This window comes from Balaenoptera musculus, chromosome 6, assembly GCF_009873245.2.
Source record: "Balaenoptera musculus isolate JJ_BM4_2016_0621 chromosome 6, mBalMus1.pri.v3, whole genome shotgun sequence".
In the NCBI taxonomy this organism is placed as follows: domain Eukaryota; kingdom Metazoa; phylum Chordata; class Mammalia; order Artiodactyla; family Balaenopteridae; genus Balaenoptera; species Balaenoptera musculus.
In genome coordinates, this window is record NC_045790.1 from 45,937,057 (window position 1) to 46,047,031 (window position 109,975).

General features: G+C 40.7%; 7 protein-coding genes, 3 long non-coding RNA genes and 2 pseudogenes across 12 annotated transcripts in view; 7 read left to right on the forward strand and 5 right to left on the reverse strand.

Annotated features, from left to right (window-relative positions):
* Window positions 1-120, reverse strand: part of LOC118896943 (interferon alpha-1-like) — a 570-nt gene extending 450 nt beyond the window's left edge. The window contains exon 1 of the mRNA XM_036855591.1: window positions 1-120. This exon is cut by the window's left edge and continues 450 nt beyond it. Coding sequence (XP_036711486.1) covers window positions 1-120 — 120 coding nt within the window.
* Window positions 121-3,040: 2,920 nt separating this feature from the next.
* On the forward strand, window positions 3,041-3,392 carry LOC118897264 (NADH dehydrogenase [ubiquinone] 1 alpha subcomplex subunit 1-like). The gene has a single exon (XM_036856307.1). The coding sequence runs from the start codon at window positions 3,041-3,043 to the stop codon at window positions 3,251-3,253; it is 213 nt and encodes a 70-aa protein (XP_036712202.1). The 3' UTR covers window positions 3,254-3,392.
* A 5,528-nt stretch (window positions 3,393-8,920) lies between these two features.
* LOC118896356 lies at window positions 8,921-13,292 on the reverse strand (annotated as a pseudogene).
* A 1,443-nt stretch (window positions 13,293-14,735) lies between these two features.
* LOC118896748 lies at window positions 14,736-31,090 on the forward strand. Its single transcript, XR_005020272.1, has 3 exons — window positions 14,736-14,940; window positions 23,219-23,295; window positions 31,008-31,090. It is a non-coding gene; the product is annotated as an uncharacterized LOC118896748 (long non-coding RNA).
* A 1,493-nt stretch (window positions 31,091-32,583) lies between these two features.
* Window positions 32,584-51,748, forward strand: KLHL9 (kelch like family member 9). Of its 3 annotated transcripts, XR_005020271.1 has the most exons (6): window positions 32,584-35,095; window positions 38,133-38,234; window positions 44,875-44,924; window positions 47,081-47,125; window positions 48,530-48,619; window positions 49,214-51,748. XR_005020271.1 is itself a non-coding variant. In XM_036855028.1 (1 exon), exon 1 carries the CDS (start codon window positions 33,142-33,144, stop codon window positions 34,993-34,995), a length of 1,854 nt encoding a protein of 617 aa, XP_036710923.1. In that variant the 5' UTR covers window positions 32,584-33,141; the 3' UTR covers window positions 34,996-36,972. The 3 variants fall into 3 exon arrangements, 1 of the variants encoding a protein (XP_036710923.1); XR_005020270.1 differs by lacking the exon at window positions 44,875-44,924; XM_036855028.1 differs by lacking the exons at window positions 38,133-38,234; window positions 44,875-44,924; window positions 47,081-47,125; window positions 48,530-48,619; window positions 49,214-51,748 and having other exon boundaries at window positions 32,584-36,972.
* Window positions 51,749-58,258: 6,510 nt separating this feature from the next.
* LOC118896749 lies at window positions 58,259-67,745 on the reverse strand. The gene is made up of 4 exons (XR_005020273.1): window positions 67,296-67,745; window positions 66,800-66,927; window positions 61,627-62,499; window positions 58,259-58,344 (listed from the first exon to the last, which is right to left on the reverse strand). It is a non-coding gene; the product is annotated as an uncharacterized LOC118896749 (long non-coding RNA).
* On the forward strand, window positions 65,283-65,793 carry LOC118896747 (annotated as a pseudogene).
* Window positions 67,746-68,212: 467 nt separating the features above from the next.
* On the reverse strand, window positions 68,213-78,050 carry LOC118896750. Its single transcript, XR_005020274.1, has 3 exons — window positions 77,885-78,050; window positions 69,356-69,418; window positions 68,213-68,815 (listed from the first exon to the last, which is right to left on the reverse strand). It is a non-coding gene; the product is annotated as an uncharacterized LOC118896750 (long non-coding RNA).
* On the forward strand, window positions 74,154-74,851 carry LOC118896746 (interferon alpha-1-like). Its single transcript, XM_036855032.1, has one exon. The coding sequence runs from the start codon at window positions 74,218-74,220 to the stop codon at window positions 74,785-74,787; it is 570 nt and encodes a 189-aa protein (XP_036710927.1). The 5' UTR covers window positions 74,154-74,217; the 3' UTR covers window positions 74,788-74,851.
* Window positions 78,051-78,206: 156 nt separating the features above from the next.
* On the reverse strand, window positions 78,207-81,604 carry LOC118896744. The gene is made up of 3 exons (XM_036855029.1): window positions 81,509-81,604; window positions 79,960-80,404; window positions 78,207-78,557 (listed from the first exon to the last, which is right to left on the reverse strand). The coding sequence occupies exons 1-3, from the start codon at window positions 81,541-81,543 to the stop codon at window positions 78,432-78,434; spliced, it is 606 nt and encodes a 201-aa protein (XP_036710924.1). The 5' UTR covers window positions 81,544-81,604; the 3' UTR covers window positions 78,207-78,431.
* Window positions 81,605-84,720: 3,116 nt separating this feature from the next.
* LOC118896745 (interferon omega-1-like) lies at window positions 84,721-85,378 on the forward strand. Its single transcript, XM_036855031.1, has one exon. It carries the CDS (start codon window positions 84,773-84,775, stop codon window positions 85,358-85,360), a length of 588 nt encoding a protein of 195 aa, XP_036710926.1. The 5' UTR covers window positions 84,721-84,772; the 3' UTR covers window positions 85,361-85,378.
* A 16,688-nt stretch (window positions 85,379-102,066) lies between these two features.
* On the forward strand, window positions 102,067-102,636 carry LOC118896929 (interferon alpha-1-like). The gene has a single exon (XM_036855579.1). The coding sequence runs from the start codon at window positions 102,067-102,069 to the stop codon at window positions 102,634-102,636; it is 570 nt and encodes a 189-aa protein (XP_036711474.1).
* The last annotated feature ends 7,339 nt before the right edge of the window (window positions 102,637-109,975 follow it).

The window sequence follows — 109,975 nt, forward strand, 5'->3', positions numbered from 1 at the left end:
GAGCATCAGGTTCCTCCTGCTAGCCAGGCTGTGGGTCTGAGGCAGGTCGCAGCCCAGAGAGCAGGTGGAGTTGCAGCTGAGCAGCACCAGGGCCAGGAGGAAGGACAAGGTTGGGGCCATCGGGGACCTTGTAGATGCTGCTGGCCTGGCTGAGGTGGGGACTCTGTGAACCCTGCTCTCTAGGTTCTCTGAAGACCTTCCTTCAGGCCTGGGTCTTAAATAGGGACATATTCATTTCCATTTTCTGAATGTTTCTTCTTACTTTCTACTTCTGTTTTTGCTTTTCATTTTGCACTCTCCAAATGGGTTAGGGCAACGTTTCTCGGCCATTATTTTTTCCATTATTGCCTCCTCTTCCCCTGCCCACAGAGCCTTTTTAGATAGTTTTTTCCTAATTGCCCCCCCATGAAAGTTTGAAAACACATATGTACTGGGTATCTATTTATATACTCCATGAATATCTGTATACATAAAAAAGAAAGTGAAAATTTTACTGTTTTTATTCAATGGAGGGTTAAGAATGAAAAAAATTTGCGCTAAAAATTGTATTTAAAAGCTATTGAGAACTAGGGACTTCCCTGGTGGTCCAGTGGTTAATAATCCACGCTTCCACTGCAGGGGGCATGGGTTTGATCCCTGGTCGGGAACTAAGATCCCACATGCTACGCAGTGTGGCCAAAAAGAAAAAAAAATTATTGACAACTAATTTAACTTTATAACTAAGTTTGCAGAGTAATGTTTTTTTTTAGTCAAAAGATATATTTGAAGAAGCTTACTGATTTTCTAAATTAAGCTTTATATTATAAACATTTTCTTATGCCATTAAAAATTACTCAGGGACTTCCCTGGTGGCGCACTGGTTAGGAATCTGCCTGCCAATGCAGGGACACGGGTTTGAGCCCTGGTCTGGGAAGATCCCACATGCCGTGGAGCAACTAAGCCCGTGTGCCACAACTACAGAGTCTGTGCTCTGGAGCCCGTGAACCACAACTACTGAACCCCATGCGCCTAGAACCTGTGCTCTGCAACAAGAGAAACCACTGCAATGAGAAACCCAGGCACCGCAACAAAGAGTAGCCCCCGCTCGCCACAACTAGAGAAAGCCCACGCGCAGCAACAAAGACCTAATGCAGCCAAATATAAATAAACAAATAAATTAATTAATTTTTTTTAAAAAGACAGATTTAGATAAAAGACAACTTAAGAAAAAAAAAAAAGAATCCACCTGCCAGTGCAGGGGACACGAGTTCGATCCCTGGTCCGGGAAGATCCCACATGCCGCAGAACAACTAAGCCCATGCGCCACAACTACTGAGCCTGCGCTCTAGAGCCTGTGAGCCACAACTACTGAGCCCGTGTGCCACAACTACTGAAGTCCACACGCCTAGAGCCCGTGCTGCACAACAAGAGAAGCCACCGCAATGAGAAGCCCACGCACCACAACGAAAAGTAGCCCCTGCTCACCGCAACTAGAGAAAGCCTGTGCACAGCAACGAAGACCCAACACAGCCAAAAATAAATAAATAAATGAACTTAAAAATATTACTCAAATAAAACATCTACAATGCCTGTATAATGTTCTAGTCTATGGATGTAGCCTTGTTTAACATTTTAGTTTTTTTAGATTAAGAATATTTCAAAAGGGCTTCCCTGGTGGCACAGTGGTTGAGAATCTGCCTGCTAATGCAGGGGACACGGGTTCGAGCCCTGGTCTGGGAAGATCCCACATGCCGCGGAGCAACTAGGCCCGTGAGCCACAACTGCTGAGCCTGCGCGTCTGGAGCCTGTGCTCCGCAACAGGAGAGGCCACGATAGTGAGGGGCCCGCGCACCGCGATGAAGAGTGGCCCCCACTTGCCGCAACTAGAGAAAGCCCTGGCACAGAAACGAAGACCCAACACAGCCAAAAATACATAAATAAATAATTAATTAATTTTTTTTAAAAAATTTCAAAATTTCACATTTACCAATCATGTTGGGAGAATGTCCTTGGGTATAAAATTGTACCCAATGATGAATATTTCCTAGGATAGATTTAACAAAGTATAATTATGAAATCAAAAGATATCACCATTTGTAAGGTTCTTGAGACCTAAAACTAATTTGTTTTCCAGGGAGTTGCTGAAATTTATGCTAGGACTGTGGTAATGTCCATTTTATTGCTCACTTGCTAATTTTTTTTCCAGTTCAATAAAAATCTGATACTGGTTTTATTTTGCATTTGTATAGGGTATTTGATATAGAGTGAAATTTACCTAATTATGCAGAGTAACTTTTAATGTAATATATTTACTTATATAAATAGTAATGTATCAAATTATAATTTCAAATAAAAATTTATATAAATATTTCATAATAGTACCAATGTATGGATATATTTTAAATAAAATCATCAGAATTGCTAAAACCACTGAAAATTTAAAGTATTTACTTAGCATATATTTTTAGGTAATTAACTATTAATTTTGATTCATATCATAAAATTTTTAACTTCACTAGCTGCTAGGTATTCATCTAGATATTGTCAACAGTTTTCTGTTTAGAACTAGGCATAATTAGTGATGTGCTAAATAACTTTAGTAGAATTAAATAATAAAATATAACCTATTCGTGCTTAATTCCCAAAGCCCAAATCACACCAAGGCTCAAACATAAGCAACATCCACAAGACAGCCAATGGCAGCTCATAAGTAAGTAAAGGACACTTCTCACATTATGACTTTGAGATCAAGCAAATGATGGTGAGAAAGTCCTGTAATGAACAGTTAAGTCACCATAGGTTGTAGCACTGATCCTGCATAACATTTGTTTATATTCCATGAACTCAGTGTCAATGCTTCTCACATCATATACAAGAAAACCTGAAGAGCAAAATGAATACAAAGGAATAAGACTTTGTTGGATAAGGTTGACCTTTGAACACCAAAGCCATTGTAATGGCTGAGATTTGTTCATACCCCAGAAAACTAATGTTTGCACCCATGGGAGCATCCCCAATGAGAATGCATAATTTAGGCAACATCAAAAATTGAATTGTCGCGATGTGGTTTGAGATTCTCCCCAGGATCGCAGTCATGGCCGCGTGCTTGTCCATCCCGGGAATGGCCACTGCACGCATCCACAGGTTCACTAACGGGGGCAAGGAAGAAAGGGTTGCCCGTTATTCATATCAGTGGAATTTGATAGAAAGAGATAGGTGCATCTCTGCAGTTAATCGTTACTATGTGTCAAATGGTTTGGTGAACATTGATTAAGGAAGCATTTTCCTGATTGATGAAAAATAACTCAGTTATGCTTGTCTACCCCTGCTAGAAGGTTATGCAGTGTATTGTGTAGCATGCAGTGTATTTTGTAGTGTGTAATAAAAATAAAACAAAAAAGTAAAAAAAAAAATTGAATCATTCTCCATATTTTTGCATTAATGTTTAAATTTCCCTAAGGACCTCCAGAAGTTCCAATCCAAGTCTGTTCTTTTAAACGGAATGAATACATCTTTGTATTTGACTCATAACTGGATAAATATTGATTATTATCATGGAAAGAATTAACTTTCATCTCCCATCTTGAATTCTTTTATTTTGTGTAGGAAGTCATGTGGCCTCAGCCCTCTACATTCCTGCTCTTTACATGGTAGGTATGTGATAATCTTTGGCAAATTAGCTCTTTAGTAACTGGACTCTATCCATTCCCTGTATTATCCTTGGCAGCAAGTCCAGTGTAATCACACCACAAGTAATTTTTTGTAATAGACTCATCTATGTATTTTATTTTATTTTATTTTCATTGAAGTATAGTTGATTCCAATGTTTGTTAGTTTTTCTGGTGTATAGCAAAGAGATTCAGATATAGATATATATATATATATATTCTTTTTCAGATTCTTTTCCATTATAGTTTACTAGAAGATACTGAACATAATTTCCTGTGTTATACAGTAGGACCTTGTTGTTTTTCTATTTTATATATAGTAGTTTGTATCTGCTAATCTCAAACTCCATTTATCCCTCTCCCCCCTTTCCCTTTGGTAACCATAAGCTTATTTTCTATGTCTGTGAGTCAGTGTCTGTTTTGTAAATAAGTTCATTTGTATCATTTTTTGATTCCACATATAAGTGATATCATGTGATATTTGTCTTTGTCTTACTTCACTTAGTATGATAATCTCTAGGTCCATCCATGTTGTTGCAAATGGCATTATTTCATTCTTTTATATGGCTGAGTAGTAGTCCATTGTATATATATATACCACACCTTCTCTTTCCATTCATCTGTCGATGAACATTCAGGTTCATTCCATGTCTTGGCTATTGTGAATAGTTCTGCTATAAACATTGAAGTGCATGTATCTTTTCGAATTAGAGTTTTCTCCAGATATATGCCCAGGAGTGGGATTGCTGGATCATATGGTAACTTTAGTTTTCTTTTTTTAAGGAACCTCCATCCTGTTTTCCATAGTGGCTGCACCAATTTACATTCCCACCAACAGTGTAGGAGGATTCCCTTTTCTCCAAATCCTCTCCAGCATTTATTGTTTGTAGACTTTTTGATGATGGCCATTGTGACCGGTGTGAGGTGATACTTCATTGTAGTTTTGATTTGCATTTCTCTAATAATCAGCAATTTTGAGCATCTTATCATGTGCTTATTGGCCATCTGTATGTCTTCTTTGGAGAAATGTCTATTCAGTTCTTCAGCCCTTTTTTTTTTTTTTTAAATGTATATGCTTTCATATACTTTTTTTTTTTTTTTTTATGGCTGTGTTGGGTCTTCGTTTCTGTGCGAGGGCTTTCTCTAGTTGCGGCAAGCAGGGGCCACTCTTCATCGCGGTGCGCGGGCCTCTCACCATCGCGGCCTCTCTTGTTGCGGAGCACAGGCTCCAGACGCGCAGGCTCAGCAGTTGTGGCTCACGGGCCTAGTTGCTCCGCGGCATGTGGGATCTTCCCATACCAGGGCTTGAACCCGTGTCCCCTGCATTGGCAGGCAGACTCTCAACCACTGCGCCACCAGGGAAGCCCCAGCCCATTTTTTGATTGGGTTGTTTATTTCTATGTTATTGAGCTGTATAAGTTGTTTGTATATTTTGGGAATTAAGCCCTTGTCAGTTGCATAGCTAGCAAATATTTCCTGCCACTCCATAGCTTGTCTTTTCATTTTGTTAATGGTTTCCTTTGCTATGCAGAAGCTTATAAGTTTGATTAGGTCCCATTTGTTTATTTTTGCTTTTATTTCTATGCCTTGGGAAACTGACTTAAGAAAATATTGCTACGATTTATGTCAGAGAATATTTTGCCTGTGTTTTCTTCTAGGAGTTGTATGGTGTCACATCTTATATTTAAGTCTTTAAGCCATTTTGAGTTTATGTTTGTGTATGGTGTGAGGAAGTGTTCTAACTTAATTGATTTAATTATGGCTGTCCAGCTTCCCCAAAACCACTTGCTGAAGAGACTGTCTTTTCTCCATTGTACATTCTTGCCCCCTTTGTCGAAGATTCATTGACTGTAGGTGTGTGGGTTTATTTCTGGGCTCTGTATTCTGTTCCACTGATCCATAGGTCTGGTTTTGTGCCAATACCATGCTGTTTTGATTTCTCTAGCTTTGTAGCATTGTCTGAAGTCTGGAAGGGTTATACCTCCAGCTTTGTTCTTTCTCCTAAGGATTGCTTTGGCAATTCTGGGTCTTTTGTGGTTCCATATAGATTTTAGGATTATTTGTTCTAGTTCTGTGAAAGATGTCATGGGTAATTTGATAGGGATCGCACTGAATCTGTAGATTGCTTTGTGTAGTATGGCCATTAATTCTTCCCATCCAGGCCCATAGGATAACTATCCATTCCTTTGAATCATCTTCAATTTCCTTTATCAATGTTGTATAGTTCTTAGTTATAAGTATTTCATCTCCTTGGTCAGGTTTATTCTTAAGTATTTTATTATTTTTTTATGAGATTTTAAAAGGGATTGTTTTTTTACTTTTTCCTTTGATATTTCATCATTAGTGTAAAGAAATGCAACAGATTTCTGTATGTTAATCTTGTATTCTGTTACCTTGCTTAATTCGTTCATAAGTTCTAGTAGTTTTTGACTCAACAAGTAATTTTACTAAAGCACTTTCTGAGATTTTCTCCTCCTACTGGCAGACATTTACGAATGACCAATCTATTTTGCTTCCTCACAGCCATATTTACTGCGATTATAACAGACAACGGCTAACATTTCCACTCTACTCCTGCTGATATCAATAATGCCTACTGAGTTTATTGCTAAAATCACTTGGATTCTCTTTCCTTTAAGGTGCATATGGCTGAGGATTCAAGTTGCAAGAGCAGCACAATTTTCAGCCTGTGCCCGGAACTATATTAAACACACAAGGATGGCCTTGCCTCTAATTTGTCCACTAGTATGTCACAATAGAAAATAACCAGACTGGTGTCATATACAGAGCCGAGGATCTAAACTCAAACTCTCTCTGATCCTCATAGCTCACAGCAGCCAGACATTTACCATATTACTCTTTCGTGGATCTTTACTAATGTGATAATTATTACCTTTATCCTGAGATTTTTTGGAGACTCCTTACAAAAAATGATGAATATCATTTTCATCCTGTATTTTCATTCCATCCCATGAGACAGTGGGCTCCTTTTCAGTTTGATTTCCAATATTTGACATATAATAATTAAAGCATTATGGCAGGTTGTAAATCGAGAGTTTGGATTCTGAGTCCTTGGTCTACTCTTTTTGCCTGCTAACCTGCTCATTCTTTTTTACTCAGTATGACTATATTCTTACTTCTAGATGCATGTAACCTTTAAAGACCTTTACATTCATATATTGATGGCCTAACCACCAAAGTGGTGATATCAGGTGGTGGACCCTTTGGAACATGATTATGCTGTGAAGATGGAGACCTCACAAATGGAATTAGGGCAGTTATAAAACAGGTCAAGATAAATCCCTCCCTCTTCTGCCCTGTGCTGATATAAGGAGAACTCTGCAGTGTGAGACCTGAAGCAGCCTCTCACCAGAACTGGACCAGGCTGACACCCAGATCTTGGATTTCCAGACTCTAGAACTGTGAGCAATACATTTCTGCTCTTTACAAACTACCCAGTCTATGCTCTTTTGTTGAAGAAGCCCAAATAGTAAGACATGACCTGACCTATTGTATCCTCAGAATATCTTCCAGGAGTCTGTAAAATACCTAAAGCGAGAGACACCATCTTACCCAACCCCGTTTCCTAGACAGCTAGTCCAGTCCCTATCATTTCAGGAGCTCAATCAATATTCATGTAACATCAATCCACAATGGTGGTAATGATAGGAGAAAGAATTATACCAACATATACTAGATAGATATGATGTGAGAAGACAATAATCTAAAGATACTTTAAAGATTCTTCATGGTTCTACAGGGGAAGTGATAATGGAATATTGTGTGAGTTTTTTTTGTTTGTTTTTTGGGGCTGCGTTGGGTCTTCATTGCTGTGTGTGGGCTTTCTCTAGTTGCGGATAGCGGGAGCTACTCCTCATTGAGGTGCACAGGCTTCTCATTGCGGTGGCTTCTCTTGTTGCGGAGCACGGGCTCTAGGTGCGTGGGCTTCAGTAGTTGTGGCACATGGGCTCAGTAGTTGTGGCTCGTGGGCTCTAGAGCACAGGCTCAGTAGTTGTGGCGCATGGGCTTAGTTGCTCCGTGGCATGTGGGATCTTCCCAGACTAGGGCCTGAACCTGTGTCCCCTGCATTGGCAGATGGATTCTTAACCACTGTTCCACCAGGGAAGCCCGTGTGAGGTATTTTTTTAAAGATTGTTTGCAGGAATATTTTCTTCAAGTTTGCATTTCTAATATTTGGAAGATCTGGTGAGTGGAAGACTCACTCTCCACTCAGTGATTCTTAAGTACTTGCAAGGAGCTGCCTGATCATTCTTTTCTTGTCTCCCTCAGGAAATAAGGAAACAACTTGTAATGTGTCTACACTTGTGGGTATTTTCCTCATAGGCTATGCCTTTGGGCATCAACTTGAATGTTTCTTTCAAATAGTCTATGATACTGTGAACTCTGAGTCACATCCATATCATCTTCCCCAAGCTGAAACTGTGGAATAAGAATTTGTGTCAGATTGTTTTTAATGAAGTGTGTGCAAGCAAGAACATTAGTTGTTCCTCTCCACCCCACCCAGAACTTCACTAGGACAAATAGTGTAAAAATGAAAAGTGGTCTCATGCCCTGAACTTGTCTCCTCATCCATTAGTCATCCAATAATTTCCCAACTTCTTGCAATTAGATTACCATGAGGATAAATTCAGGCCATGTAATATGAGCAGAAGTGCTCTTACCCTGTATAGTTCTGGCCCTTGAAAACATCCATGTGGTCCGCCAGACTTTTTCCCTTTACCACTGAGTGGAATAGACTCAAGTACTACAGACAAATTTGGAGTCACCTGTTGATGATGGAAAAATCCACACAACAGTGGGTACCCATGTCCTCGAATCCCTCTTTGGGGCAGAGCCAACCAGAATATTCACCTGATCAGGAAGGCCTGCATTGTGCCCTTAAAAGAAGAAAAGATAAATTTCTATTATGATCAAATTCCTGACAGTTTGCTGTTTACCTGTTACAGCAGCCAGCATTAAGTTAACTGACAAATACCTTTAACAACATACTATCCTAAAAACTTTTCCACAAAAAGAAAATAAACTTCATAGGTTGAAAATAGCAATACCCCCCAAAAACCTAAACAGATCTTTGATTATTATGAAATTGTTTATTTAAGAAAAGAGATTGTGTTCTTCTGTCTAAATATATTTTTGTAAAAGTATGATTTTCATTTCAGACATTTATCAGCTTGTGAGGAAATATGAGTCGAGATTGCTTTGGAACACTAAGCAAACACTAATCTGATTAGAGAGTGTCACAAATATAATTTTCATTTTCTTTGAGGATTCTTACATGAAGGAAAGGACCTTTCAGTTTCCACTCTGACAACCTCCCAGGCACAGGGGCTGTATTCCTTTGCCTTCAGGTAGAGATGGATTCCGTGGAAATACTCCCGGGCAGCAAGTCCCAAATCGCGACAATCTAGATTGCCTTTTTTCAGCTGCTCCAGTCGGTCCAGCCTCTGATCAAGGCTGGAGAGAAGTTTATCGAGGAGGGTGTTGTTCCAGGCAGCATGGCTGTCCTCCGTGGTGAAGAGGTTGAAGTTCTGTTGGAGCATCAGTTGGCAATAAACGGGTGCCTTGAGTCGTCTGGATTTGGGTGATATTCTCTCTTTTCCAAGGAAATTTGAAGTCGGTTCTGTCCTCTAGGCACGACTGAGAGGGGATCCTTTTCATCTGTCTTAAATGTATGAAGATTTCTTTGTTGCCAAGAGAGCAAGCAGGGATGGAGCAGAGCATCACTCCTGCCACTACCAAATAGATCTGGGCCTTTGAGAATTTCAGTGAGCCACAGGGCGGCGGGCGGGCAACGCTAAACAATCAGCAAAAGGTTCCTTCCCTGGGTCCTGGGACAGCGCACTTCTCTAGGCGGCCGCAAGAGGGCGCAAGATGTCTTTTTATCGATTTTGTTAAGAGAAACATCGATTTCTGAGAGTCTGCAGTTTTCAGCGGGTCTGGCAGCTCGAGAGAAAAGGCGTTGAAGCCTCAGAGACCAGCTTTGTGCTGCTTTAATAGTGCGAGAAAAACATTCATTTCGGAAGCCCAGAGGGCTGAGGAAGGAACTTTGTCGCGGCCTCGCCGGCGACATTTTTGTCTGATTGGAAGCTGGAACCTTGCATTTTCGGGGCTGCCCCTGAGTTTTGTGCTTTATTTTCGCACAGAAACTTGAGCGAGTCCATTTTGGAGAATCAAGCCGTTTTCTGAGGGGTTTGAAGCTGGGAATCAGAGCGAGTTGGGGCCGATTTTACAGATTCGGGCTCGTTTCTGGCGCGAGGCAGCGAAGGCTCAGAGAAAAGGGAACGCGGCGGCGGCGATGGGACGACAGGACGATGTTGGGGACACCCTGCGGGTGAGTCGGAGCGCGGCCACCACCGGAGCCGAGGACGCGGGAGCTGAGCGCCCCTGTAGATGCTCTGGGACTTCATGGTGTCTTTCAAGAATACAGCGTTACATAGCACAGGGAGATCAGCTCGGTGCTTTGTGACCACCTAGAGGGGTGGGATGGGGAGGGTGGGAGGGAGGGAGATGCAAGAGGGAAGAGATATGGGAACATATTGTATATGTATAACTGATTCACTTTGTTATAAAGCAGAAGCTAACACACCATTGTAAGGCAATTATACTTCAATAAAGATGTTTAAAAAAAAAAAAAGAATACAGCGTTAACGTGGGGGAGGAAGTACTGAATAACTGAAAAGTGGGAATATTTTAAAACTCACAGCATTTTATTTTGAAAATTTTAAATTAAATTTATATTTAATTTAATTTATATTATGTGTAACTTAAATATTTTTAAATTTTTTATATTTTGAAATATTTTTATGAAAATATTTTAAATTTAGATATAGGATATTAAAATATATATATCAAAACACAGCATTTTATTAAACTCTATTTAAACTATAGTTTCTTTATACTAAAACAAGAATATAATTTTACTCTCTTAGCAAATGGAAGCAAACTCATTAATATATTCAAGATCACTTCTATACTTGACAATTTCTCGTGACTCTGTGACAGTCCTAAATAATTTTTATTTAACCCGGGTTTCTGAAACACCTCTCCCAGGACCCCATCTTGATTGCATTGTAGAAAGAAGAGGACAGTGGTTAAGACTCTGTGCTTCTAATGCAAGGGGTGTGGGTTCGATCCCTGGTGGGGGAACTAAGATCCCGCATGGAGTGTGGCCCACCCAAAAAAGAAGAAAGAAAGAGAGAGAGAAAAAAAAAAGAAAGAAAGAAGGAAGGAAGGAAAGAAAAAAAAGAGGGAGGAAGGAAGGAAGGAAGGAACAAAGAAGAGTTAGTGTCCTGTACAAAGCGTTGAGGACATTTACCAGGTCTGATCTTTTCATTTTCTTTGGTAAGAATTTCGTAGATTAAAGGAAAATTGCCCAGATTTCATTGGCAACGTGAAACCTTCCTTTGTAAGACACTCACAGTCGTGCAAATGCAGGGTCATTTCTTGTCTTTATTTAAAATTTTGATGTTTTGTTCAGCAGGCATGTTTTGTCATTTTCATTTTTCAATATTGAATTAAAATATTATTAATCTTGACGTCTTAGATTTGGTGCCTTCTTACATTCCATGCTTAAAGAAAGTCCTTTTCACTTAACCCTAAAACTAACCTAGGAAATAGCTTTTGAAGTACTGTTGAGAAAGTACTTCCCTGGATGAAAGTATAAGAAAGTATAGGTGAAAGTCCTGTCACCCTCTCCCCCATCTACATTTTATAACCAATTTCCTGGTCTCTTTAACTTTTAAAACAATCTTTGTCTTAAAATAATATCACCAGAGGTGATCTGAGACTAACTAAGGATGAGGTACTATTCATTTATACTATTCACAGAGCAGTCATTTTTTTGTGTGTGTGAGACAATTTTCCTAGATCCTTGTTCTCTGCAAAATTATTCAAGGGCTGTTAAGATTTCTGTCCATAATGTACCAGGCACTGCTCTAAGACTGGAATCTTGGGCTCTGCTGCTTCACAGTCCTGTGGGCAATCCCTCTCCTAGAGTTTGCATTTGGGGGACTCAACATGCAGACCATATATATACATTTTAACCATTTTCCTTCTCTCTAAATCTTTTTAAAAATCTGTGTCTCTTTATTTTTTAAGAAAAAAAATACCTTAGACTGCCTTCATCTGATTTCCTATCTCCCCACCCCCTGCCCTTTGGTAACCACAAATCTGATTTCTTTTTCTATGAGTTTTTGAAGTATAATTTAATCTGTGTCTTAAAAATTAGCATCAGAGGTGGTCTGAAACTAACTCAGGATGAGGAAAGGGACTGCTTATCTCATTTACAGTATTCACAGAGCAGCTATGTTTTATCAGACAACTTTCCTAGATGCTGGTTCTCTGCAAAGAGCTTCAATTGCTGTAAGATTTCTCTCCATAATGTACCAGGTACTGCTCTAAGGGTGGAAACTTGGGCTCTGCTCCTTCACGGTCCTGCAGGCAATCCTTCTCCTAGAGTTTCCACTTGGGGCCTCAACGTGCAGACCCCTGACAGTGTTAAGGGACCTGCAGTCAGAGCTTCTCTTGGCTGGGCTGAGGGTGGACTATACAGGTTACCATTTGTTGTATTAATACAAAAACCTGCTATCATTCACTCTTCGGATTCTCAGCCTGTAACTTGCAAACTTTATTTTATTTGATCTATGCAATGTCCTGTGTGACCACTAGTAAAGATGACTCAACTTTTTAAAAGAGGAAGTGAAAGTCTGATGTCTTTTAAATTCAGAAGCCACAGACCTTTGTCAGAGTGGAGCTTTCTGCTGCTCCCAGGCCCTCCTCTTCATCAGCTCTGAGCACTGGCCCTCAGCTGCACTGAGCACGTGGTGCTGCCTTCATCCTAATCCTGCCTCTGAAGTCTGTCCTCCCTGCTCCCTGGAGGGCAGTCACCATCCCTGCCTTACTTTCCTGGAATCCACATTGCCAAGCACATAGTCACATATATGTGCAGTCAGAACATTTTTGGTGGCAGAATGAAGAGGACTGTATGAATTAACCCTTGTTGTTCAGTATTATGCCACCATTACCTGCAGACTATGTCAGAAAACGAGAGCTACAGTTCTGTACATAATTGTGGAAGAATTCAAATCTTATGTATTAGACCCTTAAAAAAGAAATGCGGAGAGGTGTGGCTAGATATATTTTGGTGCAATTTAAGAAGTGTCAAAATAGAGTACAGGGTCAGACCTCTAAGTTCTCTTATTAGACTTACAAAACGGAGTTAGATTGAGCGTCAGGTTTTTATTTCAACCTGAGTTGACTCACTTAGATGACTACATCCTGTTGGATTGAGTCTTCTGTCATTTTCCATGAATATATTTAATTTCCAGTGTAATAATACAAAAACAGCATTGAAGATGTGACATTCTCTGACGCCCAAAATAGAAGAGAATTTTTTTTTAAGTGAGGAAACAAAATTGAGATAAGTACAGAAAATGACAATTCTGGGGTTAATTAAGAATCTCATTTCCGGGAAGATTTTCAGCACAGCTGGATAAAGGCCGCCACAGCCAGACATCTGCAGCATCACCAAGCTCACCAGAGGCCTGCCAACCTCTTCACTGATGACACCGAGGATGATGTTCTCCAGCCCTGTAAAATGTGATGGATGGAGCTGATCATCACCATTGCCGTCCTCTGAGAGACCAGGAATCCGCGAATTCAGCGTTTCAGTGAAACAGCGCCAGGGCTACAGCTCAACAACGCGCAAAGCTCCTTTCCCTGCGCCGCAGCGGCCAGGAGCGGCGCCCGAACTCGCCGTAAGGGACCGACCGGCACCGCCCACCCAGTGGGACCCGCCTCCGGGTCCAGTACCGCGGACTCGAGCGCTGCATACACGGGGAGAACCCGGCCGTTGCCGTGGGCAGGAGCCCAGGCCCGGGCGAGGCGCCGCCGGGGCCCAGGGAGCGAGTGGGGCTGCGAGGGCAGTGAGTAAACTTTCCTTGGTGCTGCCCTCACTCTTTATGACACATTAATCCTGAATTGATTACTAATTAAATGTTACAATGCTACTGTGAACATGATTACCAAAGACCTACCAGACAAATTACACAGACTTTTAGTCTTTATCAAAAATGATATGACAGCAACTACAAATTCCGTAGCCCTTATAAGGGACTCACTTAATCTTTCCAACATAGTTGATGAGTGTTAATATTCTCATTTCCAAAGAGCCACCTGCTAAGGCTTTATGTGAATAAAACAATCTGATAAGTAAATGGCAAATCCAGGTTTCAAAACCTAATATGTCAGATTCCAAACTCCACTTCCCTATCCACACCATAGACACCTGCGCAAACTGCATGTGTTGAACCATCCCTTATTTTCTGGAAAGCCCTATACTTTTCTTGTAACACATTGATATTCCTTTGTTGTCTCATACCTCGCTGTTACAAATTCTTTATATTTTCATTAATTTTTGTCCACCTACAAATTTCTAGATGAGTTGAACAAATTGCAAAGTATCCTGATTATTTTACATAATAAGCAAAGTAAAATGATCAACTGGCAATTATTTCTGAGAGCCTAAATGTGATCAACAAAATTAATAATTCTAATAATTATAAAATAATCATATTTAATTGTCCAAGATGATTCATATATATTGTTCAATTAATTCTCACCATAAATTTATGAGCTGCGTGCTAGACAAGACCCTTGAGAGTTTTGACCCCTGCACCAGATTGGATTACAAACATTTCAAGGAGTCCTCTGTAGACAACACCAAAGCTCTAGTGGATTCAGGCAACAAATACTTAACGCTCCCAACTTACATGAATATGGGAAATGATTGGAAGAATATAAGACGATGTATACTAACGGGTAAAATGTGAGGGATGGAGCAGAGCGTCCCCACGGCCATCAGCAGCGAGATCAGGAGTCCAGAAATTCAGCACTTCACCTGGACCACCGTGAAAGGGAGCTCAGGTCCTCCACTAGGCAAAGCCCTCAAAGCTACCTTCGCTGCGCCCCAGCGGCCGGGAGGGGGCGCCCGAACTCGCCCCAACGGACCGACGGGCACCGCCCACCCAGCGGGACCCGCCTCCGGGTCCAGCTCCGCGAACTCGGGCGCAGCGCCCACGGGAAGAACCTGCGCGTCGCCGTCTGCAGGAGCCCCGGCCCAGGAAAGGCGCCGCCGGGGTCCAGTGAGCGCGTGGGGCCGCGAGAGCGAGAGGAAACTTCCTTTTCGGGCCTGACTGCGGAGGGGAGCTTTGCCGCGGCTTCGCACAGTCTTTCATTTTCTGCACCTGCCTCTGCGTCCATCCTTCCCTTCCTGGTAGGAGCTTTTAGCCAGACCGGTTGACGCCGGTGCCCATTTACGCAGGGACTGACGGCTCGAAATCAGAGCGTGTCGTGGTATGTGTTCAGATTTCAGGGCTGTTTCTGGGAAGAAAGTCGAATTCAGGAAAAGGAGAAACGCACCTACAATCTGGACACGAATTTTATTACAATGATTTTATTAAACTTTAATGGTTCATTTTTTATACAACGTTATAGTAGTTTAAAAGTATTGAAAAGTGGGTGTATTAAAATTCAGATTATTGTAGCTGTGAACATTTTACTTATACCAAAACCACAATTTGTTAAATGTACTGGGCTTTTGAAAGCAAATTCAACAATAATTTTGTCAGAATTACTTCTTATCTCATTTTCAATTGAGAGAATTACCATCTTAATTTAATTTTAGCTTACTGAAACAGTTTTTGAGAAACAGCATATACATTTCTGATTTATATTAATTCTTTTCTCCATCTCATCCCTAATGCATTTCCAAATTATAGGGGATATTCTTCCTGTCCCACAGTTTGAAAATATGATTCTGTGGCAGGCCAATATTTTGATATTTCTTCTTTGATTGACAACAATGACAACCACCTTGTTGGCACATTTTTATGGGGCTATCTCCTTCTCTTTTGACAGAATCAAAATGTTCATCAAGTGCTTCTGTATGTATTGAGACTGAAAAGTGACCAAAACTTTTCACTATAAAAGCTTCAGTATCACAGGTAAACACATCACACCCCTTTTTAGCAGTGTTGTGTGAAGGGTGTCCAGATATTTAGCAAGTAAGTACATTTAGGTTTCTTTGGTGAGAAATGTATAGAATGCATGGAATTTGTCAAACTTTAACTTTATGCTAGAAGCCCTTCCTCCTCCCCCACTTGTACAGCTCTTAGGCTTTTGTAATTGTGGTGCCAGATTTTGTCTTCATTTATAATTTTTATATGTTCATCAAGGGTTTTTTATCATTAATTCTAATTTTTTAAACCATTGCAATAATATATTACTTTTCCATATTACTAAGTCACTTGGCACCCCTTTTCTATTTGTATCTGAGGCAAGTTTCTAGCTTGCCTAAATCTAATCCCTACACTGGAAAGAGTTTTCGATATGAAATGTTGTGATTTTCCTTGGGTGAAAATTATGTCTGAAAATCAGGGAACATCCCCTTCCCCATCCCTCACTTTATTGGTTTTTTTACAAGTTATCTTTGTCTTTATAACATTGTTTTACCTATACCTTAAACACTATCACCAGAGGTAGTCTGAAACTAAGTGAAATGAGAGTCGTGATTATTTATATCATTTATTTATACATTTCACAGAGTAGCTATGATCTGCCAAACAACTTGCTAGGATTCAGGTGCTCCAGAGAGAGCTTCAGGTGTGCTGTATGATTTCTCCTCTGTGCTAGGCACAGCCTTAGCAACGTAGCCTGGGCTCTGCTCCTTCGCATTTCTGCAGACAACCCTTTGTCCAGGAGTTCCCATTTGGGAGGTGCTAACTTCTCTGATCCTTAAGTTTAAAAACACCTGAAAAAATTGTCAAGTAGTCAGTTAAACTATGTCACACCCCAAATACAAAATTAGGTCAGTCTATGTGAACTACCCTGGAAAGATTTCCATGATAAATATTATATAGAAATAAACTGTACAGTGATGTCTTTGGTATAATTATATAAAAGCATATCCAAAAAGAACATTGGTCCTGTAGAGAGTTTGAGATGCCAACCCCTCAACTTTAGTGGAAAGGGGCCACCTTGAGGTCTCACTGAGGCAGTCTTGATATTTCTAAGGCACTGGGACTCTGGGGGGCTCTGGACAGTGTTATTTGCCAAGTCCATGTGGCAACTCTAACAAGGCCAGGCCTTACATTTGTATAAAGTGCTTACTTGTTTATTCTGTTCTTCATGACTATGTTATTAAAATATATGAATATTCTCCAGTTAGTAGATGAGATTTAGAGATTAAATATGCAGTTTTCTGTATTAAACATCATAATTGTTACTACCACTGTTATCTTCATGGAGCTGCAGCAGAGAAGGGAGGTCCTGACTCCAGCAGGCCCAGACCACGAGCAGCCCTTGGAAGACATTCTGAGGCCGAGGCTGTGCCTAGGGGATCTGAGGTTCCAAGCTTCTCCTGGCTGGAGCAGCCTCAGAGGCCCCCAGAGCTGAGCCCTGCCTGCTGAACACTGATAGAGGAGCTGGCAGAAGAATCCCTCTGGCAGGGGCACTGAAGTGTTCCCAACATGTCCAGAAAGCTGTGCCAGAACCTCATATGTGAGGCTAAATCTCCAGCTCTTGTCTTCCAGAAGCCACAGGGGCAGAGCCAGTTTCCTGAGGTGAAACCTATGGTGGTTCCCAATAGACAGCCTGAGGGGGGGCATCCCTCAGACTCCTGTCCTTTCTGGTGGCTCTGTCCTAGGACGTGCTGTGGGCGCCCTCTCTCCAGCCAGCTCTCTCATTTCCCAAATGGCTCTTGAGTACCAACTAAATCCTAAGCCCCTAAGGCTAGTGATGGAGCAGCGAATACCTGTTCTGGAAGAAAATAGATAATTAAGCCAAAAGTCACAACATAGACTAAAATGTATGCCTGGGGAAGTAAAGGCACCTTTCCCAGCTGTAAAAGTCAAAGAAGGATTACCCCCTGGGAAACTTTTTTCACTGGAACAGGAAGGAAGGAGGAAGGGTGGTAAATGTTTTTGAGTTTGGTAACAAAAAGTTCTCTTCTAATGGCTTTTACGTCCTCTGTGAAGTGGCATCCAGCACATCTGCTGAGGTTGGGGGACAGAAGTTTGTCAAAGTGGAGAATGTTTGAAATCGTTTCGCTAAGCATAAGAGAGTTGACAGTGGAACCAGTGATATAAGCTCCAAAAAACAGGGAGCTTTGTCACTTTTGTTCACTTATGTATCCTAAGTGCACATAGAAGGAACTTACCAAATATATAGGATGAATGGAAGTATGAATTCCATGCAGTATTGGAGATGCCCATTAGTTGTAGACCATAGAACTATGGTAGCACAGTATACTCGTTTGTGTGATTTTATCTAGTGGGTCTCCACCACTTACCAGAGGTCAGGCGTGGAAGAGGCAGAGAGTTTGGACTTTAGCCGGACAGGAATGATGAAACAAGAATGACGTGAGGGTGTGTAGAATGTTGCTTAGCTGATGAACCATGAAGACCACTCTGTTAGTTTGCTAGAACTGCCCTAACAAAATGCTGCAGCTTGGGTGGCTTAAACAACAGAAATTTATTTTCTCATAGTTCTGGAGGCTAAAAGTCCAAGATCAAGGTGTATGCAGATTTGGTTTCTCCTGAGGCCTCTCTTCTTGCCTTGCAGATGGCTGCCTTCTTGCTGTGTCCTCACATGGCCTTTCTCCATGTGTGCCCATCCTGGTATCTCTTCCTTTTATAAGGACACCAGTGGGACTTCCCTGGCGATCCAGTGGTTAAGACTCCATGCTTCCACTGCAGGGGACATGGGTTCGATCCCTGGTCGGGGAACTAAGATTCCCCATGATGCGGCACGGCAAAAAATAAAAAAGACACCAGTCATACTGGATTAGGACCCCACCCTGAGGGCCTCATTTTAACTGAATCACCTCTTTAAAGACCTTACCTCCAAATACCACTACATTCTTAGGTACTGGGGGTCAGGACTTTCATATATGAATTTGTGTGGAGGACACAATTCAGCCCATAACATCTGTGGAGAAAGAGAGAACAGACCAGAGGCTGTTGATGGAGAAGGAGAAACCGTCAGGACCAATGAACTGTAATTCCTTGACTAACTGGCCAGTGGAGGACAATTTGGAAACTGAAGGTGGAGATCAGAGGGTGGAATGCTAGACTGTATTGCTTTATTACTTCAGAGTGCAGAGCAGCTCCTAGTGAAAAGCGAAGATCTGTGAATCAGGTGTAACTTGTCATGTGACCCATGGCCAGTCATTGGCACTTCTAAGCCACTACCTCTCTGGATGAGTAGTCTTTGTCCATGGGCGCATAAGGAAGGTCACCGTCTTTAGAGTCACCTTCTAACTCTAGAGAAATAGAGTTCTCTAGTCCTGGATTTTCTACTTGTGTGGTTACTCATCCTATCTGAACTTCAAGTTAGGAGAATCACATTTTTTAAATGAGTGAGCAGTGTTATTAATTATATAATAAAAAGCAGATAGTAATTTTCCCCAGGCTTTACTTGCTCTGTAAGTGTGGACTTATCGGTAGGAGATAAAGGTTGATGCTCAGGGCCTGGATATGGGAGCCAAGGCAGCTGAATAACTGGTGTGGCTACATTGACCCCAACCTCCTCTATCCTCCAGGTGCAGATGGCACAACAGGTGGCTCAGTGGCTCCTTTCTCTATTTCATGGGGACTCCTCCTTTTGCGTGCCTCCACTTCTTTGTGGCTCTTCTTTTTCAGCCATCACTCCACTCTGCCCTTTATTTATTTATTTTTAAAATTTATTTACTTTATTTATTTTTGGCTGTGTTGGGTCTTTGTTGCTGCGTGCGGGCTTTCTCTAGTTGTGGAGAGCGGGGGCTACTCTTCGTTGCAGTGCGTGGGCTTCTCATTGCGGTGGCTTCTCTTCTTGCAGAGCACAGGCTCTAGGCACGTGCGCTTCAGTAGTTGTGGCATGCGGGCTCTAGAGCGCAGGCTCAGTAGTTGTGGCACACGGGATTAGTTGCTCTGCGGCACGTGGGATCTTCCGGGACCAGGACTCGAACCCGTGTTCCCTGCATTGGCAAGCAGATTCTTAACCACTGCGCCACGAGGGAAGTGCCACGAGGGAAGCCCCACTCTGCCCTTTAATGGCGTTAACCAAAGCCATTTGGATGAGGAGGGATACGGAAAATCTTTAGAATGTTTGGCCACCTTGGCTTCAATGGGCTGAGTAGTGGTCCAAAGTGAGCCCAGAAAAACTGCACCCTTGTCATAAATTGCAGAACCACCTGTGGTGCATGTGCTTTGTGTATCCTGAAGAAGATATCCCATGACTGTAACAAGCATATAACTAACAACCACAGAGGATACCTCAACCCTGATAGGCCACCTGTTTGCATTGAGTACAAGATCCTGCACAATGTCAGAAAGAATGGCTGTAAGGAAGGCCAAAAAGGAGTTTGGCAGGCCTCAGAACATCCCTGAAGGCATCACTGTTTTTGTGCTCAAAGACAAGCTCTCCCTCTCCACTACTTGTCCCAAGGACACACATACACACACTCTTGACAGGATGGCACCAAGTCCATCTTACTTTGTCAGTGTTCTCGTCAGTCACCAGCAGGTGGCGCCCGAGTCAGGTAGTTGGGGAGTGAGGCAGGGAGCGGGAGTAGCTTGGTTAGTGATTAGTGATAGACACTCCTGTTCCTTCCCACCCACTGGGTCATTCTTTCCCCTCTGTTAGTTTCCCTCCTTTCCACACATTCAATCCTGACCTTTTCCTCATTCTCTCCTCATTCTTCCGCAGGCCCTGTGTGGCCGTACTGTGAACATTCCCATCATTGAGGGCCATGTGACCCACTTGCCTTGCACTGATGTCATTGAGTCAGGCAACATGCAGTCTCAGTGAGGAGTTAAATCCCTGTGCAGGGTGACCAGCCAGCAGGGAGAATTTATTTATTTTGAGTTCAACGTTTGTTTCAAAACAGATGAATATCACAGCTATAGCAGATCTTTAAGTAGCACCTACCGTAGTATTAGGCCTTAGCATGTCCGTCTCAGTATCCAAGCACAGCAACATCCCTGTCTCCACCCAGTTCTGCATCCACTGTACAGTGGATACTTTTCTAATATCTAAAAAAGCCACTTTTAAGAGGGAACTCATCCTGTTTCTGAACCCCTTCAGAGCTGGACTGCCTGGAGGGCAGAAGGTGGGGTGACCCAGCTCACGGGTCCATTTTCAGGTCCCTAGCTTTGATTCCAGTTCCCCTCCAGTGGCTAGAGAGTGATGGGGGTGTTACTTGAACGTACATGGAGATTTCCTCCCCAAGCCTGGACACGGTGTATTCTCCTTCCCCTCCAGCTCTGCTGAGGCCTTTCACGGCTCTCCCTTCCCTTTAGCCGCCTCCTGTCGGGAGGGGCAAGAGCAGAGGGCTCATCCTGCTTTAGCAGCGCCCCCAGACCCCGGGTCCACAGTGCCCCACAGTCAGAGAGTTGTGGTGACTGCACACAGATGGGCCCTTGTACCACCCACTCAGGGCTTCCTACCGCCCCTCTGGGGTGGAGGTAGGAAAGAAAGGCAGGTAATCTGTGAACACTTTTCACAGGAGCAGGGAGGTGAGCCAACACCCACGGCAGCCTTGCTGAGAGCTCCAATCCCTGCCAACACCACCTCCCAAAACACAGAGCCAGGGGTTCTGTGTCCCCTACTGGCATGTCCTCCTACATTCCATCCAGCGCAGGTCACATGGGGAGAGGAGAGGAGATGTGGTGTGATCAGCTGTATGTTTTCCTCAAGGTTGAGAAGGGAGTAAGAGCGCCCAGCACTGCAGCTTTCATCAGGAAGGGTGTAGGGTCTTTGGTGCAGATGGAAGCTGTGGCCCACCATAGATTCATGGTCATAGATTTTTTTTTTCCTCACACTTCTGAACTCAGGGGCTCACTGCTCCAAAATCTTGAGTTCCACTTTGGGGATGTGTGAAGTTTATTTTCTCTTACTATTCCTAGATGCTCAATGGGGAATCTTTGGCCCCGTGAGGCATGTATAACCTGATTCACTCCATGCCATGACTACGTAATGCTCAGGGTAATGAGGAAGCAAAGGAGAGGACTGATGGGTCCAGATACTGTGCTGTGGTCTTTGTTACAATTTCTCACTTTTGTAAGCATCGAATGATTGCTGAGTAGTTACTTGTTTTTCTAATAAGAGTATTATGGAAAAAGTAATGAATTTTTTAAGTGGGCTATCTTCACAAATACAAATGAAGGAAACCAAGATGGTGGTGTGTCAGCAACGCCATCGTCAACTTCTCTCCCTAACCTTTGTCTCATTTTATAAGCCAAAGCCCGCTCTCAGTAAAAGCTGAAGGGACCCCTTCCTTTCCCTAAATCCAAGCTCATAGGATATTCTGTTTCCCCCTAAACACAGCAGAGACAGATGGCACCATTCTCCTTTAGGAAAAAAACAGGCATATATGGGGGAATAATAATTATCCTTGCTGACGAGAAATAGAGACCATCCTTACCAGAGGATGTGATATAGAAGCTAATTGATGTTCTCTAAATGTAATAAAACATCTTTGTGAGGGAAAATTTCCTCTAAGGAGATCATTGGAGAGCACTATCGGGCTAATTGGAAGTGTCACCCCCCCCCCCCATAGACAAAGCCTAAGGCAGAGTTAAGGACATCCAGGAACCTGGCATCGTGGCCCAGGCCGGGGGCACACAGACTCCCTGGGAAGCATTCAAATGCAGATCAGTTAGAGGGGGTGAAGCATAGTACTCGCTTCCACATAGCGCTTTGCAGACGGTTTCACAGTATTCTTTGAGTTTTATCCACTTTCTTGTAGCTCAGATTGGTATGGAGAGGCATGAGGGTCAAGAAGGGAGGGGACTTGCTCAAGGGCCACAGCTGGTAAGGAGCAGTGTCAGATTTGAGCACAAGACAGATTGAGGACCATTATTTTCTTCTCCATTTCATAGATGGCAGGAGATAACTGAGGCCCGGTGGGTCGTATAAGTTAAAGTCCCTTCCCTCCAGTGGGTCCGGCTCACCCCTTTGCAGGTGGTTGGCGCTAAATCTGTATGAAGTCCTAGACTGGCCTTGACTCGGCACTGAATATTTAGAGGCTACTTGAACCCTGAGACTCCTCAAGGGAACCTGAGATCTTACTGTACTCATGCTGGTGATAGATTAGCTAGTTACCCAGGCAGATAATGTAATAGGATGAGAGGAGAATTAGGAGTGAGACATAGGGTGATCAGGGCAGGGGCTGTCTGTGAACCCAGATTCTAGAAGGGGTGACTTGCTGTTCCTGTGACCCAAACAAAACTCAACTTTCAACAAATATGTGGAATCCCAGAGACTGTCCACCCATGTTTTTAAGTGGAGTCCCCAGGATTATGGCGATATAGGCCCTCGGTATTTCACCTTCCACCCCGTTTGGAAAAAATGTTGAGCACACACCTCCAATGTATTTATTTTATTGATAATATACCTAGGTACTACAGTTATAAAATACTGTGCATATAATACAATATACATTTGTAATAGAAATTTTTAAATGGATAATCTATGAAAAAACATTTTAAAATTGTATCTTTTCATTATTAAAGGGACATCATGACATCCTCAAAAAATACACACACACTTCTAAGAAGATGTGACAATCTGCACTGATATGAGCTGCAAGGTAATTTTTCCAGGAATACTGTGATAGCTCACAGAATTCAAGTAGAAGTTAAACGATAAAACCTGAGAAGAGGTAAGAACTGTATAAACTCCAGCAACCTTAGAACATTCTCATTCATGTGACTCAGCTCCTGAGTCTCAGGTTCTGGCTTTCTTGAGTCAGATTCTTAAGATTAGCTTTCTGATTGGCTCACACTGGTTTTATCATTCATAGCTTCCAGGTCCAGATATCAGGGCTGGAGGGCAGTTCTTAGGAAAGGGCTGTGAAGACAGATAACGTGTCCTCCTGCATTCCATCCTTGGTTTCCCGGTATCTACATCCTTCCCATTCACAGGGAAGGTGCCCAATCCAGGTACCCCATCTGCTACTATAATGCCCTCAGGTAGAGACAACAAATATCACATCCATAAACTGCTTATAATAAACATCAGAGGGCCACTGTTTTCAGAGTATACTTTGTCCATCACAATCTTGTTAGACATTTTTGCAAATTATGGACCCAGCTGAAAATTTGAGTATGACCATACAAAAGAAGAAAAAGGAAGAGAGAAAAAAACAAAGCAAACAAACAAAAAACCCCCCAAAACTTCTTTTTAAAAAAGACATTTATAATAGACATCTGATGCACCATTCACAGCTCCCTTTAAGACCTGAGAACTTACTCCCTTTAGCTGCTGATAGAGCTTCATGCTGACAGCATGCAGGTCTCCTCTGGAAACTGCTCTTGGCTAAAGTGACTCATTTAGCCCAAAGTTATTTCCCCCTCCTGGGTCAGCCTGCATCCAATTACCTGTCAATGTGGGGATATAAAGGCCTGGCCCCTTCTCTCTACCTCCACAGGGTCATCCCAGAGTCAGAGCTCCCTTGGGATTGGCTAAAGCCCTGCTGTGACTGCACTGCAGCTCAACTTCTGCTCAAATTCTCTTTGCCACAATGACTGATCCACGCATTCTCCAGTAAACTCCTTGCGTGCTTATCTCTGTCTCAGAGTCTGCTTTCCCAGGTATCTGACCTACAATAGCATAATATATGAGATCTTCTATTTTAACCCCCCAGACATTAAAAATAATGAATGAACCCCACTCATATGGTTCTGCTAAGAGATTGAGCTATTTTTTTTATTTTTTAGCCTTTCCACTCTTCCCAGATGGACCATTTGGATCAGCTATTTCTTGGAGTAAAAAATGAAGTATTTCTCTTTCTCTGATGAAAAGTTAGTTTATATCATTAGATAGTAAGGGCACAATAACATAATGACCAGATAGATAGGGCAGAAGACCAGGTGGGGTTTCTCTTCTGATTGATTGTTCTGGTCTACTTAGACAACCGTTTCTGAATACACCCTTTTTTTGCCTTTGGTCCCAGTCAAGTTTGTGGGGCTGCTCGTGTCTTCAACTGACGGATAATATACGCACCACTGGCACTACCTTAAGTGGCTACAATGGGACACATTTTAACTTATTAAAAACATAATCTTTTGGGGGCTTCCCTGGTGGCACAGCGGTTGAGAATCGGCCTGCCAATGCAGGAGACACGGGTTTGAATCCTGGTCTGGGAAGATCCCACATGCCGCGGAGCAACTGGGCCCGTGAGCCACAACTACTGAGCCTGTGTGTCTGGAGCCTGTGCTCCGCAACAAGAGAGGCCACGATAGTGAGAGGCCCGCGCACCGCGATGAAGAGTGGCCCCCGCTTGCCGCAACTAGAGAAAGCCCTCGCACAGAAACGGAGACCCAACACAGCCAAAAATTAATTAATTAATTAATTAATTAAAAAAAAAAAGTCACAGGCTGGCAATACTGCACTCCAGCAATATTAAAAAAAAAAAAAAGAATCTTTTGAAAAGTATACAAAACAAATACATGTATAAGGTGTAAATGATTCAATTTATGGTCTTATAAAGTGTAGCACTCTTTCCACTGGTCTAGTCCAAGATCACTTGTCTTTTCACTGGGTAGCATGGAAGCTCACTGGACTAGTCTTTCTACGATGAACAGTATTAAATTTTTGTGGCAGTTTTCCTCATTTTTTTGTATTGTATACTTGAAACATTGCAGGTTGGCAGAAGACAGCCAGCATGTAGCAAGTGTATTTAAGGTTAAATATAACCAGTATGCAGGGAATCAGCCAAAAGGCAAAAACAGTTCATGAGTCTACCTTCAATACAAGAAGAATCCAGTTTCTTAGACATGTGGAAGTTTTTAGGCAGCAAAGGTAAAGGTGTGTACCTCTTGGAAAGCATGTAGTGAAGTTTGGGTAGAACAAATGGCATGGATGGTCGGTGCACTTGGGCCCTCACACCTGCTTGAAGGCTGCAGGATGTGACACTCAGCCCTTACCTTCCTTTGGGGGAGGAGGGGCCCTGCCATCACAGGAATTTCTATCGTTGGACTCTGTTGGTCCTTGAGTTCCTCCATGGGTGGACTGTCTTTTCTTTCCTTAATTCATGCATAAGCCTCAGTTTCTTCTCTAGGATCTGGCCAGTATCTGACTTGTTCTTCTGAGTTTCGCTACCCACTTTATCCATAAACACTGCTCTAATTTCTAGTAGGTTTAGGCTCTCAACAGAGGCTGACATCACTGTGGATTTGTGCTGTGGATCTTCCTGTACCTTCCCAGTTTTCTGTGGATGAAGCATCTGACACAAACACTTCATCCGGTTTTTAAAGTTATTCTTTCATGGAGCCTGTAGCACGAACTGGGGAGACTTGCTCACAGGGATCTCTGCTAATTCCCTGTCCTGGGCAAGGGAACTAATCTGTTATGTGGAAGGACCCAAATTCTGCATCTCCTCTTTAATACTCTCCTTCTAAGAGTCTCCTAGGGTATGCTCCGTCCTGAGTAGATTATAGATTCTTGTCCTGTTTGCGATCCTTCCCACCCTGAGGGACTAATTCTGCAAGCCTATGAGAAGAATTAGAGGAGGCCCCTCTCATGGTCATCTGGCCTTCCTTTGCCACAGGTGAGGGTGAAGGGAAAGAGCTATCCAGGCTGGGGACTGAATTTCTTTTCCCTAATCTGCTTGAGGGTTTCTTCCAAAGAGCTTTGCAACCTTGGCCATGGAGTTAGTCTTTGAAACATGGGTGACGGAAGAGGGAAAGATGGACTTGGGAAGTGTAGGTCAAGTGAGGAGGTGGTGTTGAAAGAAAAAGTGGGCAATAGGTTCCAGTATCTTTGCATGCTCTGTGGGTTGAAAGTAAAAGGCAAGTGGTGAGGAAAAAATGATCCTTGAGTATTGTGGCATCCAGTGATAAAAAGGGATTTGGAGGCTGGCATGGAAGACTGCGACCTTTCACTACTGTGTCAGGGGTAGAAGGGGCTGTTGCAGTCCTTATGCAAAGTTACAATGAACATATTTTTCTAATGATAAAGTTAAAAGATCCGTTATAAAAAATGAATTTGTGAAACTGGGAATTTACTGTTAATAGAGAAATTTAGTGCACCCTCAAATATGAGATTGTACTCAGATACACTGTTGTGGTTTTTACCCTGAGATTTTCAGGGCCTACCCTCCTCCCAGTGTCAGTATGTGGATCAGATCATTAACCAGGAGCCCTGGGTCTGCCCAGCAGGTTGGAGGAGGGAAACTCCTTTTGGCTCCTTTTTCTCTCACCATACCTGCTCCTAGATCAAAGGAGCCACGCCCTGTCTGAAGTTGAAGACTTGTTTTCTTCGTAACAAAGACTATGGCAAGAGGCTTATTCCAATATCAGGGTCAGTTCCTGCCAGGAAAGAACCTCTGATCAGCTCTGGAGGAAAATTCCCTAAAAGGAGCACGTCTGCACAGACCAGAAGACCGCCAGACTTGGTCTCTGGCCCTGTCACACTTGGCCAGCAGGGGCTTCTTTTCCTGGGAGGGCTTTGTAGCCCACCCAGTTACTGGACCCTGCTTTCTGCTTCCTTTGAACTATGTGGGCCCTCATGTTTCAAAAGTATTCAACATAAAAAAGGAAGACTTCTCTTATATGTGTTTCTACAAAATCTGAAAATATCATTCAACTTTTACTTTCTATTTGTGTCCATCTGGGAAAACTTAAACCAGAAATCACAACAGAACAGGAAGTAGCTGTGCAAGTAGGAGAGGGCAGTGCAAGGAAAGGGAGTGAAGGAGGAGGGCTCCCTGGAAATTTCAGCCCTGAAGGAGAAGGAAAGTACTGTGATATGGAAACCAAAGAATAGATCCAGGAAAGCAGGGAGAGGTGCCAGGCGCCAGAATCAGCAAAAGAATACAGTATATTTTTCCCATTCCAGCCTAGGAGATTCCCTTCAATTTCAGATATTGATTTAAGCCATTGTGCTGACTGAATATAAATCAAACATGTCTTTGATATGATCATACCTATCTTTCACTCTTCTAGGTTCTCACCAATTCAGCTGACTTTGTCAGTCAGCTATCAAGAGTGAGATGGTACAGTTTCAAACCAGTTTATAGAAAAAGACACGTAATATTCTCATATAGGTTTATGTGGAGAAAATGAAGAAAAGAGTTACCACTTATGGTTAACCCCGAGGAAAGAGCCATTCTAAAGAGCTTTTTATTTTCAGCTGCGCTGCCTCGGCATGTGGGATCTTGGGATCCAACCTGCGCCCGCTACAGTGGAAGCTCAGAGTCTTAACCACTGGACCGCCAGAGAAGTCCCTCTAAGAGCTTTAAAATGTATTTACATCAGCTCTACAAATATTTTTCATTCCATTTTCCATTTGAGAAAACCGAGACTCAGGGAAGTTGAGTTGCCTCCAAGCAGAATAAGGGTTCCATGCAGAACCTCACGTAGTGAGTTATGAGTGATTCTTTAAGCAATATGTTGGATTTCTGTGGGGTTTTTTTAATCTAATTATTTTTACTTGCAGAATTATTCTTTTTCTTTTTGCCTGGGCTTCTCTTTTTGGTGGCTACATTTTTACTTTCTGATGATTTTAATCTATTTTTTGTTCTTTACCTTAGATTTTTATGGAAGAGAAATTGTCCTATCCAGTTTCATTTTTCCATCTGATGAAGGAAATTCCTCAGAATTTTATATCCACTGCAGTATGGTTATTATTTTTTTTAATAAATTTATTTATTTATTTATTTTTGGCTGTGTTGGGTCTTCGTTGCTGCGTGCGGGCTTTCTCTAGTTGCGGCGAGCGGGGGCTAATCTTCGTTGCGGTGTGCGGGCTTCTCCTTGCGGTGGCTTCTCTTATTGCAGAGCACAGGTTCTAGGCACATGGGCTTCAGTAGTTGTGGTACGTGGGCTCAGTAGTTGTGGCACACGGGCTCTAGAGCGCAGGCTCAGTAGTTGTGGCGCACGGACGGGCTTAGTTGGTCCACGGCATGCGGGATCTTCCCGGACCAGGGATCGAACCCATGTCCCCTGCATTGGCAGGCAGATTCTTAAGTATGGTTATTTTTGAGTCCACAAAATTTCATTATTTTTATAAACCCAATGCTGACTTCTGTAGAACAATTCAAAAGTTAATTAAGAAAGATCACCAAGCAAAAATATCAAAGTATAGAAGAGGAAAAATTCTTACATATATAGCTTTACCAGAAAATGAACTGTATTATAAAGCAGCAACAGTATAAATACAGTGACAGTAAGGAGTTAGGTGATCAGAGTAATAAAGAAAATAAATCCCAGGAGAGTTACCTGGTGGTCCAGTGGTTAGGACTCCAAGCTTTCACTCCTGTGGCCTGGGTTCAATCCCTGGTCAGGGAAATAAGATCCTGCAAGCCACATTGGTGCAGCAAAAAAAAAAAAAAAGAAAAGAAAAGAAATCCCAGAAATTGTTATATAATCTGTAGTAATTAAGTAAAGTAAAGGCTATCTTAGACGTTAATATGGAAGAAAAAAAGTTTCAGTAAATGGTAACAGGATAAATGCCTGGCAACCTAGACAGAAATCAATTTAGATTCTCATCTCGTATTATAGATGAAAAAAAAATCCTAATGTACTATAAAAAATACATGTGAAAGATTTAAAACATAAAAGGGAATTGATAATCCATAAGATCAACAGAGGAATGAAAATGGGAGAGGATTGGTTCTACATGCTCAACATTCTGGCATTAGGAGAAAATGTAAAGAAAATGAGCTATTATTTGTAAACATAAAATTGACAAATAGTTGCATCATAGGAATATAGCTACCATCTGCATAAATGGTTTATATGTACTTTTAAGACTTAAGGATACATAAAAACAATTCACAAGGGCAGTACGAAACTAGTTAATGTCATAAACTGAAACACAAATAAAAGAACTAAAAATAGCAAACAAAGCATATGAAAAGGCATTCCAGCCTACTAGTATTTAGAAATGATTTAACAATGATGCTTGACATTTTAGGCTGTTATGTAAGCAGTTATATAAAAAAAAATAAAATATTGATTTTTATGTGCTTTGTGCTACTACATACATTTCTTGAAATCTGTCCCCCAAAAATGTTTGTAAAAATTTTTTAAAATTATATCCAGTAATATAAACTCACACTTTTATTCTCCAGGCGCTACCCTAGTTCTCATCTTCCTTTCACAGATAAACTTCTCAAAAGAAGTTTCTATTCATTCTGTCTCCAAAACCTTTTCTCTTATTTAACCTTAGTCAGTGTATTCCAATCCAGATTCTGTGGAATTAACTCTGCCAAACCAGCCCTCATTTTCCCTGAACATAAGATATCATGTTTTAAATGTATTTCTTCCTTGAAACATCCTCTCCTCACCACTGTCTCCTGGTTGTCCTGCTATTGTGTTGCATACCATTCCAGTGTCCTTTTCAGGCTCCTTATTCTCTTCTCTTTATTAAAATATGAAGGTCCCTAAGGTTCAGTTTTTGGTCCTCCTATTCTCTATTTCTAAAAGACCTCATTCCTTCCTGGGCCTTCAGAGACCAGGGTAACCCAGCTCCTAGGTTAACACTTCTAGCCATAGCACTCTGAAAGTTCTAGAACTGTACATCCAGCATCAAGTCTTAGAATCTCTGCATCCTCCAGTTTCTGGTGACAGAAGCCGCTTTTCTTTTGCCTATGGTGTTAGTATATAATGTAGTTGAAATGAATTAATTGATTGATTAATATTTTATGTTTCCTTCTGGCAAAAAGGGAAGTTTCAAGAGGGCTGGCACTTCATTTTCTTTCTTCACTTTTTTAATCCTATGAAGGCAGTCATAGAACCTGTGATTTAGATACATAACTTTAATTAAATGAATGAATGAACTGCAGTTCCATCCTTTAATTGAGGTTGCAAAATCAGTCTTGGTATTACTTTCTTAAAAATAAACAAATGCAAAAAGATTTGAAAGTAAAACTTTAAATAACTTAAAAATATAAAGATGACACGTGTAATTAGCACAATACAAGCAAAATACTGAAATATAATAAATATAGTAAAATAGATATTTAAGTACATAAGTACATTAATAAGGTTATCTGTGATGGTCTGGTGCCCCCTATGAACTAGATGCTTTTACTTATAGTTGCTTAATACTACCAATAAATGTTTTGACAAATTAAATCCATTTATTTTATGATGAAGGCAGAAAAAAAAAGTCTTTTGAAATTACTAAACATGTGGGAGTACGACGAGTTGTACCTGTCCATAATTGTTTCTTTAAGAGCATACCTCTAGTTCCTTAGCTCCTAATCTTTCTTGCAAGCTTGATAATAAAGAGAAGGATTTCATGATTTCTTGCTCTGACAACTACCCAGGTGTAGCAGCTCTGTTCTTTCTTTTCCAGAGAAAAACTGTTTGCTTGGAAGTGCTTTTTCACAGCCATTATGGGGTCTTCACAGCTCAGGGGCGTCCTTCCATACCCAACTACTGCACCAAGCCGGTCTCCAGGACTTGGCAATGCTGATGAAGTCCAGTGAAGAACTTCTCCAGGCCAGTCTCATTCCAACCAACCTCTTATGCTGAACAGTTTGAAGATTTGCTGAAGCATCTGATGGAGGACAGCAGTGATTTGAGCCTTCTGGACCTTGCTGCCATCTACCAGAAACAACAGAAGACCATTGGAACCAGCTAAATGTCCATCGGTAGGGGACTAATCAAATAATGTAGGACACACCCATTCAATGGGAAACAGTACAGCTATTTAAAAAGATAAAGCAGTTATCTATATATGAATGAGAAGATCTCCAAGTTAAAAAAGATAGGTGCAGAACAGTGAGTATAGTATGCTATCTTTTATATTAAAAAAGGGGGAGAGTGTAATAAAAGAATGTACCTATATTCTCATCAGTTGGCATATACATAAAGAAACTGTAAGGATTTAAAAGACAGTAATAACTTCAAACTGTGGAAAATGTTGGAAGCAGTTGTGTCAAAGTATACATTTATTCATATGCCCAAATTCCAATTTACTAGTAATTTTAAAAATGTAAGTTAGTAAAATATCCATAAAGGGAAAGGTCAGTAGCAGGGAAATACACACTCAAACATTGCTGGTGACAGTATTTTGGAAAAAAAAATGTCTTCAATCAGCATTCTGCCCTTAGGATTTATCCAAAAACAGGTAAAGTTTTGTGCTCAGATTCTATAAAACAGTGGAGAACAAGAAAGTGTATATTCAGGAACAAATGATGGGGAAGGAAACTATAGTATGTGTAGTTATTAGACAATTGTGTATCCATTTACAAATTTGTGAGTGGAAAACAAAAGCATGAAAAATTTACTGATGATGGAATTCCATTGCGTGGCAAAAATTCAGGCTAAATTACATAGCATAGTCACAATTTGGTATTTTAAAAGAGGCAAATGACATGTTTTAAATGATTAAAATTTGAAACTATGAACCAAAGTTATAACTGAAGTGTCTATTGTGTGGGATAAGGTTTTTTTTTTTTTTTTGGCTGCGTGACTCGTGGGATCAGGGATTGAACCCGGGCCACAGCAGTGAAAGCGCCGAGTCCTAACCACTGGACCACCAGGGCATTCCCCTGTGGGATAAGAATTTTAAAGTTTTTTTTATAGAGGAAAAACTTTAAGCATTTTCCCCCATGCTGCCTTTCAATTTCTACAAAAGCCGCATTTCATTGTCACTCAGAAGTAACAAAAGGAAGAAGCCAGGAAGTGTAAATTTCAAAGTATGCATTTAGGGGGACAGCTCAGCTGCCGTGAAAGGTTTAGGTCAAGCATAATATACATGCACCCATTCCAGCCCATGTAATGCCACATACAAAGTACCCCAAGAGGCCCCGCGGGCCCGTCTTGCACAACCCCGCCTTGCCCAAACCCCGCCCTTTCAGTTCCCCGCCCACTTCCTCCCATCCCCCACACGACCGCCCACTGGCGAGATCAGGCGGCCGCGCAGCCGCAGTAGCTGCCACGGCCGCTCCTAGCCCGGGGGATCCTGGGAGCAGGCCTTTCCGGAAGGACCGGTTCGGCGTCGGGGCCTCGGCCCGTGTTGCAGCCCCGTGTTCCAGGCCCTTGCTCCAGGACGGGCCCGTAGCAGCGGCGACGTTCTAAGGACAGCGGAGGGCGCGGCGGGCCGCTCGCTGAGGTACCCGGCTTCGCCGCCGAGCGAGCCACGGGGCCGCAGGACGTGGCGGCACCTCCCCCTTGGCCCGGAGCGGAACTGCGGGAGGAGCGGCAACGCAGGCCGGACGAGGTGAACCGGGTCACTAAACTGCCTTCAGGTGATGAATCATCTACATAATAAACAGATTTGAGGTCCACAGCCCTCTGTGGTCCTGCTGTAGAACAATTTTCAGAGAGTGACTGGTGTGTTCTGAGGTGTGCCACAGTGACTGTTTGCCCTTGATAAGGAAAGCGAGCTCTCTTGCTCTTGGGACATCCTCGTTTCCTTTAAAGCTTTCAGGTCATAACCTCTTTGGCCGGCATACATCTTTGTGCAAGAGGAAGGCTTGCACATGAAAGTGTCTCTTGGTAACGGTGAAATGGGCGTCTCCGCCCATTTACAGCCTTGCAAGGCAGGAACCACACGTTTTTTTACCAGCAATACTCACAGTTCGGTGGTTTTGCAAGGCTTTGATCAGCTTAGAATAGAAGGATTGCTTTGTGACGTGACCCTGGTACCAGGTGATGGAGATGAAATCTTCCCTGTTCATAGAGCTATGATGGCATCTGCTAGTGATTATTTCAAGGCTATGTTCACAGGTGGAATGAAAGAACAAGATTTAATGTGCATTAAGCTTCATGGGGTGAACAAAGTTGGTCTGAAGAAAATAATTGATTTTATTTATACTGCAAAACTTTCTCTTAATATGGACAATCTTCAGGACACACTTGAAGCTGCCAGCTTTTTGCAAATTTTACCTGTTTTAGACTTCTGTAAAGTGTTCCTTATTTCAGGAGTCTCTTTAGATAACTGTGTTGAAGTTGGACGAATTGCTAACACCTACAATCTTATAGAAGTGGATAAATATGTCAATAATTTCATCCTGAAGAATTTTCCTGCATTATTGAGTACTGGGGAGTTTCTGAAACTCCCTTTTGAACGGCTTGCCTTTGTGCTTTCCAGCAATAGTCTTAAGCACTGTACTGAACTTGAGCTTTTCAAGGCTGCCTGTCGCTGGCTAAGGTTGGAAGACCCTCGGATGGATTATGCTGCAAAATTAATGAAGAATATTCGATTTCCACTGATGACACCACAGGATCTCATCAATTATGTGCAGACAGTAGATTTCATGAGAACAGACAATACCTGTGTGAATTTGCTTTTGGAAGCTAGCAATTACCAAATGATGCCATATATGCAGCCAGTGATGCAGTCAGATAGAACTGCCATTAGATCTGACTCAACCCACTTGGTTACATTAGGAGGAGTTTTGAGGCAGCAGCTGGTTGTCAGTAAAGAATTACGGATGTATGATGAAAGGGCGCAAGAGTGGAGATCTTTAGCCCCCATGGATGCTCCTCGTTACCAGCATGGCATTGCTGTCATTGGAAACTTTCTTTATGTAGTTGGTGGTCAAAGTAATTATGATACAAAAGGAAAAACTGCCGTTGATACCGTTTTCAGATTTGATCCTCGGTATAATAAATGGATGCAGGTTGCTTCATTAAATGAAAAGCGCACATTTTTCCACTTGAGTGCTCTCAAAGGACATTTGTATGCCGTTGGTGGGCGAAGTGCAGCTGGTGAGCTGGCCACAGTAGAATGTTACAATCCAAGAATGAATGAGTGGAGCTATGTTGCAAAAATGAGTGAACCCCACTATGGCCATGCTGGAACAGTTTATGGAGGCTTAATGTATATTTCAGGAGGAATTACTCATGATACTTTCCAAAACGAGCTCATGTGTTTTGACCCTGATACAGACAAATGGACACAGAAGGCTCCAATGACTACAGTCAGAGGTCTGCATTGCATGTGTACAGTTGGAGACAAGCTCTATGTCATTGGTGGCAATCACTTCAGAGGAACAAGTGATTATGATGATGTTCTAAGCTGTGAATACTATTCACCAACCCTTGACCAGTGGACACCAATTGCTGCCATGTTAAGAGGTCAAAGTGATGTTGGAGTTGCCGTCTTTGAAAATAAAATTTATGTCGTAGGTGGATATTCTTGGAATAATCGTTGTATGGTAGAAATTGTCCAGAAATATGACCCAGAAAAGGATGAGTGGCATAAAGTTTTTGACCTTCCAGAGTCACTTGGTGGCATTCGAGCTTGTACTCTCACAGTTTTTCCACCTGAAGAAAACCCTGGGTCACCTTCCAGAGAATCACCTCTTTCAGCACCTTCAGATCATTCTTAGGACCAAGGTGGAATACCTTTGCAGTGCATCATGGATGATCCCATACTTCCCCTTCAGTTGTATCTTCTTACATTGATTGGTACAGTTATTAGATAAAAAGGTAATTGATGTTATTTGTATTGCTTGGCTTAGTATGTTTATCAAATGGTTAACAAATGCATTCTGAAAACGTATTTAACATAGCCAGTTTAACAAATGTAAAAAGATAAGTAGAAAAATGTTTGTTAGATGTCTTTTTGTGGTGGTGTGTAAGTCAAAGTGTAGGTGATTGTAGTAAATGTATAATTATGTTCATTATGCTTCGAAGTTGAAAGTTTTCATCTTTGACTACAAAACATCAAAGGGAGGCTGCCTGCTCTAACCTAAAATAATAAACAAAAAAGGTCTCCAAGCCTTATTAGCTGCCTCCCTTTTTTCATAGAGTTTTTGACATAGCTGCCAACTCACCAGATTGTGTGGGTACATTCAGAATATGTGACGATTCTTAGGCAGACCAGAGAAATAATAAATTCAAAAATATTAACTCAAAAAATAGTATAACCCTAAGTCAGGATTTCATATCTTTCTGGGGAGAGAGAGAGAGAAAATACACACACACACACACACATATATAATTTTTAAATCAATTGGCACTTTAGCTATAGTGAAATTGTTTTTAAATTTAAATTCTTTTCTTCCACCTAGCAGCTATTTCTGTTCAAATGGAAATTCAGTACTAGAGAATAAATGTCTATGTAGTCTTGCGGAATTGATGTAGATAAGAACTACAACATTAAATTGACAACCAAATTTGTCATTTGACTGAATTGTTACTACAGATGAAACTTGTCACTTTTTCTGCTTGTATATTGTTTTCTGTAGAGTTGCCTTTATACAGGTTATTTAGCAAAGTTCAAGTCTCAGAGAACTGCTTTTGCTCAGTAACTTTAGGCTCTGCTACATTCCACCTTTTTGTTCAGTAAAACTTATGAACAAGACAAAGAAAAACATTCTGAACAAAGCTGTAAGTTTTTAAGTTCAGTCTCCCAACTTAGTCATTCTAACACGACTGTTTGATTTGAGGTGGTTGCCCTGGTGCTGCTCCAGCCCATGTGCATCCTGAGCTTTGTGTGATCTGCCTCAAGGCTATAATCTGAGCAAGCAGAAGATGTACTGTTTGGCGTCAGAGCAGAAAAATGTCCTTTTGGCTATGTCTAAAGGACAGGACCAACTTCAGATTCCCTAAGAAGCCAGCTGTAGAAAGCCTAGGACGCTGCTGTCTTGCAGGCAGTACTAAAGTAGATCTTCAGCCTCTTCAATACCGGGGGCATCCCTACTGGTTCAGAACCACATGGAGAGATCTTAAATGGGAACTTATCTGCAAATGGAATCATAGGAGTCCTCTGAAGTGAGTGATTCTGAAGAATCTGAAGAGTTACTTCCCTGGAATAATTGTCTACCTGAAGAAATAATTTACATATATACATTTACATACATATGTTTATATTTATATCCCTATACTTGGGAGATTGTCATAGTGTAAATCAGGAACAACCTTCTCTTTACTGACAACCTCATAATAAAACTCAGGAACCAAGACAAAAGGAATTGGCTTCAAGGGATCTGAACCTCACTGCCCATACAGGTGTTGATTCATTTTAATGCTTTTATGATTTCTGCATTGGCAGAAAATTTCATACTTCCTATTTTTTTTTAATGATTCAATTTTTTATTACTAAAAATAGCACATTTGAGAACATTTAGGAAATAGAAAAAGTAGAAATTGCTAATAACTTTGTGCATTGAATAAGCAAGAAATAGCATCCCAATTATTTCCTTAATTATTAATGAAGTTAAATATTTGTGTTTTTTGAGTAGCTGTGTTCCTCTTTAATCGAATGTTAATATCCTTTGCCCTTGTAATACCTATTGGAGTTGCTTCCTTTTTCATATCGAGTTATAGGATCTCTTTATATAATAAATATAATTTAACTGGCATTTGCTTGCATTGACTTTTTTTCTCAATCTGTTAGAGGTTTACAAAGGCAGGGCCGTTTAGTTAATTTTTGAGATCAAATTTGTCCATCTTTTTGCATTTTGACCTTTTGGGTATAATTTTGCTATGGTTCCTTTATTTTTTACCTCATTTTGATGTATTACTTTTTTGGTGCTAATTCTGACATGCTGAGATGGTATTGCCCCATGTCTGCTCTGCATAAGCTTTTCTCTTTCCCTTGTTGAGAAAAGGTTTCTGCCTTCTATTACATTTGACCCTGTTGCTTTGTAATTAACTAAATATTGTTCAGCCAGGTAAGTTAACTGCTCCACCTTTACCCCCTACCTCCAGCCTCTCACATCCCACCTCTCATTCTTTTACTGTATAACTTTCTGCAATTGACAGGACTCTTGATAATCATAAAACAGCTGACCGGTGCTATGCTAATTAAATCTGGAATTCCTTTCTTACAGATAAAAAAATTTTAGGTGACGAACATGATTGGAGAGATATCTTTATTTTACAAGCTGATAGTTTTTTTTTTTATGGAACATTTAGAAGAATATTTAAAAGGATAAAAGCTGCAAGCATGTAAAGCATTCTGTTAACATTTAATTTCTTCTTTTAGTTTTTCTGATAGGTTCAAAAATAAGCTTTTGTTAAGTTTCCTGATTATAAAAATAATTCCTGTCTATTACAGTGAGTACAGGAAAATAAAAGTGAACAGAGGGTGTAAATTATCAGTGATTCCATGTGTCAGAAGTAACTTATGTTAATACTAGGTATATTATGAATTTATATATGTACAGACATTTGCCAAATACTTTGCAAATATGTCAGAACTTAAGCTAAAATCTGGATGATAAAAGGAAGTAAGTTCAACTTCCAAAGGCACACACTGCTTTCATTATGGCTTTCTCCAAGTTTTCTAAAATCTGTATGTATTAGAAAATAATATGTAAGGTGCTTTTTTCCTAATTATCAAATGCATGTGCATTAAGAAAAACAGATTCCATTTTTAAACCAGATAAAAATCCGTATTTAATTTTTTTCCCACTTGCCAAGAGTAGTATTTCTGTAGATTATCTGCAAAGCAAACATATTTAATCATGTTCAAATTTTTCTGGTTTGTAATTAAAATTATCTTGTTCTGATTATAAAGACAATATACTCCTACAGAAAATTTCATTCAAAACTACAGAAGCATACTATCAGAAGTAAAACCAACGTTCTATCCGCAGCTCAACGATTGAAAGACCTTAGGGTAAGTTAACCTCTCTAAGCTTCATTTTCTCATTTGTCTATGGGATCAGTGGTGGGCATTAATAATTGTATCTATATCAGAATTGGAAGGAGATAATATTATAAAGTGATTAGCATAAAACACAGAGAAGCATTTAGTAAGATATTTGTTACTAATTGTCATTGTATTGCATAATTTTTTACTTTAGTTTTGTCTTAATGATTTTCACAAGTTCTTTTATTTGAAAGTGTTGAATGTCTATACAGTATTCCACCCATGAATGTGCCTTCATATTTTTTTTCCATTTCCCTATGGTTATATATTTAAATATCTACCCCCAATTTTTTATCATAAATTAAGCAAGATTTAATATTCTTTCATAAAATTTTGTTTATTACCCTGTGATAAATTCTAAGTAAAATCTGAGTCAAATAGTGTAGGCTTTTTTAGGCTTTTGAAAAATATTTCCAGGAGTGTGTGACTATGTGTTTCCACCAGAATGTGTTTAGTGACTATTTCAAAGGCAATCTTGGCAGTTCCAGTTATCTTACTGTTTGGATTTATATTTATTATTGGAAACACTGAATTTTTTGTTTATTGAGCATGTGCATTTTTTCATATGTGAATCATTTGTTTTTGTCTATTATTTTAAGTATCCTATTAGCTACAAAGACATTTTTCCTCAATTTATGTCATTTTTATCGGGGCTGAGCTATTCAATTTTTAAAAATTCAGATATAATGATATTTGTTTCAGGCATACAACATAATGATTCTATATATGTATATATTATGAAATGATAACAAGTCTAGTTAATTTCCATTACCACACATAGTTAATACAATTTTTTTCTTGTGATGAGAACTTTTAAGATCTACTCTCTTAGCAACTTTCAAATATACAATACAGTATTATTGATAGTCACCATGCTGAACATTATATCCCCAGGACTTATTTGTACCTTTTGACCACCTTTACACATTGTTTAATAGTCAAATATGTCTGTCTTTTTTTGCATTTTGACCTTTTGGTGATAATTTTGTGTTTTTTTACATAGTACTGATGTCACATTCCTTGTCCTTTACTCTATTGCTTTGTCAGTGCTTATTCTTAACGTGCTAAGGTAGCATTTACTGCTTGTCTCTTGTTCAAATAGCTTTTCTTTTTTCTGGTTGAAATGAAGATGAATTTTTAAAATAAATTTATGAAAATTCCTTTTATATTAAGACTATTAATCTTTATTTACAGCAAGTATTTTCCCATCTTTCTTTGAGTGCATCTTTAAACATACAAGGTATTTTTTGTAATGTAGTGAAATTAGTTTTTCCTTTGTCATTTTTTTAATGCCGTCTTGCAGTTTCCCCCCATCATGTGAAGGTGTAATTACCCTGGTATTTTGTTATTGTTATGGATTTAGCTTTTTACTACTTTTCTGTTTCCAAGTTATTATCCACTTGTTCCATCACAACTTTTTGAATAATCTTTACTTTCTCACTGAATTTTTATGCTTTGTAAAAATCATGTAATAAAAGTCTTATTTATAATATGGGCAAACTAGGGTCTTTTTCTTTAGTTATAATGATATTTTATTCAAGTTGTCCTTGGCATGTAGATTGCTGTTTTGAATGGGGTTTTGTTTTCACATTATATTTCAAACTCTATTGCAGTAGTAGGAAATACATGATTTTACCATGTTTATTTTTGTTATTACTCTCTTGATTCTTAACATTTTGGGGAGATTTTGGGGGATTCTCTGTTTTTTACCTTAGTCATGTTATCTGCATAGTATAAAAACCTTGTTTCATATTATTTGTATCATAATTTAAAGCATTGGTTAATACTTCCAGCAGATTATAGTTGTAACACAAGGCATTGTGCCTTGTAGGTAATTTTAATAGGGATAATTCTAGAATTAGAATTTAAAATTCCTTTGTTAAAGAGAGGTATTGTTTATTTTTTATTTTATTTTATTTTTTAAATTAATTTATTTATTTATGGCTGTGTTGGGTCTTCATTTCTGTGCAAGGGCTTTCTCTAATTGTGGCAAGCGGGGGCCACTCTTCGTTACGGTGCGCAGGACTCTCACTATCGCGGCCTCTCTTGCTGCAGAGCACAGGCTCCAGACGCGCAGGCTCAGTAATTGTGGCCCACGGGCCCAGTTGCTCCACGGCATGTGGGATCTTCCCAGACCAGGGCTCGAACCCGTGACCTCTGCATTGGCAGGCAGATTCTCAACCACTGCGCCACCTTTATTTTTTTTTAATTAAAAAAAAATTTTTTTATTGGGGTATAGTTGTTTTACAATGTTGTGTTAGTTTCCACTGTACAGGGAAGTGGAGTTCCCTGTGCTATATATACAGCAGGTTCTTATTAGTTATCTATTTTATACATATTAGTGTATATATGTCAATCCCAATCTCCCAATTCATCCCCTCCCACCCCCACCCCCCTCTTTCCCCCCTTGGTGTCCATACGTTTGTTCTCTGTATCTGTGTCTCTATTTCTGCCTTGCAAACCAATTCATCTGTACCATTTTTCTAGATTCCACATAAATGTGTTAATAATTTTGACTGTGTTGTGTCTTTGTTGCTGCCGCTGGCTTTCTCTCGTTGTGGCGAGCGGGGTCTACTCTTCATTGTGGGCTCAGTAGTTGCAGCGCGTGGCTCTAGAGCGTAGGCTTGGTAGTTGTGGTGCACGGGCTTAGTTGCTCTGCAGCATGTGGGATCTTACCGGACCGGGATCGAACCTGTGTCCTCTGCATTGGCAGGCAGATTCTTAAACCACTGCGCCACCAGGGAAGTCCCCATAAATACTTTTAAAAAATGAATTTTTTGGAATTTCTCCCCCGAGTTTGATACCTTATCTGTGTTGCTAGTATCCACTTCTAAGCATATATTTGAATGGCAGAGTGATGGTTGAAAAAAGAAGACAGATATTCACTAAAGATGATTGCATACACTACAGAACTGTTTAAAGTTGTGGTCCTTAACCAAATGCACTAATAATGGATAGTTCCTCTATTTTCTTGGTAACAGTCTCTGAACAACTACTTTCTAGGGGTTGATGTTATTCTGCCATCTACTGGTTGAAAGTTAAAGTCCTTATTTAGATGGATTACAGTAAATGTAGGCTTTTTAAAAAAAACAGTAATGACAAAAACAAGCAGAAGTTTTTATTGTGTATGTGAAAGTTCAAAGTCTTCAGGTCATACTCAAATAAATGAATACAAAATCCCTATGGTAACTCTTGGTGTATAGGGAGGGTCAGATAATCAGAGAAAAAATATATATTTTTTCCTGTGGTTCCATTAAAGAAATTTTTTTAATTGAAATATAGTTGATGTGTAATATTATATAAGGTGTACAATATAGTGATTCTTAGTTTTAAATGTTATACTCAATTTAGTTATTAAAAAATATTGGCTATATTCCCTGTGTTGTACAATATATCCTTGTAGCTTACTTTATACATAACAATTTGTACCTCTTAATCTCCTATCCCTTGTATTGCCCCTTCCCCCTTCCCTCTCCCCACTGGTAACCATTAGTTTGTTTTCTATATCTGTGAGTCTGCTTGTGTTATATTCTCTAGTTTGTTGTGGTTTTTAGATTCCACATGTAAGTGATAACAGTATTTGTCTTTGACTTATTTCACTTAGCATAATACCGTCCAAGTCCATCCATGTTGCTATCAATGGCAAAATTTCATTCTCTTTTTTGGCTGAGAGGTATTCCATTGTATATAGATATCACCTTTATCCATTTACTTACGTATATTGGCAATCGTAAATAATGCTGCTATGAACATTGGGGTGCATGTATCTCTACTTTTTAAATTAATTAATTAATTAATTTGGCTGCATCTTAGTTGCGGCATGTGGGATCTTTCATTGCAGCGTGTGGGATCTTTCATTGCAGCGCGTGGGCTCTTCATTGCGGCGCGCAGGCTCCAGAGCATGCGGGCTCAGTAGTTGTGGCATGTGGACTCTAGAGTGCGTGGGCTCAGTAGTTGCGGCATGCAGGCTTAGTTGCCCTGTGGCATGTGGGATCTTAGTTCCCCGACCAGGGATCAAACCCATGTCCCCTGCATTGGAAGGTGGATTCTTAACTACTGGACCACCAGGGAAGTCCCATACATATCTTTTTGAATTGGTGTTTTTGTTTATTCCAGTATGTATTGCTGGGTCATATGGTGGTTCTATTTGTAGTTTTTTGAGAAACCTCCGTACTGTTTTCTCCTGTGGCTGCACCAATCTGCATTCCCACCAACAGTGTACAAGGGTTCCATTTTCTCCACATCCTCACCAACATTTGTTATTTGTGTTCTTTTTGATAGCCATTCTGACAGGGGTGAGGTGACGTTTCATTGTGGCTTTGATTTGCATTTCACTGATGATTAGCAATGTTGAACATCTTTTCATGTGCCTCTTAGCCATCTGCATTTCCTCTTTGGGAAAATATTGTTCAGTTCTGCCCATTTTTTAATCAGGCTGTTTGTTTTTTTGATGTTAAGTTGTATGAGCTGTTTATATATGTTAGATATTAACTCCTTATAGGTCATATCATTTGCAAATATCTTCTCCCAATCAGTAGATTATCTTTTCATTTTGTTGATGGTTTCCTTTGCTGTGCAAAATCTTCTCAATTAGGTCACAATCATTTTCACTTTTATTTACTTTGTTTTAGGAGACAGATCAAAAAAAAATGTTGCTACAATTTATGTCAAAGGGTGTTCTGCCTATGTTTTCCTCTAGGAGTTCTATGGTATCCAATCTTACATTTAGGTCTTTAATCCACTTTGAGTTTATTTTTGTATATGGTGTTAAGAGAATGTTCTAATTTCATTCTTTTACATGTAGCTGTCTAGTTTTCCCAGCACCACTTATTGAAGAGACTGTCTTTTCTCTATTGTATATTCTTGCCTCCTTTGTCATAGATTAACTGACCATAAATACATCAGTTTATTTTTGGGCTCTCTATATTTTTCCATTGATCTATGTGTCTGTTTTTGTGCCAGTACCTACTTCTTTGATTATTGTAGCTTTGTAATATACTCTGAAGTCAGGGAACATGATTCTTCTAGCTCTATTCTTCTTTCTCAAGATTGTTTTGGCTATTTGGGGTCTTTTGTGTTTCCATACAAATTTTAAAATCATTTGTTCTAGGTCTGTGAAAAATGCTCTTGATATTTTGATAGAGATTGCTTTGAATTGTAGATTGCCTTCGGTAGTTTGGTCATTCTAACTATTAATTCTTCCAGTCCAAGAACACGGTATATCTTTCCATCTGTGACGTCTTCAATTTCTTTCATCAGTGTCTTATAGTTTCAGAATACAGGTCTTTTACCTCCTTAGGTAGGTTTATTCCTAGGTGTTTTATTTGTTTTGGTATGATGATAAATGGGATTGTTTCCTTAATTTATTGTTCTGATAGTTTGTTGTTAGTATACAGAAATGCAAGAGATTTCTGTATATTAATTTTGTATCCTGCAGCTTTACCAAATTCATTGATTAGCTCTAGTAGTTTTCTGATGGCATCTTTAGGATTTTCTGTGAATAGTATCATGTCATCTGCCAACAGTGACAGTTTTTCTTCTTTTCCAATTCAGATTCCTTTTATTTCTTTTTCTTTTCTGGGCTTTTCTAGGACTTCCAAGACTATGTTGAATAAAAGTGGCAAGAGTGGGCATCCTTGTCTTGTTCCTGATCTTAGAGGAAATGCGTTCAACTTCTCACTGAATATGTTAGCTGTGGGCTTGTCATATATGGCCTCTATTATCTTATGTTCCCTTTATGTCCACTTTCTGGAGAGTTTTATCATAAATGGATGTTGAATCTTGTCAAAAGCTTTTTCTGCATCTACTGAGATGATCATATGGTTTTTATTCTTCAGTTTTTTAATGTGCTGTATCACATTGATTGATTTGTGGATATTGAAAAGTCCTTGCATCCCTGGGATAAATCCTACTTGATCATGGTGTATGATCCTTTTACTGTATTGTTGGATTCAGTTTGCTAATATTTTTTGAGTATTTTTGCAACTATCTTCATCAGTGATATTGGCCTGTAATTTGTGTGTGTGTGTGTGTGTGTGTGGTATCTTTGGTTTTGGTTTCAGGGTGATGCTGGCCTCATAAAATGAGCATGGAAGTGTTCCTTCCTCTGCAATTTTTGGGAATAATTTGAGAAGGATACGTGTTAACCCTTCTTTAAATGTTTGGTACAGTTCACCTCTGAAGCCATCTGGTCCTGGACTTTTGTTTGTTGGGAATTTTTAAAATTATTGATTCAGTTTCACTACTGGTAATTGGTCTGTTCATATTTTCTATTTCTTCCTGATTCGGTCTTGGGAGATTGTACCTTTGTAAGATTTGTCCATTTCCTCTAGGTTGTCCATTTTATTGGCATATAGTTTATAGTAGTCTTTTAGGATCTTTTGTATTTCTGTGGTCTGGGTTGTAACGTCCCCTTTTTCATTTCTGAGTTTATTGATTTGGGCCCTCTCCCCTTTTTTCTTGATGAGCCTAGCTAAAGTTTTTCAATTTTATTTATCTTTTCAAAGAACCAACTCAGTTTCATTGATCTTTTGTTTTTTAGTCTGTATTTCTGCTCTGATATTTCTTTTCTTGTACTAACTTTGGGTTTTGTTTGTTCTTTCTCTAGTTCCTTTGGGTGTAAAGAAAGGTTGTTTGAGATTTTTCTAGTTTCCTGAGGTAAGTTTGTATCACTATAAACTTCTCTCTTAGAACTGCTTTTGCTACATCTTGTAGATTTTGGATTGCATTGTTTTCATTTTCAGTTGCCTTTAGGTATTTTTTGATTCCTCTTTGATTTCTGCAGTGATCCATTGGTTGTTTAGCAGCATATTGTTTAGCCTCCACGTGTTCGTGTTTTTTTGCACAAAACACAACTTTGTAGTTGACGTCTAGTCTCATAGTGTTGTGGTCAGAAAAGACGCTTGATATGATTTCAGTTTTAAATTTACCGAGGCTTGTTTTGTGGCCTAGCATGTGATCTATACTGGAGAATGTTCCATGTGCACTTGAAAAGAATGTGTATTCTGCTGCTTTTGAATGGAATGCTCTCTCTATATATCAATTAAGCCCATCTGCTCTAATGTGTCACTTAAGACCAGTGTTTCCTTATTGATTTTTCTGTCTGGATGATCTGTCCATTGATGTAAATGGGGTTTTAAAGTCCCCTACTATTATTGTGTTACCATCGACTTCTTTTATGTCTGTTAATATCTGTCTTATATGTATATAGGTGCTCCTATGTTGGGTGCATATATATTTACAATTATATCTTATTCTTGGATTGATTCCTTGATCATTATGTAGTGTCCTTCTTTGTCCCTTGTGACAGTCTTTGTTTTAAAGTCTATTTTGTCTGATAAGTATTGCGACTATGGCTTTCTTTTGACTTCCATTTGTGTGGAATACCTTTATCCATCCTCTTACCTTCACTCTGTGTCTCTAAATCTGTAGTCTTTTGTAGGCAGTGTGTGTATATGTATATATATATATATATACATATACACACACATACACATACACCTGCCTTATTCTTGCGTCCCTTCAGGCACTCTGTGTCTTCTGATTGGAGCATTTAGTCCATTTGCATTTAAGGTAATTATCAACATGATATCCTTATTGCCATTTTGTTAATTGTTTAGGGGTTGTTTTTGTAGGTCTTTTTTCCCCCTTTCTTTTGTTCTCATGATTTGATGGCCATCTTTAATGTTGTTTGGTTTTCCTTTGTGTGTGCATTATAGATTTTTGGTTTTTGGTTCCCATGAGGTTTTTATATAGCAATCTGTATATCATACACACACACACACACACACACACACACACACACGTGATTAAGTTGCTGGTCTCTTAATTTCAGATGCATTGTACTTTCCTCCCCTCACAATTACTGTTTTTGATATGTTTTACATATAATTGTTTTGTGTATCCCCTAACTGCTTATTGTGGATATAGATGATCTGACTACTTTTGTCTTTCAACCTTCCTACTAGCTTTGTGCTTGGATGATTTCCTACCTTTACTGTATGTTTGGCTTTACTGGTGAGCTTTTCATTTCATAATTTTGTTTCTAGTTGTGGCCTTTTTTTTTTTGCCTAGAAAAGTTCCTTTATCACTTGTAAAGCTGGTTTGGTGGTGATGTACTCTTTTAGCTTTTGCCTGTCTATGAAGCTTTTGACTTTGCCACCAAATCTGAAGGAAAGCCTTGCTAGATAGAGTATTCTTGGCTGGAGGTTTTTCCCTTTCATAATTTTAAATATATTGTGCCACTCCCTTCTGGCTTGCAGAGTTTCTGCCGAAAAATCACTTGATAGTCTTATGGCGATTCCCTTGTATGTTTGTTGCTTTTCTCTTGCTGCTTTTAATATTCTCTTTCATTTTTCTCATTTTAATTACAATGTGTCTCGGTGTGTTCCTCTTGGGGTTAATCCTTTATGGGACTCTGTGCTTCCTGGACTTGGGTGACTGTTTCCTTTCCCAGGTTAGGGAAGTTTTCAAGTATTATGTCTTCAAATATGTTCTCAGTTCCTTTTCCCCTCTCTGTTCTCATTCTAGGACCCCTATAATGCAAATATTAGTGTGCTTATTGTAGTCCCAGAGGTATCTTTAACTGTCCTCATTTCTTTTCATTCTTTCTGTTCAGCGGCAGTGATTTACATAACTCTGTCTTCCAGCTCACTGATTCATTTCTCTGTATCATTTAGTCTGCTGTTGATTCCTTCATATACATTTTTCATTTCAGTAATTGTATTCTTCATATCTGTTTGGTTGTTCTGTATATTTTCTAACTCTGTTAAAAACTTCTAACTTCTCTCTCTGTGCCTCCATTCTTCTCCCAGGTTCTTTGATCATCTGTACCATCATTACCCTGAATTCTTCCTCAGGTAAGTTGTGTATCTCCACTTCATTCTTCCTTCGTCTGGAACATGTTCCTTGGCAACCTCATTTTGTCTGTTTCCCGACCTTGGAGAAGTGGCCTTCTGTAGGAGATGTCTTATGCGTCCCAGCACTGCACTCCCGTCTCATTTCCCATGCTATATGCTCTAGGCATTCCCCCCCATGAGGATTGTGTGGGTCTTTCCGTTGTGGCGGGCGATGTGGGAGGTCTGGTAGGCTTGGTCAGCTCCCAGTGTTGTTGGTTGCCAGGCCCTGCCTGGTGCAGAGGCTGCCAGCTGCTGGTTAGTAGGGCCTTGTCACTGGGCAGCTGACTGCAAGACCCCCGGGGGCCACAGGGCTAGTGGTGGCTCACTGGTAGGCGGAGCCAAGGTCCAGAAGACTCTGGGGCTGTCGCCTGCTCATGTCCCAAGGTTAGTGCTGGACTACTGGCAAGCAGAGCCAGGTCCTGGAGTCTGGCTGCAGGGCCCAGGGATCCCACAGCTGGTGTCAGATCACTAGTGGGGGTTGGGGGAGGTGGTTCCTGACACAGTTGGGTACAGGGTCCAGGGTGTCCCCAACCTTGTTTTGGCCTGCTAGTAGGCAAGGCTGGGGCCCAGCTTGTCCCAGGGCAGGGTGTAGCTAGCTGTGGGTAGGCTGGGTCCATTGGTTGCAGGACTGTGGTTTTGAATCTGGTGCCTGCCTCCCCAATGGGTAACACTGGTCTAGAGCACCAGTGCTTGCCTACTGGTGGGTGGAGCCATGTCTAGAGGCCTCTGTGGGCTTAGGAGGTCTTTATACAGCCTGTCTGCTGTATTCCCACCCAGTAAGTTGCTTGGCCTGAGGTGTCCCAGCACTGGCACCTACAAGCTGTTGGGTGGGGTCAGGTCTTGGCACTGACGAGCTAGAGAGAGGATCCCACAACAGTGCTTGCCCGCACCAGTGTCCATGTGGTAGAGAGAGCTCCCAAGTATGGCTGCTGCCAGTGCCCACGTCCCCAGGGTGAGCTGCAGCCCCCCGCCCCCCCACTGCCACCTCTCTGAGAGACTCTCCAGGACCAGCAGGTAGGTCTGGCCCAGGCTGCTGTCAATTTACTGCTTTTTCCCTGGGTCCCACTGCAGGGAGATTCTGTGCCCTTTAAAAGGGGAGTCAATGTTGTGAGTTCCAAAGGACTGGGGGAAATAAAGCCCTACTGACCTTCAAAGCCAAATGCTCTGGGGCTCGACTTCTTGGTGCAGGACCCCCTGGCTGGGGAGCCCAACGTGGGGCTCAGATGTTACTCCTAGGAGAGAACCTCTGCAATATAACTCTTCTCCAGTTTGTGGGTCTCCCATCCCGGGGGGTATGGGACATGGTTATATCTAAGTCTGCCCCTCCTACCCGTTCTCATCGTGGTTCCTTTTTTATGTCTTTAGCTGTAGAAGATCTCTTCTGGTTGGTTCTGGTCTTTTTCATTGATGGTTGTTCTGCAAGTACTTGTGATTTTGGTGTGCTCATGAGAGGAGGTAAGCTCAGGGTCTTTCTACTCCACCATCTTGGCCAAAGACAATATCTTTGATACAACACAAAAACACAGATTTAAATTGCTTTGACCTTTATCTTATTGATAAATTCATATAATTTGAGTTTTATAAAAAATCTGCAACATTTCATCTGGATTCTAAGCATTCACACCCACTACTATGTGGCTTTTTTTTTAATGGATTGTAAACTGAAGAGCTTCAGCTTACAAAGTATCACACTAACAGAGTAAATCTTTTCAGTGGCAGAAAGAATCTAATGTGCAAATATCCAGGTATAAGTAAACTTGATGAACTTATAATATTCTAAGAGCTTTTATATTGGTTTGCCCATGCAGATGCTAGGATCAGATCACTGCTCTACCCACAAAGCTTTCATCCACCCCAGACAACAACACATACATAAGTACACATGTGTGATACAGAGTGGCTTCTGGACCAGCTGATCCAAATTCTTTTTAGTACCATCCCTGGGCTCCAAGAAAGCCTATTTCTTGGCTAGGGAACTACCCATTTCCTCTATCTCCAAAACATTATCTCAGAGCAGAATATTCTCATACTGAGTATTCTTTCTTCCAGGATGGATATGATTGAAAACATGAAGCCTGTCAAGAATGCACTTACGCCAATGGTTCTTTTCTGGATATAACCTTCCTTGTTCCTTCTGTTCTATTTAATACAGTATTAGAACAAGATGAATATAAAGCTGCTGACGGCAGTTAAGGTCTGTTACCTGAGCTCAGATGTTTCATTGTGTATACAGCCCTTTCCCAATTTTAAGTAAGTTCATGCAGTATTCTAGCTCTTTACTGGTCCATCTTCCAGAAGGCTGTGACTATAGAGTTAGAGTTTTATCATTCTTTGCCTCATTTCACCTAACAGCCCATCAGTAGAGTCTATATGTGTGAATGGAGGGCAAGTCTAATTTCTACTGACTGAACTTTTATCTTAGTTGGGAAGGATAGTTTATCACTTAGAAGCCAACACATTCCAGCCAGGAATTAGTGATCCATAAAAACAACTCATTTCTTCATACTAGGCAAAGTGTTTGTTTGGTTATTAATCCCTCCATCCTTATCCAGATAACACAGATTTCACAAACCTTCTATGTACCCTATGTATACAGACACACTCAAAGGCATCACTTAAGCTCAGAGAATGGGGAAAGAGGGTTTTCTAACTAACTTTCCAGGCTGACTCTTCATTAATGAGCTAACCTGTGCCCTCAACTTTTCCTGCTTCATCCTGTAAGGGGAGTGGGTTATGGATTTCACTTACACTGTCCACTTAGTTTACTTCTTCAGTTTCCGTATCTGCATTTCTCATTCACCCTCACCACTTACCTCGTAGTGCACTTACCAGCCATGTGCAACAGGTTCCTGGCTATCATTTGGCAATACTTCCGTGTGTAGACCAAGCTCAAGGAGATGCCTCTACTTAGCCCCCAAACTCAGTGTCCAGAAATGGGTTTTTACATATCCTGCTGGGCGCTTGCAGCTGGTCAAAGCTCCTAGTGGACAACCTGCCTTTGTGGAGTATCAATTGGGGCACAGTAGAGAAGCCCTATCAAGATCTAGGTAGCGATCAGGATTATAACTTTGAGAATGACCTAAGTCTGCTGAAGCATTGGTTGTGTGCAGAGGCAGGAGCCGCAAAGGGGACTTCGTTCAGGACAATGGCAGAACTGGGGTCATCTCGTTACTGCTACTAACCAGTCTCGAACTACAATCAAGTCACTAGCTGGATGTTTTGTTAAAAAATCATTAAAACTGATTATTGTGTCCATAGTCTCACTTACCTGGGGTAGTTATTACATCAGTGATGTTGCTGGACCAACACCATTCTATTTGGAGAGATGTACAGATGACTGCAGATGGTGGTATCAGGCACAAGAAAAATGCATAACCTGCCACTCCAGTGCTCCATCCCTGCATAGAAAGAGTGGTTAATTTTTCTCTAGTATCCTTTACTGTCTCACCATCCCCCTGCTGGCTTTCAGAAGAGCGTGGTCAAAAGAAAAATCTCAACACTACTACATTTAACTCTTAATAGCAGCCTTTGTCCATCCCTTAGGAATGACTTTACACCCCAGACCTTACCTCTACCACAGTCTCAACAGTTTTCTCCTACCGAAGTTGACCTATAAGAACTGCTTTTATTAATACCCAGAATATAATGCTGAGAAACACTGTTCTCTCACATCATAGACTATTATCTATTTTCTGATACATCTCTAATCATCATCTTGAAGGATCTGAGCCATGTGGTCACTTTGATACAACAGAGCAGCAACCTGATTCCCAAACCAGACGCAAAGCTTCATACAGTGGGTTTTCATACGCTGCATTCCTCATTTATCCTGGCATTATATTTTCCAAAGAAAAACAGGAATGGGATTCTCCTTAGTCCCCTTGAGTTGGGGAACACAAGGTGATCTTCCTAACATTTCTAAAGAAATGTGGCCAACAACACAACCCTCTCAGCTTTAGAGTGACTAAGAAAGCAGCAAGGACTACCCAAGCTCCACTGTGTTCCTAGAACCTCTGGAAAAAACACTAGTTCACATGAGCTCAAACATTTTAATCCTGAGCTGATACCCTCTTCCCTGAGTTCCTTAGAATCAGGTAACCCAAGCTCAAACCGTGTACAAATCCCCTTACCCCTCCTTCCTACTGAGCCTCATCATGGTTCTTCGTGGTGAGTACTCTCACTTGCTGCAAAAGTTAGGAAACCTGACTTGGTTTAACTATAGAGCTGTTCCTGGGGCGTCTAGCTGGGCTTCATTACAACTCCAGGAAAGAAAGTCATGTGAGAGCCTCCAGAGAGAACTAGCACAGTCTTCCATCTGTGCTGTTAGTGGTCAGAGAGAAGAGAATTTTTGGTGCTAATTTTTTTGGAGGGTACTAATTTTTTTGGAGGGTGAGGGTGGAACATGCCCCCTTTTACTTTATGCATATAAGTAATGTTTTTAACTGTTCAAAAAATATCTGAAAGATTTGAGAAAAGCTCTGTTTCCTTCAACTAATGTGACAAGAAAAAAGGTCCAGAGATTTAGGTCTGTCCATAATCTCACAGCTATAGTGTAGACATATTGTACATTAAAAACTCAGCAGTGTTGTGTCCACCTAGAGGGGTGGGATAGGGAGGGTAGGAGGGAGACGCAAGAGGGAGGAGATACGGGGATATATGTATATGTGTAGCTGATTCACTTTGTTATACAGCAGAAACTAACACAACATTGTAAAGCAATTATACTCCAATAAAGATGTTTAAAAAAAAGAAATACTGGCGTCAAAGCATAAAAAATAAGTAAATAAAAAAATAAAAACTCAGCAATATTAGTACCCAAGTCCTTTGAAATAAGATCATCAAAAGCACTGATTTTGAAGACTTCCTGGAAGATAAAAACATATTTCATAGACTTCGCTCTAAGAGCAAAACACACAACTTAAAACCAGAGCAAGAGAACTAGAGCGAAACTCTGACAGATTTTATCTTCCAAGGACAGCAGCAATGCTGTCTCCCACCCCATGTGTGCCTTGAAAACTATGCCATTTCTCACCAACTTGAGGTTGATCTACTTCATCCGTCTTTAAATATGGGAAGGCTTGTGTTGGGCTGCACCCCGAAGGCCTCCAAGCCCCGTGGCTGCCCAGCCTCAAGACCTAAGAAAGAGCCCAGAGACAGCCGAAACATCAGTGGCTTACCGGACAGGGAATCTTAAGAAAAAGGTCCTGCAGCGACACCCCGTGGACGGCAAGCAAGACGTGGCAGCAATCTTACCTATGTGAGGGAGGAAGCTACTATTATACAGGGAATTTTCATCAGATTGGCTCATCAGTTACCAAGGAAACCAGTAGCAGGGGCCCTTCCATCACAACCCCTCAGGTTAATGACCAACATCAGAGCAGATACTGATATTTCCCTTTTATGAGCTAGCAGGTGGAGCCGTTTTGGCCTAAGCATTAGAACAATCACTCGGCAGGCCGGGGGCGAGCACGCTGGTGGGCGTGGGGTGTGAGGGAGGCGGGGGCTGGTCTAGCGGGGGGTGCCCGAAGAGCAAGAGAACAGCCGTCCTGAGTGTCCTGACCACACATCCCACCCCTACCCACCCTGCACGACCCTTACAATCTCCGTCCGCCCCTCTTCCGAGACACCCCCGGGGTCAGGTACGTAGCGGCGCACCGCAACCAGATACCACAAATGCAATACACACAACAGCAGCTAAGAGTGTCAAGAGTAAGCTAGGCCCTTGGCACACAGGGCAGGAAGAAGGCAAGAGTCTTCAGTTGCCCCCCTATGGCGGCATGAGCCAGGTGGATTTCCCATGGCATCTCGCTGCACACCCAGCCATCAGTCTCATTTTGCAGCCTGGCCACCACGGTGGCCCAGTCCGCAAGCTGATTCCCTGCCCTCAGGCTAGCGAGGAAGTCTAGCAATACAATACAGGGAGGTCGTGACCAGTAAGCAAAATACAAGCCTTAACAGCATTCTGAGATAACAGCACCCCTACCTGTGGTTTCTGTCCTGGCCTGCAGTACCATACCGCCTGTCCACCCTCAGTCCCCACGGCCAGCGCCAAATGCTTGAGCCTTTCAATTAGCAAGGCAGCAGCAGGGTTGTAAGGCAGGTGGAAATACCAGCGCTTATCTTTACCAGCCCATTCCTGAACTGCATGGCCAAGAAAGTGGGATTCCTTGGTCACTATCCATGTCTATGGTGAGAAAGGAAGACAAGAAAGAGTATAGCCATTTTGAAAAAAGACCAGACAACAGTCTTGGGCAAAACAGGCCTTGCAAGCTAGAGAACAAAGGCCAAGGGGTCCTGAGTCCTGGGGGTGGGATCAGAGAAGGGGGCAACAGCCTCCCAGGAATAAAAGATTATCTCTGTTACATTAGCGAGTTTACCTAGTTGCCACAAGGGAAGAAGCTCAAATGCAAATTTCAACCTTACCTGTTCCGGGGCTCTCTTGCAGAAACTCCTCATGCACTCCTTTCCCCTCCCAGAAGCACTCCCTATTCCTGAGAGCCACCATGGAGCCTCCTGCTGCTGAACGAAGAAGTGTGACGATTTCTGGAAATTGTCAGTGATCATGAGACAAACCCTCCCTTTTGTTATAAAAGCAACTCGCCCCTTCCACTCAGGAAGCTGCCTTTTTTCCTCCGCCCCCCACCCCAGCCTTCTCCCTTGTGCACAAGCTCTCTCTTTTAATAAAAATCTTTGCTTGCCTAACAGTCTTGTAGAAGCGGTATCATTTCTATGGTATTGCTGCCCAAGAATCTGGAAAGGGCCCGGTAACAATGGGAGTCCTGTTTCTCTCCCACAGCTGTTCTAGGTCCTGGAGAGTGGTCTTTTGCGTTGCTCTATGCATCATGGAAGCCTTCTGTAATGGCTTCCACCTGTTGTAAGACACTGTAGACTGCATAGAGCTGTCGTTCCAACACACTGCATCGTGGCTCTGCCCCCTTCCACGGCTGGGCCCAGAAGCGCCAGGGTATTAGTATTTTGCCATCGCCACAGGCCCAAACCACACCCTGCCGGGGAAGTGGCCACACCCAATTCACAAGCCTGTCCTAAGTTAATATCCCTAAAGCCTGTGGCTTTTAACTGTTTAGGGGTTTGGGGTTGGGGGTACGCTCCATTACCCAAACAGATAACTCCCAAAGTATCTGATAGGAAACCCAGGTCCTCGCGTTTTGCCCTCACCAGCCAGTCCCGGGCAGTCAGATCGGCCACAAGCACAGGGCTGCTACTTTTAGACTGGAAAGAGCCTCTGAGGTTAACAGGATATCATCAGTATAAGGGTCGAGAAAGACATGCCTCATGGTAGACAGCTGCCACAGGTCCCACTTGCTAGTGGATGGCCACCTTGGGATTATCCCCCCACCCCACCCCGTTATCCATCATTATTTCCCGACGTCTCAGCGTCTCAGCACTCACCAGAGTATCCTCGGCCTCTGGGCTTCTTGGCTGGCTCGCCAACTGTTGAGCGGCACCCTGCAGGCCTGCAAGCCTTATAGCTGCCCAATCTCCAGACCCCAGAAAGAGCCCAGAGCCCACATCAGTGGTTTACTGGACAGGGGTCTTACGTGTCTGTATTAAAAGGTCCTCAGAGAACACCCAGCCGTGAGAAGCAATCGGCCGGCAGGACCTGATAGCCATGTTTGCTACTCCTCGGGAACACAGGAGACTACCATTTCTAGGGGGAACTGACCTCAGGTTCGCTCATCAGTTACCAAGGACACCAGCAGCTGGGGCAGGTCTCTCACAACCCCTCAGGTTAATGACCATCACCACCACAGATATTTCCCTTTTATGAACTAGCAGGTGAGCCGGTTTGGCCTAAGCTTTAGAACAATCACTTGGTGGGGCAGGGGGCAAGCATGTTGGTGTGAGCGGGGTGTGAGTGAAGCAGGGACTGGTCTAGCACGGGATGCACAAAGAGCAAGAGAACAGCCATCTTGAGTTGACTAACCATACAGAGTGTTAATTTTTTACAAAAAATTTGTTGGAAATAATATTCTATGACTTCCAAAGGTAGGTTAGGGTTTATCAAGCTTGGCAGCGCACACACTTGAGGCCAGATAATTCTTTGTTGTGGCTGCTGGCCTGTGGGTCCTGTAGCGTATTTAGCAGCATCCCTGGCCTCTATCCATTAGATGCCAGTATCAGCCCTCATCACCAGTTGCAACAACTGAAAATGTCTCCAGACATTGCCAAACATCCCCTCAGGGACAAAACTGCCCTCACCGAGAACCAATGGATTAGGTCATAATAGCTTGCTTACTGGGCCACTCACTTTTGAGCCCAAGGCTCCTTTTAAAAAGTTCAACTACACTGAGTCTACCACGCTCACAGAAAAACCAGACCACAAGGAGAGTCATTGCGAGGTGCTTCTGTACCCAGTACCAGCTGAGGTCCCAGCTGAGACTTATTAGCATCAGACAGGCCAGTGAAAGTGCCTACCACCTGCCAGGTCAATCCCAGCCACCCAGTGGAGTGTGCTCCTGAGGCCCTAGAGATGGTGAAACAGAGACAAGCCATTCCTTCTGTGCCCTGTGGGAATCCCTGGCTCACAGAATCTGTGAGGTGAGACATTTATTATTTTGGGTGATAGATTTTGGAGTAATTTGTTTCAAAGCTATAGTACTGGGGACATTATGTTTGTATTGTGAGTGGAGGTCTACAACAATAAACAAACAAGCCCTATTTATCAGATCAGATTGAGTGTGAGTGTAAAATCCTTTAAGACTTCAGAAAGATCTAGGTGGTGTCTCAGAGAGTCTTTCAAACAAACAAAAGGCCTTCTGAGGATCCTGGGGAGTGCCTCACAGATTCTCTCCATTAAGTGACAGCGCTCTAAAACACCAACTTGCTGTCTCACTGGAGACTCACAGGTAGCCCAAAGTGAAAAAGGGTATATATCTGAAGAGATTTGTGGGTGTGCCTCTTATCCAATGGCATTCATTATAAACGGATATACAGCAAACCCAGTAAATGTTTACAGTAATTATATCAGTTTAGACTGAAAGTAATAAAGAGCATACACAATAAAGAGGGCTTCAGATCCCCAAACTTTTCCAGAAAGGAAGCAGGATGAGAAGTCTACACGATGTAAAACATAAGCACTTCTTGTGGGAAAGGAAGGATAACTTAAAAGGCAGAGCCAAGAAGCCAGAAAGGAGAAAAATCAGCCTTGGAGAATAACTCCCAGAGACTTAGAACTGAGCCCTAATCTGAAAATTGACACCACCTGCCCTAATAGATAGCCGAGTTACAATAGGCCGGTGACTGCTATGTGCTTTCTGCTTTACCCCATTTTGAATGGGACTATTATAATATCTTATGCCTGCCTCACCATTGTATGTTGGGAGTAAAGGAACAAATAACCTCTCTATTTAGATTACAGGGCTTCACATTGAGAAGAATGGCACTCAAGGAGCAGTGCTGGAGGAATTGTGCCTGAGGAACTCCATCCACACCTTGATCTGATGGAGATGGTGCAACTCTGGACCTGGATTTTTGCCATAATAAGATGAGACTTTGGAAGGTTTTGAGAAGTGATGAATGTATTTTACATGTGAAAGGATGTGATGTTTTATGGACTGTAGCAGATTGTATTTTTAAAAGACGGCAGCAACAACATTTCCCTCATTTCACATATTTTTCTAGAATGTTGAAAATCCTCCAGTAAGAGATACATTGTCTAATTCCTCTCTCCTTGAATCTGAATGGGTTTGTGACATCTACAATATGTAAAAACGATACTGTGATTTCTGAGGCTTGGTCATAAAAGGTAATGCTGCTTCTGCCTTGCTGACCGAACCATCATATGAGAAGTGCTATCACTCTGAGTATCACTCTTATCCACTGCGCCACCAGGGAAGTCCGAGCAGATTACATTTAAAAGAAATATCTTCCTTCTGACCTTTTCAAAGATAACAGGAAAATAAATAATATATAACTTAGACCTTCGAATCAAGTGGGGTCTTTTTCTTCATTAACAAGTTGACAGGAACACTCAGGGATTAAGGAAAAATATTTTGGTTCTTGAGATACAGAACTTCACAGACTTTCACTGGTCATGAAGTTCAGCATGTGGTTATTTTCACTGCCCTCATTAAGACTGGTTATTGATTAAAGGCATTGTTGATGCAAATACTTAGACCGGTCCATGCTTAGGGTACCATTGGTTCAATGGCCTTCAAATTTTTTAAAAAAAATAAAGAATAAGTGGGACTTGCCTGGTGGTCCAGTGGGTAGGACTCCACACTCCCAATGCAGGGGGCCTGGATTCGATCCCTGGTCAGGGAACTAGATCCCGCACGCCATGCCGCAACTAAGAAGTCCGCATGCAGCAACTAAAAGATCCCGCATGCCGCGACGAAGATCCCACATGCCACAACTAAGACCCTGTGCAGCCAAAATAAATAAATAAATATATAAATATTTAAAAAAATAAAGAATAAAAATTGTTTTAAAAAGCTATTTTGGACTGACCTCTAGAGGGGAAACAAGGTCTCAATTTCTTCCAAAACCACAAATTTGATTCTATTTGTTTGTGCTCCAAAGGAAAGAGATTCCAGGTAAGTAAAGACCAGTGAAGCCACTGAATACTGGTATCCATTAATATATCAGTGTTCAAGGACTTCCCTGGTGGTCCAGTGGGTAAGACTCTGCGCTCCCAATGCAGGGGGCCTGGGTTTGATCCCTGGTCGGGGAGCTAGATCCTGCATGCATGCCACAACTAAAAATCCACATGCCACTACTAAGAAGTCCACATGCCGCAACTAAAGGATCCCGTGTGTCTCAGCAAAGATCCCGTGCCACAACTAAGACCCAGCGCAGCCAAAATAAATAAATATTAAAATATATACATATATATATATATATATATATCAGTGTTCAAACCTAGATATTGGTATCCCTGAGGGTACATGATTACTATCCAGGGGCATGCAAGCACATAGATTTTAAGAACACATTTTTTACAACCTCAGCATCGATAAACATCCTTGATGAAACTGCTCAGCCAGAGAAGAGAGATGGAAGTTTGGCCCATAGCCATTCTCACATTTAGACTTTACATCACTTTGTAAAATAAACTCCTTACCCATTCCAAGCCTCAGCCTGGCGCACTGCCTCAGGGTGCAAAACCTCTGTGACACCAGAGGGACAATTCCAGAAGGCTTAGTTCTTCAGAATGATTCCTTTGATAGAAAAGCAGAGGGGACTTTAATAAGATGTTTATGCTTTATCAGTTACATCCTCTCTCTCCTGTATCAACATCTTTCTTTTTATTGGCTAGTTTTGATCAACATTAAATGTGCTTAATTTTCATTTTATCCTAAACATGACTATTCCTCAGCCCTATGACCACTTGTTAGTAGTATTTTGCTTCTGTCATTCTGTTCATACCCAAACTTCTTCAACGTTCTTTGCATTATCTGTCCCTATTTCTTCACATGCAGCTAATTTCTCCACTCAGTATAACGTGGCTTCAGCTTCCCTTGTTCTCTTGAAACCACTCAGCCAAGGTTTACAATAAACTACAACTTACTGAGGTCAGAGATCAGCCAGTCAGCTACGGGTAACACCTCAGAAGCATCTGCCGATTCTGACCACGCCCTCCATCTTAAGGTCTGACCTTCATCTGGTCTCTATGTCACCACCATCTTCTGCTTTTCTCCTCCTCCTCTCCTTCCTTTATTGACTACTCCCTCTCATCTTAGGGAATTGGTGTTCCTCAAAATTCTGTGCTAGTCCCACACTTCATCCTCTCTGCACATATAGGTCTCAACCTCCCAAATAGTTCCAAATGTCATCTCTATGATTGTGACCTCCATATGCATCTCTTTCCCCAGAATCTTAGCTCCAAACATTAGATCCATATTTCTACATGCTAGAATATCTAGAATATCTCCACTTAACATGTTCAAAATTGAATACATATTTTTCAAACTTTCTTGCCCTTCTATGTCCCCTGTGTGAATGGGCCCCAATCATTCGGCAGCCCAAGATAGAGGCATGGACATTATCATTGAGTTCTCAACTTCCTCAAAGCCCATAGCCAATAAATCATCACAGATTGTTCTTTTGACATCATACTCATGGCCACCCATCATCTGTACAACAGCCTTTCTACATGAAGGGATATGCCTACCTTACGAATCCTATTTCTTTCATTGCAGTTGTTTTAAAATATATTCACAAACTGTCTCATACTCTTTCCTGTCCCTTCCCTTGACTATGTGCTTGATGTAGCAACTTCCCTCTAATGAATACACAACACAGGTTGAAGTGATGGTGTGTAACTTATAAGACTGTCATAAAACCATTTACTGCCTTCTCCACTTCTAGTTTTCATCACTCACTTTGGGAGAAGCCAGCTGTTGCGAGGACACATCACAGAGCTTACTGGAGGGACACAGGTGACTGTGATGAGGAACTGAGGCTTCCTGCCAGTGGTCATGTGAATGACCCACGTTAGAAGCAGATCCTCCAACCCAAGTCAACCCTTCAGGTGACTGCAGGCCAGCCGACATCTTGACCGCCACCTCATGAGAGATCCTGAGCCCACTGAAAGCGCTCTCAAATTCTTGATTCATAAAAACTGTTAGGTAATAGACTAGTGGTTAATGCCACTAAATTTTTAGGTTATTAATTATGCATCAATAGAACACTAATTCACCAATGTAGGAGACCCAATGCAAATTTCTAGCCTCCTTTGCAGATAGAATGCAGGCACTTGAATAAGACTTTGCCAATCTGAAGCACCTGTGTGACATTTTGATCCAGAAGTGAAAAATGAGAAGATATAGGCTCTGTGTGGTGATTCCACGTTTGCTGGCTGAAGTAGTGGTTTCCCATGGTGGCAAGTTCAAGTTTCCAGGAAAGAAATGGCATCAAAAAATGGCATTTCCTTTCAGTTCTTACTGGAAGATGGGCAAAAACATAAACAGAATTAACGAAACTATTTATGTGCCTTTTGGATTTTAAGGGTGACTGAAGGTTTAAGGGCACTTTGCATGTCTTTAAAAGCAAAAGAGTGAAGTAAGCCAGAAAGAGAAAAACAAATATCATATATTAACGCATACATGTGGAATCTAGAAAAATGGTACAGGTGAACCTATTTGCAGGGCAGGAATAGAGACGCAGACATAGAGAACAGATGTGTGGACATGGTGGAGGGGGAAGGGAAGGGTGGGACAAATTGGGAGATTAGGATTGACATGTATACACTACGATGTGTAAAATAGATAGCTAGGGGGAACCTGCTGTTTGGCACAGGGAGCTCAGCTCGGTGCTCTGTGATGACCTAGATGGGTGGGAGGGGGGAGGGGGGAGGGGGGAGTGGGGAAGGAGGTCCAAGAGGGAGGGGATATATGTAGACATATAGCTGATTCACTTCATTGTACAGCAGAAACTAACACAACATTTTAAAGCAATTATACTCCAATAAAAAAATAAATAAATAAAAGCAAAAGTAAGATTCAGCAGACTTCCCTGGCGGTCCAGCAGTTAAGACTGTGGTTCCACTGCAGCGGGCGTGGGTTTGATCCCTGCTCAGGGAACTAAGATCCCACATGCCGCGCGCGGCCAAAAAAAAAAAAAGTAAGACTCAGCACTTAAAATATAGATTAAACTACCCCCACAAAGCAAAATAAAACAAAACGCAAAGCTTGCCACATTACAACATAAATAGTAAAATTTGCAAATATAGCAATTATCACAAGATAATAAATACTAATTATTACAAATTAAAATGAAATTTCTTTCTATTCAAAACTACAGTTTCTTATTGATAAAAATCTGCCAAAATGACTCAATATATTTTTTAACGGAAGCAGACAAAAAAGTCTTTGAGTAAATATTTACAAGATTGAGGCCACTAACAAGTGCAGTCAGCCCTCCATATACATGGGTTCAACCACTACAGGTTGAAAATATTTGAAAAACAAATTCCAGAAAGTTCCAAAAAGCAAAGCTTGAATTTGCCATGTGCCAGCAACTATTTATAGCATTTACATTGTATTAAGTATTATAAGTAATCCAGAGGTGATTTAAAGTATATGGCGGGGCTTCCCTGGTGGCACAGTGGTTAAGAATCCGCCTGCCAATGCAGGGGACACGGGTTTGAGCCCTGGTCCGGGAAGATCCCACATGCCATGGAACAACTAAACCTGTGCGCCACAACTACTGAGCCTGAGCTCTAGAGCCCGCGAGCCACAACTACTGAAGCCCGTGCGCCTAGAGCCTGTGCTCTGCAACAAGAGAAGCCACCACAATGAGAAGCCTGCGCCCCGCAACAAAGAGTAGCCCCTGCTCACTGCAACTAGAGACAGCCCGCGTGCAGCAGCGAAGACCCAATGCAGCCAAAAATTAAATAAATGAATAAATAAATAAATTAAAAATAAAATAAAACACATTTAAAAAAATTAAAAAAAAAAAGTATATGGGAGATGTATGTAGGTTATATGCAAATACTATACCATCTTATATAAGGAACTTGAAGATCCACGGTATCCGTGGAGGTCCTGGAACCTCTCCTCCTTGGGTACTGAGGGAGGACTGTAGATGAGACATAGTGTTGAAGACTAAGTCTCCTTTTCAACTTCCTGAGTCTTCTGATGAGCTTATTAATACAAAGAAAGCATTTACTGATTTTCACATCTTAACTTCCAGTATGACAATGTCCCAGGCAACAGCAGTTGTGTACTTTCCTTCTCAGATCGACCCTGGTACTTTGTGTTTACTTTTGGGGTTTTTTTTGTCTTTTTTGTTTTTGGGTTTTTTTGGCCACGTCCAGCGGCTTGTGGGATCAGGGATTGACTCTGAGTCACAGCAGTAAAAGCGCCGAGTCCTAACCACTGGACCACCAGGGAATTCCCTGAGCCTGGTACTTTGGAAGGAGTTCTTCAAAGTCTGGCTGGAGTCCTCATTGCTCAGAAAGTCTTTCCATCTCCATTTTCTGCACCAAACAGGCCTCCGAAAATTCTAGCTGCTGATCAGTCCAATGAGGATTATCATCCCTTTTTGCTGAAAAAGTTGAAGATCTGCTAGATTACTGCATGGAGAAAGAGGTGGCCTGAGCTATTTGGAACTGGCTGCTCCTGGAGGAACCTGAAAACCTTCTTGTCCTTCAGGCAGGAAAACAAGAAAGATTCTTCCATTAGGTGCAGAACTTGTGAGGGTCTCCTGCTTTGGCAGGCCGTGGTTCGGGGCCGGTCACAGCTAAGGGTGCAGACAGGGCTGGAGAACATCATCCTGGGTGTCATCAGTGAGGAGGTTGGCAGGCCCCGCTGAGCCTGGTGATGCAGGTGTCTGGCTGTGGGAGCCTGTATCCAGCTGCTCTGAGTACCTGCCTGCAAAGGAGATTCTTAAATAGTGCAAGGTTGTCAATTCTGTACTTATGCCCATGTTGTTTCCAAGTTTTTCCAATTTCTCTTCAATTTATTGGCAACAGATAATGTCGCAACTTCAATGCTTCTTTTGTTTATTACACTGGAAATTAAACACATTCATGGAAAATGACAGAGTATAAATCCAATAGGATATACTCATCCAAATGAGACCCAAGGTTGAAATAAAAATCTGAGTCTCAATCTGTGTCTTTTTAAATTCTAATAAGAGTACTTAGACATTTGATATTTTACTGTATGTTCATGCTTTGTAATGCACCAAAATACAACTAGCCTGCCTCTCTCCATTTCCCCTTTAAGGGGCTAAGACATTAGATTTGAATTCCTCTACATGACTTTACAGGAGTCATAGCTCATGTTTCCAGACATAGTCTATGGATAAGAGTGGCATAAATGTTAACACCAAGGACTAATTCATACCATTCTCTTCCTTCTGTCACCAAAAGTGTGTTCACCACATATATATGTGACAACGCGCTTGGCAATGTGGATTCCAGGAAAGTAAGGCAGGGATGGTGACTGCCCTCCAGGGAGTAGGGAAGACAGACTTCAGAGGCAGGATTAGGATGAAGGCAGCACCACGTGCTCAGTGCAGCTGAGGGCCAGTGCTCAGAGCTGATGAAGAGGAGGGCCTGGGAGCAGCAGAAAGCTCCACTCTGACAAAATCTGTGGCTTCTGAATTTAAAAGACATCAGATTTTGATTTCCTCTTCTAAAAAACTGAGACAACTCAAGTAGTTGTCACACAGGGAACTGTAAAGATTAAATGAAGTTTGCAAATTATAGGCTGAGAATCTGAATTTAGTGAACATAGCTGCCTTTAGCATTAATGTGACATACAGTAACTTGTAGAGTCCATGATCAGCCCCGCCAAGAGAGGCTTTGACTGCCGCTCCCTTAACACTGTCAGGGGGCTGCGTGTTGAGGCCCCAAATGCAAACTGCAGGAGAGGGGTTGCCTTCTGGACTGTGAGGGAGCAAAGCCCAAGTTTCCAGGCTTAGAACAGTGCCTGGTACATTAAGGAGAGAAATCCTACAGCACTTGAAACATTTGCAGAGAACCAGCATCGAGGAAAAATGGCTGCTCTGTGAATAGTATAAATGAGATAAACAGTCCCTTCCCTCATCCTCAGTCTCAGACCACCTCTGGTGATATTATTTTAAGACAAAGGTGTTTTTAAATGTTATGGGGACCAGGAAATGGGTTATAAAATGTAGATGGGGCAGAGGGTGACGAGAAATGGGACATTCCTATATTTTTAGCTATAGAAGATCACAACATTACTTCGAAAGCTATCTCCTGGCTATCTGGGTAAAGAAAGGGAGGACTTCCCTCAAGCACGGAATGTAAGAAGGCACCAAATCTAAGTGATCAAGATAAGTAATATTTTAAGGCAATATATAAAAATGAAAATGCCACAACATACATGCTAAAGAAAATATCAAAATTTTAAATAAAGACAGAAATGACCCTGCATTTGGATGACGCTGACAGCCTTACAGAGGAAGGCTTCACGTTGCCAGTGAAATTTGGGTAATTTCTGTTTAGTCTATAAAATTCTTACCAAAGAAAATGAGAAGATCAGACCTGGTAAATGTCCTCAACTGCTTGTACAGGACACTAATAACTCTTCTTTCTACACTACAGTCAAGCTGGAGTCCTGAGAAAGGACTCGAGTTAAATAAAAATTATTTAAGACTGTCACAGAGTCACAAGAAATTGTCAAACACTGCAGTTCTCTCAAACAAGTAAAGAAGTAGTCTTGAAAATATTAATGAGTTTGCTTCCATTAAAGCTAGGAAAGTAAAATTATATTAAATTCTTGTTTTAGTATAAAGAAACTATAGTTTAAATAGTTTAATAAAATGCTGTGTTTTAATACTCATATATTTTAATATCCTACCTTCAATATTTAAATATTTTCAGAAAATATTTTAAAATATAAAAAATTCTAAAATATTTAATTTAAGCAATATAAATTTAAAAAATAAAATGCTGTGAGTTTTCTAATGTTCCTACTTTTCAGTTATTCAGTACTTCCTCCCCCACGTTAACTCTGTATCCTTGAAAGACACCATGAAGTCCCAGAGCATCTACAGGGGCGCTCAGCTCCCGCGTCCTCGGCCCCGGTGGTGGCCGCGCTCCGACTCACCCCCAGGGCGTCCCCAACCCGTCCGGGCGTCCCATCACCGCCGCGTTCCCCTTTCTCTGAGCCGTTAGCACAGCTCCAGAAACGAGCCCGAATCTGTAAAATCGGCCCCAACTCGCTTCCCAGCTTCAAACCCCTCAGAAAACGGCTTCTTTCCCCAAAATGGCCTCGCTCAAGTTTCTGTGCGAAAATAAAGCACAAAACTCAGGGGAAAGCCCGAAAATGCAAGGTTCCAGCTTCCAACCAGACAAAAATGTCGCTGGCGCGGCCGCGACAAGGCTCCCACTTGAGAACTCAGCATCGCGAAGACAAAAGTTTTTTCGCACTATTAAATCAGTATAAAATTGCTCCGTGAGGATGCAACTCACTTTCTCTCGCGCTGCCCAAACCGCGGAAACTGCAGATTCTCAGAAGTCAGCGTTTCCCTAACCGAACCGATCAAAAGACATCCGGCGGCCTCTTGCCGCCGCCTAGAGAAGCGCGCTGTCCCGGGTTCCAGGGAAGGAACCTTCCCGCTAATTGTTTAGTGGTGCCCGCGCGCCCCCTCGCGGCCAGCTGGTGAATCACTGAAATTCTCAATGGCCCAGATCTATTTGCTAGCGGCAGGAGTGATACTCTGCTCCATCCCTGCTTGCCCTCTTGGCTGGAACCTGCCTTGGATCCATAGCCTACAGAACAGGGAACTCTTCATACTTTTGAGACAGATGAAGAAGATCCCGTTTCAGTCATGCCTAGAGACAGAACCGACTTCAAATTTCCTTGGAAAAGAGGGAATATCACAGAAATCCTGACGACTCAAGGCACCGGATACCACCATCTGATGCTCCAGCAGATGGTAACTTCTTCAACACGGAGGAAAGCCAAGCTGCTTGGAACAACACCCTACTCCGTAAACTACTCTCTAGCCTTGATCACACCTTGGAACTACTGCATAAGCAGGTGGAAAATGACAATCTGGATTGTCCATATTTGGGAATTGTCCCGAAATATTTCCAAAGAATCCATCTCTATCTGAAGGAAAAGGAATACAGCCCCTGTGCCTGGGAGGTTATCAGAGGAGAAATTAAAGTGTTCCTTTCTCTCATGTAATAATTCTCCAATTACTGTCAACAAATAAAGAAGAAAGGTACACCTGTGACACTTCTAATCAAATGATTATTGTTTGTTTAGTCCTCCAAAGGTACCTCCACTCATATTTCTGCACATGCTGAAAACTATCTGAAGTGAGTATCACGAGTTTACAAAAATATATTTACAAAGAAGAACACAATCTATTTTCTTAAACAGGTAATTTTACAACGTGCTTTCTAAAATCTGTTTAACTTCTTGGAGGGTATTTGGGTTCCCAACTATGATGTTTATTTTAAGATGGAAAGGTTGTTAGCATAGTATGCTGTTCAAGACATTTGTCAGTTAATTTCATGCTAGCTGCTGTAACAGAGAAACAGAAAGATGTCAGTAATTGGGTCATAATAGAAATTTATCTTTCCATCTTTAAGAGAAAAATGCAGGCATTCCTAATCAGATGAATTTTCTAGTTGGTTTCCGCTAAACAGTGATGTAGGGACATGGGTGCCCTCTATTGTGTGGCGTTGCTCTATTCAATGTGTGATTTCCAATTTGTGGTGTTTGAGTCTATTCCACTCAGTGGTAAAGGAAAAAGTATGGGGATTACATGGGATGTTTTCAAGGGCCAAGACATTATAGGGCAATATCACCTCTGCTCACATTAGTTGGCCTGAATTTATTATCATGGGAATCTAAGTGCAAAGAAGTTGGGAAGTTATTGGGTGACTAATGGAAGAGGAGATAAGTTCAATGAATAAGACTACTTTTCATTTTTATACTATGTGTACTAATGACATTCTAGAGAAAAGAAACCAAAACAATGTTCTTGCTTACACTCACATTATAAAAAAAATTTGACTTGGGGTCTGATTCCACAATTTCAACTTAGGTATGATGACATGGATGTCACTCATTAGAGTTCACAGCGTGACTGACTCTTTGAAAGAAGCATTCAAGTTGATTCCCAAAGGCATAGACTAACAAGGAAAATATTCCTAAGTGTAGACACAAGTTGTTTCCTTTTTACCTGAGGGAGACAAGAAAAGTAGGGCCACGTAGCTCCTTGCAAGTACTTGAGGATGACTGAACTGAAAGTGGAGCGTGGGTCTTCCATTTATGTCCAGGCCTGTGATTCTCATCCTTATCTTCTAAATACTGAAAATGCGAACTTGAAGAAAATAGTGCTGAAAACAGTCTTTTAAAAAATACCTCATACAATATTCCATTGTAACTTCCCTTGTAGAACCACAAAGAATTTTAAAGTATCTGTAGATTATTGTCCTCTCACATCATATCTATCAAATGTATCTATCAAATATATGATTGAGCTCCTGAAATGATAGGGACTGGACTAGCTGTCTAGGAAACGGGGTTGGGTAAGATGGTGTCTCTCCCTTTAGGTATTTTACACACTCCTGGAAGGTATTCTGAGGATACAATAGGTCAGGACATGTCTTACTATTTGGGCATCTTCAACAAAATAGCATAGCCTGGGTAGTTTGTAAAGAGCAGAAATTACTCACAGTTCCAGAGTCTGGAAATCCAAGATCTGGGTGTCAGCATGGTCCAGTTCTGGTGAAAGCCTGCTTCCAGGTCACACACTGTTCACTTCTCCTTGTATCTTCACGTGGCAGAGACTGGGGGATTTATCTGAGACCTCTTTTAAAAGGGCACTAATTCCAATTGTGAGGCCTCCATCTTCATGACCTAATCACCTCCCAAAGGGCCCACCACCTAACACCATCACTTTGGGGATTAGGACTTTAATGAATCTCGTGGGGTACCAAACCTTAAGAACATAAAGGTCTTTAAAGGCTACACGCCTGTCATGTAGAAGTAAGAATATATTCATGCTGAGTAAATAAAGATGAAAGGGCAGGTTAGCAGGAAAAAAGAGCAGACCAAGGACTCAGAATCCAAACTCATGGTTTTGGACCTGAAGTCATGCTTTAATTAGTATGGGCCAAATTTTGGAAATCAAACTGAAAGGAGCCCACTCTCCCATGGAATGGAACGAAGATACAGGATGCAACAGAACATTCATCATTCTTTGTGAAGAGTCTCCAAAGATTCTCAGGAGAAATGTAGTAATTGCCACACCAATAAAGATCAACTGGGGCTTCCCTGGTGGCGCAGTGGTTGAGAATCTGCCTGCTAATGCAGGGGACACGGGTTCGAGCCCTGGTCTGGGAAGATCCCACATGCCGCGGAGCAATTGGGCCCGTGAGCCACAACTGCTGAGCCTGCGCGTCTGGAGCCTGTGCCCCGCAACGGGAGGGGCCGCGAAGGTGAGAGGCCCACGCACCACGATGAAGAGTGGCCCCCGCTTGCCGCAACTAGAGAAAGCCCTCGCATGAAACGAAGACCCAACACAGCTAAAAATAAAAATAAATAAATAAAAATGGATGGCTAACGTTCTTAAGATAATAATGTTCCTAAACAGTCTTTAAAAAAAAATAAAATTAAAAAAAAAAAATAAAGATCCACTAAGGAGTAATATGTGTCTGGTTACTGTGAGCTGTGAGATTCAGGGAGAGTCTGAGTTCAGATAGGTGGCTCTGTATATGACACCAGGCTAGTTCTTAACCTAGTAGAGGGCAAATTAGAGATGAGGCCATCCTCATGAGTTTAATATAGTGCCAGGAAAAGGCTGAAAATTGTGCTGCAACTTAAATCCCCAGAGCCATATGCACCTTAAAGGAAACATAATCCTAGTGGTTTTAGCAATAAACTCAGTAGGCATGACTGATACCAGTAAGGGAAGAGTGGAAATATTAGCCATTGTCGATTATAATCCCAGCAAATATGGCCCTGATGAAGCAAAATAGCTTGGTCATTTGCAAATGCCTTCCAGTAGGAGGAGAAAATCTAAGAAACTGCTTTAGTTAAAATTACCTGTTGAGTGATTACACGGGGCCTGGTGCCGATGATACCACAGAGAATAAGTCAGAGTCCAGTTACTACAGAGCTGATTTGCCAAAGATGGGCACATACCTATTGTTTGAAGATGGGAATGTAGAGGGCTGAAGCAACATAACTTTCACTGCAAAATAAAAAGTATTAAAGATTGGAGCTGAAAGTTAATTCTTTCCACAACATAATCAATATTTATTCAGTTCTAAATTAATTATGACGATGGTTTCCTTTTGTTTGAAAAGGACAGACTTGGATTGGCACCTCTGAAAGTCCTTAGGGAAATTTGAAATTTAATGCAAAAATAGAGAGAAAGATTCAAATTGATGATGACTGCTAAATCATGCATTCTCACTGGGGATGATAACTGCTTCCATGTGTGCAAATATTAGTTTTTAGGGGTATGACAAATTTTGCTATTACAATGCTGTGGCACTCCAAAGCTTAACCCTATACAACAAAATCTTATTCCTTAGTATTCATTTTTGTCTTTGGGTTTTCTTGTGTATCATAAATACAAGAAGCATTGACACTGAGTTCATGGAAGATAAACAAAATGCATACACGATCAGTGCTCCACACTATGGTGGCTTGATGGCTCATTGGAGGACTTTCTCTCCATCATTTGCTTGATCTCAAAGTAATATTGTGAGAGGTGGCCTTTACTTACTTCTGAGCTCCCATTGGCTGTCTTGTGGTTGTTGCTTATGTTTGAGTCTCAGTGTGATTTGCGCTATGGGAATTAAATACAAATAGAAAATTGTATTTGTATATTAAATACAAAAAGGGTTATATTTTATCATTTAATTCTACTGAAGTTGTTCAACACATCCCATAATTACGGCAAGTGCTTAACAGAAAAAAATGTTGACAATATCTAGATGAATATCTAGCATCAGTGAAATTAAAAATAATTTTCTGAAAAAAATTATTTTATGATATGAAGCAAAATTAAAAGTTAAGTACCTAAAAATAAATATTAAGAAAATAATTTTAAAATTTCAATGATTTTGAGCAGTTTTGAATGATTTTTAAGTATATCTATACCTTGGTAGTACTATAAAGTTTATAAATTTTATTTAAATATGTAGTTTGCTACATTCCTGTTTATATAAGTAAATACAGTAATTAAAAGTCACTCTGAAAACTTAGTTGTAAAGTTAAATTAAAATTCAATAGCTTAACAATCAGTGTGATACACCACATCAACAAATTGAAGAATAAAAACCATATGATCATCTCAATAGATACAGAAAAATCTTTTGACAAAATTCAACACCCATTTATGAAGAAAACTCTCCAGAAAGTGGGCATAGAGGGAACCTACCTCAACATAATAAAGACCATATACAACAAACCCACAGCAAAACATCATTCTCAATGGTGAAAAACTGAAAGCATTTCCTCTAAGATCAGGAACAAGACAAGGATGTCCACTCTCACCACTATTATTCAACATAACCTTGGAAGTCCTAGCCACAGCAATCAGAGAAGAAAAAGATAGAAAAGGAATCCAAATTGGAAAAGAAGTAAAACTGTCACTGTTTGCAGATGACATGATACTATACAGAGAAAATCCTAAAGATGCTACTAGAAAACTACTAGAGCTCATCAATGAATTTGGTAAAGTTGCAGGATACAAACTTAATACACAGAAATCTCTTGCATTCCTATACACTAACAATGAAAGATCAGAAAGAGAAATCAAGAAAACAATCCCATTTACCATCAGATCAAAAACAACAAAACACCTAGGAATAAACCTACCTAAGGAGGCAGAAGATCTGTACTCAGAAAACTATAAGACACTGATGAAAGAAATCAAAGATGACACAAACAGAACTTCCCTGGTGGTGCATTGGTTAAGAATCCGCCTAACAATGCAGGGGACACGGGTTCGAGCCCTGGTCTGGGAAGATCCCACATGCCATGGAGCAACTAAGCCCATGCGCCACAACTACTGAGCCTGCATGCCACAACTACTGAAGCCCGTGTGCCTAGAGCCTGTGCTCCGCAGTGAGAGAAGCCACTGCAATGAGAATCCTGCACACTGCACCGAAGAGTAGCCCCTGCTCGCTGCAACTACAGAAAGCCCGCGCACAGCAACAAAGACCCAATGCAGCCAAAAATAAATAAATAAATAAACAAACAAATAAATAAAGATGACACAAACAGATGGAGAGATGTATTGATACCATATTCTTGGATTGGAAGAATCAATATTGTGAAAATGACTCTACTACCCAAAGCAATCTACAGATTCAATGCAATCCCTATCAAATTACCAATGGCATTTATCACAGAGTTAGAACAAAAAATTTTACAATTTATATGGAAACACAAAAGACCATGAAAAGCTAAGCAATATTGAGAAAGAAAAACGGAGCTGGAGGAATCAGGCTCCCTGACTTCAGACGGCACTACAAAGTTATAGTAATCAAAACCATACGGTACTGGCCCCAAAACAGAAATATAGATCAATGGAACAGGATAGAAAGTCCAGAGGTAAACTCATGCACCTATGGTCACCTAATCTATGACAAAGGAGGCAAGAATATACAATGGAGAAAAGATAGTCTCTTTAATAAGTGGTGCTGGGACAATTGGACAGCTACATGTAAAAGAATGAAATTAGAACACTCCCTAACACCATACACAAAAATAAACTCAAAATGGGTTAGAGACCTAAATGTAAGACCAGACAGTATAAAACTCTTAGAGGAAAACATAGGCAGAACACTCTATGACATAAATCACAGCAAGATCCTTTTTGACCCACCTCCTAGAGAAATGGAAATAAAAACAGAAATAAACAAATGGGACCTAATTAAACTTAAAAGCTTTTACACAGCAAAGGAAATCATAAACGAAATGAAAAGACCACCCTCAGAATGGGAGAAAATATTTGCGAACGAGGCAACTGACAAGGGATTAATCTCCACAATATACAAATAGCTCATGCAGCTCAATATCAAAAGAACAAACAACCCAATCAAAAAATGGGTGGAAGGAACTTCCCTGGTGGCGCAGTGGCTAAGAATCTGCCTGCCAATTCAGGGGACACGGGTTCAATCCCTGGTCTGGGAAGATCCCACATGTCGTGGAGCAACTAAGCCCGTGAGCCACAACTACTGAGCCTGCGTGCCACAACTACGGAAGCCTGTGTGCCTAGATCCCATGCTCCACAACAAGAGAAACCACTGCAATGAGAAGACCGCACACTGCAATGAAGAATAGCCCCCGCTCACTGCAACTAGAGAAAGCCAGCGCACAGCAACAAAGACCCAACACAGCCAAAAAATAAATTAATTAATTAAATAAATTTATATTTTAAAAAAGTTTTAAAAAAATGGGCAGAATATCTAAATAGACATTTCTCCAAAGAAGATATGCAGATGGCCAAAGAGCACATGATGCTCAGCATCACTGATTATTAGAGAAATGCAAATCAAAACTACAATGAAGTATCACTTCACACTGGTCAGAATGGCCATCATCAAAAAACCTACAATAAATGCTGGAGAGGGTGTGGAGAAAAGGGAACCCTCTTGCACTGTTGGTGGGAATGTAAATTGATACAGCCACTATGGAGAACAGTATGGAGGTTCCTTAAAAAACTAAAAATAGGAACTTCCCTGGTGGTCCAGCAGTTAAGACTCCGCGCTCCCAATGCAGGCAGCCTGGGTTCAATCCCTGGTCAGGGAACTAGATCCTGCATGCCACAACTAAGAGCCTGCATGCCGCAACAAAAAGATCTCGCATGCTGCAACTAAAGATCCCACATGCTGCAACTAAGACCTGGCTCAGCCAAATAAATAAATAATTTTTAAAAACCCTAAAAATAGAACTACCATATGACCCAGCAATCCCACTCCTGGGCATATACCCGAAGAAAACCATAATTCAAAAAGATACATGCACCCAATGTTCATAGCAGCACTATCTACAATAGCCAGGAACTGGAAGCAACCTAAATGTCCATCAACAGATGAATGGATAAAGAAGATGTGGTACATATATACAGTGGAATATTAGCCATAAAAAGGAACAAAATTGTGCCATTGGCAGAGATGTGGATGGACCTAGAGACTGTCATACAGAGTGAAGTAAGTCAGAAAGAAAAAAACAAATATTGTATAATATCGCTCATATGTGGATCTAGAAAAATGGTATAGACAAACTTATTTGCAAAGTAGAAACAGAGACACAGATGTAGAGAACAAACTTATGGATACCAAGGCGGGAAAAGTGGGGTAGGATGAATTGGGAGATTGGGATGGATATATATACACTACTATGTATAAAATAGATAACTAATGAGAACCTACTGTATAGCACAGGGAGCTCTACTCAGTGATCTGTGGTGACCTAAATGGGAAGGATACCCAAAAAAGAGAGGATATATGTATACATATAACTGATTCACTTTGCCGTACAGCAGAAACTAACACAACAAGGTAAAGCAACTATACTCCAATAAAAAGTAATAAAAAAATAGAGAAAAAAGGGAAGAAAAGATACATGCACCCCAATGTTCATTGCAGCACTATTTACAATAGCCAGGACATGGAAGCAACCTAAATGTCCATTGACAGAGGAATGGATAAAGAAGATGTAGTACATATATATAATGGAATATTATTTAGCCATAAAAAAGAATGAAATAATGCCATTTGCAGCAACATGGATGGACCTAGAGATGGTCATACCAAGTGAAGTAAGTCAGACAGAGAAAGACAAATATCATATGATATAGCTTATATGTGGAATCTAAAAAAAGGGTACAAATGAACTTATCTACAAAACAGAAACAGAGTGACAGATGTAGAAAACAAACTTATGGTTACCAGAGGGTAAGGGGGGGAGGGATAAACTGGGAGATTGGGATTGACATATACACACTACTATATACAAAATAGATAAATAATAAGGATCTACTTTGTAGCACAGGGAACTCTACTCAATACTCTATAATGACCTATATGGGAAAAGAATCTAAAAAAGAGTGGATATATGTATATGTATAACTGATTCACTTTGCTGTACACCTGAAACTAACACAACACTTTAGACCAACTCTACTCCAATAAAAATTTTTTAAAAATTCAATAGCTTTAAAACTTTTTGTCATTCTTAACCCTGCAGTGAATACAAAGAGTAAGCTTTGCACTTTTTATATGTACAGAGTAGAGATATCCATGGAGTACATAAATACATACACAGGACATATGTGTTATCAAAATTTCATGTTGGGGGGGGCAATTAGGAAAAACTATCTAAGAAGGCTCTGTGGGCAGGGGCAGAGGCAATAATGGAAAAAAAATATTTGTGAAACACTGCCCTAACCCATTTGGAGAGTGCAAAATGAAAAGCAAAAACAGAAGTAGAAAGTAACAAGAAATATTCAGAAAATGGAAATGAATATGTCCCTATTTAAGACCCAGGCCTGAAGGAAGGTCTTCAGAGAACCTAGAGAGCAGGGTTCACAGAGTCCCCACCTCAGCCAGGCCAGCAGCATCTACAAGGTCCCCGATGGCCCCAACCTTGTCCTTCCTCCTGGCCCTGCTGCTGCTCAGCTGCAACTCCACCTGCTCTCTGGGCTGCGACCTGCCTCAGACCCACAGCCTGGCTAGCAGGAGGAACCTGATGCTCCTGCAACAAATGAGGAGAATCTCCCCCTTCTCCTGCCTGAAGGACAGAAATGACTTTGGATTCCCCCAGGAGGCGTTTGGAGGCAACCAGTTCCAGAAGGCTCAAGCCATCGCTGTCGTCCATGAGACGATCCAGCAGACCTTCCAGCTCTTCAGCACGGAGGGCTCGGCTGCCGCTTGGGATGAGACCCTCCTGGACAAGTTCTGCACTGCACTTTATCAGCAGCTCACTGACCTGCAAGCCTGTGTGATGCAGGAGGCGGGGCTGGAAGGAACTCCCCTGCTGAAGGAGGACTCCATCCTGGCTGTGAGGAAATACTTCCACAGAATCACTGTCTATCTGCAAGAGAAGAAATACAGCCCTTGTGCCTGGGAGATTGTCAGAGCAGAAGTCATGAGATCCTTCTCTTCATCAACAAACTTGCAAGAAAGACTCAGGAGGAAGGAATGACACACACCTGCTTCAACACGGAAATGATTCTCACTAACGAGACCAGACTTCCACCTGTGCTGCCATGTCAAAGACTCTCATTTCTGCTGTCATCACGCCCTGAATTGAATTAATTTGTCAAGTGTTTTCAGGAATATTAAGCAACATGATGTTCTACTCTACAGGCACTAGTCCCTCATAGATGCCTACGCTGATCTATCTACTTACTTATCTACTTATTTATTTATCTATTTTAATATTTATTTCAATATTTATAAAGATTTAAATTATTTTTATTTACATAATATTATGTGCATGTATACACTGTGGTTAAGAGAAAAAATATATACTTTGTATTAACTCAGTTTATGAGTTTTCTTTGTTCATTAAATTCTTACTATAGAAAACTTCATTTGTTTATTCTTTAAAAAAGAAACACCAAGCCTGAATGTGCAAAATGATTAAAGAATGTGCTACAATTCCTTGACCATCATTACGATTCTCACATTAGAAATAAAAATAGACTTCCTCTAGCCAGGTTCTGTGTTGCCCTCAGGACACAGACATGAACATAACTAATCCAATCTTGCTTTTTATAACTTTGATTTTTTTTTTTAAGGAGAGTAACCTAAAAACAATAATTAATTCATAATTCAATTAAATTTTATTACTTATTTTTAAAATAGTCCTGATTTGTAGTAGAAATGAATATCAGTTAGGTTGAATGCTACAATGAGTGGGGAGAAAAATGGAATTCCCCCAGTAGAAGGTGGATCAAGCCATGTGAGGATACAAAAATAAAAGTAGTAGATATTACCTATAGCTAACTAGTAGACACTTCAGTGCAAATGTCCATTGGATACTGGAGATGGCAATTTACAAGCAATCCCATGAAGTGTAAAGCATGGAACTGAAGAAGTGATCAAATGCGAGGAGAGTATAGAATGAGAAAAGGACTTAAAATTGAGTCCTATGACCTTAACCTTAAAAGGGAGGGAACACCACAAAGGAAGCAGACATGGAATGGCCATATGTTAACAGGACGAGAGAGAATGGTGAGAAGACCGTGTTTGAAAAGACTGAAACTGCTTAGAAGACTCAAAGCATTCATGAAAACGTAGATGGAAAATGCTCCCTACACTGGGAAAAGAGATGGCATTGGCCACTTAGTGAGAGCTTGTTTGGTAGACTTAATCAGCAGAAGGTGAAGAGAAGGTGGAAGGATGAGTAAGAGAAGTTAATGACAATATACACAGAAAACAGGTTTGAGATATTTGCCATCTGAATTGGAGGAAAGAAAGGAGGTCCTACGCAAGGCTGGGACCTAGAGTAGAAGGTGGATCATTTTACTCTCTGCATGGTTTTCCCTTTCTGAAACATTTTTGCCTCAGAAGAGATTTCATGGATTTGATGTACTGTAACTCATAATCATGTTTAATATTTTATTTACTTTAAAACATGACATATTTAATTATTCACAAGGATAATTTATCATCATTTTGATTAACATTATATTGATTGTCAGTAAGCTGCTCTGTAGATTGAAATCATCCACTACATGGGAAACAGATGGAACTGACCTTACTGAGAGCTGATTTGGTGGAATTAATCAGCAGAAACCATACTGGAGTAGGTGGAAGAGTGACAAGAGAAGAACTCCCATTGTCATTGTTTTACCAGGGGAGTCACTTTACTTCTTTCACTCTCATCATAGTCAGGTTTGTATCTGTTTTCATTTTACTTCAGTGCATCAAATGCAATGATGCTTTCCAAGAAAGTTGAATGGAGAAGGAAATTGGTGATGTATTGAACATTATGGAAAATCATGGTACAGGCCCTTTATGTTTCCATTTTTACTTTCCTATTAAGCTACTAAACTCAAAATGAAACAGAAAGTAATTCAGTAGTAGCAAGACAACCCTTGTCCAGAAAAATATGAACTGAAAAAGAACGTATAACATTACAAAGACTCTGACACCAGGAAAGCAAAGAAGGCTAATTTTATCTAGCATCCTATGCCCTACATTTTCACTGCCCTACATCTTCATTGTGAGATGGAGAATGATGAACCAAGAGGCTCAGTAGAAATCTACTGAATCATCTAATGATGGTTATTAATTACTTCAATATAAGGTTCTGATGCAAGGTGAACAGAAGCTTCTGATGGGAGGTCTGATGGAAAATCTAAGAATACTCTGTTAATAATTATTTGGAGTAATTGTTATGAACTCTGTGCTAATGATACAATGGTGAACAAGATGCAGACCTGTCTCCTATGGTGGTTATTTGCCAAACAGGTCTAATAAATCTATTTTCAAGAAAACCAATCCCGGACTTCCCTGGTGATGCAGTGGTTAAGAATCCACCTGCCACTGTAGGGCACATGGTTCGAGCCCTGGTCCGGGAAGATCCCACATGCTGCGGAGCAACTAAGCCCATGTGCCACAACTACTGAGCCTCCGCTCTAGAGCCTGTGTGCCACAATTACTGAAGCCTGTGCACCTAGAGCCTGTTCTCCGCAACAAGAGAAGCCACCGCTATGAGAAGCCCTCGCACCGCAAAGAAGAGTAGCCCCCGCTCACCGCAACTAAAGAAAGTCCACGCGCAGCAACGAAGACCCAAGGCAGCCAAACATAAAGAAATAAATTAATTAATTTAAAAAAAAAAAGAAGAAGACCAATCCTGAAGGATAAGCCAGCTTAGCTGATACGGAAAATAAAGAGGGCAGAAACAGAGCCCAGGACTAGAAGTAAACACAGCCAACCTCTTAGAAAGATAAATGTAAATCCTCATCTAATGGTCAATTTACCTTAGTTCCTTTTATTCTGTACATCAAGTTCAACTTTTAAAGAAACTTACCATACTAAAAAGTGAAAAACACAGTTTGAAGTGATAGGGCAAATATCAGAAACAGACTCAGATACAGTAGAAATTTAGGAATTATCAGACCAGGAGTTCAAAATAACAGTGATTAAAGTGTGAAAGGCTCTAATGTATTCACCTATTTTATTCTTCTACTTTATCTCAGTCAAACTATGTATGGTATTTAAAATACTTTTGCTTGTATAGTATCACATTGAACTTTATAATGTATTCAAATATAATAAAATATGCTTACCTTTATCTTTTTTCAAATTATTTTCTTGTTTAATTTATGAAACTCTTCCCCAGATGACAGCTTGGATTTGTTTATTCTTATAAAAAGAAATAGCTTAAATTCTCAAAGCATACTGAAAAATGGATGATGAATTCTTTTTTTTTTTTTTTTTTTGCTGTGTTGGGCCTTTGTTGGTAGGCACGGGCTTTCTCTAGTTACGGCGAGCAGGGGCTACTCTTTGCTGCGGTGCACGGGCTTCTCATTGCAGTGGCTTCTCTTGTTGCGGAGCACGGGCTCTTGGCATGCAGGCTTCAGTAGTTGTGGCGAGTGGGCTCTGTAGTTGCAGTGTGCGGGTTCTAGGGTGCACGGGCTTCAGTAGTTGTGGTTCGCAGGCTCAGTATTTGAGCCTTGCGGGCTGCAGAACTCAGGCTCAGTACTTGTGGCACATGGGCTTAATTGCTCCACGGCATGTGGGATCTTCCTGGACCAGGGATCAAACCCGTGTCCCCTACATTGGCAGGCAGATTCTTAACCACTGCGCCACCAGGGAAGTCCTGTATGATGAATTCTACTCATCATTCATTTGTTTCAGTAGGTTATATTTTACAACTTCATTTTCTATATCAGATATATAATAGTTCTGCGAATAAAGAGGTGAAAAAAGCAAATGCCAAACCTCTCTTTTAGGAGAGTTCTGTTTGGAAAAGAAAGAGATATAAAAACAGTAATCATGCTAAAATTAGTTCAATTAAGTTTCCTGTTACAATGAGAGATAAAGGAAACGGGATTCTCTCACTAGCATCTGGAATGAGGCTATTCAAGAAGGGGAAAGGCAGATGTATTCTATAAAGTGCTCTACAAACATCTAAAGACAGATTTCCCATTGGTGGATGCATATGCAGATCTGGAATCTACAACAATGTACATCATGGAGATATTAATTTGTGTTTGTTGCATATTTGAAAATCAAGATATGGTAAGGATGTCATTACTTATGAGTAGGATGTAGAATGAGAAGAGGACCTAAACCTTATGAGGACCTTCAACTTTTAAGACTGAGAAAGAGAAGGAGAGGCTGCCAAGGACACAGAGATGGAGTAGCCAGTGCAGTTAGGAGTCAGCCAGGGAACAACGATCTTCAGGAAGCACTGAAGAAGGAAACCAAGGGTTTGAGAATTAAACAGGATGAAATTTAAATAATTATTTATATGTGAGATAGGATTCTGCATTGCATGTAGATTCTGCCAGGACATATGTGTGATCCTGGAGAATCACTTAACTTCCCTGAGGCTCAGTTTCCTCAAATATAAAGTAAATGAAAATATTCCTAGAGTTGCTGTGGTATTAGACAAACTGGAACACTAAAGAGCCTTTAGCAGAATATCATCCACTGAGTGAAGGCTAAACAGGTAGTGCCTATCTTCTTATTTTTTCATATAGACCTAAATGGGAATAATGAATTCTCCTCCCCCTCTCTCTGTCACTGACTGCAAAACACTGACAGCCTAAAAAACAGAATTGGGAAAAACTGTTTCATCAGTTGTATGTAATTTTATGCATAATAATATAATAATATATATCTATGCTACGTACTTATGAATATATAATATAAGGTATACTATATATATAAAATTCCATATATCTATCTGCTGATTCTGATACATGGCACAATTCCCCTTCCTCTCTGTTTTCCTGGATCCCATTCTTTCACTAAAATATCACAAGCATTCAGTTCCTCCCAGCGTAGAAATCCATAGTGTACTTTCCCCATTCACTCTGCATTAAGCTGTACTGCCCATTCATACAGCTGTTTCCTTCTCCATTAGGGTTTCTGGCTGTCAATTTCCCCTTAAGACTACAAAGCCACCAATGGAAAGCAGAAGCTGAGTGAAAGTTCTAGGTTTGTCAGAAACTCTCATATGGCTCCACCCTCTCCGCCTGCCAAGCACTGCAGGTCCAGACTGTCCAGGCTCCCAGAGAAACACAGCGAATACATGGCACCCTGCCCAACAATGAACAATGGTGGAGAATCCAGGAGCTCACCTGTGCCTCTACTTGCGCACTTCCACGTGCTGACTGCACTAGGAGGAACTCACCTGCTTCAGGACTCTTATTCGTTCAAAAAGCCCAAAGCGCAGGAAACATGGAGTTGAAAGGCAGCAGCAGCTTGAGAACTTGGAAGGAGAACAGAGATGTTGAAAGCGTTCACTGGAACAGCGGCAGGTCCTCAGGACAGGGAAGGACACAGATGAGCTGCACTGAGGCAAGTGTTTCTCCAGAACATTCCTTTTCAGAGAAGAAAAGATTGAGGTGCGTGCGATAGCACAGAGTTCTCCCAGAAGGACGTGGCCACTAGCAGTGTCCCCAGCACTGATACCACAGCAGCCTGCAGAGTCTTGGAAGGGACGAGGGTTACTCAGTGCCAGCTGCAAACTTGTTTCGTCCTTAGGACCCAGCAAGTTATCACAGAGCAGGGAAGGATATTCCTGGGGACAATGCAATCCAAGAAACTTCGTACATTCCATCATGATGTCTTTGCCCCTTTGAAAGACAAACAAAATAAAACATGCTTGAATAGAAGGGACACAGGCAGGGATTTTAATATATTTAGCACAACTGGGGTAGAGCCTTTCCAGCAGGGCAGGTATCAGTAACATGCACACTGGAAGGTCACAACTTCTAAAAGCAACAAAGAGCTAAGTGGAAATTCATTTATTAAATTTAGGCAATTTGGAAAGAGGGCACTGATGGATCAATCACCTTTCTGTTCTTTCCAGTTGGTGCATACAGCACTGAGTAGGTATTTTAAAGTCAGAAGGACATTTAAAGTACATTTAGAGGTTTGGAAACCTTCCTAAGGATTAGGGTCCTAAAACAAGCAGAAACCATTCCTATATTACTGCTAAAAATATCATTTTATTAACAAATGATTTTTTAAATAATAGTTTTATTTGAATTCTTCAGTATTATCTTATGATGTTTTAATGGGCTGAGGCTAGAAATTTAAATAAAGACAACTATGCAAGGCCATGAGGATGACTCTGGAGTTCAAGCCAGACTCTCCCTGCTAAGGAGCCCATTAAAAACCTTCACTGCTTCTGTCTAGGAAGCATGTATGCTCTTCCGTCTTGGTCATACATAAGGCCTCTTCGGTACCCACATCTTAACCAATAGTTGGAACAATAAAGAGTAGAGATTCTTATTTGGACTCTATCAGTAGACAAACGGATGTCCAGTCTGGACTGTAGGTGAGAAATGGAGGTGTCTTCATTGAGAATGAGAACAGCAGGCTGACCTGAGGAGATCTCCTGGGAAATCAGTGAGGTCCTTGTCGACTGAAAACAAACCACAACATGAGAGCTGAGAGTTCATATTTTGGGGAGGACTTACTGAGGACCATAACCTGGAGGACAGCCTTTCAGTCAGCTCTGACGAACTGCCCCAAGGACATAAGGGGGAGGTCAGTATATACTGGTGATTTTGGTGAGGTAAGTACATGTAATCAAGAACACATCTTGTTAGAAGCTTGCTGCTAGTCATGAGGAACAGATGTCTCTGTTAATGATTTTAGGGCTTTTTACATACGGAGAACATGCAAGAAATTGCGTTTATTAAATTTTCTTGGGAAATTATTTAACGACCTACTGGCCTGTTCTGTCAGTTTTCCCAGAGCACGGCATGCCTCGTTCCTCATCTCCACCCTGAACTCCTAACAGGGCGTGCTGCGTTCAGGGACTACAGTGACTAGTGACTTCATTCTTGTAGAACCGGATGGCGAGTGACTTTTTAGTTGTAATCCTGAAGAAGAAACGTCAGAGCTCATATGGCTAGAAATCGTTAGGTGCTTTTACTTTGTTCTTAAACTCACAAGAAAACTCAAGAGTTAAAAATACATAGATTCCAGAGGTCTGCTGTTGTTGGATTAATAAAGTTATTGACTGTATATCGTTGAAGAAATCATTCATAAAATCTTAGACTTGTTCCTTCAATTGGCAGAAAAATCCACTCCTTTCTAACTGTTTAATAGGGATTTTGCCTATTTTTGCTTAGAACTTAAAGTCAGCTCAGTTGACAGACCACACCCTGTGTAGCCCTCCAAAACAAGAGACAGCAATCCTTTGGCATCTGAAGTGGAATTAAGGGTCCTTTGTCATCTCACTCTCCTCCCTCTGCTGATTTAGTCGGTTCCTAAATATCATGTTCTTTTCCACCCTTCACTTTCTTTAATGGGCTCTTTCAGACAAATCATAGAAAAGCCCCTCACTAAGGTTTGCCCTTGTATCTATGGTACATTTGGAATAGTTCATCCGTCCAGATCGATATTTGTCTCCAGCTGTATAAGTGAGTGTGATCGAAATAGGGTTACTGAGAGGACCAAGTTAATAGAACTTAGAAAGTGGCTAGTTACTTATAAGCAAGCAATAAAATTCAGTTGTTACTTTTTTTTTTTCAACATATTCCCTACATCTCTCAGCAAAGACTCTGTCTCTCTCTCTCTTTTTTAAAATATTTATTTATTTATTTTGGCTGCACTGGGTCTTAGTTGCAACATGCGGGGTCTTTGTTGAGGCATGCAGGATCTTTAGCTGTGGTATGTGGACTCTTAGTTGTGGCATGCATGTGGGATCTACTTCCCCAGTCAGTGATCGATCCTGGGCCTCCTGCATTGGAAGCTCGGAGTCTTACCCACTGGACCATCAGGGAAGTCCCCAGTTGCTACTTTTTAATATGACGATTACTATTATCCAGATTAAGATCAGTATCATTTGGCATCATCTAATTCCCTTCCGTTTAATCTAGTGTTCTCAAAGCACTCTTCTTATTGCCTGAGTGGATTCATCAACTAGACAGATGCCCAGCAAGGCTGATCTCCACGATCCTGCCACAGAGGGTTAGTGTTCTAGCCATTGGGTTCTGGTTGCCAGTTGCTTGTGAGCTGATCGGTGTGACTTCTTCCCTCTTTCTTCAAAAATAATCACATATTGATTAAATGAAAGAAAAATCAGGTGCCTGGTCTTGCAAAGCTGAAGGCAGTCAGTTAACCCAAGACTTGGTCTTCTCTGAGTTTCTGGCAGAAGCAGCCATTTTCCAGCCTTTCTGTTATTCATATTGGCTTTTACCCTTCCCCAACTATGTTGTATTAAATTTTGCTAACTTAGAATATGTCATTGTGTCTGTGGAAAATCACTTCCCTTCTTTCACATTCGTGACTTTCACCTTACATTAGTTTTCTTTTCACCCACAAAATAATTGTGGAATTTTACTTTATAAGAAAGTAGCAATGAGAAACAAAAAATTTAAAGCATTGAAAATGATAGAGACCACAGCCCCTCTGCCTTTTTTACTTCCCTGTATTGCTCTTACCTCACCATGAATGAGAACTAATTAGGAGCAGCAAGACAAATTTTGCCCAATAAGTCACTAAGTGAATATAATTTATAAAAAACTTTAAAACTTTAAATGTAGAATTGCACACAAGTAGAGGAAACAAGGCTATTTCTCCCTGACATAATAGCCTGGGCCTCACTGCCCTGCATTCTCAGAGGGAGACAGAGGAAGGGAGAAGCCCAGTGGCATCAACTGGCTGAATGAACAACTGAACCTCACTGGTTTCTGTGACATAAGCTTTAATGAGAGACAACACCATCACTGAATTCTCTGCCCCCAGCTCAGAAACTTTGAGTGTAACAAGTGTTCACTAGTTTTAGTAAAAGAGTTGAATAATAAAATTTGTATTTGGTAAAATAAAAATTATTTGTTTACTCAGGGTGAAATGATTAGAATTGGATGATTCCTCCACCTCCTCAGAGAAAACACACTTTTGCTCTCAGCATCTGAGGGCTGCTGACACTTCTGATACCTGAGGACACGGGTCAGGAGGGGAGGAGGTCACCACTGAGGACTAGGGTCCTTCACACAAACACTCCAGGGGCAAGGGTGAGGGTCCTGGAAGATGAATTATTTTCCCAGCAATAAACAAGCCCCTCCACAGAAAGGAGATTTTAAAGTGCTCTGGATGTGGTGAGCCTGCCCTCAGGCAGGGAGTCCAGGTTAGGAAGGGGACTCTGTCACTGTAGAGGAGAGGGTGTGACTAGATGTGATCTCTCCCTTGTGAGTGAGGTGTTGCTGGGAAAATACAATTCTCTTGGAATTAGGACCTCCACACCCATATTCTCTGAAAAGAACCAGTATTCCTGGTGGGAGTATTGGCCCAGCCTGTGGAGGACTAAGTCTCCAGTAAGAAAATGGTAGAAAGAAAGGGTACTAGTACTGACCTTGTGGTCCCCTGAAGCATAACCACATGGACCTGTATGAATGTGAAGGAAGAGAAACATTAAAAAGCTCATTCACTTATAATCATCAGCCTCTGCTGTGAAACCCCTCTTTGGCTTCAAAGAGCTTAATTGCCAGAGGTAGTCTAGTAAATCCCTAAAAAAGTACAGAAACCATAGGGCTGAGGAAGCCTGCCTTTCTATATAAAGTAAGGCAGTAAAAATGGAGACTAAGGTCATGGCTAAAAATTTGTTCCTGGAACAGAGAAAAGCAATATTTATGCATGAAAAGGAGAGAGAGAGAGAATGTATTTACATACCTGTAGCATTTCTGACTTTAACACAAAGACATTTCTCATTTGATTAATAAATATCCATTTGGATGGGCACATCTGAAATTATTGGGAAAAGTGCAAAATTAATGGTTTAGATTGATAACATCTTCTTAGACCACACTGAGAATACATAAATGAAACCCAAAAAAGGAAGTAAAAGTGTAAAGAAGTGTTTAGAAAATGAAAATTACTGTGTTCCCTATTTAATGGCCTTGCTTAGAAAGAATGTCATCAGAGAACCTACCCCCAAGGTTCCCCCAGACGCCCGTCTCAGCCAGGCCAGCTGCAGCCTCATTTGCCCCATGGCCTTCGTGCTCTCTCTACTGACCGCCCTGGTGCTGTTCAGCTACGGCCCTGGTGGATCTCTGGGCTGCGACCTGTCTCAGAACCACGTGCGGATTAGCAGGAAGAACTTCATGCTTCTGGGCCAGATGAGGAGAATCTCCCCTCGCTTCTGTCTGAAAGATAGAAAAGACTTCGGTTTCCCCCAGGACACGGTGGATGGCAGCCAGCTCCCGAAGGCCCAGGCCACCTCTGTCCTCCACGAGATGCTCCAGCAGATCTTCCGCCTCTTCCACACAGAGCGCTCCTCTGCCGCCTGGGACACCTCCCTCCTGGACAAACTCCACGCTGGACTCCATCAGCAGCTGGAGGACCTGGACGCCTGCTTGGTGCAGGCGATGGGAGAGGAAGAATCTGCCCTGGCAGTGACGGGCCCTACACTGGCCGTGAAGAGGTACTTCCAGGGAATCCATCTCTACCTGAAAGAGAAGAAATACAGTGACTGTGCCTGGGAAATTGTCAGAGTGGAAATCATGAGATCCTTGTCTTCATCAACCACCTTGCAAGAAAGGATAACAATTATGGATAGAGACCTGGGGTCACCTTGAAATGTTTCTCATTGACTAAGATGCCATATCACCCTTGCACATATATGTTTGGTCATTTCAGAAGGCTCTTATTTCAACTTTAATCACAGAATTTATTGAACTAATTCAGCTGATACTTTGTCAGTAATAATACGCAAGTATATGTTAAAATTCTTAAGCCCTAAGGGCATCAGTCCCTAAGATGTGACTGCCCTGATGTTATTTATTTATTTATTGTTTACTTACTTATATTTATATTTATATATTTATTCTTATATCTTATTTATATTTTAATGTAAAAGATATTTTTATGTGTACACTGTATTAAAATTTAGAAAATATATTCACCTTTCTATTTTACTAAATTTGCATTTTTATTTTTTCAATTCTTATGAAAGAAAACTTGAGTTGTTTTTTTTTACTCTGAGAACCTAAATACTTATTTTTTCTGTACGAATCTATCTCCGAATAGTATTTGTCCATTTTGTCCTTTGAAACAGTCCTACCATTTTCATTGCAGGAAATGCTTGTCAAAAGGTGGAATTCCATGGAATTGAGGGAAGTCCTGGAAATTATGCAGAATCGTTAGTCCTGATGTCATAGGTGTAACTGATTTATACCCAGTCAGGAAAGAGTGGTCAGTGCAAATACCTGTGGGAAGGAGTCATCTCCTCGAGGGAAGCTGGTGACATACGGTGTTGACTGCCGATCCTGGCACCTTCCTCCCGCCGTCTCCCCAGTCCTGCTTTACTGAACCATTCTTCCCTTATACATACCTTCAGTCCCTCCAACTCACTGACCAGCCACACAGCTGCTCTGGTTCTGTGCACGTTTCCAGCTTCAAGGTTTCTGTTAGAGTGAAAGCCACAGGAAGAGAGCACAAGTGAAAGGAGAGTTCTAGAATATTCAAAACCTCTGTGAGAAGAAGTCAGGGTTCATGGCACTGGATCCCAGCTCTGCTATTAATAGCAGTGTGACCTTGACAAATAACACAAACACTAAGCTCCCTAGTTTCCTCATCTTTAATATGGGGACAATAGTAGTATTTTTTCATAGGATTATTCTCAGGATTCAATGAGTAAATATACACAAGAGGCATAAAAGTGTGTCTGTCAGAAATAAGCAGGACTGTTAGAGTCACAGAGTGGCTACCCTCGGGGAGGAGAAGGAGAGCTGCTCTGAGGTAGCAACTGGAAGGCAACATAAGAAACGTGCTACGTCCTGGGCAAAATCTATTACTTTTAACTTGGGTGCTAGTTTCACAGTGTATTCAGTGTGTGAAATTTCCTTGTGCTGTATGTTGAAGATACTTGCATTTTCTGTGTATTATACTTCTAAAAGATTTCCTGGGAATTAGTAAAACTTCTTTGAGCAAGAACGATCAGTAGAGGATACTTTGATCTACCTTAAAAGTGAGTAAAATGGAAACAAGAGAGATCTCATATCAATGCAGATAGTCACATATATTTTTCATTAATACTGTTTGTTGCTTTTTTAGTATGAGAAAGATAAAAAATAGCTTCTGAACTGGTTTTGTTTTTTGGTCTTTCAGCAGCAATGCAGAGGCAGGAAGAAAAAAGCAGGAGTTATGAAATGTAAAGTTTTGCTCTCCAATCCTGGGCTCTCCCAGGTTTAATCTCAGTCTCTTTTCCATAAAGTCCCAGGTCCATAATTGCTGGCAATGTCACATCCTAGAGCCGGTCCTTCCCAGGATTTAGTGCTTTCAGAGGAGAGACTTCTACAAGTGTCATGCAGGTGTCTTATACCCAAGTAAGAGTCTTTCTCTGAAGAAGGTGCCATCAGTCAATTTTATTGGTCAAAATACATACACATTGCAAATACATACCGCCAATTCTCCACGATAAAATGGCTATATTTTTTATAATATTTGATCCATATTCAAGAGCATATAAGTTTATATGTGCTCCCACACATTATCCAAAACACAATCTTATCATTCTTTTTAGTTTTTGCCAACCTGATAGGTGACAGATAGCGTCTAGTAGCAACCATTAGTTGTCCTTTTCCTAATTGATTGGTCGCTGTTATCAGTCCACAGTCTAGTCAGGAAAGAGAAAAATTCCCTCCAGCCTTCTAGTCCATCTCTTGCAAACTTGTATGGAAGAACTTTAGAAGAAAAAAAATCTGCTGGTAAAGCAGAAATGCAGTCAAAGGAACTGGAGCCCCAGCGTCACAGAGCAGAGTTGAGAAGAATAGCTGTGGGGCTGAGGTTTTAGCTTCAGACCAGCACACTAGAATAGGTGACAGTGTCCACTGGAAATTCAAGTTTCCTCTGTGGAATTTCCCTTTTTTTAAAAAAAAATTTTATTTATTTATTTATTTATTTTTGGCTGTGTTGGGTCTTTGTTTGCTGTGCGTGGGCCTTTTCTCTAGTTGTGGCGAGCGGGGGCTACTCTTTGTCGCGGTGCGTGGGCTTCTCCTTGCAGTGGCTTCTCTTGTTGCAGATAGCATGGGCTCTGGTGCACGGGCTTCGGCAGTTGTGGCACATGGGCTCGGTAGTTGTGGCTTGCGGGCTCTAGAGCACCAGGCTCAGTAGTTGGGGCACACGGGCTTAGTTTGCTCGGTGGCATGTGGGATCCTTCCCAGACCAGGGCTCGAACCTGTGTCCCCTGCACTGGCAGGCGGATTCTTAACCACTGCGCCACCAGGAAGTCCCCATGAATTTCCTATCCATACACAACGCACCTACTGCTGCTCTTGCATTGTCACGTTTTTTTACCTTTTTAAAGAAATTCATTATTCATTTTTTATACAAACTTTGTGTTATAAAAGTAGAAGACACATAGTCTGTCATGCCCTCAACTGGATCCCAGAAGCCACACTCACATTGTGCTCCTCCCATCTCACTGGCTGCCCATTCTGAGTTTCATTTGTGACACAAAAGTTGGTGCCTTTCCTGTGTTCTGTGCCCAGAATTCTTTCCAGTTTAAACTCATGAAATAAGTCCTGATCTAATCTAGTTTCAGGGATTGAAAAACAATCGTGATACTCACGTCTTCCAAAGATAAATTCTGGAATCACATACCCAACTGCCTATTTGACAGCTGGTATCTAGTAATCATCTCACATTTATGTTATTCAAAATCAACTCTCCTTAAAAAAATAAATAAATAAAAACAATAACAAGAACTTGTCCTTTCTCATTGTTCTCTAATCAGTTAATGGCAACTCTGTATTTCCAGGTTCTCAGGTTAAAGTACATGACATCATTCTCAGCTCCTCTCTCACAACCAGTCTGAGTGCAATCAAAGTTTTACACCACTGAGGTTTTTCATCCATGAACTTGGTAAAGCTCTGCATTCTGAACACAAGACTTCTTCCATCTACTGAATTATATTAATAGCTATGCTGTAATCATCCTTGAATTATTAGATAAATTCTACTTATATGATTTATTAATCATTAACATGCCTATTTATTTTACTGATATTTTATTTGTTATGCATCCATAGTTATTTTTTTAATCTGAATTTCTTTTCTTATTGAACCCATTTAAAATCCTTGAACCAGGAGTTTATTTTAATTGAAAAAGAAGGTGGATGACTTTTCACTTTATCCCATGATGTGTTAAAAATATTTTAACAAATTTACTGGTGTTTCCTGACATACTTGCTGTTCTACCAGTTCTTTAAGACACTTCCCTGAAGAATTTGCCTGTTAATTCTAAAAGCTAAAGGTTGAAAGTGACCCCAAGAAAGAGTGGGAAGGCCTTTAATTATTGTGAAAACTCTTTCCTCCATGCACCTTTTCAGGTTATTTATCTCTGTAAATATTACCTTTAAATCCAGCCTACATTCCTCTGTCTCCCTTGCCTATTAAGATATTTACATGGATGCCACTCATATTTTATAAATCAAACGTAATAAATCAAATGTCAATATGTAGATATAAGCTAGAACCTTGATATTTGACTATTTGCAACGTGTCAAAGCATCTCATCTAATCCCAGCACATCATTTATTTACCACCATGGACTGAGGTTTGGCTGAGATTTGAACATGGGGCTCCAAACCCTACTGTAATGAGCCAGAGTTAATTAATTAAAACTGACCCCCCAAAATCCTACCATGGTTTCTACGTTTCATATAAGACATTTCAGCTTTTATTACGCTAATAATTTCCTATGCTCCTGTACTTTTCAAGATCAAAGTCTTGCCCTTTACTTTCAACCCCTCTGCCCACCCTTCCCTGTGCACATACTCACCCAAGGCCTTGTAACTGAGAGTCACGTAAATGCTTGTGATTGACTCCCCAGGGCAGGAGCACTTCTACACCTCTTATTCCCACCCAGTATCCTGCACAATGTTAGGGATATTATTGGTCCTCAGGGTTGTTAATAAAAGTGATAAATGTAATAAGCTTAAGATAGTTGTGCCAGTAAAACTGTTTGAAAACTACAGTTTTCCTCCATTTTCTCTTGTGGGTTACTCTTGTCTTCTCAGGTGACCAGTACATTTGTTAGCCGGGCATCTCCTTAGTCTTCCTTCAAACTTCTGCATGATTTAGAGCAACTGTTTCCTTTTTCCTATTCTACAGTTTTTCTCAGCTTTAAAATAGGGATAATGAGAATACTATACTCCATTGAACGTACCATCTTATGTTATATGCTCTATGTAATGAGAATACAACTCATAACTGTTATCATAACTGAGTACATTATATAATCAGAGACATATACACATAGTTATGATAGTTGTTACTGTGACGGGTGTACACAAGGTGTAAAAACCATTATTATTTTCATGCTCACCCAAAAGATGATTATGCCACATTTGTGCCTTGCTCAGCTCATAACTTGGTTATGCAAAAATTCTACCTCTGTGAATTAAAATAGGATTATCTTTTTTAGCATTGTACAAAGCATACACACAAATTTTTAAATTCTACTAGCAAATGAAATATCCTAATGGCTGTACCAAACACTCGATTAAAAATATCTATGGGGCTTCCCTGGTGGCTCAGTGGTTGAGAATCTGCCTGCCAATGGAGGGGACACGGGTTCGAGCCCTGGTCTGGGAAGATCCCACATGCCGCGGAGCAACTGGGCCCGTGAGCCACAATTACTGAGCCTGCGCGTCTGGGCCTGTGCTCCGCAACAAGAGAGGCCGCGATAGTGAGAGGCACGGCGCGCGCACCGCGATGAAGAGTGGCCCCCGCTTGCCACAACTAGAGAAAGCCCCCGCACAGAAACGAAGACGCAACACAGCCATAAATAAATAAATAAATAAATATTAAAAAAAAAAAAAAGCTATGGATCTCTAGTGGGCATCAAAACAAAATGCAATCAGTGCATTGGCACAGAAGTTATGTATTAAGTAGAAAATGTTATATTAAGTTTAAATCTACACTATGCTGAAATTAAAAGCATCTTGATACAGATTACAAAGTTTTATGCAACGTATCCATATGAGATGACATTCTGAAGAAGTTAATAAAATTCTACAATGAAAAACCGTGACTGTAACAAAGCTGAATGTTTAATAGAAGACCCTTGCTTAAAACAAATGAGAGGGGACTTCCCTGGTGGTGCAGTCGTTAAGAATCCGCCTGCCAATGCAGGACACGTGGGTTTGATCCCTGGTCCGGGAAGATCCCACATGCCACGGAACAACTAAGTCTGTGCATGCACCACAACTACTGAAGCCTGTGAGCCCTAGAGCCTGCGTGCCGCCATACTGAGCCCACGCGCCACAACTACTGAAGCCTGCTAGATTTAGGGCCCGTGTGTGGCAACTACTGAGCCTGCATGCTGCAATTACTGAAGCCTGTGCGCCTAGCCCGTGCTCTGCCAACAAAAGAAGCCACCGCAATGAGAAGCCAGCTCGCTGCAACTAGAGAAAGCCTGTGCACAGCAAGAAGACCCAATGCAGCCAAAAAACAAAAAAGAAACAAATAAAAAAAACCCAAGTAAAACAAATGAGAGGACCAAAAGATTTTGTAACTTTAATTATTAAAGACAGTTACTGGGTCATAAGAGATTGCCAAATATGGCCTTCTCTCAATTGAAATGAGATAAGCAAGAAGTAATTCTGAAAATATTACTAATGATTTTGCTTCCATTGAAGCCAGGAACTTATAATAAAGTCTTCTTTTGGCATAAATAAAATATTAGACAGTGTGAGTTTAATACTTTTAAATTTAAAAATATTTTTTCAACAACATAAACATTGTACGAGAAATTAACCATTTACATTAAAGGTTAATTAATTTCACATTTTCCCTTTCCCACGGGGCTCCTTTAAGTCTCAGCCTTGTCCCCAAGTCTTCCCACTGGAGGGTCCCAATATCTAGTAGCTTCCCTTCCAGACTGTAGATGCGTTTCCCCTTTCCCCGATTTCCTTTCTCCCTAGAAAAGTGTCTTAATCTGAACACATACCACGACATGCTCTGATTTCGAGCCGTCAATCCCTGCATTAAATGGGCACCGCCGTCAACCGGTTTGGCTAAAAGCTCCTACCAGGAAGGGAAGGATGGACGCAGAGGCAGGTGCAGAAAATGAAAGACTGTGCGAAGCCGCGGCAAAGCTCCCCTCCGCAGTCAGGCCCGAAAAGGAAGTTTCCTCTCTCCTCTCGCGGCCCCACGCGCTTCCTGGGCCCCAGCGGCGCCTTTCCTGGGCCGGGGCTCCTGCAGACAGCGACGCGCGGGTTCTTCCCGTGGGCGCTGCTCCCGACTTCGCGGAGCTGGACCCGGAAGCGGGTCCCGCTGGGTGGGCGGCGCCCGTCGGTCCGTTGGGGCGAGTTCGGGCGCCCCCTCCCGGCCGCTGGGGCGCAGCGAAGGCAGCTTTGTGGGCTTTGCCTCGCGGAGGACCTGAGCTCCCTTTCACGGTGGTGCAACGGTGAAGTGCTGAATTTCTGGACTCCTGATCTCGCTGCTGATGGCCGTGGGGATGCTCTGCTCCATCCCTCACATTTTACCCGTTAGTATACATCGTCTTATATTCTTCCAATCATTTCCCATATTCATGTAAGTTGGGGGCGTTAAGTATTTGTTGCCTGAATCCACTATAGCTTTGGTGTTGTCTACAGAGGACTCCTTGAAATGTTTGTAATCCAATCTGTTGCAGGGGTCACAACTCTCAAGGGTCTTGTCTAGCACGCAGCTCATAAATTTATGGTGAGACTTAACTGAACAATCTATAGGAATCATCCTTGGACAATTAAATATGATTTTTAAAAATTTTTTATTATAGTTGATTTACAATGTAGTGTTAGTTTCAGGTGTAGAGCAAAGTGATTCAGTTATACATGTACATATATTCATTCTTTTTCAGATTCTTATATAGGTTATTACAGAATATTGAGTAGAGTTCCCTGTGCTAAATATGATTATTTTAAAATAATTAGAATTATTAATTTTGTTGACCACATTTAAGGCTATCAGAAATAATTACCAGTTGATAATTTCATTTTGCTTATTATGTAAAATAATCAGGATATTTTTTTTTTTTTTACATCTTTATTGAAGTATAATTGCTTTACAATGGTGTGTTAGTTTCTGCTTTATAGGATACTTTGTAACTTGGTCAACGCATCTACAAATTTGTAGGTGGACAATAAACTTATGAAAATATAGAGAATTTGTAACAGCGAAGTATGAGACGACAAAGGAATATCAATATGTTATGAGAAAAGTATAGGGCTTTCCAGAAAATAAGTGATGGTTCAATACATGCAGTTTGCACAGATGTCTAAGATGTGGATAGGGAGGTGGAATTTGGAATATGACCTACTAGGTTGTGAAACCTGGACTTACCATTTACTTATTAGATTGTTTTATTCACATAAACTCTTAGCAGGTGACTCTTGGAAACGAGAATATTAGAATATTAACAACTCAGTTTCAACTATGTTGGAAAGATTAAGTGAGTCCCTTATAAGGGCTAAGGAATTTGTAGTTGCTGTCATCGTCATTTTTGATAAAGACTGAAAGTCTGTGGAATTTGTCTGGCAGGTCCTTGGTAATCATGTTCACAGTAGCATTGTAACATTTAATTAATAATCAGTACAGGTTTAATGTGCCATAAAAAGCAAGGGCAGCATCAAGGAAGGTGTTCTTTATCCTCAAATAAATGTCAAGATGAAATACATTCTAATGAATCCTTGCCATAAACACAATACCTTCAGATCTTCTTATCACCGCTTTACAGACTGAATGTGTGTGTGTATCCAAAATTCATATATGGAAACCCTACCCCTCAATGTGATGGTATTACGAGGTGGGATATTTAGGAGGTTATTAGGAGTAGATGAGGTTATGAGGGTGAACCCTCATGAATGGGATTAATGCCTTCATGAGACTCACAAGACAGTTTGCTTCCTCTCTTTGCTCTCCACCATGTGAGGATACAAAGAGAAGCTGGCAGTGTGCAACCCAGAAGAGGGCTCTCACCAGAACTCAACCTTGCTGGCATGCTGATCTCAGACTTCCAGGTGACAGACTTTGACAAATAAAACTCTGCCATTTATAAGCCACCCAGTCTCTGGTACCTTTTTAGAGCAGCCTGAACTAAGATGCACGGCATCAGTCATTTAGCTCATATAATACACTAGTTAGATTGTGTCTAAATAGTTCAAGTTCAAATCATACCTGACAGGGAGTAATGATGAGAGAAAGGAAAGAGCAAGAAGTAAAATGAGGCTACAAGAAAGAATACACTTTGTCTGGTTCCTCCCAAGGGATAATCCCAAATAAATATCTAAAATAATTTTTATTGTAATTTATTACTTGAAAAAAGTTTGGATTTTTTTTTTAAACCATTTTACCAATTGTTCCCTAACCATGGCTTGGTGTAAATATTTGCATCAACCATTCCTTTAATTAGTAACCAGTCAGAAAGGGGGCAGTGAAATTAGCCAATTTGCTTAACTTCAAGTACCAGTGAAAGTCAGTGAACTTCAGTATCTTGAGAATCAAAATATTTTTCTTTAATTCCTGAGTTTTCCTGTCAACTTGTTAATGAAGAAGAGAACCTACTTGGTTCCAGGTTCTGAATTGTTTTTCTTTTATTTTCTTATTATCTTTGAATATGCCAGGAAAAAGATTTTTTTTAAATTTAATCTGCTCAGGGACAAATATTAAGGCAGGAAGTCATTTTGCCTGGTTTCTTGGTTTCGTAGTAAACCGATATATAATTGAATCCAAAAGTGGATGTGTAATATCTATCAGACAGGGGCTAATAAGGAAAGAAAGGATTTACTGTTGAATCCAAATTCATTAAATGTTTAAACATTTTTTGATTTTATACTTTGTAATATACTGGTTTGAAGATCTGTAGTACAATATATTTCTATACAAGTTTAAAATTATTATAAATGTTTAGACATATATAAGATTTAATCAATATGTGATTGTCATAAGTATCAAACAAAATGTTTGTCTGAGTTTACTAATTCATGGTGCTAATAATAAACCCTAGCTACCAATTATCCAAACGTTCTTATTGACATGACAAGGAAAATTTTGCTTTTCCTGTATCAAACAGCTGTATTTTTAAAAATTATTCAGAAGATAATATTTTTTAAAAAGTGTTCAAATTTATTTAAATATTTCATTAAGCAGATTTTTAACATCATCAGCATTGACACACATGCTTGGCATAGAACTGATTGGCCTGAGAAGAGAGATGGACATTTAGCCTATCTTCATTCCCACTTCCATTCTCACTTCCATTCTCACATTTAGACCATATATCACTTTATAAAAGAAAGTACCTCTTACTCATCCCAAGCCTCACCACAGTTCACTGAACCAGGGTGCAAAACCTTTGTGAGAGCAAACAGAGGGAGAATTCCAGAAGGTTTAGCTTTTGGGAGAGATTCCCTTGATGCAAAGTAGAGAAGGCCTTAGTACAATAAGATGCTTATGCTTTATCAGTTACCTCCTCTCTCTGCTGTATCAACATCTTCCTTTTTACTGGCTAGTTCTGATCAATATTAATATGCTTAATTTTCATCTTCTTCATCCTAAATATGCCCATTTCTTAGCCTTACAACCACCTGTAGGTTATTATCTTGCTTCTGTCATTCTGTTCACACTCAAACATCTTGAGCATTCTCTGCAATATCCGTCCCTAACTTCACATGCACCTCATTTCTCCAGTTGTTATAATTTGGCTTCGGCCTCCCTGTTCTCCTGCTCAGCCAAGATTTATAATAAGCTACATGTTACTGAGATCAGAGATCACTGTCAGGCAGCCTCAGCTGACATTTCAGAAGCATCGGACACTTGTTACCACATCCTCCATCTTAAAGTCTGACGCTCATCTGGTCTCTCTGTCACCACCATCCTCTGCTTTTCTGCTCCTCCTCCTCTCCTTCCTTTGTTGACTACTCCCTCTCATCTTAGGGAATTGGTGTTCCTCAAAATTCGATGCTAGTCCCACACTTCATCCTCTCTGCACATACACTCTCAACCTCCCAAATAGTTCCAAATGTCATCTCTATGATTGTGACCTCCATATGCATGTCTTTACCCAGGATCACATCTCCAAACACTTGTTCCTCTCCAAGCACTTATATGTACCTGCTACCCTACAATATTTCCACATAATATGTCCAAAATTGACCATTAGTCAATTACCTGGCTAACTCCTACAGACCCTTGAGATGCCGGCTCACCAACTGCTTCTTCTGGAAGCTTTCCTTGACCCATGCAATCCCACGTGCTCCCAGTATCCTATATTCTCCCTGTCACCGTATTAGCATTCCTTTAATTGAATCTCCACTGCTATAACCTGTCATAGTGTCTTATGCGTCTCCTTCACAGCCCTGAAAAGGGTTCCTACCTAATTTCTTACTGTTTAATGCCTGTCTTCTCTGACAGAATGCTCCACTAAGAAAGTAATAGCTTTCTTTTATTGACCAGTATATTCACAAATACAAGAAAATTACTGGGAGCAGAGATACTTCAAAATATTTTCAAAATCAATGAAATGAACAAAACTATTTACATTCCTTTTGGATTTTAAGGCAGATTAAAGGTTTAAGGACACTTCCTATCTCTTTAAGAGTATGAGAAGACCTAACATTTAAAACACACCATTTGCGGTAAAGATGATCTTATTTGCAAAGCAGAAGTAGAAACACAGACATAGAGAAAATGTATGGATACCAAGGGGGGAGGGGAAGTAGGAGGAATTGGGAGTTGGGATTGACATACATACACTATTGATACTATGTATAAAATAGATAACTAATGAGAACCTTCTGTATAGCACAGGGGACTCTACTGGATGCTCTGTGGTAACCTAAAATGGGAAGGAAATTCAAAAAAGAGGGGCTATAAGTATATGTATAGCTGATTCACTTTGCTGTACTGTAGAAACTAACACAACATTGTAAAGCAACTATACTCCAATAAAAATTAATTTTAAAAAATTGAAAAATAAAACACACCATTTGAATACTACTCAGCCATGAAAAACAATGAAATAATGCCATTTGCAGCAACATGGATGGAAGTAGAGATTATCATACTCAGTGAAGTAAGTCAGAAAGAGAAAGACAAACACCATAATGGTATCACTTATATGTAGAATCTAAAATATGACACAAATGAACTTATCTACAAAACAGAAACAGACTCAAAGACATAGAGACAGACTTGTGGTTGCCAAGGGGGAGAGATGGAGGGGGAGGGTTGGATTGGGAGTTTGGGATTAGTGGATGCAAACTATTATATAGAGGATGGATAAACAACAAGTCCTACTGTATAGCACAGGGAACTACATTCCATATCCTGTGATAAACCATAATGGAAAAGAATAAGAAAAAGTATGTATATATATATATATAACTGAATCAGGTTGCTGTTCAGTAGAAATTAACACAACACTGTAAATCAACTATACTTCAATAAAATAAATTTAAAAGTAAAATAAAATACACCATTTGCACCCAAAGCAAAGCAGAACAAGACACAAAGGACTACATAATAATATCAAGAATAAATTTTGTAAGTAAAACAACAATCGTAGAGAAATAAATTCTAATTATTACAAATAAAAACTCAAAACTATACTTTCCTCTTACTATTGTAAAATAATCTGCTGAGATGACTCAATGCAGTTAACAACTGAAGCAAAGAAAAAGTTCTGAACTCAGTGAATATTGACACGATTGAGGCCACCTATAAGTAGATAAGATTCCATTGTGGAAGACTGGGTCCAAATCTCCTTTCCCACTCCTGGGTTCTCTCTGAGGTTGAACATACAGGGAAAGCACACACTGATTTTTCACAACTTCCAGTCTGATAGTGTCCCAGTCACAGCAGCTGTGGACTTTCTTTTCAGATCGAGCCTGGTCCTTTGGAAGGAGTACTTCAAAATCTGGCTGGAGTCCTCATTGCCGAGCAGGGTCTTTTCCTCTCCATCTCCTACACCAAACTGGTCTCCAGATCTTCCCACTGGTGATCAAGCCTAGTAGGAATTTCAGCTCTTTGGGCTGAAGAGACTGAAGATCTGCTGGATCATCTCATGGAGAATGAGGAGGCCTGAGCATTTTGGAACCAACTGTCATCTAGCTTGTCCTGAGGGAACCTGAAAACCTTCTTGTCCTTCAGGCAGGAAAACAAGGAAGATTCTCCCCCTTAGGTGCAGAACTTGTGAGGGTCTCCTGCTTTGGCAGGCCGTGGTTCGGGGCCGGGCACAGCTAAGGGTGCAGACAGGGCTGGAGAACATCATCCTGGGTGTCATCAGTGAGGAGGGTGGCAGGCCCCGCTGAGCCTGGTGATGCAGGTGTCTGGCTGTGGGAGCCTGTATCCAGCTGCTCTGAGTACCTGCCTGCAAATGAGATTCTTAAATAGGGCAGGATTGTCATTTCTCTACTTATGCCAATGTGGTTTCCATGTTTTTTCAATTTCTCTTCCATTTATGGGCAACAGATAATGTCTCAGCTTCAGTGCTTTTGTTTATTACACTGGAAATAAAACACACTCATGGAAAATGACAGAGTATCAATCCAATAGGATGTATTCATCCAAACGAGACCCAAGGTTGAAATAAAAATCTGAGACTCAATCTATCTCTTTTTGAATTCTAATAAGAGTACTTAGAGATTTGATATTTTACTCTATTTTCACGCTTTGTAATGCACCAAAATACAACTAGCCTCGCCTCTCTCCATTTCCCCTTTAAGGGGTTAAGACATTAGATTTGAATTCCTCTACATGACTTTACAGGAGTCCTAGTTCATGTTTTCAGACATAGTCTATGGATAAGAGTGGCATAAATGTTAACACCAAGGGCTAATTCATACCATTCTCTTCCTTCTGTCACCAAAAGTGTGCTCACCGCATATATATGTGACAATGTGCTTGGCAATGTGGATTCCAGGAAAGTAAGGCAGGGATGGTGACTGCCCTCCAGGGAGCAGGGAAGACAGACTTCAGAGGCAGGATTAGGATGAAGGCAGCACCACGTGCTCAGTGCAGCTGAGGGCCAGTGCTCAGAGCTGATGAAGAGGAGGACCTGGGAGCAGCAGAAAGCTCCACTCTGACAAAATCTGTGGCTCCTGAATTTAATTGACATCAGACTTTGATTTTCTCTTCTAAAAAACTGAGACAACTCAAGTAGTTGTCACACAGGCAAATGTAAAGGTTAAATGAAGTGAAGTTTGCAAATTATAGGCTGAGAATCTGAATTTAGTGAACATAGCTGCCTTTAGCATTAATGTGACATACAGTAACTTGTAGAGTCCATGATCAGTCCCGCCAAGAGAGGCTTTGACTGCCGCTCCCTTAACACTGTCAGGGGGCTGCGTGTTGAGGCCCCAAATGCAAACTGCAGGAGAGGGGTTGCCTTCTGGACTGCGAAGGAGCAAAGCCCAAGTTTCCAGGCTTAGAACAGTGCCTGGTACATTAAGGAGAGAAATCCTACAGCACTTGAAACATTTGCAGAGAACCAGCATCGAGGAAAAATGGCTGCTCTGTGAATAGTATAAATGAGATAAACAGTCCCTTCCCTCATCCTCAGTTAGTCTCAGACCACCTCTGGTGATATTATTTTAAGACAAAGATGTTTTTAAAAGCTATAGAGGGACTTCCCGGGTGGCGCAGTGGTTAAGAAACCGCTTGCCAACTCAGGGGACACGGGTTCAATCCCTGGTCCGGGAAGATCCCATATGCCGCGGAGCAACTAAGCCCATGCACCACAACTACTGAGCCCATGCGCCTAGAGCCCGTGAGCCACAACTACTGAAGCCCGCACGCCTAGAGCCCGTGCTCCGCAACAAGAGAGGCCACCGCAATGAGAAGCCTGCGCACCGCAAGGAAGAGTAGCCCCCGTCGCCGCGACTAGAGAAAGCCCGTGCACAGCAGGGAAGACCCAACACAGCCAAAAATAAATAAATAAATAAATAAATAAATAAATAAACGAAATAAAAAAATAAAAGTTATAGAGACCAGGATATAGGTTATAAAATGTAGATGGGGCAGAGGGTGATAAGAAATGGGACATTCCTATATTTTTAGCTATGGCAGATCGCAACATTACTTTGAAAGCTATTTCCTGGCTATTTGGGTAATGAAAGGGAGGGCTTCCCTCAAGCATGGAATGTAAGAAGGCACCAAATCTAAGTGATCAAGATAAATAATATTTTAGGGCAATATATAAAAATGAAAACGCCACAACATACATGCTGAAGAAAATACCAAAATTTTAAATGAAGACAGAAATGACCCTGCATTTGGATGACGCTGACAGTCTTACAGAGGAAGGCTTCACGTTGCCAATGAAATTTGGGCCATTTCTGTTTAGTCTATAAAATTCTTACCAAAGAAAATGAGAAGATCAGACCTGGTAAATGTCCTCAACTGCTTGTACAGGACACTAACTCTTCTTTCTACACTACAGTCAAGCTGGGGTCTTCAGAAAGGTGTTTCAGAAACTCGAGTTAAATAAAAATTATTTAAGACTGTCACAGAGTCACGAGAAATTGTCAAACACTGCAATTCTCTCAAACAGGTAAAGAAGTAGTCTTGAAAATATTAAGAGTTTGTTTCCATTAAAGCTAGGAAAGTAAAATTATATTAAATTCTTGTTTTAGTATGAAGAAACTATAGTTTAAATAGTTTAATAACATGCTGTTTTAACAACCATATATTTTAATACCCTACCTTCAATATTTAAAATATTTTCAGAAAATATTTTAAAATATAAAAAATTCTAAAATATTTAATTTAAATAAAACATAATATACATTTAAAAATATAAAAAATAAAATACTGTGAGTTTTAAAATATTCCCACTTTTCAGTTATTCAGTACTTCCTCCCCCACTTTAACGCTGTATCCTTGAAAGTCACCATGAGGTCCCAGAGCATCTACAGGGGCGCTCAGCTCCCGCGTCCTCGGCCCCGGTGGTGGCCGCGCTCCGACTCACCCCCAGGGCGTCCCCAACACCGTCCTGTCGTCCCATCGCCGCCGCGTTCCCCTCTCTCTGAGCCTTCGCAGCACAGCGCCAGAAACGAGCCCGAATCTGTAAAATCGGCCCCAACTCGCTTCCCAACTTCAAACCCCTCAGAAAACGGCTTCTTTCCCAAAAATGGACTCGCTCAAGTTTCTGTGCGAAAATAAAGCACAAAACTCAGGGGAAGCCCAGAATATGCAAGGTTCCGGGCTTGCTACCAGACAAAAATGTCGCTGGCGCGGCCGCATTAAGGTTCCCTCTGCAGCACTCAGCACCGCGAAAATGAAGGGGTTTTTTTCGCACTATTACACCAGTATAAAATTGCTCCGTGAGGACCCGACCCCCTCCCTCTCGTGCTGCCCAAACCGCGGAACCTGAAAACTCTCCGACGTCGGCGTTTCCCTAACACATCCGATCAAAAGACATCCTGCGCCCTCTCGCGACAGCGTAGAGAAGCGTGCTGTGCGGGGTTCCAGGGAAGGTTCTATGATATTTTATTGTTCAATTCTACTAAAGTTGTTCAACACATCCATAATTATGGCAAGTGAAAAACAGAAAAAAATGTTGATAATATCTGGATGAATATCTAGCAGCCAGTGAAATTAAAAATTATTTTCTAATATGAAACAAAATTTAAATTACCGAAAAATAAATATTAAGAAAAAAATTTAAGATTTTCAATGATTTTGAGCAGTTTTAAATGATTTTTAAGTATATCTATACTTTGGTATTATTATAAAGTATTTATATAAATTTTATATGGATATGTAATTTGATACATTACTATTTATATAAGTAAATATCCTACCTCAAAAATCATTCTGCAAACTTAGTCATAAAGTTATAACAAAATTCAATAGCTTTTCCACTTAATTTATAGCTTTAAATTTTATGTCATTCTTAACCCTGCACAGAATACAAACGGTAAGCTTTGCACTTTCTCTTTCTACAAATAAAGTAAAGATACCCATGGAGTACAAAAATAGATACACAGTATATCTGTGTTATCAAAATTTCATACTGGGGGCAATTAGGAAAAAAACTATCTAAAAAGGCTCTGCGGGCAGGCGAAGAGGCAATAATGGGGAAAAAAAAGGTTGAGAAATGCTGCCCTAACCCATTTGGAGAGTGCAAAATGAAAAGCAAAAACAGAAGTAGAAAGTAAGAAGAAATATTCAGAAAATGGAAATGAATATGTCCCTATTTAAGACCCAGGCCTGAAGGAAGGTCTTCAGAGAACCTAGAGAGCAGGGTTCAAAGAGTCCCCACCTCAGCCAGGCCAGCAGCATCTACAAGGTCCCCGATGGCCCCAACCTTGTCCTTCCTCCTGGCCCTGGTGCTGCTCAGCTGCAACTCCACCTGCTCTCTGGGCTGCGACCTGCCTCAGACCCACAGCCTGGCTAACACGAGGGCCCTGATGCTCCTGCAACAAATGAGGAGAATCTCCCCCTTCTCCTGCCTGAAGGACAGAAATGACTTTGGATTCCCCCAGGAGGCGTTTGGTGGCAACCAGTTCCAGAAGGCTCAAGCCATCGCTGTCGTCCATGAGATGATCCAGCAGACATTCCAGCTCTTCAGCACGGAGGGCTCGGCTGCCGCTTGGGATGAGACCCTCCTGGACAAATTCTGCACTGCACTTTTTCAGCAGCTCACTGACCTGCAAGCCTGTCTGATGCAGGAGGCGGGGCTGGAAGGGATTCCCCCGCTGAAGGAGGACTCCATCCTGGCTGTGAGGAAATACTTCCACAGAATCACTGTCTATCTGCAAGAGAAGAAATACAGCCCTTGTGCCTGGGAGATTGTTAGAGCAGAAGTCATGAGATCCTTCTCTTCATCAACAAACTTGCAAGAAAGACTCAGGAGGAAGGAATGACACACACCTGCTTCAACACAGAAATGATTCTCACTGCCTAACAAGACCACACTTCCACCTGTGCTGCCATGTCAAAGACTCTCATTTCTGCTCTCATCACGCCCTGAATTGAATTAATTTGTCAAGTGTTTTCAGGAATATTAAGCAACATGATGTTCTACTCTACAGGCACTAGTCCATCACAGATGCCCATGCTGATCTATCTATTTATTTATCTACTTAAATATTTACTTATCAAGTTTAATACTTATTTCACTATTTATAAAGATTTAAATTATTTTTGTTCATATAATATTATGTGCATGTATACATTGTGGTTAAGAGAAAAAATACATACTTTGTATTTAGTCAGTTTATCATTTTTCTTCATTCATTAAATTCTTAGTATAGAAAACTTCCTGTTTTGCTTTTTTTCTTTTTTTTTTTTTTTTATTTTTTATTTTTTATTTTTTTATTTTATTTTTTTTATTCACACACACACACACTGTATTTTATTTTTACAAGACATAAATAGACTGACACCAAGCATTGTACATGGATGACCACAACAAAAGCAACAATGATTGCAATTACCAAACATGAAACACACTCATACTATGTCATAATATTGACATTCAGTCCAGTAATCCTCCACTGTAACAGCTCCTTTACTTTGCAGTGAAAATTGATTCGTATATTCTTTGCCTCTGAGTCCTTGTGGGATTTTTTTTTTTTTTAAATTCAGACAGAAAGTCACAAAAATTATACTCATCCTCATCAGTTCACTCAGTCCCATGTAATTAATTTTTTTTTCATCTTGATCTTTTGTTAGCACTTTTATGAGTTCATCAGTTTTTCATTAGAGTTCTGAAAATGCTTATTCATTCAGTTCAGCAGTACAGTCAGTTACCAGAAACCTGTACTTGTCAGAGTCTTTTCCATGAATTTCTTGAAGATGAAACCCTTTTATAGGAACATATTTGCAAAATCATCAGAGTACACCCAGAACTGTCTGTAAATGACAAAAGACTTAAAAATGACCACGGTTAAAGATTTGATGAAAGTTCATAATAATGCAGTTGACAAGAAAATTAGTTATTTCTGAGATATACATTTTAAAGTAATAACTAGGATTATTACTTATAACATTATACCAGAACATATAAGATTTTTAGAAATTTCATGTAATGTCTGAAACATTTATATTAACATATTTCCATACATATTTCCATACAAATACAAATATAAGATTTTTAGAAATTTCATGTAATGTCTGAACATTTATATTAACATATTTCCATACATATTTCCATACAAATACAAATATAAGATTTTTAGAAATTTCATGTAATGTCTGAAACATTTATATTAACATATTTCCATACAAATACAAATATAAGATTTTTAGAAATTTCATGTAATGTCTGAAACATTTATATTAACATATTTCCATACAAATAACCCAATGAAAGTTTAGTATTAGTTGTTTTGTTTGTTTTTTTATACTGCAGGTTCTTATTAGGCATCAGTTTTATACACATCAGTGTATACATGTCAATCCCAATCCCAATCCCAATCCCAGGTTCTTATTAGGCATCAGTTTTATACACATCAGTGTATACATGTCAATCCCAGTTGCCCAATTCAGCACACCACCATCCCCACCTCACCGCAGTTTTCCCCCCTTGGTGTCCATATGACCATTCTCTACATTTGTGTCTCAACTTCTGCCCTGCAAACTGGCTCATCTGTACCATTTTTCTAGGTTCCGCATACATGCATTAATATACGATATTTGTTTTTCTCTTTCTGACTTACTTCACTCTGTATGACAGTCTCTAGATCCATCCATGTCTCAACAAATGACTCAATTTCGTTCCTTTTTATGGCTGAGTAATATTCCATTGTATATATGTACCACATCTTCTTTATCCATTCGTCTGTTGATGGGCATTTAGGTTGCTTCCATGACCTGGCTATTGTAAATAGTGCTGCAATGAACATTCGGGTGCATGTGTCTTTTTGAATTACGGTTTTCTCTGGGTATATGCCCAGTAGTGGGATTGCTGGGTCATATGGTAATTCTATTTTTAGTTTTTTAAGGAACCTCCATACTGTTCTCCATAGTGGCTGTATCAATTTACATTCCCACCAACAGTGCAAGAGGGTTCCCTTTTCTCCACACCCTCTCCAGCATTTGTTGTTTGTAGATTTTCTGATGATGCCCATTCTAACAGGAGTGAGGTGATACCTCATTGTAGTTTTGATTTGCATTTCTCTAATAATTAGTGATGTTGAGCATCTTTTCATGTGCTTCGTGGCCATCTGTATGTCTTCTTTGGAGAAATGTCTATTTAGGTCTTCTGCCCATTTTTGGATTGGGGTGTTTGTTTCTTTGATATTGAGCTGAATGAGCTGTTTATATATTTTGGAGATTAATCCTTTGTCCGTTGATTCATTTGCAAATATTTTCTCCCATTCTGAGGGTTGTCTTTTCGTCTTGTTTATGGTTTCCTTTGCTGTGCAAAAGCTTTGAAGTTTCATTAGGTCCCATTTGTTTATTTTTGTTTTTATTTCCATTACTCTAGGAGGTGGATCAAAAAAGATCTTGCTGTGATTTATGTCAAAGAGTGTTCTTCCTATGTTTTCCTCTAAGAGTTTTATAGTGTCCAGTCTTATATTTAGGTCTCTAATCCATTTTGAGTTTATTTTTGTGTATGGTGTTAGGGAGTATTCTAATTTCATTCTTTTACATGTAGCTGTCCAGTTTTCCCAGCACCACTTATTGAAGAGACTGTCTTTTCTCCATTGTATATCTTTGCCTCCTTTGTCATAGATTAGTTGACCATAGGTGCGTGGGTTAATCTCTGGGCTTTCTATCTTGTTCCATTGATCTATGTTTCTGTTTTTGTGCCAGTACCATACTGTCTTGATTACTGTAGCTTTGTAGTATAGTCTGAAGTCTGGGAGTCTGATTCCTCCAGCTCCATTTTTTTCCCTCAAGACTGCTTTGGCTATTCAGGGTCTTTTGTGTCTCCATACAAATTTTAAGATGATTTGTTCTAGCTCCGTAAAAAATGCCATTGGTAATTTGATAGGGATTGCATTGAATCTGTAGATTGCTTTGGGTAGTATACTCATTTTCACAATGTTGATTCTTCCAATCCAAGAACATGGTATATCTCTCCATCTGTTGGTATCATCTTTAATTTCTTTCATCAGTGTCTTATAGTTTTCTGCATACAGGTCTTTCGTCTCCCTAGGTAGGTTTATTCCTAGGTATTTTATTCTTTTTGTTGCAATGGTAAATGGGAGTGTTTCCATAATTTCTCTTTCAGATTTTTCATCATTAGTGTATAGGAATGCAAGAGATTTCTGTGCATTAATTTTGTATCCTGCAACTTTACCATATTCATTAATCAGCTCTAGCAGTTTTCTGGTGGCAGTTTTAGGATTCTCTATGTATAGTATCATGTCATCCGCAAACAGTGACAGTTTTACTTCTTCTTTTCCAATTTGTATTCCTTTTATTTCTTTTTCTTCTCTGATTGCCGTGGCTAGGACTTCCAGAACTATGTTGAATAATAGTGGTGAGAGTGGACATCCTTGTCTCGTTCCTGATCTTAGAGGAAATGCTTTCAGTTTTTCACCATTGAGAATGATGTTTGCTGTGGGTTTGTCATATATGGCCTTTATTATGTTGAGGTAGGTTCCCTCTATGCCCACTTTCTGGAGAGTTTTTATCAGAAATGGGTGTTGAATTTTGTCAAAAGCTTTTTCTGCATCTATTGAGATGATCATATGGTTTTTATTCTTCAATTTGTTAATATGGTGTATCACATTGATTGATTTGCGTATATTGAAGAATCCTTGCATCCCTGGGATAAATCCCACTTGATCGTGGTGTATGATCCTTTTAATGTGTTGCTGGATTCTGTTTGCTAGTATTTTGTTGAGGATTTTTGCATCTATATTCATCAGTGATATTGGTCTGTAATTTTCTTTTTTTGTAGTGTCTTTGTCTGGTTTTGGTATCAGGGTGATGGTGGCCTCATAGAATGAGTTTGGGAGTGTTCCTTCCTCTGCAATGTTTTGGAAGAGTTTGAGAAGGATGGGTGTTAGCTCTTCTCTAAATGTTTGATAGAATTCACCTGTGAAGCCATCTGGTCCTGGACTTTTGTTTGTTGGAAGATTTTTAATCACAGTTTCAATTTCATTACTTGTGATTGGTCTGTTCATATTTTCTGTTTCTTCCTGATTCAGTCTGGGAAGGTTATACCTTTCTAAGAATTTGTCCATTTCTTCCAGGTTGTCCATTTTATTGGCATAAAGTTGCTTGTAGTAGTCTCTTAGGATGCTTTGTATTTCTGCGGTGTCTGTTGTAACTTCTCCTTTTTCATTTCTGATTTTATTGATTTGAGTCCTCTCCCTCTTTTTCTTGATGAGTCTGGCTAATGGCTTATCAATTTTGTTTATCTTCTCAAAGAACCAACTTTTAGTTTTATTGATCTTTGCTATTGTTTTCTTTGTTTCTATTTCATTTATTTCTGCTCTGATCTTTATGATTTCTTTCCTTCTGCTAACTTTGGGTTTTGTTTGTTCTTCTTTCTCTAGTTTCTTTAGGTGTAAGGTTAGATTGTTTACTTGAGATTTTTCTTGTTTCTTTAGGTAGGCTTGTATAGCTATAAACTTCCCTCTTAGAACCGCTTTTGCTGCATCCCATAGGTTTTGGGTCGTCGTGTTTTCATTGTCATTTGTCTCTAGGTATTTTTTGATTTCCTCTTTGATTTCTTCAGTGATCTCTTGGTTATTTAGTAACGTATTGTTTAGCCTCCATGTGTTTGTCCTTTTTACGTTTTTTTCCCTGTAATTCATTTCTAATCTCATAGCGTTGTGGTCAGAAAAGATGCTTGATATGATTTCAATTTTCTTAAATTTACTGAGGCTTGATTTGTGACCCAAGATGTGATCTATCCTGGAGAATGTTCCGTGCGCACTTGAGAAGAACGTGTAATCTGCTGTTTTTGGATGGAATGTCCTATATATATCAATTAAATCTATCTGGTCTATTGTGTCATTTAAAGCTTCTGTTTCCTTATTTATTTTCATTTTGGATGATCTGTCCATTGGTGTAAGTGAGGTGTTAAAGTCCCCCACTATTATTGTGTTACTGTCGATTTCCTCTTTTAGAGCTGTTAGCAGTTGCCTTATGTATTGAGGTGCTCCTATGTTGGGTGCATATATATTTATAATTGTTATATCTTCTTCTTGGATTGATCCCTGGATCATTATGTAGTGTCCTTCCTTGTCTCTTGTAACCTTCTTTATTTTAAAGTCTATTTTATCTGATATGAGTATAGCTACTCCAGCTTTCTTTTGATTTCCATTTGCATGGAATATCTTTTTCCATCCCCTCACTTTCAGTCTGTATGTGTCCCTAGGTCTAAAGTGGGTCTCTTGTAGACAGCATATATATGGGTCTTGTTTTTGTATCCATTCAGCCAGTCTATGTCTTTTGGTTGGGGCATTTAATCCATTCACGTTTAAGGTAATTATCGATATGTATGTTCCTATGACCATTTTCTTAATTGTTTTGGGTTTGTTTTTGTAGGTCCTTTTCTTCTCTTGTGTTTCCCACTTAGAGAAGTTCCTTTAGCATTTGTTGTAGAGCTGGTTTGGTGGTGCTGAATTCTCTTAGCTTTTGCTTGTCTGCAAAGCTTTTGATTTCTCCATCAAATCTAAATGAGATCCTTGCCGGGTAGAGTAATCTTGGTTGTAGGTTCTTCCCTTTCATCACTTTAAGTATATCATGCCACTCCCTTCTGGCTTGCAGAGTTTCTGCTGAGAAATCAGCTGTTAACCTTATGGGAGTTCCCTTGTATGTTATTTGTCGTTTTTCCCTTGCTGCTTTCAATAATTTTTCTTTGTCTTTAATTTTTGCCACTTTGATTACTATGTGTCTCGGCGTGTTTCTCCTTGGGTTTATTCTGTATGGGACTCTCTGCGCTTCCTGGACTTGGGTGGCTATTTCCTTTCCCATGTTAGGGAAGTTTTCAACTATAATCTCTTCAAATATTTTCTCTGGTCCTGTCTCTCTCTCTTCTCCTTCTGGGACCCCTATAATGCGAATGTTGTTGCGTTTAATGTTGTCCCAGAGGTCTCTTAGGCTGTCTTCATTTCTTTTCATTCTTTTTTCTTTAGTCTGTTCTGCAGCAGTGAATTCCACCATTCTGTCTTCCAGGTCACTTATCCGTTCTTCTGCCTCAGTTATTCTGCTATTGATTCCTTCTAGTGTAGTTTTCATTTCAGTTATTGTATTGGTGATCTCTGTTTGTTTGTTCTTTAATTCTTCTAGGTCTTTGTTAATCATTTCTTGCATCTTCTCAATCTTTGCCTCCATTCTTATTCCGAGGTCCTGGATCATCTTCACTATCATTATTCTGAATTCTTTTTCTGGAAGGTTGCCTATCTCCACTTCATTTAGTTGTTTTTCTGGGGTTTTTCTTGTTCCTTCATCTGGTACATAGCCCTCTGCCTTTTCATCTTCTCTATCTTTCTGTAACTGTGGTTTTTGGTCCACAGGCTGCAGGATCGTAGTTTTTCTTGCTTCTGTTGTCTGCCCTCTGGTGGTTGAGGCTATCTAAGAGGCTTGATGGGAGGCTCTGGTGGTGGGTAGAGCTGACTGTTGCTGTGGCGGTCAGAGCTCAGTAAAACCTTAATCCACTTGACTGTTGATGGGTGGGGCTGGGTTCCCTCCCTGTTGCTGTGGCGGTCAGAGCTCAGTAAAACCTTAATCCACTTGACTGTTGATGGGTGGGGCTGGGTTCCCTCCCTGTTGGTTGTTTTGCCTGAGGCAACCCAACACTGGAGCCTACCGGTGCTCTTTGGTGGGGTTAATGGCAGACTCTGGGAGGGCGCACGCCAAGGAGAACTTCCCAGAGCCTCTGCTGCCAGTGTCCTTATCCCCACGGTGAAACAGAGCCACTACTCGCCTCTGCAGGAGACCCCCCAACACCAGCAGGTAGGTCTGGTTCAGTCTCCCCCAGGGTCACTGCTCCTTCCCCTGGGTCCCGATGCACACATTACTTTGTGTGTGCCCTCCAAGAGTGGGGTCTCTGTTTCCCCCAGTCCTGTCAAAGTCCTGCAATCAATTCCCACTAGGCTTCAAAGTCTGATTCTCTAGGAATTCCTCCTCCCGTTGCCGGACCCCCAGGTTGGGAAGCCTGACGTGGGGCTCAGAACCTTCACTCCAGTGGGTGGAATTCTGTGGTATAAGTGTTCGCCAGTCTGTGAGTCACCCACCCAGCAGTTATGGGATTTGATTTTACTCTGATTGCGCCCCTCCTACCGTCTCACTGTG

Excerpts from the sequence above, each read along its gene's own strand:
- LOC118897264 (XM_036856307.1), top strand. The coding sequence starts at position 3,041 with ATGTGGTTTGAGATTCTCCCCAGGATCGCAGTCATGGCCGCGTGCTTG.
- KLHL9 (XM_036855028.1), top strand. The coding sequence starts at position 33,142 with ATGAAAGTGTCTCTTGGTAACGGTGAAATGGGCGTCTCCGCCCATTTA.
- LOC118896746 (XM_036855032.1), top strand. The coding sequence starts at position 74,218 with ATGGCCCCAACCTTGTCCTTCCTCCTGGCCCTGCTGCTGCTCAGCTGC.
- LOC118896744 (XM_036855029.1), bottom strand. The coding sequence starts at position 81,543 with ATGCCGTGCTCTGGGAAAACTGACAGAACAGGCCA. Across the intron at positions 80,405-81,508 it reads AAAACTGACAGAACAGGCCA|GGGCAAAGACATCATGATGG; the intron begins GTAGGTCGTTAA and ends TGTCTTTCAAAG. Across the intron at positions 78,558-79,959 it reads GAATAAGAGTCCTGAAGCAG|AACTCTCCTAAAAGAGAGGT; the intron begins GTGAGTTCCTCC and ends TTTTCCAAACAG.
- LOC118896745 (XM_036855031.1), top strand. The coding sequence starts at position 84,773 with ATGGCCTTCGTGCTCTCTCTACTGACCGCCCTGGTGCTGTTCAGCTAC.
- LOC118896929 (XM_036855579.1), top strand. The coding sequence starts at position 102,067 with ATGGCCCCAACCTTGTCCTTCCTCCTGGCCCTGGTGCTGCTCAGCTGC.